This window comes from Choloepus didactylus, chromosome 8 (genome assembly GCF_015220235.1).
Source record: "Choloepus didactylus isolate mChoDid1 chromosome 8, mChoDid1.pri, whole genome shotgun sequence".
In the NCBI taxonomy this organism is placed as follows: domain Eukaryota; kingdom Metazoa; phylum Chordata; class Mammalia; order Pilosa; family Megalonychidae; genus Choloepus; species Choloepus didactylus.
Window position 1 is genome coordinate 40,005,518 of NC_051314.1, and position 144,179 is coordinate 40,149,696.

At 37.3% G+C, this 144,179-nt stretch overlaps 1 long non-coding RNA gene across 6 annotated transcripts; it reads right to left on the minus strand.

Moving 5' to 3' along the window:
- Positions 1–6,520: 6,520 nt before the first annotated feature.
- On the minus strand, positions 6,521–113,911 carry LOC119541483. 6 transcript variants are annotated; one of them, XR_005218288.1, is made up of 7 exons: positions 113,787–113,859; positions 101,109–101,293; positions 99,122–99,196; positions 73,648–73,877; positions 27,690–28,103; positions 24,073–24,385; positions 6,521–9,240 (listed from the first exon to the last, which is right to left on the minus strand). It is a non-coding gene; the product is annotated as an uncharacterized LOC119541483 (long non-coding RNA). The 6 variants fall into 6 exon arrangements; XR_005218287.1 differs by having other exon boundaries at positions 24,073–24,388; XR_005218289.1 differs by lacking the exon at positions 27,690–28,103 and adding an exon at positions 70,995–71,156 and having other exon boundaries at positions 24,288–24,385.
- Positions 113,912–144,179: the final 30,268 nt, after the last annotated feature.

The following is a 144,179-nucleotide window of genomic DNA, read 5'->3' on the forward strand; positions in this document are numbered from 1 at the left end:
CGAACATGGGATTTTTGTCTCTGGTAGAATTTCTTAGAAAAATAAGTGTTTTTTATTTTTATCTACTGTCCCTCTATGATTTTCCTCATTCCTAAACCAAAATTTCAATGATATAGCTACCCAAAATTCTGTGCCTAGCTATTTTCCAAAATGTAAAATATACAGTTTTATAAAGAGACATTCTATTTATTCAAAGTGCTTATTTTAAATGTTCTTTAGTTTTGAGTTGGTATTTTTCTCAGGCATCCCACAGAGAAATTAAGTAAAATGTAATAATGTTCCTATGGCAGAGGAGGAATTTTTCCACTGTCGCTAGAGTTGAAATTGTGAGTGTAAAATAATGACTGGATTTTGACTGGTCGTTACCATTGCTCTCCCAGTAAGGTGTGGAACAACTCCTCTTGAGTTGCTTGGTTTATTGGCTAGCAGTCACAAAGTCCCTTGGCAAGAACTGATTTTCTTCTTTTAAAATTTAAGAATCTATCGTTGAAAAGGAAGAAAAAAAGTCACTTCCTGGAGGTCTGCCTGGTTAAACTGGTTAGACAGTATATTTTTTTTTATGAGAGTAATCAGAGTGAGAAGGTAACAAAACATCATGTCTCAGATAACCTTGCAGGCAGAGAGACTCTCTTCTTGCTCAGACTTGTTCCCCAGTCCTGGGCATTATCTGCAGAAGACATTGGGTAACCAGACTCAGTCAGAAGTTCAGATCCCAAAGGTCAGTCAGAGGTATATACATGGTGGGAGGTAGAGAAGGAATTTGTCCAAAAAGCCAACTATATTAACATTGAACACAGTGCCTTAAATTTTTATTTTAAACAACCTTCCTCTTTCTAAGAAGTATGCCAACTTCCCAAATTATAAAATAAAAAATTTACCATAAAAGACTCAAAGACATCATACCACAAATGAAAAAAACAGAAGACCAGAAAATTTAAGTCAATTACCAACTTCACAAAGTGAGTCAGTGGCTGCTGGAGAATGGTTGAGCTAAAATTTTTACTTTTCCTTTCCATTATCAGATTCCAACATCCCATATACTCCTAACACGACAGTATGTGTCAAGGCTTATCTATCCCATTCTTGTAAATTTTTAGCTTAACAGGGGTGGCCAAACACCCCTTTGTACACAGCTATCTCAAAATGCAAGAATGTGCCCTAACTTTTCCCAGATTACAGGTAAGGAGCACCTATATAGCCCTTTGGGCGTCTAGTGGTCACTAAACACGCCCTCTGGGGTGTTTCTAGAGTTTATCTTCATAGGGTGACAGAAGGGTTCATGGGGGCTTCTAGGGCAGGGACCAGACAAGGATTCTGCTTACCTGTTGGGACAGACAGGGCTGCTAGTTGTCTCTGTGATGGGCTACTAATCAGGTTGCTCTAAAGTGTTCTTAAAGGAACCCTAACTGCAGCCCTTTTCCTGGGTGAGTGATCCTGACACTTGTGGAACTGGTGACAAATTCAGAATTAACCTAGTGATGGGATTCAAGTATTTGAATTATCCCAGTTCCTGCTTTGCCCTCTCCTTTCCCTTCTCCTCCCAACTCCCCAGCCACCTCCAAAACAAACATCCATTTCCCCTCTGCATCCAGCTCCTTCTATTTTTATTGCAGCACAAAAGTGCTCATGTTATTTCTTTTCTCCAATATAAGCACATCAGGGCCTTTCAGGAAACACCCAGACCTTAGAAAATCAAAGACCTGTACATTCTCTAGAATAGAAGAGGTGCATACATTGTATTTATTCCAGCTATATAACTCCCATTCGTCTACCTCCTATGCTGCAACTCATTCAGGGAGCCTTCTTGCCACCAGCAATGAAAACAAAATCCTAGTGAAGTTCTCAGCAAGTCACTCTGTGAGTTAAGTCTTTGATAAGATGCATATGACAGTGAATTAATGTTTCATGTGAATATAATCAAAATACCCCTGTTTCTTCGAAGAGCTTGGGTGGGGAGAAGAGAGAAAGAAGAGAGGAAGGAAGAAGAATGGAGGGAGGAAGAAAGGGAAAGAAAAAGAAGGAAGAAGAGTGGCAAGGAGAAAAGAAGATGTGAAGAGAGAAAAGAGAAAGGAGGAAAGAGGAAAAGAAGGAATAATAGAAAGGCTCCAGGATGAAAGGACAAAGGGAAAAGGAAAATAGAATTTTAATTATGTGACAGAATACTTTAAAAGTTAACTCTCCAAGTTTCTAGACACCTTTACAATGGTAATATGGTACACAAGCCTTGTGATAAAACAGTAAAGTGAGACCGTAAGTTTCAAAAAAATAAAAGGGCACCTTTGGGTGAAGCATATGACAAGCCCTGCTCCCCATGAGCTATAACTGGTCACGTTAAACCTAGAAATCCCACTGATGTAGTAAGTGGTTGCTCACTTGGGCTGTTCTAGTGGTGATGCTATTGTTGAAATACTTCCAGCTGACTTTTGAACTCAGAGCTAGAGCTTTCCTAACCGAGTTTCTTATTCATTTTACAGTCTGCTTCCTCACAAGCAGTCTCTGTGTGCCTCTTATCTTGAGTGGTTCCACAGAGGCTCTGTCTTCATAGCTGTAGTTTGTGTATACCTTGAGAACAACCTGGATTCCTACCAGATAAGAAAGCAAAGCAAACTTGTGCAACTTCAAATTTGAAAAAGACATCATATCAAGCAAGTTTACTTAACCAAAATTTTGCCCCTAGAAAATCAAACCATCATTTTTAGGGTGAAGCTCAGGAATGTCAATTGCCCTATACTGGGAAATTCACCGTTATTTACTAGTCCCCTAATGGGATATTGGTAATGCGTCAAACCACCCGAAAACCTAGGGTGACCAACCATTTCATTTGGTTCCCAGGACTGAAGGGTTTCTGGAAAGTGGGACTTTCAGGTCTAAATCTGGGAAATTCCTGGGCAAACCCAGAGGAGGTAGTCACCCTAAGAGAATCTCCCACCTCTCCTCAACCACCTCCTTGCATTCCTCTGACTCGCAGCTCCCAGACCATTCTCGACGTTTTTCTGGAATTGAACTCCCACTTTGTTTTATAAATATCAGTTCCTGGAATTTGCTCCCCCACTGGACCCACAGGAAGATATTGTGCCTCATTCGTTTTTAGAGCCCTGAAGTCTGGCACACTACATGGCTCTTAAGGAGCTTGCTGAACTGAGCCGGCTGAGCAAATGAGTGGATCCTCTGTGCAATATCAATAGAATGGGGACTGTAATCTCCTCAGGCAAGAACTATATTCTGCACAGTCTGCACACCTCAGGCTCCTTAAATGGATTTTAGCTCGGACAGGAATAGAATCCCTTTAAAGCCTTCACCTTCCAATATTAAACCATGTGCTTTTTAGAAGACACTTGCATACAGTGGTTAAGAACAGAGTTTAGGAGTCAGACTAACTTGGGTTTAAACCCAGGCTCCACAATTTACTAGCTCTATGACCTTAAGAAGTCACTTAACCTCTCTGTGTATCATTTTCCTCACCTTTAAAATGGGTAATAATGTTGCATATTTCACAATGTTGTTGGGAGGACCAAATGAAACACAGGTATATAAAATGCCTAGCTCTTGGCCTTATGGTAAGAACCTAACAAACTGGTAGTTGTCATTATTCTACTTACAGTTTTATTTCTCAACATCAAAGGGCACAAAGATGAGAAAAATTAGAAAAGGATATGTGTAATAAGATCACCCAAGTTTTAAGCCCTGAGGTTCTCCCACCATGGATTTATTTTTTACACCAAAAGTGCACTCAATTATGATTTCCTGCCCACATCTATAAGGAGCCCAACACTATGCTCTACGGCAACACCCACCAAAAACTCTACCATGTTCATAGGTGTCCTCATTTCCCATCTCTCCCATTTTATTAAACTTCCCATTATGTGAGCCATTTACTCAATTTTCACTAACTTTTTCACAAACCAGAAAGTAACTGGACTTGGTCCAACCCCTATAAAATTTTACTGCTCTCTTTGTTATCGCATAATGATTCCTAAGAGTTAACGTTTTACTTTTCGTCTAAAATAAGAAATTTGCTTAAAGGAAGAAATCTCATTATAAGTACTAATGATGCTAAATCCAGTGCTTTATTACTCTACTAAGAACTGATAAATTATCCAAACAAAGTTTGAAGTCATGAGTTAAGCACAGGTTATTGGTATACGATTACATTTTCTCCCCCTCCTCTTTCTCTTCCTCCTCCTCCTCCTTCTTCTTATTTATAATTACAGATTTAATGTGCATATACTCAAAGAACATGTCATTCTCTGGGAATGCAAGTTGGAAACAACACAGAAATAAACCATGTGCTTTTTAGAAGACACTTGCAATTGTAATTACTGTTACTATTACAGAAATAGTAATTTATTTAAAAATAAATGCTCAAAGTGCTTTACAATGTGATTACATCCAAAATGTTCTGTTTTAATCTAGGTATAAAAGGCTGCCATGAAGATATTTCTGATGTACATCATACAAAAGCATGCATAAAAAATAATAGAACTTATGGAAAATAAAGATTGAATGAAAACCCACTCAACTCTTAAGCAATTTTCAGCATTCTGTGAAGGTAGTGGCAATGGCATAGTTTTTGAGGCCCCCTAAATCTTCCTTAAAAAATAAACATAGCAACTAAGATACCAAAACATCTATACTGAAACTAAATGACAAGGTAACCCCTGAATCCTCAAAATCCTGGTAGAAGAGAACAAACAACCAACAGGTACAAGTATTAAATGTATAGATATGTGTATAGACCTGTGACAAAATGAAGGAAGCAAGGGAGATACTACAATATGTAACTGATGTTTGCTCTGACAAGATAGATATAATAACTATCAAAAAATGGAAGGAGAATTTGGAGACCATTTGAGAAGTAGAATAAGCTGACTGATTATCATATAGTGAGTAACTGGGAGCAAAAGACAGTAAATCAAATCAAATGCTCTTGGGGAATGTACAATACCAGCTGATATCAGTGTATCTCATAGTTAAGACCATTAGACAATCAAGGGTGTGTGGGAGTGTGGAGTTGTGTGGGGTGTGGGTGTGTGGTGGGGGGAAGGAACTAGGTATTTTTTAAATACATGAGTATAAAGGTAACTTTCAGAACAAAAATGAAAACCTTCCTAAGTACTGAGAAATACACCTAAAAAGTAGAAAGAAGGAACAAACAAAATGGACCAAATAGTGAAAGATGTATTCTCAAATGAAAAAGGCAAGGTGGTGAAAATTGTGTAGTGTGTGCAACATTTATTTAAGAAAGAAGAAACAACAGTGGGGAATATGAATATATACATATCAGCTTATATCCAAAAGCAACCAAAGAATAAGCCATACAATTAAAAATTACTAGTATCTAAATGGGGGAGGTTTAGGTACAGAAACTAAACTTCTTTAAATACTCCTTGTTTAGTGTGTTTGGCTTGGAATCAAGTAAATATTTTTCAATATTTACAAAACAATTTTAAAAAGCAATTCCCAAAAATCCAGAAAAATAAATGTAATTCTGTATCCAGTTAGCGGCAAGACAACAGAAAGAAGACAATTTCAAATTATTTGAAAACACAGCTTTTGAATGTGACTAGTATCATGTAATGAAGGACAAAAAAATATTTTAAAAAATGTTTTAATAGTTTCAGGAGATCATATTGTGGTGGTAGTGTTGGTGTTGCTAATCTTAGACTTTAATAGCATGAAATAAAACAAATGAGAAGTGATATGATACTTGTTTCAGTTTCCCAGGCTACTCAAGCAAATGTCATGCAATGGGTCAGCTTAAACATTGGGAATTTATTAGCTCACAGTTTTGAGGCTACAGGAGAGTCCAACTCAAGGATCATCAAGGTGATGCTTTCCTCCCAAAGACTGGCATTCTGGAGCTGGCTGCTGGTGATCGTTGGTCCTTAGCTTGTCACAAGGCAGAGCCCATTGCAGTATCTCCTGGTCTCTACCTTCTCTTCCTGGTTCCACTGATATTCACCCTCTTGCTTCCTGTGGCTTTCTCACTCTCTCTGTTTGAATTTCATTTCACTTATAAAGGACTCGAGCAATAGGATTAAGACCCATCTTGATTGAAGTGGGCGATACTTTAACTGAAGTTACCTCATGAAGAGGTCTTACAAGGGGTTCATACCCACAGGAATGGATTAAGTCTAAGAACATGTTTTTCTGGGGTACATACAGCTCCAAACCACCATTTCATTCTTGTCCAATCTTTCCTGATGTTCTTGTGAACCAGGATTCTTAGCATGGAAGAAATGAGAAACAGATGTAAAATAGAGGAAATTAAATTTAAAAAGTGTTCCTAAATTTGAACTGGAAGTATCAGTATGAAATAATAATATATTTTATCTTAAAAATATATAAATGTATATATTTACATATATATACATACATAGTGTGCATATATGTGTACGTGTGTATGTACACATTAGCATCCCTAAAAACAGATAATGGCCTCCAAATACCACTTCCACTCAAAGACTTGGGGCAAGAAAATTACAAAATGAGCCTAGAGAACCTTGTCATATCAGGCCATGTCAGCAAGACTCAAGAGGTTCCTATTTCTCTTCACCATGGATAAGACAGTTTGAGCATTAATAATTATAAAAACTGTAAGAAGTTTAATATCAAATATATAAAAATCCATGGATACATCATGATACTTCCAAATTAAGAAAAAAAAAAAACTACTTGGTCACCATTGGTGCATAAAGGTAAAAACTCAACTCAAGCCTTTATCCTGGCTTTCCTATACGAACTGAACTATCTCTATAGTAATAAAGGGAAGTTTCATTTTATAAAAGTCTTCCAGCTAATAAGTGAAGAAGGAACCATAGAAATTAGAATACCAATCTTTTGCAACCCTTAATGAATTAATGGTTCATTAATTGAGTATCAATTATTGCTGACACCATAAAAAGAGAAATGAGAACAACTTTATGTGCCTCCTGAAGGCAAAATGCAATACCAGTTCTGAAGCAGTCAGGGAAAAACAAATCTAACCTGAACCAAGTCCATGTATCCAGCTACCAACTTGCAAGAAATACACAAAACAGAGAACCCAGTTCATCTACACTGCACAGAAGCAAAGAGTACAGCCCAGGACTTGGGAAACATGACTAAACAAACAATCCAGATTTTTCAACAAGTAAATTGAAAAAAAATTAATTAGATAGAGATAGAACCTATAATTTAGAAGAGATTCATGAAAAATTATTTTATACAGTATTATCTGAGCCAGAGGAACCCGCCTCATCTTTTTGGGGAGCAATATGCTCTTAGAATGATAATTTAGCAAAGAACTGCAGGATGTAATTGCCTGGACTTTCCCACCTGAATCCTCTGTGAGGATTCTGCTCCTGCTTCCTTTAACCTGGAGTATCCATGTTCTTAAACTTCCTTGCAAAAGCTCTAGCAACTCAGCCTTTGTGACTGCAGAGGATTCCTTCAAAAAGGGAGCTGGCATCAGCAAGGTCCCCATGCCATCTGAGCGGTGGGAACTTAAGGGCAGTGGGTGGTGTTCATGTCAGGACAGATGGGGATTCTTTGTAAGCCTCACGGTGTCTCCATGTGCCAAGAACTGGGCGACAGGGACTTGCCAAATGTCCTGAGGTGGAGAAGCAGGCACAAGGTCCAGCAGGGTTGCCCAGCCTGCCTCTCTCAGAAAAATGTACCAGAGCCCAGAATCCTTTCCCAAGGTCTCCCAAACATGAGTCCATATTTATAAAGTATTTATATGAGAGGAATTTCTTTTTAAAGATCACATTTTTAAAATATTGGTTCTATTTCCAGAGTTTCCAATGACAGCCTTGAGAGGACATAAAACCTGTGCTCACTGTAATTAGAGTTTACAGAAAACATGAAGAACATTGGATTGTCCTGAGGCTGACTTTAGAGAATCACAGTAAGATGCTGCCAGGATTGCCTTGTCAATAGCATTGTTTCAAGGCATTTTCATCATCATCATCACCATCATCATCATCATTTCTATTCTCTTAGCATCAACTATATGCTACATCCACATATGGTATTCCTTGGACTATATATTCTTAGCACAGTGTTTCTACCTCCACAACTTTGGGGGAAAGGTATTGTGGACTTCAAGTGAATGAGAGTAAAATTATAAGTGTTACTTTCAATCCATCCCAATTTAAAAATTAACATATATTGTTCTTAAGCTGCAGCACCACAGTGCTTACAAATTACTTGGAACCTATTAATACACTGTATTTCAATTACTGTTCACCTGTCTGTCACTTGCCTCCATGATTCTGCAGCTCTGCGAGACCAGGGACTATGTCTATCTAACACACTTGTACACTCAGCACCTAGCACATAGCAGGGGCTCAACTCCTATTTGTCACCCAAATGAGTAAATAAATGAGCAAATACAACTCACAACAGATCACCATTTGCCAGGACCTGATGGCCGGTCACTCTACTAGAAATAGCCCATGTATTGTCTCATTTAATCCTCAAAGAACCCCTACAAGGAAGATATCATTGTTCCTTTTCTACAGATAAAGAAATTGGGGCTCAGAGACCCTATGGGACTGACCCAAGGTCACAAGGTGAGGAAATGGTGAGTTAGGAATCCAACCCCGGTCTGAGGGATTCCAGAATTCTTGGTCTTTCTGGGGTCCCAGCCTACCGCCTCTGGGCATTACGACCTCTCCCTAATGGTGAAGACAGGCTAGTGGACAGATCCAACCTTTGCAGAATGGAGAAGGTAAGATCAGTTGGTACCTCAGAGCCACATACCAGAGTAAGGGCATTGTCCCCTCAAGCAGAGCTGCCAACTCTTGGCCATCACTAGTCTGATTTTAAGAAAAAGTTAAAACGTGCTCACATTCACACACATTTGCCTTTGTGTGGCTTTGGGCTGTGTTCTTTATTTTGTTCTAAATAGACCTTTTTCTCTCTCTTTCAGTCACATTTCTGAAAAACAGAACGTTGTGTTCTGTATCAAATCTCAACACAGCTGCACATAAAACAGAAGTGTATCTCAAAGATTCTTATTTAAAAAGATATATAAATGCAAGATTCTAGCAAGTCTAAATATTTCTTCATTGTTTCCTCAGGTCAGGAGAAACAGTTTATTCATCTCTTTCTCTTTCTTCTAGGGCTGTTGAATATAGTAACTCGTTCCATCTTTCCCTCATAACTTTTCTGGAATCCCAAATTGCCCATGGATCCTTCTTCAACTGTCTGTTCTTCATGGGAGACATCAAAGTTAGATTTGGTTCTGTCCTTTTCCTAGGGCAGGGAAAAAAAAAAAAAAAAAAAGCTTGGGCATTTATCATTTGCATTTGGCAGAACTGGACTATTACTCTTAGGAGAAAATAAATTTAAGGAAAGGAACAGTCATCTAGTTCTTTATTAGTAAATTGGTGAGTTTTTTTTTTTTTGAAGCAACTTGCTTTTTTTACTAATTATTAATGTTTCTCAGATATTTTTGGTTCAAGATGGTGTCTTTTGGTCTATAAAGACAGACATGATATCATAATCAAATCCAGAGTTCATGACTCCCAAAAGTGAGTAAATTATTTGGCATGTACACAGAAACTAACCAAACAGGTACCCTGAAAGATGAAAAAATAATCCTTTTTTCTAAAACCATATTTTTTCTAAAGCCTATAAATTATATATCATATATGTTCTGATATCTATTCCAAAGTAGACAAAAAGGGGAAAGGACCAATATGTTACCAAATACGGGCCTCTTATCTTCTCAACAAACTATCATCACTAACTGGTAATCATATTATTTACTAATCATTACACTTGTACAGTTGACAAAGGATCCCCTATGCTGTTTGTATATTCTGTCATTGTTCTTCTTTCTTTCATAACCTTCCTCAAGAATAAGGAATAACAAAATCACCCTCATACACACACACACACACACACACAAATATATTTTTTAAATATAGCAAAAAGTTAATGATCCTCATTTGCTCTGTCAGCTCCTTTAGACTAGAACTATATATTATCTCTATTTTGCAAAATACTTTGCCAGACACACTGGGGAATTGAAAAGATAGTAGTTGATGGTGATTAGGATGCATCTTGAGTTCGTTCACGAGGGACATTTGCTGAAGATTAAAAATAAATTCACAACTAATTGACTGCCAGCCATAAGCTATACTACTGGGACTTTGAAACTAACAACTGGAAAGAAAATGCCTGAGCAGTTCTTGCCAAGGACCAAGCCAAAGATTAAAAACAACCTCCCTATTTAATTTGCCTACTACACAACTAATCAAATGAATGGTAACTTCGGTATTTCTGTAACTCCCTAAAGGGCCCACTTCAGGAAATGAACCCTTAGTTGCAAATGCTATAGCTCATCTCCCTAAGCTGTCCCTTTCAAGCAGTCAGTTAACAAATATTTATTGAGTGCTAACTATTTGCCTGGCACCTGTAGACTCTTTATCTGGGGAGGCAGCCATAATTGAAGCCCATATGACTCCTTTCTTTGTGGCATTGGCCCTAGCAGGGGAGAAATATAGTAAGAGACTTAAATGACAGAGAAAGAGAGTACATTCATTGCCAGAGATACCTCTGTTTCTTATTTTCACTTCTTTCTCACACTTACCTAAGTTGAAGGCAGATGTTTTTATACTACTATATCTCATGATTGACAGACCATCCAAGAAACCTTAGTGATTGTCTTCCCCAGTGCAACATGACCCACAACAGGACAAGGACAGTCAATTACTGACTCATGTGGATGATCAATGCACGAACTACCGAGAGGACACAATTTTTTTCTCTCTGAGGGTTTTAATTCCACCTCAGAACAGGAGGAAACCTTTCCAGAATAGTCTACTATGACAGCTTTTTCTCTCTTCTCTTCACCATCCATCTTTCTACCTCCCTATCCTACTCCCCAGACCTTCTCTTAACCTTTCTTTCCTTTGACCTCTTATCTGTTGTCTTGATAACTGATAATGGTTGTGCGATAGTTATTAATATTCACCAATATCTCCTTTACTTTTGGTTAGACAGGGGATTACATCTCCATACTCCCCTAAAGTTGGATGTGACTGTGTGACCAGTTCTGGCCAATGGAATGTGGCTTTTCATGGCTTATGCTCAACCCCCCAGCACTTTCTCATCCCCTGCTGTGGAAAACCCTGAAGCTTGGTGATGAGAGGGCAGCATCATAAGATAAAGCAGTTTCCCTAAGATAAAGCCTAGTCCCTGTGTGAAAATAATGAGCAAAATTCCCCCTCACACCATGAGTAGAAATAAACCTGAAATTTGGGAGTTTTTTCCATAGCATAACCTGAACTTTGCTGAAACATTTTTTTTTCAATATGCTAAATATGGTACGGAAAAGTTTGGGGGAATCTTTGTCAAAAGAATATGCAACTGGAAAGTGGGGGTCCAATCCTGTTACTTTCTTGTAGATCATTACTGTTATTATTATTAGTATCAACCTATTTATTATTATAGAACATGTGTGACTTTAGGCAAGATACTGAACTTTTGTTTGCATCTTTAAAATAAAGGGAAAATAGCATTCTTTCCTTTTAGATTAATATCCAGTAGTAGAAACATCCAAGTACTCTGTGTTCTCAGGACGGAAAGAGCATTCCAGGCAAAGTGTTTAGTGGAAAAGACACTAGCTATGGCTCTCATAAATTGTGTACACTTGAGCAAAAGCCACTTTCCTGAGCTTTTTTCTCCTCATATGTCAGTTGTTCCTGTGAACAAGGCATGGTCCCTGTCCCTACAGTACAACCAGCAGGGGACAAGAATTGTAAACTGTAAATATTATGATTGTTAATTGAATAATACAAATGTATTAACAACCATAAAGGGATCCCATTGGACCATATGGCTAAAGGACTAATGGGGAGAAAGTGATCAGGGTAGCTGATAATTAAGCTGAGTTTGGAAGAATCTCTAAAACCAGGATAATAATATTTACCTTGAGGCCGTAGAATTTTTTTTTAAAGTAAAATTCCTGCCGCATAGTTGGTTCTCAATAGATGCTAGTTATTAAACAGTGTCATAGAAATCTGTGCTTCCATAATCAAAAGCACAAAGTACCAAAAGGGCAAAAAACCTGCAGTTTCTACCACCTATTAATAAATGTTTTACTACTATTGTTGTCTCTATCAATATTAAAACTTTGCACTGAGCTGTTTCATAACTGTATTTTTATGTTTCCCCTGAAATGTCTCAATTCAACCACTGGGGAAGCCCCTGTCTTCCTGCCTGCCTTGTTTTGGTTTTGTTTCATGTACCTTTCCTGGCAACAGGATAGTTTGGTGACCGGTTACCATAGGAGCCTGCCTGCTCTGAAAGGCAGTTAAGTGTTACAGGGAAATCAGCAAGCTACAGGAAAGGAAAGACTGAAAGTCTCTTGCCCAGAGTATGAGTCAACAGGTAAACCCGAGTCACTCTATTCCAAATTACTTCTAAGTGGGTTCAGAACTGGGATGCAAATGGCAGCTTAAATGTTTTATTGCTTCGGTATATATCGGTGTTCTAACAAACCAGTTTTACCTTTATTTTCAAGATTATAAACAGTTTAAATAAGTCTTTTTTAATTTTACCATCATATTTTATTTGATGACTAACTTTCTTTTACTGCTTCACAAATGAACTTCATGGAATTTTCAGCTTAGTTCCCATTACATGTGAGTCAAAAAGAATTGTGAAACTGTGCTTGATGATGATAACTGAAAAATGACCTCTAGAACAGGACTGAAAACATAGACCTGCTTGGTAGTGGAAAGAAATAGGGAGGAATATATTGAAGATCAGTATCTGTGAACAAGAATGAGACTAAGAGGGTGGGTCTGTAGAAAGAAAAAAAAAAGTTATCCATAAAAGTGCAATCCAGGGCTGAATTTAAGCCAACATGTATCTCAATTGCTCTGCTGTTTGCTAAAAAAGAAGCACTATTACATGGGCAAAAACAGTCCTGCACTTTAATTCAATGGAAAGAATCAGAAAGTTCTCCAGAACAGGTTTGGAATTAGTGGAAAATCATGTCCTGGTGCAAAAGAAATAGCTGCTGTAGATAAATAACCATTTATAGCTTTTTATCTTGGTTAAGCTGGTATCCTCCAGTCTGTAAAAGATAACAGGATTGTTGTGGAGACTTTTTAAGAAAACACTCCTAGGAAATCCATCTCCCAAGCATTCCACAGGAGTTTGAAGGCATTCTGTCAATATCTTGGAAATAGCATCTCTGATAAGCAGACAGTTAGCCCTGAGTAACATCTTCCACTGCTGAATTACATTATCCCCTGCTATAGCAAGCAGGGCTTGAAAACAAGATGTCCTTGCAGAGAATTTCTGATTTTCCAGCACTGAAATCTCAATATTTGCTTTAGAGAAATGCAGAAGTGGGGCATCAAAAGCAATTTAACACTTAATGGGGAAAGTGCAGAACCACTGGAACAACAGAGCTGATAAAGTATTAGATTATAAACCTTTACATTGTGAAATAGTCTCAAGACAGGTAGCCTGGAAGTCAAATACTAAAATCATTCACTGAGATTCCCAAAATTTGAGTTTATGCCATTACTAACCACTGTATCCCCCAAAAGAAGAGTTTCAAGGGTTCTACCCACTCTCAGCTTTGGTTATTGCAAAACTGAAATTTAAAAAAAAAAAGAAATTTGGGAAAACTGCCTAAGGTAATATTTCATAATGCAAAAGGCTTTCCGTTCTTCTGTTATCACTATTCTATTAAGAATGAGTAAAATGACTCTTGCATGGAATCTGTTCACCTTGGAGATTCCCCAGCAAAGAATTTATGAGCTCTTCTCCACATTCAGTAGGATCCTACACGTGCTAATAAATGAAGACATTGTGAACCCTGAGGCACACAACCGAAGACAAGCCTGGTGTGGATGGGGAGATTTTAAGATCAAGTATAATGACTTAAACAGGCAGAATCTAAAGGTCCCATGCCTGCACTCACTTGATAAATAGCCACATGCAAACTGTCAGCCCCGGGACTCAGTTGTTTCCCAGTATCGGCCCACTCTGTGCAGTTTGCTCTGAATCACTGTTTCAAAAAAACTCCAATGATTCACTCTCTTCTAATCTTAGTAGAAAGCATTTCCACACTAGAGTGGACTTTATTCTCCTTCCACTCTCAGTCAGCATGTAGTGAGGGAAAGGATCAGGAGACGGCTCAGTGGTCCCTTCTCTGCTACTGATCACCTCTAAGACCTTGCACAGGTCACTTCTCCAGGTGGGCCTGCCTGCCTTCATCTTCAGAGCGCGGGGGCTGAGCGGCAAGATTTCTAAAGCCCGTTCCAACTTGAAGATTCTGTGATAATATAGAGCTGTTCCCAGGTGCCTGGCAAAACTCCTAGTTTCTGTCTCTGTTGTTTCCCAATGTACATTTAAATTATGGGTCCCGCCAAAAAATTTCAAAAAACAAGGCTCCTTACCCAGGGTTAATTGCAAGTTGTAAATGGGGGAAGGGGAGAGCCCACACAAAGAGGAGTTGCAAACCCAGAGATTGCTACCAGGATTAGAATCAGCTTTTTTGTTTTGCCAAAATTCCTCTCTGAGGTCACACAGGCCAATCCTCTTAATAAAAGGGTCAGGTTCTGAAATCGTCACACCCAGGCTAACAATGGTGGGAATTTCAAGACATTGTTAAGTTGTTCTCACATGGAATTGAAGTTTTATATCTAATCCAATGCTACTAGCCTCTCTTGCTAAAGAGCAAACCAAAAACAAACTTCTGGCCAGGAAAAAAAAAAAAAGAAAAGTGTTTATTTAAACCTAAGAAGCATCTGTTGCTTGCCCTCATTATAACCAGTCATGGGGCCAAAGAGTTTCATAAGCCCCAAGTCCCTTTACCCTAGACATCCTATCCCAAGTACTTTGATACGCATCCCATTTCTCACCCTAACTATAACATTTTCTTTAAATCGTAAAAGGATTTTTATTTTATAACTTTGTTTTTGAAATTATTTTTGATTTTATTTTGCTCTTCTTTTCTATTATTTGTAACCTATATACATTTTTTTTTCAGAACTCAAAACTTTTCATTGCCTTTTGAATATTTTTAGGGGCTCTGAGCACTATTTGTAAAGTGCCCCATGAGTTGAAATCTCCACGATTAGCTGTGTTCAATATTTATTTGAAAAGAGACCAAAAGCTTCATATTACGGATCAATACAGGCAATCTAAAGGCTGTACCCCAGAAAATGGGCCACTTGGTAAGAGACACAATCAGTGAAACCTCCCGCCCCCCGTCTTCCCAGGTACCACACACAGCAGCCACATTCAATGAACACAAACTTCTGGAGCCTCCATAGTCAATACAAGTTGGGTTCTAATTTGAGTTGGAGACCCTAACCTCCTGGATAACCAAATTTAGGAGAGGAAACAGCAGTAAATGATCCTTTCCCTTCAGGATATCATTTGAAGACCATCGCATGTGGCCTAGGAGGACTTTATACCTTCCTTGATGTTAGCTCTTCCTGTCTCATAATAGCCTGACCTTTGAAATGAGCTTTGCTCCACATGATGTGCCTCTATCAAAATGGTGCTTCTGGTTCCAGGAATGGGAGTTTTCAGGCAAAGTAACCTGGTAACAGGGAAAGCAGGGAGTCTAAACCAGAAACTTTGTCCTGTACCTGATACTGGGAAAATAATCAGTCTGCTAGAACAGAAATCTTCTGTATTCCGACACCTGGTATGTAATCTAGAAAACACTCTAATTGTTCTCATTTTTTCCATGACAAAATACAAGCTGTTGCCTCAAGAGGAAAAAATCTCCCCCAGCCTTTACCCAGATAATCTTAATTACAGGGTCAAGGATCCTTTTAGCATAGTTGCTCTTTTACCCCACATAATTGTCAACATCAAGAATGCATTTCAACACGGCTGTCCTTGAAAGTTTCAAAGCAAAAGCCCCTTGTGCCTTCATCAAATGGACTAAGCCTATAAACTCCCCTTGAAAATTGAAATGATAAACCTGTTCAAGAGTATGCAGTTTAGAATAATATGTATGAGAAATTGCTTAAAATGCCTTTGCCCTCTAGTGAATGCTGCAGAGTCCCAAATCTCCCATGGCCAAGGCTTGGTTAGCAATTAAACATGCCTTACAGTGCTCAGAGGACCTTCACTGGGGAAACGGATCTTCCTTTCCTAATCCTAAAGCAGCACACATGCCTGACAGTGGAACAGAATATGTAAAATCCATAGTTTACTGGAATATCTAAAACATGTTCTCCATACCAGACAGGACATCTCTATGAAATGACATTTGCATGATAGAGAATAAAATGCCCTCCATAGCCACATTCATTCAATTCCTACTAATATCTGCCTTCTTCCTTTACCCAAGAAGAAGGGAAATGCTGGAAATGGTATTGGGAAATGGCATTGCTGGCTCATACAGCTCTTCTCCTTTTATAAATAAAGCATGCTGGCTACAATGAAGGGAGAGATATCTGAGAAGAAACTAAACACATTTTGGTTATTTCCATTTCTTCTGCCTACCCTTGAGATGAAAAATCACTGTAAATATATCTGTATTTCAAAAGTATGCTGCCTGGCCTTATTCTAAGTTATGTATTATTCCATTGGAGAAAATCATAGAAATTTCTATAGTTTAGAGGTGACCCATCCAATCTTCCTTCTTTACAGTGATGGGTCTTTATTTCATTGGAAACTAGAACCAGGTAAAGCAGTACCTCTCACCCTGATTTAATAGCAAATGGATAGCAGTCTTCATATCTGTTTTATAAGTTGTTTTTCAAAGCCTTCTACTCTTTCATTCTTGTGTGGGTGTTGCTGACTGTGTGATATATTAACTGCACCACCTCTTTTCTACTAACTGTGTGTTGAATTAGACAAAATTCCTGGCAAAAGCAAAACATTTTGGTCAGAGTATTACAATTTTCAAGTAGGATATGACACAAAATAGTTAAGAATATTCCCCAAGGAGAGGCCTGTGTTGGAAAAAAATTGAGTTTGGTGGCTTATTAGGATTTTTATTGAATTTTAAGAACTTTCTGATTTGTTTTTCTCTTAGATATGGTCTACCCATTGATCTTTGAAAGCATGTTATGTAGTCTGTAACCAAATCCCTCATAATTAACATTTTTGACAGAGTTTAATTTTTAAATGGACTTAGTAGATTACCACTGGGACTTTTTAAACCTGTTAGGTATTTCATATCCTTACTATTATGAAAATTTTAGTTATTTGCTCGGACTTCTGGTTAGAACTATGTATAGAAATTCCTAGTTTTAATTAATATATTTTCCTCACTATTTAAGAAATTGAGGTTCAAGGATATGAAATATCTTGTAGTGCTGCTATTCAGTGGCAGGATCCCTATCTTTAAGCCAAGAATTCTTTCCACCAGGTGGTGATACTTAGATATATTTTAGTAACTTGTGCAAATTTGGTAAGAACTTTAGAAAAAATCTAAAAGTCTTTGAGTACGGTTATTCCTTCTAATGTGGTGTTTGACAACCCTGAAATTAATCATCAGTTCATTTATTCAACAGATATTACTGAACAATTCTATATACAAGAGATTCTAAAAGTCTAAGGGAGAAAAAGAGCACAAAGAACATGAATTATGCTCCTGCCCTCAAAAAGATTACAGTCTGGTCATATACTCCTCCTAGTTCGTCTTTTAAGTAAAAAGGGCAAAAATGGGTTTTGCTCTCAGCTTCCTCAGTCTCTTCTCCACATTCTCACCCTATCTTATGATTTAAATTCTCAGCTCTTCAAGGGTCATTCCTAGATGTATATCCTTGATTCTAATCCCTCTCCTCTTGCCAGAATCACCTTGAAATTTATTAAATATGCAGAACCTTAGCCCCTCCTGAGACCTAATTAATCAAAAATTTCAAGGATAGGGCCTTAGTGTATTCCAAATTTGCATTGGAATTTAGGAATTTAGATGCACACTCCTGTTGTTTTTTTAAATTTCTTTTCAGAGGCTTAATCATACAGCACAATCTTTATTTTTTCTAGATTTGTCTTCTGCATCAGATTGTTAAAGGCAAGAAATTCGGCTTCTTTATTTTTTTATCCTTTTTATAACTAGTCTACTAATTCTAATGTTCATTTACATGCAAGATGGGTCTCATTTTAACCAGAAAGACAAATACATATGCAGTAAATAAATATACAGGAAACTTTTAAAAGATATATGAAGGTGGAAACAATCCAACTGGCCAACAACAGATGAATGGTATATACATACAAAGGAATACTATCCAGTCATGAAAAGAAATGAAGTTCTTGCTTGTGCTGCAACATTAAAGCATTATGTTCAGTGAAATAAGCCAAATGCAAAAGGACAAATATTTTTGGTTCCACTTACATAAAATACCTAAAATACGCAAATCAATAGAGTCAGAAAGTAGATTAGAGGTTACCAGGGACCAGGCAAAGGGGGAAATGAGGAATGATTGCTTAATAGGTACAGAGTTTCTATCTGGAGTCATGAAAAAGTCTCAGTAATGGATGGTGTTGATGGCAGCACAACATTGTGATTGTAATTGGTTCCACTGAAATTTACACTTTAGAATGGTTAAGATGGGAAATTTGTTGTTCTATATAAGCAAAATAAAAGAAGAAAAACAACAACAAAAAAGTAACTACAAGAGCTGCTAATTAATTCAAATATAGTTCCTTTGATGTGAAATGCATCCTGTTTATGTGTTGGCCTTAAGGATTAGTTTAAATAACTGTTTTGTTTTGATTTGATTATATAAGTAATGAATATATACTCAACATAGAAATTTTGGAAGATAAAGAAGTGTAAGGAAGAAACAACAAAAATATGTACCTGCAATTGCCTATTCTCTTTTCTTGCACTACATTTGGGTTTCTTTCTCCTGTCATGCCACTAACTCTGCTCTAGTTAAGGTCACCAGCAGGCACTTTTAGTTCCTAAAATCAAGAGACAAATAGTACTCACTTTCTCTATTCTCTTTCCAGCTTCTGAATACTGATGGCCTCTCCTTTGTTCTTGAAACACTGCTACTTGATGTCCACTTAAATGTTCCACAAATATTACTGGCTCATGCTCAAAAGTGAGTCCATCATTATAGCCACAAATGTGCATCTCCTGCTTTGACTGCTCTCTCTCTGGGTGGCACTACCATCTGCCCAGTTCCCAAAACAAAAACACAATTGTCAACCTTAACTCAGCCTTTGGCTTCTTCTGCCTACCTTATCCAATTAATTACCAACTGCATAATTGTTATTAATTATTATCCAATTAATTACCCACAATTTCAAAACAAATTACTCTAAAAATGAAATATTTTTTCATAACTCATTTGGCAGCAAACCCTCCTCTGAAATGATCTTCATGAATCTCATTTACTGTGAATATTCCTGTTTTACTGTGGAATTTTGTATTGATTACTATCCAGACCTTATAGAGGGTACTGTATAATATATTTTATATGCATCATATTACCTTCTTAGAAATATCCAAAAGATTCTGAAATCCAAAATTATCTGCTCCTAACAAGTCCTAGGTATAGTACACTTGTATCTCCTAAACAGCTTTCAAGCTTTCTAATCCTCTCCATCCTCCTTAGATAAGGCAATCATATTCTCTCTCTCTCTCAAAATTGTTATTGTGACAACATATATATGTCCCATGCAACTATCATCTCTTGCTTCCTGGATTGCAGCAACAGCTCCCCAAATGTCCCCTCCTGTCCTCATTCTTGCCTCTTTCAATCTATTTTCCACCCTGAAACTAAAGTTATCATCATTTAAAAAAAAAAAAAGGCAAATCTGAGTATACTTCTCTATGACCCAAAAAGTCCATTGATGTCATATTTTTCATCAAGGATAAGGTCCAAATTCAGAACATGGCCAAGACAGCCTGTGTGACCTGACCCCTGTCTGACTCTCCAAGCTAATTTCTCACCACTTCCTACACCTAACAGTCATCCCAAATGCTTTCTAGTTCTTCCAAGCCCCTACTCCCTTTTTATGTTGATTAAATATTTGTTGAATGAATAAACAAAGTATGGCATTTACTTTCTGAGCTATTAAGCAAGAATTGAGAGGTACTGTCTCAGAGCAGACACCTGGTTTTTCCTAATTCTTCTCCTTCTGATGTAAGGTATGGGAGGTGGAGGCAGCCATGGCTATACACAACAGAGCTAGCTAATAAAAATAATGGTTTGAACAGGAGCAACCTCAATGTTATTTCTAGAAACACATCCTCATGGCATTTCAAAAGTATTTCCTGGCATTTAAGCCACTTTCTAGAGGTTGACATTTAACATTACCAGTAGTTGCACCTCTAGTTAATAGTATTAAACATCTACTATGCGTATAACATGTTATGTATGCTGTATCCATTATTTCTAATCCTTGTAATAAATATATAAGGTAGGTTTTATATTGCTTTAAGGATGAGGATATTAAGCTCATAGAGGTTAACCGACTTTCTCTAAGGTCTCAGAGTCAACAAATGGCAGAATGGGACCTTAAATCCAGAATTCATCATCCACAAAACCTTTCTACTCCTACACTTTGTCTTTTGGCTCATTGAAAATTGGTCACACTACTAGGCAACCCTGAAGCCATATATCATGAGTGAAAGAGAAAAGAAACTAGTGAGGGAAGAAACGAGATGACAGAGAGACAGGAAGAAGAAAAAGCATAGAACTTATAAGCTGTTTGATTATGAATGTATCTGACTAGATTGTAAATTCCAACAAGGAAGGGTCTAATTCTTTTACTTCTTTCTCTCTTAGGACAGGGCTGGGAACAGAGTGAGTGCTTAATAATTACGAATTGGCCCCATATTAATAAGATGTTGACTGAATGTCTCCAAAATTATTTACTGCCTACTTTTCCCACCCTTAAGATAGGGTGTAGTAGAGGTCAGGACAAGTTGTGGTGGTATAGTGAGGCTTATCAACAGGAAGAATGTTAATGCCTATAAAATCTTATCATTAAACACTCTGACCTAAGATAATATTTGAAAAAGTGCTGATTGCCTGTTAACTAAAGTCCTGTGTTTGACTTCTAATGAAACTGATGAAAAACAACATGGATTCATATCAATGAGCTGTTTAGATGCAAGTTCTCATAGTCACAAACATTTATAAAGGCAATGGGGAGACGCTATGTGTGGGCACATCCAAACATCTAGATGTATCCATTTGACGTACATGCACCATAAAATGATGATTATTGTTTGTTTGCTTTAAAAGTCCAAACAATGATCTTCTGTGGAAAAAAAGAAAAAAAAAAAAAAAGCCGTCTTGATTACTGCAACAATTGTGTCATCCTTGACTAAACACTCTCAAAGAAGCATTGTAAGCTTCTGTGCAGATAAACATGTGTCTGAGTTCTGGTTCTTGTTTGGAAAGCTACCAACATCCACCTCTGTGAGAATAAACCTCTTGCTCTTTCAGAAAGTCTGTGAGGGCAGAAGGCCCCTGTTCTGAGTGTGTATTCATATGTTTGTCTATGTTGCTTTTTAGCGGTAGAATAAGATGAGTCCCAAGAAAATTCAAAACTAAAGAAGAAGTCATGTGAATAAAGAAGAAAATTATGAAATTTGGAGAAGTTGTAGGGGAGTCAAGTCTCTGTGTTAAGCTGTTGCCTGTGATGTGCTTATACTAGAATTTTTGTAGAACAGTGGAAATAGAAGGAACTCCCCAATTTTCCCATGGTCAGTGGAAATTAGAATACTTTTTACCTTAGCCAAGAGACAGTGGCAGGATCCAAAAAAAGACATCATAAATTCTCACAGCTGGAAGATATGTTACAGGCAATTTGTCCAGTAGTTTTTAAATCTGGTTGCCATCAGAAACACCTGGGAAGCTTTAAAAAATTGGAAATTTGGGCTCCACTCCACATACTTAGATTTTTCCATGAGTAGGAATTGGGAATGTGCACTATCAAGTTACCCAGATGATTCTGAAGCAGTCAGCCTACTGTTTTGTCAAGTTAACACTTAGGAACTCTGATCTAGTCTAACCTTTTCATTTTATAGATGAGGAAACTGGGGCCTATAGATGTTAAATGCCAGTTTTGAACATAATCATGCATCACATTTCCTTTTGGAAACACCACTACAATGACAATAAAATGTTTTTTTCAAAAGGTATAAATAAATAAGGATATAGATGGGGCACTGTCATTAAAATTTTGGAATCTGGAAATCAGATGGAAAAGTGCTAATTGAGCAGAGTAGAGAAAGTTGAAGCCAGAAGGGAGAATTTTCTTGATTAGAATAGGAGAAAGCAAGTGCATTCATCATATATGCTTTTCTGCCACAAAAACCCTGCTCAAGAATTGAGGTACCAGGTACCTGAAGGCAGTGGGTAAGGGATAAGACTAAAAGCAGGTAGATTGCTTGAAAGTATCTATAAGGAGCAGCAAGATCTCCAGAACATTTCTCCTGCCCTAATAAGCCATTTGTTTCCTACTCCCTAATTCAGGTAGAAGGCTCAAGGTTAAGTCTCTGGAAAATTGAACCCAAGGCTCTGAACACAGGAATACCAACCACAGCTGAAAGCAGGCACTAGGAACCATGCGCTAGGAACCATACTGAAAACAGGAGGATTATGTGAAAGTCTAGATCCTCAATAGTAGACTCTCCGCCCCCTCAACTAATAAGTTACCAAGCAGGGAAGTGGACTCATCTCTGGAGAAACAGACCAGGCCAATAGAAAAGAACAGATACTGGCATTTAGGGTTTACCCAATAATACTGATGAATTCCAACTCAATCACCTTATGGTCAAGTCTATGACCAGTTGGCAAATTCTGCCTATAAAAACAGAGCTTCCAATAAGCTAAAACATACCTCATTTTAAAATATGAAATAGGATTACCAGATACTTAATGAAAATTTCTAACATAAAAAACACCAAAAACAAAAAGGGAATGCAGAGAAAATACTGAAAATAAAAAGAGCACAGAAAACTTCAAAAAGTATAATTATAATTAGCATCCTCAAAGAAATATTTAATCCATAATTTGGACTAGAAAACTATAAAAGAGGCAGAATCAAAATACAAGACAGCTCTTGAAAATTAAAAATGATAGAAATAAAAAATAACAGAAATATTAGAATATAATTTTAGCAAAATTCCTAAAAAGCTTAACAGAAAGTTTAAAAAGATGAAAAATGGAGGAAATAGGAAAAAAAAGAAATCATATTGCTTAAGGAGAGCCAACATTTAACTAGTAGGAGTTTCAGGAAGTGAGCACAGAGAAAATGTAGAGAGAAAATTATTAGTGCAATCATAGAGGAGAATTTTAAAGAGCTAAAGACATGAATTTTCTGATAAAATCAAGTGCCCAGCACAGTGAATGAAAAAGACACATACAGATGTATACTATAATAAAATTTTAGACTTCTATGAAAAAGAAAAAATACTGTTTTTCACAGAAAAAAAGGAAAAGTCATCTAAGGATCAAACTTAAAATGGCATCAGATTTTTCAACAACACTGGAAGTTAGAAGATAATGGTGCAATGCCATCAAAATTAAGGGGAATGTTACTTCTAATCCAGAATTTTATGCCCAGCCATACTATCAATCGAGGGAAGTTTAAAGACATTATCAGACTGTAGAGTCACAAAATGTTAACTTCTGATATGCTCTTTCTGAAAAAGAATCAGGAGAATATGCTTGACCAAAATAAGGGAGTAAATGCAAAAAAATGGAAAGCAAAGAATCACAGGAAAGAAGCAAAATGAATTCCAGGGATGATGGTGAAGGGATGTCCCATGAGGATGAATTCATGGCAGGCCTAGAGAGCACCAAACCCCCCACCCCACCCCCCATTGAAATAAAGTAGTGAGGGCTCCAAGGATGGGGGCATGGGGGAGGAAGCTTCTAGAGAAAACTTAAGACTTGAAGTTTACCGATGTGTTAGAAAGTACTGAGAGGTGATTTAGAGTCCAAGAGTTTGGGGATTACTGTGTGATAGGTATGCAAAAAACTAAGCAAATGAAAGCAAGAAAATGTAATAAAAACAAGCTTTTTTTCTCCTTCTCTCTTACAAAGATCCTGTGGAGAAGAAAGTAGAGGATCACTATTCAAAGGGAGTTTGGGTTATATTTTCTCACCACTCAACTCAGATTATTGCACAAGAAAGTGGGAGAAGGGTGAGCGATGTCCTCTAGATCTGCAACGACATGAGGTTCCTTCTTGTTCTGTGAGAGAAGAAAGAGCACTTCATCCATGTGCCTCAACAGGCGCAGCAGCCGTGCTACGGCTCAGGTGCATGTCATTTTTATGCCTCAGAGAAACACCCGTGAACCTCTCCCGGAGGGCAGTCCTGGCTCATACCTGGAACGACCCGTTTACAGGCTTCACATTCACCAATCACAAAAAGGATGGCCAGAAATTCGGAAGATGGGCTGGCAGGGACAAAGTACCTCTCCAATCTACTAATAACAAAACAAAAAAGAGAATTAAAAGCTGTAACATCTTTTTGTTTCAGACATGGTTTAGAATCTGTATTAATTTCCTAGAGCAGTCAGAAAAAAAATCACAAACTCAGTGGCTTGAAACAACAGAAATGTATTCTTGCACAGTTCTGGAAGCCAGAAGTCTGACATCAAGGAGGCAGGGCTCTTGGGGAGAGTCCAGTCTTTGTCTCTTCCATTTTCTGGTGGTACCAGGTGTCCCCTGCCTTGTGACTGCATAACTCCACTCTCTGCCTTTGACTTCACAGGGCCTTCCCCTCTTCTCTCTGTGCCTTTTTCTCTTCGATCTCTTATAAGTCACCTGTTATAGGCTTTAGAGCCCACCCAGATAATCCAGGATGATCTCATCTTGATAGCTTTAATTTAATTACAACTGCAAAGACCCTTTTCCCAAATAAGGTCACATTCATGGGTCCTGGGGTTAGGATGTGGCTGTATCTTTTGGGGGCTACTATTCAAACCACTAGAAGTCAAACTGATGAATCACACTGAAGTTGCATCTGTCAGCTCTAAATTGAATGCCTGTAAACGTCACATCCCTTATGAGACAGTTTGGTGACTAAAAGTTCATTATAAAGTGGCATTTGCATGAGGAGACCAAGACTTCATAGAGGAAATTGTTCCAGGAACACCTATCTGAGATATTAGGTATATGAGCAAAATGCATTACCCCAATGTGAGTATGGATGCTAGTTTCTTATCAACATAGCTTTGCAAAATAAAAAGCTTTATTATCCCCATTAGGTCCCTGGTGGAGATTAAATAACAGGACCAATAAAAAAGCAATGAACGTTCTCACTGTCAGACATGCACATGGAGAGGGTGAAGAACTAGCCCCATTAGTTTGTTGTGTACCCAGAGAACCTGCCTTTCCTCTGACATCCTCACAGGTTAACTGGGCTGGCTGCTCATTTAAACAGGGTAGCAATAACTCTGAGGACCCAACTAGTCAAATATATCCCATTTGATTATGAGTGAAAATATAGAGCTTCCATTAAAAAAAAGAAAGGGAGAAAAATAAAAAGCCTGTTTTGAAGGTAGAAGAAGGAAATCTGAATTCTGCCCAATAGTTGATGCTGACATTTAATACTGTCAAGAATATTAAATTGTCTCACCCAGACAGACTGCTTTTTAAGCCATATATTACAAATAGGTAAACTAGGCACTCCCTGATATGCTGTTTTTGCGCCAGTTGGGGAATTCAGTGATTCTAAAATATTCTAGGCATGTTGTCTATTTCACTGTCCCCGCAGAATCTTCTGATTGAGGAAGCCCAGGAATACAAGCATGAAAGGAAGATTTTATTTTTAGTTCTTGCCTTTGGCAAAAGTTCTCTGCTTAAAGGGAGAGAATTTATTCTGAAACACCGGCGATTTCTCTCCTGCCACAAAAAGAAATAAAAATAGCAAGAGCCCTGTAAATTATCATTCCTGTGTGTCAGGATGTCTAGTTGTGGAGCCAATCGTTAACTGAGAGCTGTTGCAAAGTCCTCTGCAGGCAAGAGTCACTTGCCTATTTCCTAACACTAAAATGACAACTGAGGAAGAAGTGAACAAGCCTTTGGGCAAAATTATATATATATATAATTTTTTTTTTTTTTTTTGCATGAACAGGTACACATTTCAGAAAAGGCCAGAGAAGACACAGATTTCAACATTATCACACAGCTCTCTTCCACTAGCAAAATTCTTAATGTCAAAAAGTAGTCACAAGCCTCTCATACATTTCCTAAAGGATATCAGAATCATGTGGGTAAGTGTTTGGGCATCTTTCTCCTCACTCTCCTAAACCGCCTTGCCTGTGAGCCTGCTGAAACAGGCTGAGCATGGGTAAGGACCGGTGATTTAGCTGCAGCCACCCTAACTCCATAGTTTGATGTAACTGACCTACAGCAGGATGTCTTAGTTTCCAAGCTGCTAAGATAAATACCATACAATGGGTCAGCTTACTAACAGGAATTTATTGGCTCCTGGTTTCAGAGACTAGAAGGCTTGTTTCCTTCCGGAGTTAGTAGTGTTCTGGCAGCCTGGAAATCCTTGGGATTCCTTGACTTTCCCATCCTACATTCTCTCCTTTCTCTTCCTGGTTCCCACTGACTGCCAGCTTCCTGCTCTCTGCTCCTCCCTGTAGCTTTCTCTACACAGTAGAAAGCCTCCAGTAATAGGATTAAGACCCATCGGGATTTAATTGGCCACACCTTAACTAAAAATAACATCTTCAAGAAATTCCATTTACAGTGGGTTCACACACCCACACGAATGCATTAGATGAAGAACTTGTTTTTTTCTGGAGTATATAATGCAATCTGCCACACGGGAGAAATTTAAGGAGCTCAACACAGTGGAACTCAGCATCCCCAATTTTTTCTTTAGTCTGGTCCTAACTGTTCTCTTATATAGTAGGCTTAATTCCAAGATGGACCCCAAGATTTCCTACCCTTATGCCTAGGACTGTGGATTCCCATGATTATGTTACTTTACATGCCAAAGGGATTTTGCAGATGCATTTAAGGTTTTTAATCAGTTATCTTAAAATAGTTTATTCAAGTGGGCTTATTCTAATCACATGAGCTCTTTAAAAGCAGAGAGTTTTGTCCAGCTAGTAGCAGAAGAGGAAGACAGAGAGATTTGAAAAGTGATGGGCATTTGATGCAGGGGGAATTCCGCATTGCCGAGTTGAGGCTAAAAGCAGCCTTCTAGGAGCTGAGAGCAGTTCCCAGATAACAGCCAGCAAGGAAATGGAGATCTCAGTCCTACAACCCATAGATCTGAGTTCTGCCAACAACCAGTATAAGCCTGGAAGCATCTTCTTCCCCAGGCTGGCCAGCACTTTGATTTAAGCCCAGGTTTGCATCTGACCTATAGAACTGTGAGCTAGTAAATGAGTATTATTCTAAATCACTACATTTGTGGTAATTTGTTATGCAACAGAAAACTAATACACCCTGTGCCTGAATGACTATCCCTGTAGCCTGTCTAGTAACTCAGATCCTAGGTCTTCCTCTTACCAGATCTTCCTGCCTCTTAACCAAAATTTCCAGCCCAGTGACTGGGTTCCTGTAACCCCCTCAAAAGGTTCCCCTGATATTAAAGGTCTATTGGCCTAGATTCCTGATTTCCTCATCTTCTAACCTATACATTCTGGAGTATTCCTGATAACTGGGCTCCCTTGCCTCCTCATGCTGAATATGTGACTACATCCAATACCTATTATTTACATAAATGTATTAAAAGAGCACAGACTTTGAAACTTTACCACTTACCAGTTATGTGACATTGGGAAAATCATTAAACCTTGTGAGGCTCATTTTTCACATCATAAAACGGAGACAATAACATTCACTTTGTGAGATCTTCCGTGCTTCAATCACAATGTATGTAAACTATGTAGTAGCTTATTATCACCATTGCCACTTTTGGTTTAAAGCCACAGAACAAAATAGTATTTTCTTCCTATTGAAATGGACCTCCTCCTGGAGCTTTCAGCTGTATCTGTTTCCCCAGTTTCTGCTTTGATGAGTGGCTCTAGGCCCAGGTCCCCAAACTTCCAGTTGGCGGAGCAGTTGCTGTTAACCTCACCCGTGCCCTTATCCCAGTGCAGGACACCTCCTTTCATTCGCTTATGCATTCATCCATCAAATCAACAGTTTGGAGGGATCTTCAACATGCCAGGGACTCTGCAAGGCACAAGGACTTAACAGTGAACCAAACAGGCAAAATCTCAAAGCTTACACTCTAGTGCGAGCCTAGCATGCTGGAATCATTCCACAAAAGTGTGAATTCATTGCAATTTTGAAGTTAACACAGGACCTCAAGAGTCAATGATAACAAATACCATTGCCCTTAAAATGTAAGGAAATGTAATCAACATTATTCTTGCATCAAAGAGCAGTAACCAAGAACAAATGAATGTCATCATTGCAAGGTGTTGACAATTGGATGGTTCAAGGGGAAAAAATACAATCAATGCAAACTAGAGTCTATAGTTAATGGTAACATTGTAAGATGCTCCCATTAATTGTAAAAAAGGCAATATAACAAAGCTAAATGTCTACAAGAGGGGGATATAAGGGAGTGATATGGGATTCTTGGTGGTGGTGGTGTTGCCTGACCTTTTCATTGTATTTTATTTTATTTTTATTTTTCTTCTATCTTTTACATGTTTTGGGTGTTCTTTCATACTTTTATTTTTATTCTTATTTTCATTTTTATTTCTTGGAGTAATGAAATGTTCAAAAAATTGTTTGTGGTGATGAATACACAACTATATGATGATACTGTGAACAACTGTACACTTTAGATGATTGTACGGTATGTGAATATGTCTCAATAAAATTGCACTAAAAAATTAAAAAAAAATAAAAGAGCAGCAACCATTGCCTCTCACATTGGATAACTGAGATTTAATACTTTTTTGCAAGAGAAAAGAACAAAGGCAGTAACCTTTATGTGGTAATGAAATACTCATACTTCAGTAAGTTAAATGGAAAATAATCCCTTAGTTTCAGAGATTTGGGTAATTACTCTGTAAAGAGAAAAAGCAGGAATACTGTAGAAATACATGAACAATCTGCTAGTTGGATCTCAGATTAGCTGCTGCCTCCTGATTAAAAAGAAGGAAAATAAATATTCCCTTAATCTCCCATTGGAAGAAAGCCCTGTCTCTCCCCAGAAGCTCTTTTATAGCCGAAAAGAGCTCATTCCAGAGAACTGCTGAACTTATCTCAATGGCAGTTCATCACTGTGGGTGTCAAGGCTGAGCAGCTTAACTGCATGAAAAGCCTGTCTGTATTGGGCCCATCCAACGCCACGGGTTTTGTAAAGGAGAGTCCTTCACTGAGGAGTTGGCCCAACTTCATCAATATTACTGTTTATAGCTTGTGCTGCAAAGAAGTAAATAAAAAGTCAAGCTGAAAGGAAAACAGAGTCTTCATTGAGTTGCCTCTTATTTACCAGTAACCCCACCGAGTGTTTTCCTGGATCGGCAAAACTGAGTTCTACATATTTATTTTGGTAACATTTTCCAGTAGGTTCTACCAAAAGGTATTTGAACACCTTGTGTTGTAAAATTCAGAGAAATGGAAAACATTAAAACAAATAAGCCTTGTCTCTCAATACAGGCTGCAGGAAAAGAAATTCTACCTTTCCAAGAAAATCAGTCTAAATGAGGCCTCGTTTCTTAAATTCTTTAATCAGTTACCTTAGAAACCCTGAGAACTGGTGTGGCCCTCCAATCAGCAAGATACTACTGTGATGCATTTAATCACCTGTTACCGGCTAAACACACACTGCAGTGAAGGTGATATTGGTGCTCATTGTGACTGGCGGTCTACATTCTGCAGATCCTTTTTGCGTTTAAATTTAAAAAGTCTGTCTCATCTCCAGCTTCAGGAGGAATAAAGTTAGGTATATTAGGATAAGGAATTCTTGTTTATCAGAGACTTATCTCAGCTGGAAAGCACTCTATAAAAAGTAGAATTCAATCCTCTTTAACAAACTGTTTACTGAGTTCCAACTTTGTGCAAGGCAAAGAGTGGAAAAAAAGTAACAAATTATATTCACTCTCACTCCTGGAGAGCACCAAGAAATTTATGAAATAAAATACGATATGCCATGGTATGGTGAGAGAAAAATGTTCTATCATTTACTTAATTTTACCAAAGGAAAAACAAATTTTGAATTCATAGGTAAACTAAGGACTCATTACATTTTAAAATGAATTCTTTGTGATCTCCATAGCATTTATCATCCATTCAAATGGATGTAACTAAAAATAAATATCATAGGGTGGGATCTGAAATCAATCCCCAATTCTATCTGCCAAAGGATTTAGATTTAACTCTTAACCAGTATTACTAAATGGATTATTCTGAAAGTATTCTAAAAATTTTTTTCTGTGTTTCTCACTTCAGGCTTGTTCCACCTTGTTTGTGCAGAATAACATCATTTCTATCAGGGCATTTAATTCTTATATCCTAAAGTTGTCTGTTTGTTTGCCTGTTGTTTTGTTTATTTTTCTCTCAGTTTATTTTCTATGCCCTTGCTCAAAGTTGGGTCTTTGTATATGGCATGTTATTTTTTCCTTTTACTTCCCTCCTCCCCTCTTCCTCACCTTCTCCTCGATCCTACCTCCCAATTAGATAACAAATGTTAAACATTTATTCATATTCTCTGCATCATAGCCTAGTCACATACAGGACAGGGAGTATCCATGTTTATCAGTTTGTTTTACCAAAATGGTGTCATTTTGTATATAAGAATTACATCTTGCTTTTCTTCCCTAACAATAAATAATATAAATCCTCCCCAGTTAGGTGGTATACAGGGTTGAACAGTGTTCCCTAAAATGTTCACATCCACCAGGAACCTCAAAATTGACTTTATTTGGAAATATGGTCTTTGCAGATGAAATTAGTTAAGTTAAAATGAGGTCATATTGGATTAGCATAAGCCCTAAATCCAATATGATTGCTCTCCTTATAAGAAGAGAGAAAATTGGACACAGAGACTCAGAGGAAAGACACCCATGTAAAGACAGGCAAATTTTGGAGTTATGCTGCCACAAGCCAAGGAAAACCTGCAGCAGCCAGAAGCTAGAAGGAGCAAGGAAGGATCTTCCTCTGGAAGTTTTCGCACAGCTCTGCCAGCACCTCAATTTCAGACTGCTAGCGTTCAGAACTGCAAGAGAATAAATTTGTTTTAAGTCCTTTAGTTTGTGACAATTTGTCACAGTGGTTCTAGGGAACTATTATAGGTTTTATAGGGCTAACTCACACTTTTAATGAATATATAATATTCTGTGTTACACATATACCACAATTTATTCATCCATTCCTCTATTGGTTACTCATTTATTTTTCAGTATTGTGCCACTACAAACAGCTGCAAAAAACATCCTTAGGTACTTTTATTTCTATGGCACAGAATCACAGGAATGGAACTGAGTAATCAAACAATATGTACTTTTTTTTATTTAAAAATATATAGCCACCCCTGAAGAGCTGGGGGAGAATGCAGAGGTGTTGGACTTCCTCAGCTGGATTGTTGCTGATGTTCTCAGAAATGTTGGGGACTGACAGCTTGATGTGCTGAGACCTCTGTCTTGGGGCTGCCTCTTATGAAGCTTGTTGCTTCAAGGAGAGGTGAAACCTGCTAATAATTGTGCCTAAGAGTCTCCCCGAGTGCCTCTTTGTTGCTCAGATGTGGCCCTCTCTCTCTCACTAAGCCACCTTGGTGGGTGATCTCACTGCCCTCCCCCCATATGGGACCTGACTCACAGGGGTGTAAATCTCCCTGGCAACACAGGATATGACTCCCAGGGATAAATCTGGACCTGGCATCGTGGGATTGAGAACATCTTCTTGACCAAAAGGGGGATGTGAAATGAAACGAAATAAAGCTTTAGTGGCTGAGAGATTTCAAATGGAGTCAAGAGGTCACTCTGGTGGACATTCTTATGTACTATATAGATAACACTTTTTAGGTTTTAATATAGTATCTGAAACTGCCAAACTCCAACCCAGTAGCCTTGACTCTTGAAGATGATTGTATAACAATGTAGCTTACAAGGGGTGATTGTGAAAACCCTGTGGATCATACTCCCTTTATCCATTGTATGGGTGGATGAGTAGAAAAATGGGGACAAAAACTAAATGAAAAATAGAGCGGGATGGGGAGAGTGATTTGGTTGTTCTTTTTTTATTTTTATTTTTTACTGTGATTCTGATTCTTACCGGTATAAGGAAAATGTTCAAAAATAGATTGGGGTTGTGCCGGTTTGAATGTATTATGTCCCCCAGAAAAAGCCATATTCTTTGATGCAATCTTGTGGGGCAGACATAATAGTGGGGATTAAGTTGGAACGTTTGAATTAGGTTGTTTGCATGGAGATGCGCCCCACCCAACTGTGGAGGATAACTGATGGGATATTTCTGTGGAGGCATGGCCCCACCCATTCGGGGTGGGCCTTGATCAGTGGAGCCATATAAATGAGCCGGCTCAAGGAGAGGAAAGGGAGTGCAGCTATGAGTGACATTTTTAAGAGGAGCAAGCTTGCTAGAGAGGAACATCCCGGGAGAAAGCCATTTTGAAACCAGAACTTTGGAGCAGACGCCAGCCATGTGCCTTCCCAGCTAAGAGAGGTTTTCCAGATGCCATTGGCCATCTCCAGTGAAGGTACCTGATTACTGATGTGTTACCTTGGACATTTTGTGGCCTTAAGACTGTAACTGTGTAGTGAAATAAACCCCCATTTTATAAAAGCCTATCCATCTCTGGTGTTTTGCATTCTGCAGCATTAGCAAACTAGGACAGGGGTGATGAATGCACAACTATAAGACGGTACTGTGAACAGTTGATTGTACACCATGGATGATTGTATGGTATGTGAATATATCTCAGTAAAACTGAATTAAAATATATATATATATATATATATGGCCGGATGGCTTCCCCCAAAGTAGGAAAAAGTACATTATTTCATTTTTACTTTTACTGGTATTTCCCTAACTACTATAAAATTTGAACTTCCTTTTATTTGCCTTATTGCTCATCTAGACTTGTTCTTCTGTGAACTGTCTATTCAAATCCTCTTGCAATTTTCTTTTGGGGTATTTGTCTTATTGTTATCAATTTGCCAAAGCTCATTGTATATTATAGATAATAGCACTTTAACCGTCATTAATATTGCAAAGATTTTGCATTTATTGATTTTTGCATGACACCGCCTACATTTTCTTGTTCTATTTTTCACATGTTATTATTTAATCTGTCTGGAATTTGTATGGTAAAAGATAAGAGTCTGACTACATTTTCCTTCAGGCAGAAAGTCAGTGTTACCAACACCATTTATGAACTAAACCATCTTTTCCCCATTGAACTGAAAAACTATATGTCCTTTTTGCTGCCCCTCATCAGTTTGTTGATTTCTGTGCCAGTGCCTCCACATTTGGATTTTGGCAGCTTTATAGAACATTTTTTTATCCATTTGGCTTAAGTCTCCCTCACTATTCTTTTTTTTTAATTCATTTTATTGAGATATATTCACATACCATGCAGTCATACAAAACAAATTGTACATTTGTTCACAGAACCTTTACATAGTTGTGCATTCATCACCAAAATCAATCCCTGACACCTTCATTACCACACACACAAAAATAGCAAGAATAATAATTAAAGTGAAAAAGAGCAATTAAAGTAAAAAAGAACACTGCATGCCTTTGTTGGTTTGTTTGTTTGTTTGTTTGTTTCCTTCCCCCATTTTTCTACTCATCCATCCATAAACTAGACAAAGGAGAGTGTGGTCCATATGGCTTTCCCCATCACATTGTCACCTCTCATAAGCTACATTTTTATACAATCGTCTTCAAGATTCATGGGTTCTGGGCTGTAGTTTGATAGTTTCAGGTATTCACCACCAGCTACCCCAATTCATTAGAACCTAAACAGGGTTGTCTATATTGTACATAAGAGTGCCCACCAGAGTGACCTCTCGGCTCCTTTTGGAATCTCCCTGCCACTGAAGCTTATTTCATTTCCTTTCTCTTCCCTCACTATTCTTATTTTCTTAATTTTATTGGCTATTATTTTTTTCTTCAAAATGAAATTTTAAATCCTCTTGTCAACTCTACACTACCCCCACCACCAAAAAAAAAAAAACAAATCCCTTCTGGAATTTTAATTGGCATTATACTAAATTCATACTTAAATTTGGGGGGAATGGATGTTTTTGCAATTTTAACTCTTCTGATCTAAAGATGTGGCATATCTTTACATTTGTTCAGATATTGTTTATGCCTTTAAATAAGAAAATATGGGTGGGGTTTTTTCATATATGTCCTATCTCTTTCTTTATGAAATTATTCCTAGGTGTTTCATAGCTTCTTTCGCTATAGAGAAGTAAATATATTTTCTAATTTTCATTTCTAGGTGGTTATTGCTGGTATACAGAAAATCTATTAAATTTTTTAATACTTATCATTATAGTTCATCAGTTTTGAAGCACATATTTTAATATCTCTGAAATTGTGTTGTATTTTATAATAATGGCATTTTATTTATGATTAGTAACATCTTTTCTTTCTTGGTATACATAAAATAATGGGATATCTAAAATCTGTGACATCTTAGATTCTTTGAAATATGAACTACCCAGCCAATTTACCACATTTTCTTCTTAATTCTATTAGTTTTTACTGTAATTTCTTAGGTCTTCTTGGTACATAATCATGTTAACTGCAAGAGGAGATAATTTTATCTTTATATTTCTAAGATTTTTATTAATTATTTCATTTACTTGTTGAGGGTTGAATATTGCTGTTTTGCTTTTGTGTTATGGAATGTTTAGCATAAACAGAGGTAATTGTTTACCGTTGGCTTTTGGTAGGTTTTACTCATAAGTAATTTCTTTCTTTTCCTATTTTACAAGCAGTTTTTATTAGGAATAGCTGCTTAATTTTAGGAAACAGCTTCTAAGACTTTATTGAGAGGATCATATGATTTTTCCCCTTCAACATATAAAATCATTTTAATATTTTCCAGATTTTGAACCATTCGTGCAATCCTGAAAATAAACCCTACTTAAGTGAAAGTATGTTACAGTTTATATTTTTTGATACATTGTTGGGTTCAGTTTGATATTCTAATTTGAATTTTTGCCACTACATTTGTAAGACGTTGGATTGTACTATTTTTCTGCACTATCTTTATTAAGTGTTAAGATAATGGGGAGATTTCCAACTTTATGTATTACCCCTGACATATCACTGATTCCTGTATTCATTCATTCCACAAATAACTATTGAGCAGCTCTTATATGCCATGTCTATCACTGGGAATACAATGATGAATATGATTTGGTCCCGCCCTTAAGGTGGTGTTTTAGTTAGGCAGCTTAAGCAAATACCATTAATGGGTTAGCTTAAACAATGGAAATTTATTAGTTTATGGTTTGGAGGGTAAAAGAAAGTCCAAATCAAGGCATTATCAAGGTGATGCTTTCCCCCTGAGGACTGTGGTGTTCTGGGGCTGGCTGCAGCAATCCTTGGCTCCTCTGTCACGTGTCAAGTCACATGGCAGCATCTCCTGGTCTCTCCCTTCTCTTCCAGGTTCCATTGATGTAGCTTCTTGCATCCTGTGGATTTCTCTCTGTGTGTCTGAATTTCATTCTGTTATAAAGGATTTCATAATAGGATCATGACCCATCCCAGCTGAGGTGGGCTACACCATAACTGAAGTAACCTCATCAGAAGGTCCTACTACAATGGGTCCACACCCACAGGAATGGATTAACTTTAAGAACATGTTGTTCTGGAGTAACATGCAGTTCTAAACCACCACACCTATGATCTATAATAGTTTAAATACTGGGTTTTCTTAATCTCTAAAGAGTTGATCAAACTCAGCCATAAAGTCATCTGAACCTATTAACTTATTTATGGCAAATATTTAATCACCATTCCAATATTTTTATATCATTTAGTATCTAAAGCTTTCCTCTGTTTAGATCAATTTTAGTGCTTTACATTTGCTTTAATCAACCATTTCCTCTAAGCTATCAAATACACATAGATGAAAATGTTCTTAAAATGATTGAAAATGTTCTAAAATTGATTGTGGTGGTGAATGCACAACTATATGATGATAACTGTGAGCCATTGATTGCACACTTCGGATGGATTATATGGTGTGTGAATATATTTCAATGAAATTGCATTAAAAAAAGAAAAAGAAAGAAAAATTGTGCATAGAGTTTCATGAAATTTTTTCTTGTATATTCTCTTCCGTATCGGTGGTTATTACTCCTTTCTTATTTCTGATATTTTATTTTTTGCCCCTCTTTTCATTAATTAGGCTTGTGAGAGGTTTATCTATTTTTATTAAGCTTTTCAAATCTCTTTCACAGATTTTAGATTTTGTATTTATTAATACATTCTGATTTATTCTGTGGGTTCTTGTATTTCTTAAGAGGAGTCCCTAGGTAACTTCATTTTTAGTTAACCTTTAATAATGATACCACTTAAATTTCATCTGAGTGTACCTTTTGCAGCGTTTTGAAGGGTTCTCATATTTTGCTACTTTGGGGATAGTTGTTATTCTCACTTTTATTTTTTCTTAGATCCAAGAGTAATTTAGCAGTATTTCTTAGTGTCCAGGAAACTACATTTTTATGTTTTTAAAATAGTTTTTAAATAAATAAATTAATTAATTGGATAGCTGTCAGAACACAGATTGTAAAATCTCCACTTGGCCAAGTACATTATCAATTTTTGTAAATATTCTAGAGACATTAAAAATATGTGTGTGCTCTATCTGAAGTTTGTAAGATTCTGCAGCTAGCCATTAAGATATTTTGTTTATTATATTTTTCATTTCTTCTATGTCTTACTTTGTTTTGTTACGTCCGATATTAAATAAGAATACTGAAATCTCCCATTTTACTACAAGGAAAAGTCGGCAAAAATCTTCCTTATATTTCTAGTAGTTTTTTCTTTACTTATTTAGCAGATATGCTGGATAGTGCATTTGTGTCAAAAGAAAAATGTAACTAAATACAAGTGTATTTCCTGGTTTGCAAGATGCCAAAAGGACTCCTGTTTGCCATTTGACCACCATCCTCAAAGTTTATATTCACCACAGAAAATACACTACTGATCACTGCAGAACAAGTTCAGTAAGCATGCCCTTCTCTGATCTATATAAGTAACGTAACAAGAGTTTTCTCATTACTCCAATCGTTTCACAAATACGTATGCTGCCGTAGAGGAGTTGTGTTTGATGGTTAAATCTATTAACTCAGACTGCCTGGGTTCTGAAATCTGATTCCTGCACATAAATAACTTAACCTTCCTCAATTCTGTTTTCACATCTGACAAAGGGAGATGACAACAGAGCCTACATCATAGCATTTTGGTGACACTCCAATGATGGAGTGTGAAACTCAGTGTCAGGAGTATAGTATACACTCAATAAAAAGTACCTCTTGAAAGTACCTAGGGATTTTGAAACTCTCTTAAGATAATGTATGTAAACATGCTTTGAAAAGAACATACAATTATATGTAAATGTAAATCAGCAACAGAATTATTAAAGCAGACAAGAGCAATGAAAATGTTTCAGAAATACAATTGTTACATATAATTATAGAGAATAAAATTATATGAAATTATATACAAAACAATACCAAAAATTAAATGCAAGTAGAATATAATGAGTTCTTCAAGGACAAGGAACTGTGCTCTACTCTGCTGCAATAGATTTATAATTCCAAACACAGAACCAGAAACACTTTTGACTAAAGCAAAATATTTTTGACTATTTATGGCTAGGTACTATTCTTGATAAATTCTTGCTGAATTCAATAGAATAGATTTTAATTTATTGTCTCATGCCTCTTTAGTTGGCTACAAAAGGGGGGCTCTAAAATGATTCATAAAAATACTTTTCAAAAATATCCCTGGGGTCATTTTGGTCAGGGTTTATCATTCAGAAGCTCAGAAAAGCAATGAATCAGAAACCATGAGACCTGACAAACTTTGAAAGATGTTTAAAAAACTCTCAGCCTCCATTTCCTAATATGAAAAATTGGTTTATTTTTTTAAATATTAGGATGTCTTGATTTCCTTGGCACTTTCAATCTCTACCAGTCAATATCTTTCACAGCATTATGCAAAGTGGTCTAAGGAAATTTTTTTAAATAGGTATTACACCTCCTACCGTGAATGAGTTTAAATCTAGCTGGAGATTCACAGCACACAGTTAAGAACTTTTATAAACCAACATATAAAGAGCACAATCTAATATAATGCAAATTGGATATCTAAGCACCGAGGGGAGGAAAATTCAAGAAGCTATTAGAGAGAAATAAAATTCACCCTTGATTACCAGAACTCCCTAGCTCGGAAACTCTCAATGCTTAAAAATCATAAGGGGAAACCTGATAAAACGCAGATTTCAGGTTGTGGCTCCAGAAATTCTGAATCAATAAGCTCACGATGGGACCAAGGAATCAGAATTTGTATTAAACTGATGATTGGAAGATTGACAAAATGTCTCCTTTTCTTTCACAGTAAAGCGGAACATAAAATAATGCTTTGTATGCAAAGATATGACAGGCTCTTACTTCACCTTGATTGCCTCACCAGACAAATGGGGAAGGAGAAGATAAGTTTATCCATAAAGACTCTTCTAGCTCCCTGAGACATATGCTTGTAAAAAGCCAAGATATATGCATCATACAAACATACATTTAAAATAAACAAAAGCTCTGCACTACCTAGATTTTCCACCTCTTTTCACCATGGATAAGTCTTCATTTATAGTAACATAGCACTACTAATGCCATTAAAAATTGTGTCATCATCAGAAACAAGTTAAAAGTCCTACAACCAACCAGAAAATACTTGCCAACAATATATTAAAGGACAATATAATTACTGTAGAGACATTCTTACAGATCAATAAGAAAAAAAGCATTAACATTCCAATAGAAAAAGATGAAAAAGGAATTTGCAGTAGTAGAAATATAAAAATTTAAAAAATATATGGAAAATATTCAACTGCACTAATATTTAAAGGAAAGCAAGTAAAAAAACAACAAGGATTTCAACTAGCAAATATTTTTCTAAATAATAAGACCTTTATGAAGGAAGAATATTATGAGAAATGGATACTCTAATACAGTCCTGGTGGTTATTTTTAAAATTTTCTGAAAACTAGTTTTCAATACATATCAAGAACCTTTAAAAATTCAGACCATTGTATTTATTAATTCTTGTCTAGGAGACTATGCTAAGACAATAGTGAGAAATCCAAATAATGTTTTTTTCTAAGGATGTTAATTACAGCATACTTATAAGAGCAATAAGTTAGAAACAAACTATACATAAAAAATAAGAAGACAACTGTATAAACTGTGGTCTATTCATATTGTGGAAATAGTATAGGTCCATTAAAATTATGTTTGTCTTTGAATAACATTAAATTACACATGGAAATATTCAATTGAAAATGTTAAGTGGGAGAAGAAGGGTTAAAATTATGTTTGACAAATACCCCAAAAATTATTTGTAAGTACGTTTGTATGCATAACTGGAAAAAAATAACATCAAAATATTGAGTATTGCTTCTGAATAGGATTATGGGTAATTTAAATTTTCTATACTCTCTAAATATTCTACAATGAGTATGTGTTCCTTTCTCATGGACAGCTTAAAAAGTTAATGTCATAACATGTCAATAGTATTAAGATAGAATCTATTCCCCAAATCAATTAAACACAGTCATTTACAACCAAAGGCAAATGAAAATAAATTCTTCACATGTAGCTGTAATTGGGACAAGAGTAAATCAAGTAAAACACCTATATCATTAGTAAGATTTACTAATGAAGGCCTCCATATACTGTCAATTTTTACTATATTTATACTCTTGGGAAAACTTCAAGCAACAATTCTTTAAAGCTAATTTGTCTCTTTTAAGAACTGAAGAAGAATTGATATCAGAGCCAGTTGGATGCCACCCGAAGGGAGAATTCAATGCCAACAACGAAATCAAATTACTTGATCCACAAATTGTTTTTTACTAACCTTCTTCATCATCCAAGATTGTCCTGAAATGACCGTTAAAAGTCTACCAGGTCTTTTGCCCTCCCTCAGAAGCTGAGAGAAGAACCACCTCCCTAATCTTCAAAAGCTTCCTTGGGGATGCAGAGGTGTTGGACTTCCTCAGCTGGATAGTTGCTGATGTTCTCACAAACATTGGGGACTGACGGCTTGATGTGCTGAGCCCTCTATCTTGGGGCTGGCCCCTATGAAGCTTGTTAGCAAAGGAGAGGCTAATTGTGCCTAAGAGTCTCCTCCTTAGTGCCTCTTTGTCACTCAGATGTGGCCCTCTCTCTCTCTAGCTAAGCCACCTTGGCAGGTGATCTCACTGCCCTCCTCGCTACATGGGACCTGACTCCCAGGGGTGTAAATCTCCCTGGCAACACAGGATATGACTCCCAGGGATAAATCTGGACCTGGCATCGTGGGATTGAGAACATCTTCTTGACCAAAAGGGGGATGTGAAATGAAACAAAATAAAACTTCAATGGCTGAGAGATTTCAAATGGAGTCGAGAGGTCACTCTGGTGGACACTCTTATGCACTTTATAGATAACACTTTTTGGGTTTTATTGTATTGGAATAGCTAGAATTAAATACCTGGAACTGCCAAACTCCAACCCAGTAGCCTTGCCTCTTGAAGATGACTGTATAACAACGTAGATTACAAGGGGTGACAGTGTGATTGTGAAAACCTTGTGGATCGCACTCCCTTTATCCAGTGTATGGATGGAAGAGTAGAAAAATGGGGACAAAAACTAAATAAAAAATAGGGTGGAATGGGGGAGTGATTTGGGTCTTCTTTTTTACTTTTATTTTTTGTTCTTATTCTGATTCTTTCTGGTGTAAAGAAAATGTTCAAAAATAGTTTAGGGCAATGAATGCACAACTATATGATGGTACTTTGAACAACTGATTGTACACCATGGATGACTGTATGGTATGTGAATATATCTCAATAAAACTGAATTTAAAAAAAAAAAAAGCTTCCTTGGAAAATCGTCAGTCTGATGGAAACTTAGAAAGAATCTGATAGCAGGAAAGGCAATGAAAGACTCTTGTTTCCAAAACCTGGTTATATATCAGTCAGCTAAATTAAATATAGATTTCTAGCCCCACCCCCAGGAATCCAGAAGATAGGGGTAAGGCTCATGAATGTGTAAGTTAAACATATATCCCAGCTGATTTTAAGATCACCCTAGCCCAGGAACCAGCATTTGAGAACCACTAATCTAGTATCAACAGGGCAATTTAGACCCCCAAAGGTAAAGATCAATTATACAAGTTAATTAGTAGCAAGGCAAGAAAGGCTTTAAATGTCTTGACTAGATACCAATACTTTTTATTATTATATTTTATATTCCAAAATCACTCCTGCAAACATATAACAACAATAATGTAGGTTTAGGTACAGGTATAACACAGACAGCCTCAGAACCTGAAAGTTTCCATCTTTATTAGAAAATGAGAAGGACCTACCTAAATCGCGTATGGTGGAGACTTGCTCCCCTGGTTCACTGTTTGATTTGCTACAGAAGGTAAAAAGATGAATGCAATATACTTCCCACGTAGTGGGAGAATGTAACAAACCACATATGTGACCGCAATGCAAGGTACAGCATAGCATTTTCCATTCACTCTTTACCTTTCTCAATGTTGTTCTTCATAAACCAACATCCATTTAGGCCATGTGTGACCCAAATAATAACAAAAGATGTTCTGCAAAGAAAGATATTTTTTCTTGAACACGAAATGTACTTAGTTTAGGGAGATGGGAAGGTGGGGGGACGACGGCAAGATGTAGGAAGAGGAGAACTTTTGTTGAGTGGTACTGTGCTAAATGCTTTATCTAGGTGTCTACCTGTGAATCTACTAGGATCTGTGTAGATCTCACAAAAATCTTGAAGGCTAAAATACTTCCTATGATGGCTTGGATAACTCAACACCTAGCTTGAAAACTAAGTAGTCATACAGTGGGGCTTTTTACCAGCTTATTCTAATATTTTGAAGATCACCTCACCAAAAGTCAGTGTGTTTTTGCTATGTAATGTTACAGCTATTCAGAAAAAAAAGGAAACTTTGACTCTTTACCTAGCTCTTTTATTCTTGGATGGTTTCACCAGTTGATGTTTTAGAATGGTGAGTTATCAAGAATAGAAATCACACGGCACTGTCACACAGAATTTTCCGCCTCCGATCAAAGGGATTCTCCCTTTTTACAAGGTAGCTACTATGTGCCAAGCACATTTATTCTGTAGAAACCTTGTTAAGTAGTCATTGTTATTCATCATTTTACAGATCAAGAAATAAAAAAGAAGAGAAGTCAGATTAAATATTTTATTCGAGGCTGCAAAGCCAATAAGTGTCCAAGTAGAGATCTGAATCCAGGATTGACTTGTAAACTAAGCTCTTTCTACTTTCCCATAGTGCTTCCTTCATAACTAAGAATGTCTTTATCAAGTAGAGGATATTTGAATGAAAGGGTCAAAACATGGCTGTTTCTCAATTTGCTAAGCTTTTTTCGTACCTTGTCAACAACCATAATTCTTGATTCACTATGGTCTTCCCAAAGGGAAGTAAAAAATACATTTTGCATCAGATTTTCTAACATTATAGAGAGAATTTGCAGATCTAAAATTACCACCTTAGTATTTTAGCCTTTGAATGACAATCTAAATTGTGCACTTGTTCTTTCTAAATGGGCGCTGATTACAGGATTGAAAAGGCTTTGTTATACCAGAGTGGTCTAATTTTTTGAAATTTCCCTGTGGGTCACTTTTTTCTCAAGTATGGTACAACCTTTCCCATGGAGCTGTGCTAAAATTACAACGGAAGTTACAACAGGAGTCTTATCAGTCACCCATTTCTTTTTGGTTCCAAGTGCTACCTAAGAAATTTTCTTCTTGAAAATCAGTCTGATGTGGAACAAGAGAAGAAAGCCAATGAAACTGGTTATAGCCAAGAGAATATGAAAGGCAGACAGCTCCAATATGTGTTGCTTTATCAGAACATTGTCTTGTCCAATTTAAAGAAGCGCCACGTTCTAATTAAAATTTAGGAGAAGAGTATGGGAACAATTCTATCACCAGGGAGACAAGTTTCCAACATGTAGAATTATTATTTATACTTATTAGCTTCATTATCATCACCATATTCATAAAACATCTGAGTTCTAAGGAGGCATTCAAAACATATTCCTTTTAACACCAAGAGTCACATTGTATTAACACCAGATTCCACAGACTTTGAGCTTATCCCTAATGGGCTATTTTTACTGGAGCCAAAGACAATAAGCTGCCTGAGTGTACTGTGAAATAACCATAAATATGCATCCCCTGGGCCCTACCAAGTAAAAATTCATTATTCCTTTAGGTCCCTATGAAGCAGAAGCAGGGGTGCTACTTCAGTCATAGGATTAAAAAAAAAAAAAAAAAAAAAAAGATGGTGAGTTTAAATGTCCACTGAAGTTAGATACTACCCTCATGTAGAAGGACCTCAGGTTTTGATATATGAAATATGAATACATTGAGTATTCCCTCTAGGTCCAATTTTGTGAAGAACAGAGAATGGGGAAGGAATAGAGGAGGAGGAAGAAATATAGAAGATATCCTGTTCCAATTTGCTAATGCTACTGGGATGCAAAATACCAGAAACGGATTGGCTTTTACAAAAGGGGTTTATTTGGTTACACAGTTACAGTATTAAGGCCATAAAGTGTCCAAGGTAACACATCAACAATCGGGTACCTTCACTGGAGGATGGCCAATGGTGTCCGGAAAACCTCTGTTAGCTGGGAAGGCACGTGGCTGGCGTCTGCTCCAAAGTTCTGGTTTCAAAATGACTTTCTCCCAGGACATTCCTCTCTAAGCCACAGCTTCTCTTCAGAATGTCACTCTCAGTTGCTCTTGGGGTGTTTGTCCTCTCTTAGCTTCTCGGGAGCAAGAGTCTGCTTTCAACAGCCATCTTCAAATTGTCTCTCATCTGTAGCTCCTCTCTCAGCTCCTGTGCATTTTTCAAAGTGTTCCTCTTGGCTGTAGCAAGCTCACTCCTTCCGTCTGAGCTTTTATAGGGCTCCAGTGAACTAATCAAGCCCCATGCTGAATGGGCAGGGCCACACGTCCATGGAAATTATCTAGTCAGACTTATCACCCACAGTTGGGTAGATCGCATCTCCATGGAAACACTCAAAGAATTACAATCTAATTAACACTGATAGGTCTGCCCACACAAGATTACATCAAAGATAATGGCATTTGGGGGGACATAATACATTCAAACTGGCACATGTCCCCTTCCCTTCTTCCCTCTTCCTTTCCTACTTCACATTCCCCAAAGGAGGAAGGAGGGAATTTTAAAGAGCCAAAGCAGAAAGGAAGAATCATGAAGAAGGAGGTTATATTTCCTAGCTTGGTGTAGTGTTTAATCTAACAAAACAGGCTATGTGTTCTGGATAAATGCGCCCATCATCTCCAAGATTCATTTTTATGTAGGGAAATCTCTACGCAAATCTCAAATAGTCTGTTAATAGGCAAGGCTCAGTTTTCCATCTTCTGCTATTTTGTCACTATATTTCCATTCTTAGGAAAATATCCACCTGTATTGCTTAAATTCTTATTCCTACCTTTATCACTCCAAATTTCGCATTTCCAACACTAATTTTTCAAACAGGTTTTAGTTCCATATTCCCAGAAAATTGAATACCAACAGGATATTGACACCAGAATATTCTGCTTTAATTCCAAGTGTCTAAGTATCAAAATTAGGTGCATTTCCACCTGAACAAGCCTTCCTTGCCTGCACCTGCATTCTCACATTTTCCAAATCCCTCAAGCTTAAGTCTTAGCCTCATCTTCTAGTTCTCCCCTCTATCCCATCCCTGATAATCAATTTCCAAGCCGTGCCATCATTTTCTTCCCATAGTCTATAGTGTTCACTCTTACCTTGTCATTCCTTCAAATCTAGGCCTTTACCTTCATACAGACTTACAGTGGTTTTCCAACAGATTTTCAGCCTCTATCTAGCACTATGATAATCTATCCAACATACCAAAGCTAAATCTGTTTTCATAAAACCTCTTAATATTGTGATGGTTAAGTTCATGTTTCAACTTAGCTAGTTTATTACGTCCAGTTTTTGGTCAAGCAAGCACTGGTCTAACTGTTACTGTGTGGATACTTTGTAGATTTAAATCATCAGTAATTTGACTGCATCTATGGCTGATTACAATTACAGTCAATTGAGGAGATTGCCTTCTATTATGAAAGAAGTCTCATCCAATCAGCTGAAGGTCTTAAAGGGACAACTGATGATTTCAGCAGTCAGAAGGAAGAATTTCCATCTCCACTTCAGCCAGCCAGCTTCTGGGGAATTCATTGAAAACCTCCAGTGAGCTCCCAGCTTGTGGCCTGCCCTACAAACTTTGGACTTGCCCATCCCCGTAGTCACATGAGCCAATTCTTATAATAAATCTGTAATCTTTCATTGTTGCCTTCCTGATCAAGTCTAAACTCTCCAGCCCTGCATTCAAGATTTTCCTTATCTGACCTCACCTTGCCCATCCAACCACATCAATTCCCAATACAGTGTGATTTCTGAACCCATATCTTTTGCTTTACTTAAATTGTCCCCCTTAATGCCTTCTTCCCTTCCCAAAACACATCATGCATGCCCATTCCAGGCAGAGTACTTCCCCTAGACTCCTACTTGGAATGTCTGCCTTTCCATTATTTAGGTGCTACAACTTCCTTTATTTAGGTGCTAGACACAATTCCAATGTCAACCTTTCAGTGAAGCTTTTCCTGATAACTTTAGTACAGAATATTTACCTACTCTGAATGCCTAAATATGGACCACCTGAATCTGGTTCTAGAATATCATGTGTTGTTTTTTTAGCTGATTTATTTTGTAAGCCTACCTCCCCCTAGATCACAAACCATTGGAGGACCCTGACAGCAGAAGTGGGTTGGTTTATTTGCTTGTTTGATTCAGTAAAAGTCAGAGAACAAAGCAGTTGTTTGAGTTGATTCTTTTAAAATTATCATAATTTTAAATCTCTCTTTTAAGTTTTCATGGTCTTAAGAAGTCTTTAACCTAATTTCTGATAGTGAAATTTCATTGGCCCTACATAAGGCCTGAGGCTACTTGGTTAGAGAAGCCAAGACAGTCATGAATTATGTCCCCCCCTCCCCCCCCAACATATGTCTGTTCCATTCTTTATATACTTTACTCCTGTTTCTGGCTGGATATTAAGTTAACATGTGAGAGAGAACGCTGATGAATATTTGCAATTTTATCACCACTTTTCGAAAACTAAAGAAAGCATTAAAAAAATTAGTAGTATTTTTCTCATGTTAGAAAGTGAATACATAAGGTACACAAATATATTTAGCTGAGAACCTAGGAATAAGTGATTAATAGGTGCTTAATAAGAATAATTGCTTAATACCCACGATTGATTAAAGAGAAAGGTTGGTTTTGCATACCTGATTGTCTTAAGCTGGGCTCTCCAGCAGCAGACCCTGACACAAGAATTTACATGCAAGTGACTTATTTAGGAAGTACTCCAAAAGAAGCCAGCTAGTTAGTGGGGCAAGAATGACAAGGAAGGGGAAGTCAAGCAAGAGTGTGATTTTAGTCAAAGTCTCAGCCTCATCCTGATCCCAGGAGGAGCTCCAAAGGTGAATTATTATAGAGGCACCATCAGTCATTGGCTACGTCCTGATCTGGGAGAAGTCAATCAGTCAATTCCCAGGCACTCGGACCCCTCTGTACACCTGCAAAGTCACAGCAGTAGCCCCCCAGCAAAGCATACAGAGGCTAAGGGTGGGCCCAGAACAGGTACACACAGGCTCTAAAGGGATCTGGAAGGAGTGCCAACACTATTTTTACAAGGATGTTCCTAGTTCTGTAATAGAAATAATAGAAATGCTCATTTATTTTCACATGCTTGTATATGCATGGAAAAAAATCTTTAAGAGTACAAATCCAATAATTAATAGTGGGCTGTGAGATTAGAGAGGGGACACTTTCACATTTTACTTTCACACTTCTGTATTATTAGAATTTTTACAATAAACGTTACTTCTGTAAAGAAAAAAACGCGAACAAAAAAGACCTCCACCAAGAGCTCAATGATGGCGCGGTCAACTCCCCTGCAAATACAATGAACCGCCGGGCCTAAGAGAGCCATCATGACCTCTTCATGACTTCTCACCCTGTTTGTAAGCCCTGAATAAAAGTCCATGTATCAGAAAAATAAATGAATAAATAAATAAGTAAGCTCAATGGTATATTTTGTTTGCTTTAATCTGACATATTTTGCTGTTATTGCAAATAATTCTAGAAAAGTAACACAATCTGACTAACAATTGATTATCTAGGCTGCTAAAATGTGAGTCCATCCATTCTTAAGAATCAAATTGCATTCTTACCAAATATGAATGATACCCATAGTATACCCACAGTGTGCCCATAGAAAGAAATAAGCCTAATTAGGATTTAATTCCACTAAAGGAGTTACTTCACTGGTTTTCCAATCTCTGAGGGCTAGAATTTTTGCTCTAATCATACAATATGGTCCACCATCATATATACCATCATCTATATCAAAAAATATTGCAACAAAAATTAAAACTATCTTTCAGAGATATAATTTATAAGAACTTAGGAAAGTCTGATGAAAAGGAAGGTCACATTTGGTTATATTGAATGCCTTGACTGCTTTTGGATGTAATTGAGTAACAGCAATTGATGAGACCTGTTCATTAAGAAGTGTAATCTGATAGCAATATATAGTATAAATTAGAGGAGTAGAAGAATGGTACCAGGAAGTTCAGTTAGGATTTCACTAGAATGACCCGAGTAAAAGACAGGGAAAGTGAAACATAGTTTCCATAACTATTCCATTATTAACCAAATAGTAGATGAAAACAATGGTGGTTTTAAAAAATTAGAAGATGTGAGACTGATTGTGGAGCTAAAATCAGCAGAGACTACTTCTCCTATAAAAAGATTGAAGGAGAGAGCACAGCCAAAGATGACTGAGGAGGATGATGACTGTTTCAGGGAAACAGTGCTGAATCTGTAAGGATTTACTGAATTTTAAATACAGGTAGATACGGACGTAAAGATCTTCAGTAGGTAGTCTGAAACTAGGTTCCTGGAACTTTTGAAAGCATTAGACATATAAATATGAGCTATCACCAGAGGGATGACATTGAAGCTAAAGGAGTGGATTAGATGAGAAAAGAATAAACAGACTGGAGAGAAAGAATGGAATCATGGGTAATGACCATATTTGAACAGCAGTGAATCCTGAAAGATATAGGGAAGGGAGGGCAGAGAGAGAACGGGGAAATTAAGAAAATGATTATCACTAAAACCAAGAAAGGAGGCCAACCCTGGGAAGTGTCAGGGAAAATGAAGACAATGTTTTGTTGACTGTCAACTGTTACAAAACTGAGCATTGTAAAACAACCCTATTTTCCATCAATTTTCACAGCTCAAGGATCAGAGTCCTACAAGAAGTCAAAATTATTTTTCATTCCATATTACTGAGAATTAAATTACTCAAGAAATCACTGCATTTATCTGGCTAAATCCCCCAGAGAATACAGTTCTGCCCTTATTCTGTATCTATTCAAATTACCTTTTCTTGCCTTACCTTTAACCTTGTCTTGGTTTCCTGGGGCTGCCTTAACAAAGGGCCACAAACTAGATGACTTAAAACAACAAAATTTACTGTCTCACTGATCTGGAGGCTGGAAGTCTGAAATCAAAGTCCTCAGGGAAGAATCTATTCCTTGCCTGTTCTAGTTTCTGGTGGTTTGCCGGCAATCATGTTATTCTCCAATCTGTCTCTGTCTCCCTGTAGCCAAATTTCCTCTTCTCATAAGGATACCAGTCAAACTGGATTATGGCCCACTCTATTTCAGTTTGGCTTCCTCTTAACTAATAACATCTTCAAAGATCCTATATTCAAATAAGTTTGCTTTCCCAAGGCCAGGGTTAGGACATGAACATGTCTTTGGGGTAGCAGCACAGTGCAATCCATAATACCAAAGTAAACTCACAAAATAAAGCAAGAATCATTATTTGGGTCATGTAACCAAGCTGGAGTTGAAAACACAACTGAGGTAAGCAAAGACAAGAGGTTAGATGAGGCTCCAAGCGGTCTATAAGGAACAGGACGGCATATGGCCTTGAGAAAGAAGGAAAAGATTCACAGGTTAGAGCCCAAGCAGAGACTAGACCTAGGTGGTATTTACACTCTTGGGATCATGGCACCCTGGTACTCTCACTTGATCTACTCCTTGCCCATGAAGCTTACTTACTTCATCCCCTACAGAGTCTGTACCTGGATTTTCCTACATCTTTAGATACTGAAAACTTCCATGAGTCTTTGAATGTGAGTATTCAATTTAAGAACCATCCTCAGAGTACTAATATTGTTCCTGTTTCATGCTTTTCAGAGCAGCTCAGACCCTGATCCAAAATTCATATTATGTAAGTTTTTTCCTTCATAGCACTTAAAAGATTATGCTATTGACTATTTTTGGAAATTCAGTTAAACCTTAGACCCCAGATTTAAAGTTTAATTCTTTAAACTGTCACCATTAAATAACTCCTTGGTATAAAAGCAACCCAAATTTTCAGTGTGAAGTGTATTTGTTATCCCAGTTATTTGCAGTTTGAGAAACCATTTTCCCTGCTCAGTGACTTGTTTTGTATAGGTGGCATTTGTATTATTTTAAGCAGTTATACACATCCTTTTAGAAGTTATGATCTCAATGATCAAAATAAATACATTTTCTAAATATTTAAAGGAATTTAAAAACAGTGTTCCAGAAACATCTGTCCAAGCCACTAGCTCTGTGTTTATGCCACACGGAGTGTGTTGCACTAATACTTGAGAGTTGAATCATGCCACCAATTTGGCAAAGTTTTCATATGCATGGATTGATCATTTCAGAACTCTAGAGTCACTTTATTCTCTTTTTCATTTAGCATTTTCAAAGAATCAGCAGCACTAGATTTACTCAATACATTCCCTTCTTTTGAGAAAGAAGTGTGAAGAAAAATAAGATTTGTCCCTTGGTATTACCCTAATATAAATACACAATTAGTTCTGAACAGATCTGAGAATATGTGTCAAAATAATAATCCTAAATTATTATTGACTGCTTTTGTGGAGACTATCTATTAATTCTTTTATAGGATATATTGGCATCTTACTGACTTACATGGCAAACCCTTGTAACTTGGGCCTGTAGAAAGGCTTTTTGTGGAAGACTGGGTAAGAAATGAAGTAGAGTCTTATAAAAGAGTCTGCTCAATAAGTTAAAACTTTAGTTGATCAATTTCCACAGTGAAGTGACTCAGAGCAAATAGCAGATCCCTGCTAATTTTCTTCCCTTGCTTGCCAATAGCCTCACCCCTCATCAGCACATATTGTACTCTTGCATAGGTGGCAAATTCAGGACAAATCAATTTAATTCTACAAACATGGATTGAGCTCACTTTATCTGTTCATTGGGTTTGGCACTATTGGATGCAGAGACGCCTGGTACAAACTCTGCCCTCAAGTAGCTTATAATCTTACAAAAGCAGATGGGTAGCTAACTGCAACACCAATCAGAAAAAAAATAAATATTAATCCAGATATATAAAAACTGCTGTCAAAAAAAAAAAAATGAAACAGAAAGGGAGACTTTCATTCCTAATGGAAAGGAATCGCAGATGGCTGTTTAATCTTTGAGAAGTACTTGCTTTCCTAATAAGAATTGATAATGTTGGTGTTTTTGCAAGTTGTTAATATAGAAATGGCCAGAATAACTGAGCCAATTTTATGTATTACCCCTGACATGTCACTGATTCCTGTATTCATTCATTCAACAAATAACTATTGAGCAGCTATTATATGCCAGGTATGTCACTGGGAATGCAAGGATGAATATGACCCAGTCTTGCCCTTAAGTTGGTGCTGTAGTTTCCTAGGCTGCTCAAGACCAATACCATGAAATGGGTCGGCTTAAAACAATGGGAATTTATTAGCTCATAGTTCTAAGACTAAAAGAAAGTCCAACTCAAGGCATCATCAAGGCGATGCTTTCTCCCTGAGGACTGTGGTGTTCCGGGGCTGGCTGCTGGTGATCCTTGGCTGCTCTGTCATATGGCAAGGCACAGGGCAGCATCTCCTGTCTCTCCTTTTTCCTTCAGGTCTGTTGATGTAGCCTCTTGCTTTCTGTGACTCTCTCTCTCTCTCTGAATTTCATCCTGTTTATAAAGGACTCCAGTAATAGGATTAAGACCCATCCTGATTGAGGTGGACCACACCTTAACTAAAATAACCACATATAAGGTCCTACTTACAATGGGCTCACACCCACAGGAATGGATTACATTTAAGAATATGTTTTTCTGGGATACATACAGCCTCAAACCACCACAAGTGGACAGAGACAAGATATTAAAACTAATAAATCTGATAAATATTAGTTCAGAGCCAAACATACAAAGATAGAGAAGGAACAAAAAACATAGCCATTCTTCTTCCTGAGGATGGGAGACTAAGTTAGGTCAGAGTCAAAAAAAAAAAAAAAAAGTTGAAGGATAATGAAGACACAGTTTAAAATGGCTTTCCCTTTGGTTGACTACCAAAACTTCAAACTAGTAGGGTGAATGATATACACAAAACCAAGGGTACAAGTGAGCGGATATGCTCCCTGTGCATTGATCCCTGTGCATTGCTAGCTCCTCAAGAAGTGCCCCCTAAATTTTGGTGCTCTTGGTAGGAAGAATCTGCTGGATCACAGAGCCAGAACTCCAAGTTGTCACGTTTAAACTTTATGCTGCAGAAGGGACTATTTTATTACCCAGTCAGCCCACTCACCATGCAAAAACTTCTTGCTGAACCACAATCACTAACTGCATTATCAGGCCTGCACCACACTTGGCCATGGCCTACCACGGTGGTCAAGAAAAGGTTCATGGAAACATGGCAAATTGAACATACATATGTATCACTACCTCCACCCAAACCCAACCAGAATGACTATCAAGAAATTTTTAAAGATTATAAAAACAAAAAACAAGGACAAAGAGAAAGGAAGTGAAGACAATAGCTGATAAAGGCTTATCAATAAAATTTGGAAAATGGAAAAGGGGATGAATACCTGGTAGCTGACTTGGCAGATCAGAGAAAGTGGAAATAGAAGTGCTTATGGAGGAGAATAGCAATGAGTAGTCCAAAACTCCAAAAAAGCTCAGGAAAGGAGGAATCAGCAAGCTGAGAGTAACCATGTAACAACATGAAAACAGAGGGATTCAGGAAAATTCCACACTGGGAATGATGAGGCTCCCTAACCCCCTTCTCTGCTCACATCCCAGTTAGCTGACAGCTAGGATTATACCCCCAGGCAGGAAAACAGAGCATTCCTCTCCAGGGAAAATAACAAGCAGGGGAGATGAGACCAAAAGACACTGATATTTGGCCAGGTCCAACTACCTACAGTGAAGCTACCCATTCAACAAACACCCTCCCTCCCTATACACACACACACTCACAAACACACAACCACAGCACTACAAATCAGCTTTTGATAGTGTCTTACTGTAAGATAGAAACAGAGACTCCAGTCTCAACAGACATTTGTGGAGAACCTCTAACATAAAACAGAGAAACCAAAACAGACAAACAGAAGAAATGGAACTTGGAGGAAACAGAAAATGCAGTGAACATGAGGTGAAACTAAAATAAACAGAAACAAAACTTTCCTTAGTATTCTCAGAGAGATTCCATCCATAAATTAAGAGCAGATGGATTTTAAAAATTAAGCATTAAGAGAATGAAAAACAGATCTTGGAAATTAAAAATATAACTTAAAAAGTGTTTTAAATTCAATTAATGTTTCAAAGGTACATTGAGGAAATCTCTTAGAGTAAGTAAAATAAAAAGATGAAGCACAGTGACACAAGAAAGAAAAGAAGATGAAGATAGCAAACTAGGGGTCCAAAATCCAAAGAATAGGAGTTCCAGAAAGAATGACTAGAGAAAATGAAAGATAGAAATTATCAGAGAAGTCATAAAAGAAAATCCCCCCCGATCTAAAAGAAATGAATTTCTTGATTGAAAAAGCCCACCGTATCTCCAGCAAAATTAATTTTTAAAACCCACACCAAAATATACTGCCATGGATTCTGGATCACCAGAGATAAAAGAAAAAACCTTAGAAGCTTCCAGAGACAAAGGGAAAATAATAAGGTCATATACAAATAATCAGAAATCAAAATGGCACCAGACTGTTTAACTATATTTCTAAAAGTTAGAAGACACTGGAGCAGTACCTTGAAAGTTTTGAGGGAAAGATTTGTTGTTTTAGTTTGCCAGCCTGCTATGACAAATACCACATAAGGGGTATTAAACAACAAGCATTTATTGTCTCATGATTTTGGAGGCGAGAAATAAAAAAACCAAGCCATCACCAAGATTATGCTTTCTCCTAGGACTCCGTAGCATTCTGGTGCGAGCTTGCTACAATCTTTGGAGCTCCTTAACTCATATCTCTGCCTCCCATCACATTACAATCTCTCCTTGTGCTCCTTTTCTGGTTTCTGGTGACTTCCAGATTCCGGCTCCTATGCAGCCTTTTCTGACTGATCTGTCCAAATGAATCTCTTCTGCTTATAAAGAACTCCAGTGATGTGTATTAAAGCCCACCCTGATACTATCGAGTCACCTTTTAACTAAAAATAACACCTTCAAAAGGTCCTATTTACTAATGGTTTCCTACACATAGGAATGCAAATTAAGATTAAGAACATGTCCTTGTGGGGGTACCTAATCTATCTACCTACAAATGTCCAACCTGTAATTCTATGTTCAGATAAACTATTAGTCAATGTGAAGGGAGAACAAAGACATCTAAGAGGTTGGTGACTCCATTCCAGGAAGAGGGAGCAAAGAGAGGAAAACCTGAAGCATCGAGCAGCACAGCTTGGTATAGAGTTGACACCTGGAGAGAGAAGCCAGGGACAGATCCCTTGAGGTCTTTAGTCATTTTAGAGTTGTCAGTTTTGCTGTATAGCCATGGGGAGACACTGAACAACTTCATACAGGAAAGTGGCATGATAAGATTTCTCTTTAGACACTACAGTCTGGTAATCTTGGGGACACTGGGTAAAAGGAAAAGAGTGTTGGTGGCAGGGAAAAGTTATATCTAGTGGAGAGCTGGTGTGGGTCTGACGTATGGCAATTTCTGCAAGGAAGGAAATAAGAGGACTGACTTCTAAGCCATTAAGGAGTTAGAATCACCATTAAGTGTCTGACTGGATGTGGATGTTCAATGGAAGCACCTAAGGTGACTCCCAGGTTTGTACCCTTGGTGACTAGAGGGATGGTGATGCCTTTCCTTGGCAAGAGGAAAAAATTGGGGGAAAGAATAGTTCAGTTTGTGGCAGGCTAAGTTTGCATTAACCTATATGCAACTTTCTTTGTCAACCCTGAACTTGTATTCCTGCTCTATACTCTGCTTAAAATCCTACCTACCCCACCCCTGCCATATTACAATAAAAAAAGCATAGATCAGAATAATAATAAAAAAAAAATCACTTACAATCCCAGCCAAATTCACTTTTTACATTTATTTTTTTTTTCCTTTCCAATCTCTGTCTACCTACACAATTTTACATGGTTATGGCCATAATAGAGATGCCCATTTTTTATGCCACTTCTTGAAATATTTTAAGTATGCTTCTCTGTTGTTCCACAGTCTTTATAATTTTCACTTTTATGGCTGCATAATGTAAAATCAAGTGGTAGTTTCTTATTTCATTTATCATTTTCACTATTGTTGAATAGTTAGGCAGTTTCCAATTCTTTTGCTATTTTGCCGAATCATGGTACAATGAAAATTTGTGAACATATCTTTTTACTTTTTTTCCTGTATTTTTGTCTTTGGGGATATTAGGAAGTGGTCATTTTTCTTTAGCCCCATAGTAGTGCTTTGACTCAAAACTAGAAAAAAGTGTTATGGCTGCCTTTGTCTTACCCAGAATCTGGAACATTTTGTTATACGAAACCTATGTCTCTCCCGGGTTCTTCTCTGCTCACCGCAGAGGCCACCGCACAACAAATGATGGCACTAAGTTCCACTGGTCCAGGGCGTTGCTCCAGGCTCCTCTGCCCACCTCTGCCACTATGCTGTGCAGCAGCCTTGCATTCTTCCATGCCTTGGCCCTTCAGGTCATTATTGTAGCTGATCTATCAACCAGGCAATTGTAGACTGGGGCAGAAGAGACTGGTCCACAGATCATCTGATTAACTAGACTCTGGCTGGTTTCCAGGCAACTTGTGAGCAGCCCTAACCTGCACCCATGGCCAAGGTCCTCCACCCAGCTCAAGTCCATCTACCTAGCATTCAATATGTCTGAAAGAAGGAATCAGACACAATGAGAACAGTGAGAACAATTCAAAATTTTAGCCCTTCTTATTTAAAAGAGCCCTTCCTGCATTATCCTCACTGCAGTGGTTAAGAGCATGAACTCCCCATTGAGGTCTGAAGTGGTGTCCCTTGGGCAAGTGTCCTTAACCTCTGTGTGCCTCACTTTCCTCATCTCTAAAATGGGGATAAATATATGTAAGTGCTTAGAACAGGCTGACACATGGTAAACCTTCGTAAGGGTTTACAATTATTATTTCCCTTACAACCCTGGGGAAATTAATATAATTGGCAAGGCCCCTAAAAAGGTATAACTCTCATTAGAATAAAAAGAGATAAACATGTAGAGCATGTGTACAAGAGGTGTCCTTCTAAAGACTTGACATACATTAAATCTCCACACCGCATGAAGCAGGTGCTATGATTCGTCTTTTAAAGATGAATAAACTGAGGCATAAAAGGACTAAGCACTTGCCTAAGAGCTCGCAGTAAGGTCAAGAAATGGCATTTAAACCTAGAAATCTGGTTCCAGGGAAGAGTTCTTAAACACTAGACCTACAGCCTCCTCTAAATGAAGCAGCAGAAATTTAGTGGCTCATGAAGGAGGGAAGAGTGGCTAACAAATTACCCAATCTTTAGCAATGAGATTCCTCTGTTGCTGCTCCAAGGGAAAAAGTTGAGTTCCAAGGCACTGAAGACTATTTACAGCTTTCCACCTCCCACTTTAGTTAGTGCTTTGAACCACCTCCAAATTGAATTCAACACTTATGATCTTTCTTCTAATGCCATTGTGAGTTAATGGTTCTTTTAATCTACATCTTATCTCCCAGCTGTAATCTTTGTGGCTTTTCCTAACTCTTAAAGTGGCAGATCAAGGGATATGAGACTTCAGCAAATCCTTCAGAATTTAAGATGAATGAGAAGGGAAAAAATGTTCAGTATCCATTCAATTATAATATTCTGAAGTTTATCCCTACTAACAAGAAAATATTTTGTCAAGCTTTATTTCTACAGTTTGTATTACAAAGTGATAGATTTCAAATGCAAAATTACACTTTAATATAAAATATTCAATCTAGAGTAGAGTAATCTAGAGGGAATAGCTCCCCCTTTCCCACAAAGAGGCAATGTGCTAGGACGAGTCCAGGGTTTCCAGCTTGGGTAAAAAGTCCACTGTGGTCCTTCAATGAAATAGCAAATACAGGACATCCAGAGGGGTTAGAGAGTGGGGTTAGAGCTAAGGAGAGAGGGCTGAAGGGAGACAATGCTTTGGGGTGACAATGCCATAGGTAACAGGGTTTGTTTTTGTTTTTGTTTTCTTGTGGCTTTTTGCTCATGGAGTATCTTGAAAACTAATGAAAACTATCAGTTTCCCCCTATATACATGCACAAAATGTGTACACAATTTCTGGGAGGTATATTAACCCCTGAAGTTTTACTTGGATCCTTAAGACTTAGTGAAACCCAGATCAAGAATCTCTGTCCCAGTGATAGTTGAATCTATGAGTTAGGTCTACCCACGTGGGTGAGGGTAGGAAGAGAACAAGGCTAAGAACAGAGCCCTGGGGAGCACTGGCATGTAAGAGCAAGGCAGCAGGAGACATTCTCCACAGCAGATATAGAGGGAGCAGGAAATGGGAGTGAGTGGTGCAATTAAATCAAGGAAAGAGATTCTTTCAAAGAAGAAGCAATGGTTAACAGGGTCACAAAATGTAGAGAGACAAAGTAAGATGATTGAAAAACATCATTTGAATTTGGGCATTAGTGAATACTTGCTGTTCGATGCCCAGTTTTAATTCCTCTGCTTTCTGGAAAGAGAATTACAAATTTCCTCTGAGAACTCAAACTCCTTCTTCACCCATTCTCAGCCATATGATTTGTAAGGGATTGGCCCGACCTCCAGCTCCAGAGGACCCCAACTCCCAGAGATGGGTGTTAGGTCTGGGCCCTGGGCCCCTCCCCAATCTCCCTGTTTTGCAAAACCAGGCTGCAGATCAGACCATGCCTCCCACTGCTGCCCCCTCCCTTTCCCCGTTTTCACACAACTTTCTTTGTTCTGGCCCATCACTGCCCCCCCCTCCCTTTCCCTCATAAATTTATTCCCTCCCTCACCTCTCCTGTTCAAATGCACAGACCAGGCATTGCCAATGTTACAAGATTAACTATGTGTAACCCCCTACTGGCCAAAGTTCACATACCTTACTCTGTAACCTCCTGATTGGAAAAAAAGCCCTATAAAAAGAAATCCCACCACCCAACTGCACACTTTCCCCTCCAAGCAGCCTTTCTGCCAGCGGGGGCTGCCCTGAAGCTTCTCTCAAACAAAACTTTTCTTTGTTACCTCCCCATTTGGCTTCATTGCCCACCTTTCGAACCAAACTACCTTACAATGGGCAACATAAACTTAAGATGATCTGAGTAAGCCTTAGGATTTCAATGGAAATTCTAGAACACAGAGGCTCTGGATGTGAATAAGGTAAAAAAAAAAAAGGAAAAGAAAAAAAAACTATATGGCCTTGGGAGCTGCTGGCAATCATCTTGAGACAGAGAGCCAAAAAGAAACCAGATTATTACTCACCTTGATAAGTCACTGGATCAAGACTTTCCTAAAGCCAGACCTACCTCTGAATTTTTTAATTTCATCAGCCCATTTAAATCAGATTTATTGATACTTTCAATAGGAAACATTCTACCTGAGACAGCTCTTTGCAGCAGCTGTCTCAATAAAATGATGATGGCAGAAACAAGTTGGCTCTTGGTTGAGGAATGACTAGGAAAAATAATAACTTCAGCAACCCAAAATATACTCATCATTCCTGTGCAGATTCATTGTGGTCATCTAAACTACAAACTAAGTGTTTTTATTTTGTTTTCAATTCCTTTTCTCATATGGGCTTTGCGGAAAGGAACAGTGAATTATTTTTGGACTCCTTTTCTAGAACATAAGTGATAGATAAAAATCATGGAAGAGTTTAATGATTCTTTCCCTAATTTGTTAACATGCATTGACCAACACTGAGTTTTATCTGCCTTTTGTCCTCCCCCTTGGTGCCAGTTTGAATGTATTATGTACCCCCAAATGCCATTTTCTTTGATGTAATCTTGTGTGGGTGGACCTATCAGTGTTAATTAGATTGTAATTCTTTGAGTGTTTCCGTGGAGACGCACCCCTCCCAACTGTGGGTGATGACTCTGATTGGATAATTTCCATGGAGGTGTTGGCCTGCCCATTGGGTGGGTCTGAATTAAATTACTGGAGCACTATATAAGATCAGACAGAAGGAGCAAGCTTGCTACAGCCAAGAAAGCACAGGAGCTTTCTTTGAAGAAAGCACAGGAGCTGCAGATGAGAGAGTTTGAAGATGGCCATTGAAAACAGACTCTTGCTCCAGAGAAGGTGAGAGAGGACAAATATTCCAAGTGCAACTAAGAGTGACATTTTTGAGGAACTGCAGCCTAGAGAGGAATGTCCTGGGAGAAAGCCACTTTGAAACCAGAACTTTGGAGCAGACAACAGCCACATGCCTTCCCAGCTAACAGAAGTTTTCCAGACACCATTGGCCATCCTCCAGTGAAGGTACTCAATTGCTGATTTTACCTTGGACACTTTATGGACTTAAGACTGTAACTGTGTAACCAAATAAACTCTGTTTTATAAAAGCCAGTCCATCTCTGGTGTTTAGCATTCTGGTAGCATTAGCAAACCAGAATTTCCCTTATATAACTGTATACCTCTAGATATTAGATTTCCTTACTCAGAAAAGCAAATCTATACATTCTTATGGGAGCTCCCTGTCCAAAACCCCATCATTTCTCACCTCGACCAATGAAACTGCACATTAACTTGCCTCCCTATTTCCATTCTTGCCAAGTTTCAGTCTAGTCTCTACACAGCATTCAGACTGTTCTTTCTTTAAAATATGAAGGCAATTATATTGAAAATCACCTATTTGCTTCCCATTGCACTTAGAATTAAATGTTTAATAGTGTTTGTTTCAAGAATAAAATTAGGTTATATTTGTAAAGGGCCTAGAACAGTGACTGACACATGGAAAGCACTATATAAGTGTTAGCTATAATCATCACTTGTTGTTCTCCCTGCCTAAAACAATTTTCTCTCACCCTGTCTGCTTAATTAAATGTGTCTTCAAGATTCAATACAAATATCTAACCCCCTTTTCTAAGCAAAATAAGGGCTTTTGTTCTGTGCTTCCATAGAACCTCATTTGTATCTCCATAACGAAACTTACTGAATTGATGTACAATTATTCATTTACTGGTCAATGTCAGTAAGCTCTGGAAGGCTTTGTTTACCCAAAACAGTATCTGTCATTGTGTGACCAATGTATTCTATGAAAAAGTGAAATTATGTTCACTGTTAACTCTCTGTCTGCAGACCTAAATATCCCGAATACTAGAGGATTATTTCAGGTATTACTTCCCATTCTTACAGAGCCTACACTCCACCTTTTCTAACTAGTACTGTTTGTTAAAATGGATTACTGAGCATTAGACCTACCCTTTATTACAGTTTTCAACAACTGGTCAGCTTTAAGGAGACATTCACCTATTAGTAAAATCAAAGTCTCCTCTTCTCTAGAGCCTCTATTGTGCCAAAGAGACCTAAGGTGATGTGGCAGTCCTCCTGGACCTGAGTAACTGGAAGACAATATGATTGGAGGAAAGGGTCTCCACCAGGATTTGGGTAATTCACTTAATGTCTCTAAACCTTTGTTTCCTCATCTGTTAAACAACTCTCAGAATTGCAGTGGAATTCAATATCAACAGAGATAATGACTTTTTACAAATGTTAAAATACTACATCTATCTTCCATCCACCACACTGAACCGTGACTAATCTTACTGCTGCACTGTCCAATATGATAGCCAGTCACCACATGTGCTATCAAGCACCTGAAATGTGCCTAGTCCAAAATGAGATGTGCTGTAAGTGTAAAAGGAACTCCAGATTTCAAAAACTTAGCATGAAAAAGAAATGCCAAAAATCCCATTAATAATTTTTATTTTGAGTATATGTTTAACTGATAATATTTTAGATATCATGGGTTAAACTATATCATTAAAATTAATTTCACCTGTTTTCTTTACTTATTTTAATGTGGCTCTTAGAAAATTTTAAGTTATATACGTACCTTGTACTGCATCTCTATCTCTACTGATCTAGAGGACTCCCAACTTCTTATGCTTTTAAAAGCAAGTTCCCATTGACATTGGTGCCAAAAATATCATGGAAAGGGGCACTTCAAATGGCTGTTTCAACTCTTCTACAAAAGGAGATGAAGGATTTGTACTGTTCCATACTTGGGAGTATGGATGTTACATTTTCCAGAAGACTGGTCAGAAATAGAGGCAGAAGTGATACACTGAAAGTCAACCAAGCTAGCCAGCTCACCCCAGGGCTACTTCTTGCCTCATTTGCACCCTAATCAAATGTCTTTGCTCCCTTTCTTGCCTTCTGGCAATCCCTATAATGTTAGTCCATGTCCTTGAAGACTTAAAATTATTACTATTTCAGAGTAGAAAAGCAACTTTGTGTTGCACTAAATTTGCACAATTAACACCCCAAATGCTGATATGATAGTAGCAAAAGTAAAAGTTTCTTCCTTATTTTACTGGAGCTTTGTTAAATGTCACCTGACACAAATGTGTCTTCTGGTAGCAACTTTGGAAATTTCTCCATGAGCTATTTGCCTTTCCCAGAAATGGAAATCGTGTCAATTCTCCATTTTTCTGTTGGACACAAACATGAAAATGAGCTTTGCAAAGTAGCAAAGATCTAAAGGAAAAAAAGTCAGTGACTCAGTTGTTTGAATGGTAGAGGGTAAAATGTAGACCACCTTGATTAAAGGCACGGACTTATCAACTGTCACTGCAATTCCAATTTAAAGGAATAACTTTTTAAATTAAAATGTAAGCAGAGTTAATCAAAGAAGTAATCACAAACAGCAATATCATGGCTCAGGATATAAAAGACATCAAGAAACCCTAGAAGATCATAAAGAAGAACCTGAAAGAGTAAATTTTTTAAAAAAGAGGATCTTATGGAAAGAAAAGAAACTGCTGATCAAATTTAAAAGATTCTGGAAAATGAAGCATTAGATTAATTGAAGAAGAGGAAAGAATAAGCACACTTGAAGAAAGTGTTTTGTAGAGTGAAATCACAAAAGAACAAATGGGGAAAAAATTAAAAAATTTGAAATGGATCTCAGGCATATGATAGACAACATGAAGCTCACAAATATAAGAATCATAGGTGTTCCAGAAGGGGAAGAAGAGGGTAAAGGTCTATGAAGAGAATGCAAAGTCATTGCTGGGGAAAACTTCCCAACCCTTCTAAACGACATAAATATGCAAATCATAGATGCCCAATTTAATCATTAAATTGGCAGAATGGATTAAAAAATATGAACCCTCAATATGTTGCTTACAAAAGATTCATCTTAGATCCAGACACATAAAGAACTTGAAAGTGAATGGATGGAAAAAAATTCCATGCAACCTACAGCCAAAAGAAAGCAAAATTAATCTCAGATAAAATAGACTTTAAATGCAAAGATGTCATAAGAGACAAAGAAGGTCACTATATTCTAATAAGAGTGACAATTCAACAAGAAGAAATAACAGTCATAAATGTCTATGCACCTAATCAAGATGGCTCAAAGTACATGAGACAAACATTGGCAAAACTGAAGGAAGCAAAAGATGTTTCCACAATAATTTGGGAAGACTTCAATACACCACTCTCTCCTATAGAGAGATCAACCAGACAGAGGACTAATAAGGAAATTGAAAACCTAAACAGTGTGATAAATGAATTTGACTTAACAGACATATATAGAGCATTATATCCAAATCAGCAAGATACACATTCTTCTCTAGTGCTCACAGAACTTGCTCCAGAAGAGATCACATGCTGGGGCATAAAACAAACCTCAGAAAAGTTAAAAAAGATGGAAATTATTCAAAGCACATTCTCTGACCACAGTGGAATATAACTAGATGTCAATAACCAACAATGATTTAGAACATTCACAAATATCTGGAGGTTAAACAACATACTCATAAACAATCAGTGGGTTAAAGAGGAAATAACAAGAGAATTTGTTAAATATCTAGAGATGGATGTAACAAAAGTACAATGTATCAAAACATATGGGATGCAGTGAAGGCGGTATTGAGGGGGAAATTTATAGCTCTAAATGCATACATTAAAAAGGAAGAAAGAGCTAAAACCAGAGAACTAATGCAACAACTAAACAAACTAGAAAATGAACAGCAAACCCATCCTAAACCAAGTAGAAGAAAAGAAATAACAAGTATTAAAGCATGAAACATGGCAACATGGATTGACTTTGAAGATACAATGCTGAGTGAAATAAGCCAGGGACAAAAAAGAGAGATATTGAATGTTACCACTAATGAGAATTCTGTGAAAAATGTAAAATAAATGTTTTATATTGTAGAATGTAGGGGACCTAGCAATAGACAGCAACTATTGAAGGGGGAATGATAATCTAATAAGAACAGATAAGTTATGGAGTGTAATCTTAATGTTATGGGAATGCTCAGGAACAACTATGGTTTGTTAATTTGGGGGGGTGGATATGGTAGGAACATGTTGCAAGCAATGTAGTTATTTTATGTTATTTGTTTTTCTTATTCCTTTGCTTTGTTTTGTTTGAAATGTTTTTTATTTTTTTTAATTTTTTGATAAAAAAAAGTTTAAAAAAAAAATGTAAGCAGAGAAGCATGACTGCGGAGGAACTGAAGACATCTCAGTGACCCAGTGACCAAAGAGTGCATGCTCTTAATCATCACTGTCGTCTTATCGATTATTCCCTGAGTACCCTGAGTAACTGAAGGGGAGAGGAGAAGAAATGCAGTGGGAGAAGAGTGTGTACTCTAGGTGGGGTTTGGGTTTGTTTAGGTATGTATATCTGTGTGTCCTTCAGCTGACATATTTGTTTCATTCATTCATTCACTCAACAATATTTACCAAGCATCCGCTATGTACCAGGGCACTATTCTAAACACAGAGGACACAGCAGGGAACCAAGTCCCCTCTCCTAAAGAGCTAACAGTCTAAAGGAAATTCCACGGAGAGACCTTTATAATCTATGTGTGTGATCAAAACTTCTCTTACTATCATCGTTCTAGTGGACTGAATTTTCTACCTTTCTATCAGTTCCATGCCCACACTGGAGCCATGTGAATTCATATGATTGGAAGTAGGAGCATCCAATTCCAGAATCTACTTCCTAGCTGGAAAAGCTTTCAGAGATCCATAAATAATTTTTCCTACTTAAAGGAATCCTCTGTCCTTTTCCTTAAGGCTGAAAGAAATTCAGCCCTTGTTCCATATGGGTAAACTAAATAGCAATTGCCTTGGTTCTTATCTTTCTTCCTCCTTCACATTTGCTGCACAGGCTGTGATGCCTGCCTGCCTGGGAGGAGAAGAGTGAACACAATGCCTGAGGATGCAGAACTGAACTGTAGCGATGGCTCAGTGCAGAGTGGATATTACATGTGAGACAAAGGTCCAAATTAGGGCAGCAAGTCCGGATCTTGCCACAAACTGTGTGACATTGAACAAGTCACTGAGGGTCCCTGGACCTTGGTTTTCTCATCTATAATGTGAAGGATTACAGTAGTAATCCCTAGAGCTCCTCTCAGTCTTGAGGTGTTACGTCTCTAAATAATTTAGGAAGCACAAGAATAAGTGAACACAGAGAAATTAGAGGGCAGAGCGGTAGGTCAAGAAGGAATCTGTGGGCCATATTAGAGATTTGGAGAGCAATGGAATATCAGTTGCAAGAGAGACAATCAGCATGCCCCGTAAAAAAGGACTTGCAGGGGTCACTCAGTAAATAGATGAATAAAGTGTTTCCATACTGTGTCTCATTGCCTACTTCTTGAACAAGTCTCTAACTATTAGACTTAGCAGTTTCTCAACTGGATTCGTCATAGCTATACAAATTAGCCTACAGCTGTAGCCAGCTGTTTTGTCAGAAGTAACAGACTCTCTAAGCATATTTCCTGTCAACCAATATACAAGCTGAATCTGGTGTTTTCTAAAAACAGTTTCTTGCCCCGAAACCTGAAAGCACAGATATAAACTAACATTGCCATCATTAAACATGAAATGCGCACATACTGGAAATCTGTGGTGGTGGGGGCGGGGGGGGGGGGCTGTTACTGCTACATGATCCACGTTACAAGTAGTGACCCAAAGATTGGGGAAAATACAGCAGGAAAAAAAAAAATTTTTTTTTTTTACATTTTTCCTTTTCCTCCACCCCAAACTTGGAAAATATTCACATGGGGAATGTTTAGAAACCAAAAGGCAGTAACAATTGTAAAAAGTCTCATTTTCCAGCCCTTCACATTTCTAATAATGGTGGACCAGGTGGGTTCAAATAATGTATTCCAAACACTGCACAGACCACATAACGGATATAAATAGAACTAGATCTAAGTAACTTATGAAAATAGCACTCAGGCCTCTGCAGAGACCATCTGTGAGACGATCTTTCCTAATGATCCCATTATTTCAAGGAGTCACAAATTCACCCATTTTGATTCAAACTCCTTTGTAGAGATTGAATGACACTTTTTTTTCAAGGTGGAAGGGCAGGCAGAATGAGAAGTGTGAGGGTGGGGGGTGAGGAGTAGAGACAGGGCAAAGAGGAAGCATATGTCTAAGTTTCAAAGACTGAAGCATGGTCAGGAAGAAGGATAATTTTGTGGTTGAGCCCCAACACCACTAAAAACATTAAATTCAGTGGCCCTGTCTCCCAGTATTCTCAGTAAATACTTGACATTAAACATGCAACATTTATGAAAACATCTTATATTTAATTAATCATCTACTCTGTTTATTAGACACATTCCTGATGGAATTTGCACAACATCTTTCTCTCCACCACAGTTTATCATTTCTAGCCAGTAGCTGATCAGAGGATAAACCTAGAAGTCAAAGGAGGACAGGGGAAATGGGGGTGGTGGCAGCCTCGGGGGCAGAGAGTAAGGCAGAGGAGAAGCTAGGGAAGGGCTGGCTAAACTGACCAGACTCTCTTAGAGTAGAGTTAAATGGCCAAATCAATGGAGTCAATCAAAGCTAAAAGAGAATATCTGAAACATCTAAACAACTAAATCACTGATTTAACCAATTTGTATTTTTCCTCCCCTTGTGCTACTCTGGGGAATTCATCATGAGCAATTCCATTTCAGATAAATGCAACTTTAATAATTCCTCAGAGAATGCACAATACTCAAAGTATCTTTAAACAAATGTGTTTAGCATCAATCTTGTTCAATTTTTCTGCAAATTATATATTACAATTGACTCTAAATGTACTAAGATGGGAAATGACTATGGGCATTTCCATAGTGTTTTGTTGGCACATGCTCCCCAGGAATTCCACACACTCAGAGACAACATTGAACTTGGATTATTAGACCTAATTTATAGTAATGTAGTTTTAAATATAAGTATATAAACATATTTAGAACTATAGCTCTAAAAATTCTAAAACAATAATATAATATAGCAATTGCAAAAGAATCTATTTGGCACGCATGTGCCCAAATAAATTTTAGTGCCCAGGATACTACTTTGAAAGACAGTAAAGAGATGGTGTTCTACCTTAGACCCACATCCATAAATAGTAAGTATTTAAAATCTAGAGCAAATTATGGATCCTCAGGAAAAAGGCACTACACACAACAATTGATGTTTTTTCCTTTCAAAATTTAAAATTATATACTTTTAAAAAATGTTTAATAAGATCATAAATTAGACATTACCCTAGCAGAATTCAAAACTGCTTCCATTAAGATCACTGAGGCTCTTTTCCATCAAAATAGAAAAATCTACCTAGGACTTTCTCTTAATTCCTGTTTTGTCTTCTTTTTATGGCTCTTAATACCCTTCAACCACTGAAACTGCTCCATCCCCCTGGCCCCCATGCTCACCAGCTCCCCTTCTCTGTCGATGCTGTGGTTGTGCTTTCTTACCAAATTTCCTTAACTCAGGTCTCACAACTCCACAGACTTCTGTTCCACTTCACACCATGTTAGTGAATCATCCGATAAACTTATCCATTATATGTAATTCCTTTTACCCCAAACTTGCCTAATGATGAGAATATGCTTACTGGCTTATTCCTGGACATAAAACCAGACCTTCTAAATCAGAGTCTGTAGGAGCTGGGCCTAGGAATCTATATTTTTATCAAGCATCCCCAAGGGAACATTGTCATCCAATAAGTTTGGGATCCCTGGATCAGGGTGCCCAGTCCTGACTAAATATTACATTCACCTGATGATGCTTAGGCATTACCTGGGACCAATTATATCAAAATCTCTCTGGATGATGTCAGAGTTTCAGTAGATTGTAAAAGCTCCTTGGGTGTATCTAATATGCAACAAGAGATGAGAACCACAGACCCATCTTGCTCAAAATTTGGTCCTCAAAACTTCTGCATCAGAATCACCTGGAGTGCTATATCAACATGCAGATTCTTGGATCTTCACCTCAGACCTATTTAATCAGAATCTTTGGGGGTGGGACCTGGGCATCTGAATGTTTAACAAGATTCCCGGGTAATTCTTACTAATACGAAGTTCCAAAAAAAACTCTGCTTAAAGCTGATGTTCATAATTCGGGTACATATCAGAATTGTGAAGAGACTTACCTGCCCCAACCTCTTCATTCTGCTTGAATGATGTGGAGAGGATCCAGACAAGCCCTGCCCAGACCTTCCATGTGATTTTTTTGTTGTTGTTTTAAATCTTCATTTTATTGAGATATATTCACATACCATGCAGTCATAAAAACAAATCGTACATTTGATTGTTCACAGTACCATTACATAGTTGTACATTCATCACCTAAACCAATCCCTGACACCTTCCCTTCCACGTGATTTTGATATGCAATCTCAGTTGAACACAATTACACTGAATTTTAATAGATGAAAAGGTTCCCAGAGCAAATAAGTTTGAGAAAAGCTTTATCCTATATTCTCTTTGATTTTCACACTACATATTACTAGCACGGGACCCCACAGTCTAAGGAATCCTACTTTAATATAATTCTTTACCTTTGATGTTTTTTCACTATGATTTTATAAAGTTGATATATGTTTTCTCAATAAGCCCTCAAATCACAGTTAAGGACACTGAGGTTTAGAAAAGTTAAGTGATTGCCTAAAATCTCTGGTAGGAAATGGCAGAGGTATCCAGAACACAGTTCTTCTGACTCCCTCTTGTCAGAAGACTCTGAGGTCTCACTACCTGTGATCCAGGTAGTATGTGAGGAGCAACACGAAAATGCAGTGATGAATTCCATCGTTCTGCGTTTCTTTTGTTGTTGCTGTTTGTTATTTTTTTCTTTTGGAATATTTTCTTTTAAACTGATTTCTCTACTACTATGAAGAGAAGAAGGGGTGGGGAGAACATAACACCCCAGAACAGGTGTTTGTTGTAATGGCCGCTTTCCTAATACATGGAATAGCTGACCCATGTTAACCACCCATCTGCCACAGACCTAATTCACAGAGAATGAGAAAAACACATTTTGGAAAAAAAATTCACTATATGCCATATTATATTCTGTTGTATTATTTCATGGATACTTGAATCTGCATTTTAATATCTTCAGATCTAGGTAATGTCTTACAGTGATATTAATTTCAAATAGTTCTAGTGGATCCAAATGGATAAGACCACAGTTGTACACTCAATACTCCAATTAAATGATAAAGCACAGTGAAATGATGCCAAATATACTCAACCTTCTAGCCATCCTCTGTCATGGTCACTTAGACTGGGTATAACTGTTAAATCTGTTTGAAGGAGATAGGAAAGTAATTTAAACAATGGGTTAATTTGAAAGTAGCCACTTAGTATAAGGTCTAGTTACCAGCTGATCTAGTAAATTTAATCAATTGATTTCAAAACATGCATAATAAATAGAGTCATTTCCAGTTGAAAAAACTTCCACATATTTATTATCTCCCAACAAGTCTGTGAAACTTAAATAAGACTCAAAGAAATAAGCCTAGAAATAAGTATCTAGAAACAAGTGGCACACCAATATTTAATCCATACCCATTGAATTTCTTTATTTCTACCTTTTTTTATCCCTATAGAGACATAAATGCTTATTTCAATGGAGATTATTTTACCAATTTAATAGAGCAGAAAACATTTTCCATTTAAAGGCATTGCCTAGCTTTTATTACTACATCACTCCTAATATTTTGTTCCCTGAGAAAATATTTTGGGGGCTGTATCTTAACATTAATGCGCTTTCAAAACATTAAGTCTATTTCGTCCAATATCTTACTTTGGGGTTTAAATGACTTGTGTCAAAAAATTTCTGTATTACCATGTCCTGTTTTCATCAGGTATAATGTTGTAAGCATGTTCATGCAGATGTATGTTCCTGAAAAGTTGCTGGAAACTTTGAATATTGGATCATGTTATGAAGTGCACTAAAAATGTATGATGTGGAAAAGAGACTAGAGATGACTCATTTTATAAAATGTCTATTTCTCTTTAAGGTTCTGTAAGAGTGGCCCAGAAGGACTGACAGCAGAGTAGGGATGACTTGAGGGTGCTGTCAGGAACGGGAACGGGTGAAATACAGAGTGACATTAAGTTCACGGGAAGAAGGAGGGTGGAAGCCAGACAGGCCAATGTTCATTCATTGTGAAGCCCAGAGAGTGAGACTCATACAGAAAAACAGATTAGAAATAAAAACAGTCCATCAATAAGATGAAAGATTGAGTCTCCACTTATTCACCAAGTACTTTTTGAGCACATACTATGTACTGGGCAATAGACAGACCTCCAGGTATGAAGATACGCCTGTGAACGAGAGAAACACAAGTCCCGCCTTCTTGTAAATTTCTATCTCATCCAGGGTTTTCCAAACTTAGAGTGTAATAATGTCCTTTTTAGGGGCATGTCAACTTGGCTAGGTTATGGTGTCCAGTTATTTGGTCGAACACTGGCCTATTTGTTGCTGTGAATGCATTTTGTAGATGGTATTAAAGAAAAGGCGATTACCATGGCTAATGAGTTAAAGGTCTTAAGAGCAAGAACTGAGGATTCCAGATATCAGATTTTCTGCCTCACGACATCAACATCTAACTGGAATCTAAATCCACTAACTGGAATTTCCAGCCTGCCAACTTCCCCCAACAAATTCCAATTCAAGACTTAAATATCACCTTTACCTTTCAAAATATTGAAATCACAAATGCAAGCTCTGCCACTGAAATAAAATTCTGGGTTACAAAATATTCTTCTAGAATTATTTCCAGTCATCTAGATTGCCTACAGAATTCATACTTGCCAGCTCACCAGTCCCCACAATTACACAATTGAGTCAATTCTTTAAAATAAATCTCTTTAATCTCTTAATAGTAATATATATCAATATATAATGTATATTTTACATGTGTATGTGTGTATATATATGTGCATATGTATATAAATGTTGGTTCTGTTTCTCTGGAGAACCCTAATACAAAGGGCAAAAAACAAATTCTCCCAGAACCTTCATGCTTTAATGTAGGTTTAAATTAGTTTTAGTACAATGTTACATAAAAATATATAAACATAAAACTAGATATGAATATATTTTGCATCTAGCTCTCCTACAATTATAAAAATTATGCCAAAATTGTAAAATAAATACAAGCAGAACTTTAACACCAGCAAAATTTAAATTAGCATTATTAATTGTGTAGAATAGAAGACATTTCTCTAAAACCATTAGTCACTTACAGTGTGCTCCAGTTTCATAACAGAATGTGCCATCTACTGCTATGTTTTTTTCTATATGAGTACCTGCAAAATATTTGTTTATGTAGCACACTGTGACATCATTTTATCTTTATTTGGCACAAACACATTATTTAAAAGTTAGGTTCACCCCTTGAACCTATTCTTATTAACCCATGACAATTAAAGGGGCACTACTTGGTGCCAACATAACTGAAAACACAAATGCAAGCTCTGCCACTGAAATAAAGTTCTGGGTTACAAAATGTTCCTCTAGATGAGTCAGATCTGTGTGTATATATATAATCATAATGAAAACACAAAATTTAACTAATGTTGAAGATAACTGATGGACCCCCAAGAATACATCTGCTCACCCATTTTGCAAGAGGAAGTGGGATGAGGAACTTGATTAGAAGAACATGACTCTGATGAGGGTGACAGATTGTGAGTATGTTATAGGTGGGATGGATTTTGTTCTAGGGGATAGCGTTACACAGACATAGCAGCGGGCACACTAGCCCAGGCCCTTAGGGGATGGACATCTCTTTGGAGAAATAATATTTAAATTGACAGTTGAAGAAAGAATTGATTTTAACCAGGAAAGGAGTAGAAGAGAAGATGAGGGATTTTTATAATAGCATTAGGCAAGACTAATTTTCAACCTGTTCACACTAGGATATCTGTGCACTAATTCAGATTGATCACTGACCTTGAGAGACTGGTTTTTGAATATTTTGCATTTATTTGCTGGCCTGAAACATCTTCACTGATGAAACAGGGGCCATAATGCCAATCTCATAGCATTCTTGGGAGCATTCAGTGAGTCACGGTTTGTTGGCACTTGGCCCAGTGCCTGGCATGAAGTAAGAACCTTTAATTAAAGTTGCAATAACAGTGGTGATGAGTAAGAGCAATCTTAATAAGTTTATCAAAATTTTATATTGATAAGGCTAATGGCATATTTGTTAAGTGTGAAAGCAAAGTTTAATCCATATTTAGGGCTTGCTTTTCTATCCTCTCCATGTATATGCACCCTAGGACACTCTTTTGCAGCAAGTGGGAGAGAAAAGCAAAATATTTTTGGCCTCTCAGAGGCCAAATAACAATGAAGAAAACTGCTATGACTTACAGAGGACAATATATTTTCTTAATCTATATAAAACTGCTGCCCTCTGTGCTCTCTGTCTGTCTAAGGGAGTTACTAAAGAACTTGAACACACTATGGTTCCACCCAGAAGGAATTTGGGCTTTTTAGCAAGAAATCAGCAGCCCTTCACCCTCGAACAAGTCCCTTCACTCTGAGTGTCAAAAGACAGAGGTGAGGTCCACACACTCTGATCTCCTAGTCATGGTAAACCCTCACCTCCTACTCATGCTCACAGAAGCCCTCCCTGATCTTGTTTTATAAACAAGGGCTCCAACCTAAGTTCTTCCCCACCTTCCCTCTATTTCCAGAGTGAAGACAAGAGTCGTTCCCACATTTCTAATGTTGATAACCACAGATATCTGGTTTTCTAACAGTGTCCTTAAAGACTGAAAGTTGACAGTGAGCCCAACCATAGAAGTAACTCTAACTCATAAATTCAGGACTAAAATAAAAGAATATGGAGTTAGCGTTAGATAGAACCTTAGATATAGGACAACGCCAATGACAACAAAGAAGGGATTCTTTAGAATTGGAGCACATATGCTATAAGCCAGTCATCTCAGAAACTCACTCAAAGTTGATTGTTAGTGGAAAACAAGCCCTGGATGTTTAATCTAATCCTTTCATTTTACCATTGATTTCTTGGGGTGAAATAACTTACACAATGTCACTTGGCTAGTTAGCTTCAGAGCTGGGCCTCCATAACCGGCCTTCTGATTGTTAATTCAGTGCTCTTTCTGGAGCTTGCCATTGCTCCCCCCTTTCACACAAGTGTGACTGCAGATAACATTTTTAATCTCCCACCATTTGTACCAATTTGCATCCAGGAATCTTTCCAAGCTTGGCTGCCCAAACCTGAATTCTCTATATGTTGCCATCCCTTCGCAACTGGTTGCTGTCTTTATCTCTGCCTGCTTCCTTGACTTTGGCACTTCACATTTCCCTTTATTATCCAAAGGCCACCACCATTTAGAAGCATAAGGCCTGATCTGGCCTTTTACTCTTGTTTCTAAGTGGGCACAGCAATAAGATCACAAGCTACCTAGCCAGGTCCTCCTCTTGGAATCTTACAACTGCTTTGCCATAGGACAGATGGAGAACTGAGGACCCATTAAATTCAACCAGCCTAACTTCTTCTGGTCTAACTCTTGACCTTGTTCCTAAAGCCTGCATCCCAAGATGTGCTCTGTTAATTTCCATTAGGTTGATGCCATGTCTATTGTCTCCTGACCTTGACTCTATCCTGGCTCCTGCTACTTCCTCGGCAACCTGGCCTCTCCAGAAGGGGGATAGCAGTCAAAGGAACCCAAAGGGCAGCTGGGGCATGATCCAGGCTATTGGCAAATGTGCTTTCTACTGGCCAAAGGGGCAGACAACAGCATCATCTCAGGAGGAGAGTGAGATGGCATTCACAAATGTAGATGTGAGTAATGTGAGATTGTCAGGCCTTATGCTTCTAAAAAAAAAACAGATTTTTGAGACAGAATTAGATAAAGTTTTATTTCAAACTTGCATAACTCAGCATTATGCTACGCAAGTCTTCATGCTTTTAATTTCCTGCTAAATTTCATGGTCCAAAAAAATCAACAGATGCTGAAGAAAATTATATTAATGTAAAAGAGCTTCTAATTCAATATGAAAATAATAAAAGAATAAAGGCTGACTCATGCAACTTGGAAAATCTGAGTAGAATTTTGAAGTCCAAGAGCTTCCCTTAGGAGGTACTGGCATGTTACAGTGACCAGATGATATTGATGCAAAGCTGTCAACACACACAAGCAAACATAAACTTCTTCCCCAATACCAGTCATTGTCTTCACAAAATTTGGTTTCATCCCTTTTCCAGCAATTTAAACGTGGGTGGTACTTTTGCTACCATGACCCCAGCTTTGATTTTTTTATCCACACAAAACAATGACATTTACAAGAAAAAATATTCCAAGAACGTGGATATTCCCCAGTCAGACATCCTACAAATGAGTGCCATGGGGCTTAAAGAGAACTTGGTAAGAGTGCTGACATCCCTATGGATTTGAGGGCTTAAAAAAACAACCTCCAAATTTAGTAGCTTAAACAACCACAATCACTATTTTATCTCTCAAGATACTATGGGTTAACTGGGTTCGGCTAGGCAATTTTATTTTGTGTGGTGCCAGCTAGGGTTGCACTACCCCAGAGTCCCAAAGGGGATAGAACATTCAAGAGGCTCACTCACATGTTGCTGGGTGCTCAGCCAGAGCTGGTGGCTGGTGGACTCGAGTTCCCCTGGACATGGCATCTCCACGTGGCTTGGGCGTCTCACAGGGTTCCATGAGAGATTGTTACACAGCATCACTTCTGCCACACTCTATTGCCAAAACAAATCACAGGACCAATCCAGTTCAAGGAAAAGAGAAAAAGACTCCACCTCTTCATGATCTGTCACATTATCCAAATCCATCATACCTATGGAAGAAAAAAAAAAAAAAACCATGAAGTTTTGTTATTGGGGCTCTAATCCGATTGTTGTTTATAAAGTACTTTCCCTTGGTAGGCTCAAATCCCAACAACTTCCTGAGAAATAGATTTACTGCTTGTGAATCTTCTTCAAAGCAAGAGCACAGTGAGAATTTCTCAATTTACCCAGTTCGGAATCAAATCTACAAGGAGGCCTAGGGGGCTATTTAAAAGATCAGGGGCCACCTAGGCTTGAAAATTCATACGGTTTAATAGCCCTGTTTGGGATTTATCTTGAACCATATAAATTTTTAAATGGCCCAAATAATTTTCCAACAGGATCTGCCAAATGAACATATAATGGGCCACTTAGGTACAATTATTAGGAAAGGTGAAGACTACACTAATTTGGTCCTACCAAAGTTTCAGACTTCAAGACAATTTCTAAAATCATCATTTATTTGTATTGTCCTTCAGCTCTGATAGAATAAAGGACTAGAGAGAACAAGATTATGGATTCAGTTCCCATGAAAAGAGTCACACTCTGTTTTCATCATACCCCTGAGCCAGCCTGGGCATGTAGAAAACTTATGCCTTTATCCACCAATGGAGCTGGGAAGAGAGAAAAGACAGATCAGTGCCAGTCCATCCTAGACACTGAGAAAGTCCAAAACTACAGGGTTTTTTCTTGAATACATTATCTTCTCTTTCCTGCCCGATATCCCAACCCCCTCTCCTATTAAAAATCAGAAAATGAACTAATTTTTATTAAGCTCTTACTATGTGCACACACTTGGATTTTTTCTCTTCTTTTTGTAAAACCAATATTGTGTTATTTAATCATTACTACACAGGATTTCACACATTACAGGCATTTAATAAATCATTCATATTTGACTTGTGGAGATATGTTATAAGACTGGTAATCAATCATATCATTAGCAGTGTTTCACTCTGTGAAAAATCTCATACATTTTTGAGGACAGCTTCTCTTAATTCTCAAGTACAGAAGCTGGGTATCCTTGCCAGACATAAAAATATATTATTTTGGGGCTCATATCAGCTCAGTGTATGGTATTACATTTGCTAAACATGGTAATAAAATCTTGAAGAAATACAAGGCATTTTCATAATTATACTTTAACCTATGTAAGATACATTGTCACTGAAATATCCATTACAAAATGCCATTAGACCATGATTTGGAGATGTTGCTTATTGCAGGCATTTTACAAGCTAATTTTGGACGAATCTGCTACTTTAGCAAATTTGCAGTTTTCAAAAATAGGAATTCCATCCAGAATGGAATGGTAATTTTCCCTCAGGGCATGAATGATCATTTTCATTTTGCTGAAATATTTCAATACACTGAATTTAATCAAGGTGGTTTTAATTATTCCTTTCCTCTGGCCCCCATTTCCAGTTCTGCCCTCACACTAACTTCCAAAATGCCTTTAGCAGAAAAGACATTTTCCTTCCTACAATTAAAGTTAATTGAGTCTATCTCTGAGATTCTGAGAATTTGGGAAAGAGTTTCAAATTTGAATAAATCATCACTAGAAATCAAAAGGCATTTTAATGATGGGACAACTTGCCTGGCCTTTGGAAAATGAAATCACTCTAAAGAAATCTACTTACTAAGAAATCAGACTGAAAAGTGTAAAAAGGGCTTTTATTACCAATTTGAAGGATTTAACTCAAGATAGCATGTGAAGAGAGAGAAGAAAAGAATGAAACAAGTGTCAGACTATAGAAAGGCAAATTAGAGTTTACCATAAAAGCAAGAAATTTGAAGCTAATCCTATCTTTTATAACATGTCAACATTATTTGGTAATTTAAATCAAGGTTTTCTTCAAAAACAGCTTTCTATTATCTCATTCACTTTTATGTCTATCAGTATTCAGTCCTCTGAATTGAACTGTAAATTTCCAAATAATATAGATTTTATTTGGTTGGATTATTATATACTATTCCTAGAAGATTACCATGCATGTGTAGACATTTAATACATTTATTATATTTAAAGTATACAGAGTTTCTAAACAAAAATATTCTAAAGGTATTATGTATATTTGAATAGTTTGAAGAGTCAGAATTTTTTAAGGGGCTGTTAGCTTTTCCTTCAGTATTTTAACTATCCCAGCGAGAGTTATCCTCCAACTACCCCACTATCTCCTATCCTATGTCTCCACAAGGCATTGAATGTTATACCTGAAGCAAACTGGAAGCCATCAAATAGTGAGACTGATTTCCTGTTCCAAGTTTTCCTGCTTCCCAGAATCTGACTTATCACACTTTGACACTGATACACATGCAAAAACCTGACCATTTGTGTTCAAAGCAAGTATATTTTCTTAGTACCTTTTAATAATGGTGCATTTTGAACCCAGTCTGTGCAAACAATCTATCTGAGCATGGTAAATTTTCAGTGGTGTGTTATATTACAGTATCATGGTGTGTTGATACAAGGTTCGGTGTAGTGCTTTCAGAATAAATGTTTTCAGTTCTCTAAATTATTCTTGTTTCTGAGAGCCCACATTCATGAGGGAGATCCATGATCCAAGAATTAACAAGAGCCTCATAGGTGTCCCTACAATAACTGCAATTCACAGTCCTTGGCATCTCCTAAAAATAGGCATTCAGGAGCCAGAAGTTGATCATGTAGAGATTCTGCCAAAGAATGTTTAAATTTGTGCTGAATCTACTTTTAGAACCCAATTGCCAAAACCAGCCACAAGGTATGGATCTATGGGGCGAACTCCATAAACAGAAAGTACTTTATTTTTCTGTCTAGAGAAAAACATCAAGCTCTGTTTGCTAGCTGCCAAAGAGAAGATTACAAATTAGTATTGATGGAGAAAGAGGAGGACAAATAACAAGTTAGCTCACCCTTAGCTTTTGTGTTCAAGATGAATCAACTTTTCAGGGTGTCCCATTTACATTCTTCATACCACAATGTCTATATCTCTTTGTGGCAAAATATTTGTCAAGATTTAAAAAATGCCCTTGAGAAGATTAATGAGCTCAGTCTATGGAAATGAGCCCACAACATGTTTATTACCAATTTTATCCCAATAGTTACCTCTGTAATGTACAATGGAACCCAGCAGGCAGATACCTTTACCTTCTCACCTCTGCCTTTGTAAATCTGCTATGTAATAAAGTTTCATTTGTATAACATACTGCTTGGGAATGGATGTGGTGTTACAAATGGCTGCCACATTTCAATTCAGCTAAGTTCCGTTCTATGTCAGCAGGCAAAGCAGCCCCCTTCACTGATGGTGTCAAAATAAACACATCCTCAAAGACTTAAGATATGGCTGGTACAGGCTATTACAGTTAAACTCAGGTTCCATCAGCAGCTCCATTCCAAGGGTAAGAAGGTCTCCAAAATGAGTTCACCACTCTGGTAGGGTATCCACCTGTTTCACACAAGGATTCCAAATAAGGATCAGAAGAGGCTTTAAAATAGAGCCCCAGATTGGGAAAACAGTGTGAGGCCATCTGTAGAAGGCAATGGGTTATGACAACATAGCAGAAGACAACAGGAAAAAAAAAAAAAAACCCTTTTCCAATGATTTCTAGCACCCAATAGGAAATTATAAATTGAGGAAATATTTAAATGACCCCTATTTTGACAGTTAATAGGCTTGGGTTTCCATATCCTAGCAGAAGAGACAAATTTCTTGGCTATGTTTTTGCACTGGAAGAGTTAATCCAAAAGACTTTTCCTGAAATCCTGTATATAATCAGTAGGGCTAAGATCAAATATCCTCTCCTTCCGTCTCTTCAAATGTGTTCAGGATTGCAAAAAAAAAAAAGTGTAGGGTTCAGATGAAAGGGAATAGATAAGTATTTCGTGGCATAAAAATAAACTATCTATTAAATATGATCTCTTAAGTAGTATAAAATTTCTATAGCTGGTATATATGTTACATGTGGCTTAAAGACCATCCGTTTTCCACCAGTCTGGTATTTAACCTGCTGTTCTGAGGCCATAAACTCTCAGAGGGAAGCCCTCTGTGATTTTATCTGGAATTTGATGATTTGGAGGCCCATAGCAGGAATGACGGAAAGGGAGTTTTCTCAACTCCACAGTTCCTATAGGGAGACTGAAGCTCATTATCTGGAGCCTGGTCTAGTTCATTTTACAAAGTCAAAAAGTAGCATAAGCTTTGTTAACTCCTTGAGTGTCATTCTTTGGGTGAAGCATCCTATATACCTTCCAGAAATGTGTGTTCTATGCCACTAGAAAGAGGGAAGGGAAGACGGAGTCTGTCCAGAATGTTGGAGCACAAATAGTAGGAAATCAGAAGTTAGAAGATTAGCCTAGTTTTTCACAGAGACAATACTTCAAGCTTTCCCAGGAAATAAAAGGCTTCTTGTGAAGGGAAACAATAGACCTGAACAGCAGGAGTATTTGGGATGAGAGCCAGAGAGCAAGAGTCACTAACAGAGAGTGGTAATTTGGAATGAATTGCTGTTTTGTGTTGTGAAGCACCAGGACACAGCTGGTGTACTGGCTAACCTGAGGATTTGTAGTAACTACATTGAAATGGTAATGAAGGTTTTATTTTATGATTGCAGATGTCTGTGGATTATTGTTATTAAGCTTATTAGTGTAACAGTACAAATATGAGATTTTTATTTACTTGGTCTCTTATTGATGGGAGCTTTGTTAAAGTCTTTGTAACCAAAGTCAGGAACACAAGGCACACAATATCCAAAATGTGCCCAGCCATCAGGAAATCCTCGTCTTGTGTGGGTTTTTTTGTTTTTTGTTGTGGTGGTAGTGGTGATGGTGATTTTTTTTTTTTTTTTCATGTAGGGCTTCCTTACATTTGCGGTAAATCTGAAAAGTTCCGAATACTACCTTAGGTAATACTGTCAGGTGATCTGCTCGCAGGTAAGATGATCAGTCATTAGATTGAATAATTAGATTGCCTTGTTAACTCTGTAATTTATGAACTGAGTAACATTGGGGAAATCACACAACCCCTTTGTGCTTCAGTTTCCTCATCTGTAAAATTGGGATTAAAAACCAAATAGCACTTCTTTCACGAAATCATTGCGAGGATTAAATGAGATTATCTGAATAGAGCACTTGGCACATTGACTGGCACGTGGTAAATACTTTGGATGTGGAAGAAAGCTTAAGTGGTTTATTCAAAAGGTTAGTAAAAAAAAATCCATTGCAAACTCTATTATCTTGCAAAGTGTTATATTTAAACAAATAAATTTGAAGACATATAAATATTTGATGTAGATAAATAGTTTTCAAACAATAAAGTAACTAATATTCCATTTTAATTTTATTGTTAGGCATAGTATGATCTTTTTCTGATGATCTGGGAACTGCTCAGCGTCTTGAAGCTTCTTAGGATACTGTTATTAGTGAACATCAAGTACCATCATAGAGAGGATTGACAAAAGTATTTGAGATTCCAGTTGTAAAAATTCCGAATGCCTTTGCTTTCATTATGTTGTCTTCCTAGCTGGCCTTAAGAACACAATACATTTATAAGAGAAATGAGCATCCACCAGGGAATTTGAGTTCTAACTTGCTAACATAATTTCCTTTGGTTAGAAAAATCAAAATCTCCCAAAATACCCCATATGTAAAATAATTTCCTTAGGTTAGAAAAATAACCCCCCCCCCAAATATCCCATATGTGAAAAAAAATCCATTATGCATTTCAAAATGAAAATGATTATAGTTGACCAACTAAAGAGAAGCCTCTTTCATATTGACTACAAGCAATTCTTGCCAATTCCATAATGTTGATGACTTAGAGCCAATTTGGGACACTAAGGAAGGACCCTGTGATTCACAGTCAGATATATCTGGAATCTAGTTACAAATTTATAAAAAAAGTTGATAACCAATTAAAGTTTTCAACTATATCTTCTGTAGTTTTCTAACAAAGTTCAGTTAAAATATCTTCATGGTCAGCGGTTATAGAGAGTAATTGCTTCAGATTTTTTAAAAGGTTACATTTTAAATAGTTTGATATATAGAGTTTATAAAATTGTATGTTCACTTCCATGTGTTTATAACCTATTTCTTTAATCCATGGTGGCCTCTGACGACTTTGGAAGAATATGAAAACTCTATGCAAATTATAAAGTACTAATGTGGGAGTTGGGGTATGTCAGGGAATCAAGAAGCAAAATGAGTTCTCAAATATACTAGTACACCTGAAGGTGTTTTCATGGTATCTTAGGCAGTTTTCATGGTATCTTAATCCAACATGCACCCATACTATAAATTTTTATTAAGAAGATTTGGATACAAAAACAAGAACTTTGGGAATTATATTTCATAATCTTATCATAGTAACTAAATTGCCTAAGATTTAAATACTCCTACAGTTGAAAATTATTCACTTAGGTTCTGTTCTCCAGTGGGGATTTTTTCCAAAGCAGGATTTGTAACTACAAACACGATGTAAGCCTGAAGCTCCAGAGGCCACCACATAGAGAGAGACTGTGTGAGAACTAAGCTATCCTGGAGGAAAGCTGAACCAAGAGATGGAGAGAAACAGACGCTGAAGACATCATTGAAGCCCCTGGATTCAACAATACCTGGGCTTCTCAGTTCTTTGAATCAGTAAGTTCCCTTCATAGCTTATGCCTGTCAAAGCTGGATTTCTGTCACTTAAAAACAGAGAATCTAGACTAGCAGATATAAAAACATTTTGGAAAAGTCTTCAAACTATATCCTTCTCTTATGAATTCATAATGTGCACTAATCAGAGGAAAACTTGCTATAAAGAAATTTGCTTATCTTTGTCAACCCAGTGTTTCCCAAACTTGGTTGATGGCAGAACCTCTCTTCACACAATACCTATGAATATTTGTTCCAAGGACACATTTCGGGATGTGATGCTCTTCTAAGGGACTGGAGGAAAGACAGTTGTCAGTAACGTATGCAGACTGCGTATTTGACCTCAGCAGTCAGTACTCCAGAGACTCACCAAAAAGGAAGTAGATTAGATTCTGTTAGATAGAAACTCTATGTGGGTATGGAGCTGAGGGAATGATCCTCCACACCCCACCCCTAGGTTCCCTGGTGCACCAGGGCAAGGCCAGTGGAGACTTCCACCATCTCTTTAGATAGTTGATTATGATGTGCTCACTATAAATGATTGGTCCTTCCCTCTGCTGTGTTCCAATATTGCTATGGTTGTTCTTGACTTCCACAAGTATCTCCACTGTCTTTTAAGATGAAGATATGCCAGGCCATCTGATGCTTCATTGTCCAAGGTGGCAGGGACCCTCATCTTCCAGGCTCCTATCACATTTCCCAACCCCGTGCTTGCAATCTTTAGCTTCTGAAATGGTCCTCAGCAATCTTTAATTATGCCAGGTAATGGCCATCTTCTCCACAATCATAACAAATCACATATGCTTCTGTTTCACTGAGTTCCAAGAGTTTATCCCAAAAGTATTAGCTCTTTGGGATTTGGACAGTCCCCTCTTGTCTTCATGACCATTAATGTCACCTCTTAGTTCACTGTTTCCAGTCTAGCTTCACATCAAAATCTCCTGGAGTATTATGAAAACATGGATTTCTACACCTCTATTACAACCTGCTGAATCAGTATCTTACCTTGAGGCCCATGTCAGATCAGAATATGAGCTTGAAGCCCAGACTCATTTCTGAGGGATTTTAACAATCAGCCTCATTACAGAACAACTTCTTTGAATTATGTTATAAAATGCAGTCACTGGATACAGTGATCCCAAAAGCCAGAGCAGGGATGTCAATAGTTTCCAATGATTTAAGTCTCTCTTTTCCTCCCCCTGACTCCTCCTTCCACTTCTTTCTCTCCTTCCCTAACTTAAGGGGGTACTGCCATGAGAAGGGAACAGGAGGATGGAGACATTGCTGAGTCGCTAACATATGGCAGGAATTGTGCTATGTACTTTTCATATACCATTTCACTTTAATCCTCCAATTGACTCTGTGAGAAACAAAAGGGTTTATTTTATAAATGAGAAAACTAAGGATCAGAAGAGTTAAGCAATTTTCCCAGGAGATTACTAAGAGAAAGAGCTGGAATTTAAACTGGGATATATTTGATTCCCAACACCATGCTTTTTCTACCACATCACATTCCGTGTTCAGCTTAGAAATGTCAGATGCTCCTGACTGGAATGTGGATTCGAGGTTCAGAAAAACTGTTTCCTGAAGCACCTTGTACTTGGTAAGCAATCAATAATAGGCTCAACTAATTGACTAGACATGCAAAAAAGCAAGAGATAGGGCATTTGTCCATTCTATTAGGAAAACCCATAGTACCTTTTGGACAGAAATGTTGACAAACATGATCTTACTTACATGGGCACCAGACACTTCTTCAAAATTTGCAATGCTCCTGCCACATAGCTCCATTCAAAATAGTAGGCAATTGATAGATGACTCTTGAATCAACAAATGATATATAATTGGGTAGTACTTGGAATTTTAGAGGGACTTTTAATAGTTTTTTATTTGTTTGTTATCACCCTGAGAGTGAGAATACGAGACATTTGCATAATCTGCACTTGAGAAGAGCTCTTCATTAATTGTCCATTCAGTTTATTTTGTCTTCAGATAAAAGATGAATTAGTGTTTAGTATTTCAATCAGCTGTTTGGAAAGCATCATAAAAAACAAAAGGCCCTCCCTTTCTAAGTGACATCAGAAATAAATATTTGTTTGGCACACTATGGCCCTGAAGATTATTCTTATTCAAGAACATTATACAGTTCACCCTTTAAGAATTCAATAAATGTCTGCTACCTGATTGACTTTGAGGATCACAAGGATTCTCTAACAAGTGTGAGACATTAGAAGTGCTTGTCACAGACCTTGTGTTCTGCTTATATTCTCTTTCCTTTTTTTTTCCTGAGAAACTTCCTTATATTTGCTAGTACATGTAAGAGAAGAAACACAGAAATTCAGGTTTGGGAAGGTAAGAGTACTTAAGAAACAAATGAACAAAGCATAAACAAAATATTACTAAACTGCATGCCATATGGGTATATGATAATGAGTTAAAATCAATGTAATAGAATTTCAAACTGGTCAAAAATTCACTACATCCTCTAGATCCTGGAGAATCTTTAGTATGTCACTACCAGTTAATAAATGTACTCTTATGGCAACAGTCTTCTGAATAGATTTAACTAATCCTGTGTTTTTTTGGGTTGTAGGGAAATATCAGACAATGGTTAGCACTTCCCTAGCCTCAACAAATCCTATTTAAAGATCAGTAAGAATATAAGCCTTCTCAAAAGTGGGAATTACTAATGGACTATCTGCATTGGACCCTGGTCAGGTATTTGATATGTAAACCTCTTGGTAGATGTTGCAGTAAATATCCGTTTCTAATCAAGGATTTGGTATTTTTGATCCCTGACTTTATCTTTTCAATAAAAGAACTAACCTTTTTTCTTTCCTTCTTTTTTTCCTTTCTTTCTTTCTCAATCTCTCTCCCCCTCTCTCTCTCTCTCTCTCTCTCCTTTATTATCTCCTTCCTTTCTTCCGTCTTCCCTTCCTTCTTTTCTTTCCACAAAAATTTCTTGAGTCTTTACAATAGGCCAGGTCCATGCTAAGCCCTAAAGTACAATGATGTATACCACAGGGTCCTGAATTTAAGATGCTTACAGACAAATGAGGATGGTGCACAAAGAAAGAGATGGAATTCAGAGTAGTAAGTCATTGATTACCCAGGGAGATTAAAGGAAGTTACAAAATGCTACCAGAGTAGAACAAAGTCAGCAAATTTCAGTGACAGGAAAAAGTAAAGAAATTTGTTCTGAATGTGAAGTTACACATATTCAAATAAGTTGAAACTGAAGAAAGTATATCAAACTAGCTCAACTTTTAAGTCTGGACTACCTTCATCATGGGAGAAAAATCATAAAACAGGCATTCATAATATCATTATATTTTATTTTCAGAAATAATTTATTATTTATTCTGAGCAAAACAAAGAATTTTACTAATATTTGGAATATGTGTCCATATTTGAGCAATCTTAGAATCTTAGAATTACAATTTAGTTTTCTTACAAACTTTCTTTAGAATTACATGTTTAGTTTTCTTAGAAACTTTCTTTAAAGTGTACTCTTTTTTCTGAATTCTTATCTATGCTTCTATTTTGGCTAAAAGATTTTTTCCACAGTTAATTAATTCAATAAACATTTATTGAACACCTCCTATCTGCTGGGTACTGTCTGCGATGAAAAAAAAGACATGGTCCCAGCCCTTATAAAACTTACATACTGGTAAACAGTCTCAGATTGTATAACATAAATCATTGGCAAAGTAGAGTTTCCTTTGGAGAAATACCCTTTATAACAAATATGATTAAAACAAAAATAATCCAATAAAATAGGTCATAATTGCTTTTGCTACTTCAGAGCCACAGTTCTGAAACCACAAAGCACAGACTGAGGGTAAAATGGAGTTCAGTTCAAATTCAGCTCTGTTCCTTCTTGGATCTACGACTCCATCTGTAAAATCAGCTTAATAACTCCAACTTCACAGGCATATTGTGGAAATTACATGGTATGTGTGCAGCGAGAGCCTGGCATGTAGTAAGCACCCAAAAATGGCAGCTCTTGATACTAGTACTACTACTTCTGTTTGTGTCATATTTTGCAACTAAATCAGAAGAATGAATTAAAGTCAAATAAAACTGTTGAGGTTTGCAAAATGGTGTGCCCTGGTATATTTGTGTATTTCTGATTGACTGAGGGATATCTGGAATGTTTTATTTAAATGCCTTTGTTTTTGGAGTCATGCTTTAATACACTTACATAGTACAGTATTTTCATGCTTAAGGACTTCTAAACCGTAAACTAAAGAATTGAATGATGCTGTGGTAGTAAATACTTGAATATATTATTTTTCATGCGTGTGCATATTTATGTGTGTGTATGTGTATGTGTGTGTGTGTGTTTGAGGATATTTCTATGCCCTCTTGGAGCTGTATGTGCCCCAGAAAAACATGTTCTTAAATTTAATCCATTAATGTGGGTGTGAACCCATTGTAAGTAGGATCTTTTGATGAGGTTACTTCAGTTAAATTGTGGCCCAACTCAATCAGCATGGGTCTTAATCCTGTGATTGGAGTCCTTTATAAGAGAAATGAAATTCAGGCAGAATTTCATTCCAGGCTGGAATTCAAGAGAGCTCAGAAGAGAATGGAGAGGCAGACCCAAAGAAGCCACCATGTGCATTGCCAGGTGACAGAGGAGCCAAGGACCAAGGATCACCGGCAGTCAGTGTCAAAATGCCGGTCTTTGGAAGAAAGTATTATCTTGATAACACCTTGATTTGGACTTTCTTTTAGCCTCAAAACTTTGAGCTAATAAGTACCCATTATTTAATCCAACCAATTGAAAGGTATTTGCTAGAGTTTCCAAGAAAACTAAAACACCTCCTTACCAGGGTTATTAACATGAATTAACTGTTCAGTAACAAAGATGTTAACATAGCAAGTAAGAGTCAAGTTAAAAATGGACTGACTCGGATTGAGCCCTCTACTACAGAATTTGCCCTTGGGAAGACTGTTGCTGCAAAGGAGAGGCTAGGCCTCCCTATAATTGTGCCTAAGAGCCTCCTCCTGAATGCCTCTTTTGTTGCCCACATGTGGCCCTCTCTCTCTCTAGCTAAGCCAACTCGAAAGGTGAAATCACTGCCCTCCCCCCTACGTGGGATCAGACACCCAGGGTAGTGAATCTCCCTGGCAACGTGGAATATGACTCCCGGGGAGGAATGTAGACCCGGCATCGTGGGATGGAGAACATCTTCTTGACCAAAAGAGGGATGTGAAAGGAAATGAAATAAGCTTCAGTGGTAGAGAGATTCCAAAAGGAGCCAAGAGGTCACTCTGGTGGGCACTCTTACGCACAGTTTAGACAACCCTTTTTAGGTTCTAATGAATTGGGGTAGCTGGTGGTGGATACCTGAAACTATCAAACTACAACCCAGAACCCATGAATCTTGAAGACAATTGTATAAAAATGTGGTTTATGAGGGGGGACAGTGGGATTGGGGGGGCCATAGGGATCACACTCCCGTTTGTCTAGTTTGTGGATGGATGAGTGGAAAGGTGGGGGAAGGAAACAAACACACACAAACAGACAAGGGTGCCCAGTGTTCTTTTTTACTTTAGTTGCTCTTTTTCACTTTATTTATTATTATGGTTATTTTTGTGTGTATGGTAATAAGGGTGTCGGGGATTGATTTTGGTAATGTAATGGTACTGTGAACAATCAAATGTACGATTTGTTTTGTATGACTGCGTGGTATGTGAATATATCTCAATAAAATGAATAAAAAAAATGGACTAACTCTCAGGAACATTTTCTGATAGCAGTAATTGCTTTTAGTACTCATAGGATGTGTCCCATGTGTCTATGGATTATGGCGAATTTCATAATTTGACTTTTTCACATACATTAAAAAATCACGCCCAATTTTTGAAATATGGTTAATTGTATTCCAGCTGAGATTTTTCACCACTTCTAAATGACACATCTAACAATTTGCTTCCCAAATGATGACTTACTTGACCAAATGTTTGAGGACATTTAGAAGATACTTTTTATTCCTGGTAGTGGTAGAAGGATCACGTAAACTCTATCATTTAGAGTTGGAGAGTGTCTGACTTACTTTAAATGAATTGCAGTCTTAAAACATTTAAAATTATGATTATTTGGTAATCATCTAGGATCGATTAATTTATGGTAATAGTTGCATTATTGTTTGCATGACATAATTGATTGCTTTTGGTGTATTTGCTCACATGTTCCTTTCTGTTTCTCCAACAAAATATTTGTGTTAAACTAAAATTGCGATTATAAAATTGACCAAAATAAAATTTCTAAAATGAATCCCTACATTTTCTGTCTATAAATAAGGAGTTAGTAATAACTCTTTAAAATCATATATAAGAATATAATTCAAAACAGTAGTTCTTTTTTTCATTACATATGATGAGATCCCTAGCAGAGCAGCCGCATGCCATTCTGAATTCATTTAGGCAAGATTCATTTTCACAAATATCCAGATAACCTATTGTCTTTCAGTAAAGTTCTTTATTAAAAGATATATTGCTTGTAAATATATACAATAAATAAAATATTTTTCTTTTTTACCTGGTCTCCTCCCACCCTCACTTCCTCAGTGTTCTGGTTTGCTGAGCTGCCAGAATGCAAACTACCAGAAATGAATTGGCTTTGATACAGGGGGTTTATTAGGTTATAAATCTACAGTTCTAAGGCCATAAAAGTGTCCAAACTGAGGCATCAATGAGAGTATACCTTCACTAAATAAAGGCCGATGACATCTGGAGTTCTTCTGTCACATGAGAAGGCACATGGTGATGTCTGCTGGTCCTCTCCCAGGCTCCAGTTTCAACAATGGCTTCCTCCAAAATGTCTCTGGGTGATTTTTTCTCTAAGTGTCTCTCTATTCTCACTTAACTTCTCCGGGGCAAACTCTGGGCTTCATCTCTTGGCTTAGCATCTCCAAACATCTTTCTGTCTGCATCTCCAGCATCTGGGTCTGTGTCAGCTCTCTTAAGGACTCCAGTGAACTAATTGAGAACCGCCTTGAATGGACAGGGTCACACCTCCATGGAAATAATCTAATCAAAAGGTCTCACCCACTGTTGGGTGGGTCACATCTCCATGGAAACAACTCAAAGATCCAACCAAAATAAGTCTGTACCCATCAGAGTGGATCAGAAGAACATAGTCTATCCTGGGGTACACAACAGTCTCAAATTGGCACACTTAGTAAAGAATTTTTAAGAAAAGGGTCAAGGGAAATAGTCAATGGGAAGAAAATCTTAAAAGAATAGAAAAGCAATTCACTGGCAGCTGATGGTTGCTTGTTTGGCATGTAAGTGACCATATCCTTTCTAGATGTTCTCCTCCTCTACCACCATCTAACACTTACATTAACTGCAAGTAATCACTTTATTTGTGAAAGGTGTGATTTCTGCCTCTGAGCAGCTCAGAATGCTTTGCAGCATCTTTATTTTTAAAATAAATAATCTTTAAAATATTCCTGCAAAGAAAGCATAAATCAGCTGTCTCTATTTTAAAGGCTATAAGAAAAAAAGAAAATAACATGAAGAGACCAAATTGAGGGACATGCTTGTAGACTCAGCTCCAGCCTAGAATGCTAATGTACATGTTTGTGTGCATGTGTGTGTATTGCGCACATGTGAATGTCTCTTCATTTCTATCTTTACATCTTTCAGTTTTAGGACTTAGCCATTTCTGAGGCTAAATGAATTCCCATTCTCACTCCACCAATCAATTCTTGCAAAGCTAATTCTCTTTCTCTTGCTCTATACTTTGGTATCAATTTACCTTCACAGAAATATGGCAAATTTGGGTAAATATATTGGTATGATGACTCAAAATGCCCCCAAATGCATGACAGCTGGACAGTATCTTAGTCTAGGGCAGTTGGTGGAGGGATACCTGTTGAACAAGAGAGAGAGCTTGTAGATAAGTGGTAAAGGTCTTTTTACGAAGATTCTGATCATAACTATCCAACTTCCACCATCAGTAAGGCAAAGGATGGTACTGGCCCCTCAACTCCTACACAGTCAGCGAACTTTTATTGCACACCATTAAATCTCCTGACGCTGTGTTGAACCATGAGTGGGATGTAAAAATAAATGAGGCCATGTTATATCATACTGAATTTTGAAATGCTCTCTAATAGAAGAGATAGACATTTAGACATGTCTAATTATAAAATGAAATATGTTATAACTTGTAGACTACAAGTTTAAAAATGCTATGGGGGATAGGCGGGGCAAGATGGCAGACTGGTGAGCTGTAAGTTTTAGTTACTCCTCCAGGAAAGTAGGTAAAAAGCCAGGAACTGCGTGGACTGGACACCACAGAGCAATCTGACTTTGGGCATACTTCATACAACACTCATGAAAACGTGGAACTGCTGAGATCAGCGAAATCTGTAAGTTTTTGCGGCCAGGGGACCCGCGCCCCTCCCTGCCAGGCTCAGTCCCGTGGGAGGAGGGGCTGTCAGCTCCGGGAAGGAGAAGGGAGAAGTGCAGTGGCTGCTCTTATCGGAAACTCATTCTACTGATTCAAACTCCAACCATAGATAGACTGAGACCAGACACCAGAGACTCTGAGAGCAGCCAGCCCAGCAGAGAGGAGACAGGCATAGAAAAAAAACAACACGAAAAACTCCAAAATAAAAGCGGAAGATTTTTGGAGTTCTGGTGAACATAGAAGGGGGAAGGGCAGAGCTCAAGCCCGAGCTCAGGCCCTGAGGCGCATATGCAAATCCCGAAGAAAAGCTGATCTCTCTGCCCTGTGGACCTTTCCTTAATGACCCTGGTTGCTTCGTCTATTAGCATTTCAATAACCCATTAGATCTCTGAGGAGGGCCATTTTTTTTTTTTTTTTTAAATCCTTTTTTCTTTTTCTAAAACAATTACTCTAAGAAGCCCAATACAGAAAGCTTCAAAGAATTGCAATTTGGGCACGTCAAGTCAAGAGCAGAACTAAGAGAGCTCTGAGACAAAAGGCAATAATCCAGTGGCTGAGAAAATTCAATAAACAACACAACTTCCCAAGAAAAGGGGGGTGTCCGCTCACAGCCACCATCCTGGTGGACAGGAAACACTCCTGCCCATCGCCAGCCCCATAGCCCAGAGCTGCCCCAGACAACCCAGTGTGACGGAAGTGCTTCAAATAACAGGCACACACCACAAAACTGGGCGTGGACATTAGCCTTCCCTGCAACCTCAGCTGAATGTCCCAGAACTGGGAAGGTGGAGCAGTGTGAATTAACAAAGCCCCATTCAGCCATCATTTGAGCAGACTGGGAGCCTCCCTACACAGCCCAGCAGCCCAGAACTGCCCTGGGGGGACGGCACTCACCTGTGACATAGCACAGTCATCCCTCAACAGAGGACCCGGGGTGCACAGCCTGGAAGAGGGGCCCACTTGCAAGTCTCAGGAGCCATACGCCAATACCAAAGACTTGTGGGTCAGTGGCAGAGACAAACTGTGGCAGGACTGAACTGAAGGATTAGACTATTGCAGCACCTTTAAAACTCTAGGATCATCAGGGAGATTTGATTGTTAGGGCCACCCCCCCTCCACGACTGCCCAGAAACACGCCCCACATACAGGGCAGGCAACACCAACTACACACGCAAGCTTGGTACACCAGTTGGGCCCCACAAGACTCACTCCCCCACTCACCAAAAAGGCTAAGCAGGGGAGAACTGGCTTGTGGAGAACAGGTGGCTCGTGGACGCCACCTGCTGGTTAGTTAGAGAAAGTGTACTCCACGAAGCTGTAGATCTGATAAATTAGAGATAAGGACTTCAGTAGGTCTACAAACCCTAAAAGAACCCTATCAAGTTCAGCAAATGCCACGAGGCCAAAAACAACAGAAAATTATAAAGCATATGAAAAAAACAGACGATATGGATAACCCAAGCCCAAGCACCCAAATCAAAAGACCAGAAGACACACAGCACCTAGAGCAGCTACTCAAAGAACTAAAGATGAACAATGAGACCATAGTACGGGATATGAAGGAAATCAAGAAGACCCTAGAAGAGCATAAAGAAGACATTGCAAGACTAAATAAAAAAATGGATGATCTTATGGAAATTAAAGAAACTGTTGACCAAATTAAAAAGATTCTGGACACTCATAGTACAAGACTAGAGGAAGTTGAACAACGAATCAGTGACCTGGAAGATGACAGAATGGAAAATGAAAGCATAAAAGAAAGAATGGGGAAAAAAATTGAAAAAATCGAAATGGACCTCAGGGATATGATAGATAATATGAAACGTCCAAATATAAGACTCATTGGTGTCCCAGAAGGGGAAGAAAAGGGTAAAGGTCTAGGAAGAGTATTCAAAGAAATTGTTGGGGAAAACTTCCCAAATCTTCTAAACAACATAAATACACAAATCATAAATGCTCAGCGAACTCCAAATAGAATAAATCCAAAAAAACCCACTCCGAGACATATACTGATCACACTGTCAAACATAGAAGAGAAGGAGCAAGTTCTGAAAGCAGCAAGAGAAAAGCAATTCACCACATACAAAGGAAACAGCATAAGACTAAGTAGTGACTACTCAGCAGCCACCATGGAGGCGAGAAGGCAGTGGCACGATATATTTAAAATTCTGAGTGAGAGGAATTTCCAGCCAAGAATACTCTATCCAGCAAAGCTCTCCTTCAAATTTGAGGGAGGGCTTAAATTTTTCACAGACAAAGAAATGCTGAGAGAATTTGCTAACAAGAGACCTGCCCTACTGGAGATACTAAAGGGAGCCCTACAGACAGAGAAACAAAGACAGGACAGAGAGACCTGGAGAAAGGTTCAGTACTAAAGAGATTCGGTATGGGTACAATAAAGGATATTAATAGAGAGAGGGAAAAATATGGCAAACATAAACCAAAGGATAAGATGGCCGATTCAAGAAATGCCTTCACGGTTTTAACGTTGAATGTAAATGGATTAAACTCCCCAATTAAAAGATATAGATTCGCAGAATGGATCAAAAAAATGAACCATCAATATGTTGCATACAAGAGACTCATCTTAGACACAGGGACACAAAGAAACTGAAAGTGAAAGGATGGAAAAAAATATTTCATGCAAGCTACAGCCAAAAGAAAGCAGGTGTAGCAATATTAATCTCAGATAAAATAGACTTCAAATGCAGGGATGTTTTGAGAGACAAAGAAGGCCACTACATACTAATAAAAGGGGCAATTCAGCAAGAAGAAATAACAATCGTAAATGTCTATGCACCCAATCAAGGTGCCACAAAATACATGAGAGAAACACTGGCAAAACTAAAGGAAGCAATTGATGTTTCCACAATAATTGTGGGAGACTTCAACACATCACTCTCTCCTATAGATAGATCAACCAGACAGAAGACCAATAAGGAAATTGAAAACCTAAACAATCTGATAAATGAATTAGATTTAACAGACATCTACAGGACATTACATCCCAAATCACCAGGATACACATACTTTTCTAGTGCTCACGGAACTTTCTCCAGAATAGATCATATGCTGGGACATAAAACAAGCCTCAATAAATTTAAAAAGATTGAAATTATTCAAAGCACATTCTCTGACCACAATGGAATACAATTAGAAGTCAATAACCATCAGAGACTTAGAAAATTCACAAATACCTGGAGGTTAAACAACACACTCCTAAACAATCAGTGGGTTAAAGAAGAAATAGCAAGAGAAATTGCTAAATATATAGAGACGAATGAAAATGAGAACACAACATACCAAAACCTATGGGATGCAGCAAAAGCAGTGCACTAAACGCATATATTAAAAAGGAAGAAAGAGCCAAAATCAAAGAACTAATGGATCAACTGAAGAAGCTAGAAAATGAACAGCAAACCAATCCCAAACCAAGTAGAAGAAAAGAAATAACAAGGATTAAAGCAGAAATAAATGACATAGAGAACAAAAAAACAATAGAGAGGATAAATATCACCAAAAGTTGGTTCTTTGAGAAGATCAACAAGATTGACAAGCCCCTAGCTAGACTGACAAAAACAAAAAGAGAGAAGACCCATATAAACAAAATAATGAATGAAAAAGGTGACATAACTGCAGATCCTGAAGAAATTAAAAAAATTATAAGAGGATATTATGAACAACTGTATGGCAACAAACTGGATAACATAGAAGAAATGGACAATTTCCTGGAAACATGTGAACAACCTAGACTGACCAGAGAAGAAATAGAAGACCTCAAACAACCCATCACAATCAAAGAGATCCAATCAGTCATCAAAAATCTTCCCACAAATAAATGCCCAGGGCCAGATGGCTTCACAGGGGAATTCTACCAAACTTTCCAGAAAGAACTGACACCAATCTTACTCAAACTCTTTCAAAACACTGAAAAAAATGGAACACTACCTAACTCATTTTATGAAGCTAACATCAATCTAATACCAAAACCAGGCAAAGATGCTACAAAAAAGGAAAACTACCGGCCAATCTCCCTAATGAATATAGATGCAAAAATCCTCAACAAAATACTTGCAAATCGAATCCAAAGACACATTAAAAAAATCATACACCATGACCAAGTGGGGTTCATTCCAGGCATGCAAGGATGGTTCAACATAAGAAAAACAATCAATGTATTACAACACATTAACAAGTCAAAAGGGAAAAATCAATTTATCATCGCAATAGATGCTGAAAAAGCATTTGACAAAATCCAACATCCCTTTTTGATAAAAACACTTCAAAAGGTAGGAATTGAAGGAAACTTCCTCAACATGATAAAGAGCATATATGAAAAACCCACAGCCAGCATAGTACTCAATGGTGAGAGACTGAAAGCCTTCCCTCTAAGATCAGGAACAAGACAAGGATGCCCGCTGTCACCACTGTTATTCAACATTGTGCTGGAAGTGCTAGCCAGGGCAATCCGGCAAGACAAAGAAATAAAAGGCATCCAAATTGGAAAAGAAGAAGTAAAACTGTCATTGTTTGCAGATGATATGATCTTATATCTAGAAAATCCTGAGAAATCAACGATACACCTACTAGAGCTAATAAACAAATTTAGCAAAGTAGCGGGATACAAGATTAATGCACATAAGTCAGTAATGTTTCTATATGCTAGAAATGAACAAACGGAAGTGACACTCAAGAAAAAGATACCATTTTCAATAGCAACTAAAAAAATCAAGTACCTAGGAATAAACTTAACCAAAGATGTAAAAGACCTATACAAAGAAAACTACATAACTCTACTAAAAGAAATAGAAGGGGACCTTAAAAGATGGAAAAATATTCCATGTTCATGGATAGGAAGGCTAAATGTCATTAAGATGTCAATTCTACCCAAACTCATCTACAGATTCAATGCAATCCCAATCAAAATCCCAACAACCTACTTTGCAGACTTGGAAAAGCTAGTTATCAAATTTATTTGGAAAGGGAAGATGCCTCGAATTGCTAAAGACACTCTAAAAAAGAAAAACGAAGTGGGAGGACTTACACTCCCTGACTTTGAAGCTTATTATAAAGCCACAGTTGCCAAAACAGCATGGTACTGGCACAAAGATAGACATATAGATCAATGGAATCGAATTGAGAATTCAGAGATAGACCCTCAGATCTATGGCCGACTGATCTTTGATAAGGCCCCCAAAGCCACCGAACTGAGCCATAATGGTCTTTTCAACAAATGGGGCTGGGAGAGTTGGATATCCATATCCAAAAGAATGAAAGAGGACCCCTACCTCACCCCCTACACAAAAATTAACTCAAAATGGACCAAAGATCTCAATATAAAAGAAAGTACCATAAAACTCCTAGAAGATAATGTAGGAAAACATCTTCAAGACCTTGTATTAGGAGGCCACTTCCTAGACTTTACACCCAAAGCACAAGCAACAAAAGAGAAAATAGATAAATGGGAACTCCTCAAGCTTAGAAGTTTCTGCACCTCAAAGGAATTTCTCAAAAAGGTAAAGAGGCAGCCAACTCAATGGGAAAAAATTTTTGGAAACCATGTATCTGACAAAAGACTGATATCTTGCATATACAAAGAAATCCTACAACTCAATGACAATAGTACAGACGGCCCAATTATAAAATGGGCAAAAGATATGAAAAGACAGTTCTCTGAAGAGGAAATACAAATGGCCAAGAAACACATGAAAAAATGTTCAGCTTCACTAGCTATTAGAGAGATGCAAATTAAGACCACAATGAGATACCATCTAACACCGGTTAGAATGGCTGCCATTAAACAAACAGGAAACTACAAATGCTGGAGGGGATGTGGAGAAATTGGAACACTTATTCATTGTTGGTGGGACTGTATAATGGTTCAGCCACTCTGGAAGTCAGTCTGGCAGTTCCTTAGAAAACTAGATATAGCGCTACCATTCGATCCAGCGATCGCACTTCTCGGTATATACCCGGAAGATCGGAAAGCAGTGACACGAACAGATATCTGCACGCCAATGTTCATAGCAGCATTATTCACAATTGCCAAGAGATGGAAACAACCCAAATGTCCTTCAACAGATGAGTGGATAAATAAAATGTGGTATATACACACGATGGAATACTACGCGGCAGTAAGAAGGAATGATCTGGTGAAACATATGACAACATGGATGAACCTTGAAGACATAATGCTGAGCGAAATAAGCCAGGCACAAAAAGAGAAATATTATATGCTACCACTAATGTGAACTTTGAAAAATGTAAAACAAATGGTTTATAATGTAGAATGTAGGGGAACTAGCAGTAGAGAGCAATTAAGGAAGGGGGAACAATAATCCAAGAAGAACAGATAAGCTATTTAACGTTCTGGGGATGCCCAGAAATGACTATGGTCTGTTAATTTCTGATGGATGTAGTAGGAACAAGTTCACTGAAATGTTGCTATATTATGTAACTTTCTTGGGGTAAAGTAGGAACATGTTGGAAGTTAAGCAGTTATCTTAGGTTAGTTGTCTTTTTCTTACTCCCTAGTTATGGTCTCTTTGAAATGTTCTTTTATTGTATGTTTGTTTTCTTTTTAACTTTTTTTTTCATACAGTTGATTTAAAAAAGAAGGGAAAGTTAAAAAAAAAAAAAAAGAAAAGAAAAAAGACAAACAAGGAAAAAAAAAAAAAAGATGTAGTGCCCCCTTGAGGAGCCTGTGGAGAATGCAGGGGTATTCGCCTACCCCACCTCCATGGTTGCTAACAAGACCACAGACATAGGGGACTGGTGGTTTGATGGGTTGAGCCCTCTACCATAAGTTTTACCCTTGGGAAGACGGTTGCTGCAAAGGAGAGGCTAGGCCTCCCTATATTTGTGCCTAAGAGTCTCCTCCTGAATGCCTCTTTGTTGCTCAGATGTGGCCCTCTCTCTCTGGCTAAGACAACTTGAAAGGTGAAATCACTGCCCTCCCCCCTACGTGGGACCAGACACCCAGGGGAGTGAATCTCCCTGGCAACGTGGAATATGACTTCCGGAGAGGAATGTAGACCCGGCATCGTGGGATGGAGAACATCTTCTTGACCAAAAGGGGGATGTGAAAGGAAATGAAATAAGCTTCAGTGGCAGAGAGATTCCAAAACGAGCCGAGAGATCACTCTGGTGGGCACTCTTACGCACACTTTAGACAACCCTTTTTAGGTTCTAAAGAATTGGGGTAGCTGGTGGTGGATACCTGAAACTATTAAACTACAACCCAGGACCCATGAATCTCGAAGACAGTTGTATAAAAATGTAGCTTATGAGGGGTGACAATGGGATTGGGAATGCCATAAGGACCAAACTCCACTTTGTCTAGTTTATGGATGGATGTGTAGAAAAGTAGGGGAAGGAAACAAACAGAGAAAGGTACCCAGTGTTCTTTTTTACTTCAATTGCTCTTTTTCACTCTAATTATTATTCTTGTTATTTTTGTGTGTGGGCTAATGAAGGTGTCAGGGATTGATTTAGGTGATGAATGTACAACTATGTAATGGTACTGTAAACAATCGAAAGTACAATTTGTTTTGTATGACTGCGTGGTATGTGAATATATCTCAATAAAATGATGATTAAAAAAAAAAAAAAAAAAGAAGTCAGGAGAGTGGTACTCTAGGTGGGAGAGCAACTGAGAAGGGACATGAAAGGGCTTCTGGGGGGCTGGAAATGTTTTGCCTTTTATTTGTGAGTTGGTTACAGGGGTATGTTTACTTTGTAAAATTTCATTGAGCTATACACTTATGATTTGTGCACCTTCCTATATGCTTAGAAATAAAAAGTTTAAAAATTGCCGCTGATATAGTTGAGGCCCTTTTGCTATCTCTCCATTCCCCCCCCCCAACCTTCCTTTCCTAGAGGTAACTATTTTTCTGAAGTCAGTGGGTAAAAGTAAGTTTTATATTCTAAATCGTATAGTATTGCTTGAGTATTTTAAAAGTTTAAATAAAAGATATTCTTCAGCAAAAAAAAAAAAAAATGGCATGATAAAGCTTTATCAACTTTTTGAATAAACTTTTCTGCATCTCAAAAAAAAAAAAAAATGCTATGGGAGACAACAGAGAATGGAATAATCCTATCTCATGCACATATGTAATTTACTTTCCCACTTCAGGCTGCCATTAATCTTTAGGCTAAACTGCTGTCATTTGTATAAAATTTCAGGCAATGGAGAGCAGCAATGAATGTCATAAAATATAATTTTCTCTGGATCATTCTTTTTTTTTTTTTTTTTATCTTCATTTTATTGAGATATATTCACTTACCACGCAGTCATACAAAACAAATCGTACATTTGATTGTTCACAGTACCATTACATAGTTGTACATTCATCACCTAAATCAATCCCTGACACCTTCATTAGCACACACACAAAAATAATAAGAATAATAATTAAAGTGAAAAAGAGCAATTGAAGTAAAAAAGAACACTGGGTACCTTTGTCTGTTTGTTTGTTTGTTTCCTTCCCCTATTTTTCTACTCATCCATCCATAAACTAGACAAAGGAGAGTGTGGTCCTTATGATTTTCCCAATCCCATTGTCACCCCTCATAAGCTACATTTTTATACAATTGTCTTCGAGATTCATGGGTTCTGGGTTGCAGTTTGATAGTTTCAGGTATCCACCACCAGCTACCCCAATTCTTTAGAACCTAAAAAGGGTTGTCTAAATTGTGCATAAGAGTGCCCACCAGAGTGACCTCTCGGCTCCTTTTGGAATCTCTCTGCTACTGAAGCTTATTTCATTTCCTTTCACATCCCCCTTTTGGTCAAGAAGATGTTCTCCGTCCCACGATGCCGGGTCTACATTCCTCCCCGGGAGTCATAGTCCACGTTGCCAGGGAGATTCACTCCCCTGGGTGTCTGATCCCACGTAGTGGGGAGGGCAGTGATTTCACCTTTCGAGTTGGCTTAGCTAGAGAGAGAGGGCCACATCTGAGCAACAAAGAGGCATTCGGGAGGAGGCTCTTAGGCAATATTATAGGGAGGCCTAGCCTCTCCTTTGCAGCAACCATCTTCCCAAGGGTAAAACCTACGGTAGAGGGCTCAACCCATCAAACCACCAGTTCCCTATGTCTGTGGTCATGTTAGCAACCATTGAGGTGGGGTAGGCCAATGGATCATTCTTGATACTCTCAATACTGCCCTTCCATCTGAAGGCACCTTAGCTCATTGTCTGATGATATCTTTTTTTCCCAAGTCATAAAACTCTCACTAGTACTTGTTGAGGACAGACTTGGTCAGCAATATCATAGGTATATCCTTCTCAACCAACAAGTTTCTTGTTTTGTTTGGTTTTGTTAACTTCTGAATAACAGTGATGGAGACAAAGCACTAGTTCCCTGGGTCTGTAATAATGTAATTGAAAAGATATTTTTCAGTTATTAGAGATAAAAGGGACTGACAAAATTTATCAGGAATATATTGGCACAAAACCTCAATTTTCAATGTGTAAGTTATAGTGTGACCAATAGCAGATGATTAATTCCTGAGTTGGCTAGTAACACTTGAGTAATCCAAAGTGGAAGACATTCTGAAATATCCATGGTGGATGCTGGACAATTTAAATATCTCCCAGTGTTCCTGGAAAACTTTCACGCAGACTTGTGCATATGTCAAGCTCACTGGCAACATGCCAAAGTCAGAATGGCTTTATACCAGTAAAGTACCGGTAACTGAGATAGGGTTTCTTAGAGAACAAAGATACCAATCTGGTATTGTAGATCTAGCAAGAGAAGAATTTCAGCCATAGGAAAGAGAATTTTATCAGATCTCACAAATTGTGGTACCAAAGTCAACACTGGATAACTTTAATTTTGTTCCTTTTCCAAAAAAACTGCTTCCTCAAATGCAAGTTTTTTGAGTGTTTTGGCTGAGTTTCTAATTCTGAAATGTTCTCAAAGGAATCAGAAAAGTAAATTATTTACAGAAGAACCAAAAAAAACCAGGGGATTTTTTTTCTAGTAAAAAGGTCAATCAGAGATCAATTTGATATCAAAAGATGCAATAAACTACCATCGCCTTAAGTTTATGAGTAATAAGTAGATTTTCCCCTAATCAATATAGACATTAATTATGATTCCATAAATTCCTCTTGATCTTCAACAGTGCTCATTATGGCAATAGCAAAAAGGCATTCCTTGTGGTCAACACTGAAATCATCCTAAAAATTACAATCAGGTAATAACCTTACCTTATTCTACCATGTCTCAGAATCACATATTTACATGCAGCATATCTCTGCTTTAGAGTCATCAGTCTAAATCAGCTGCAAGAAAAAGAAATTCACAGTATGAATAAAGCAAAATACACCCACCCAAATGCACACACATACAAATCTGGTTCATTGAACTTAAGTTGGCCCTGGCAAGAGATGTCATTCATACCTTTGAATATTTTAGTAAATAATTCAGCTGGAATCCATTTGTTGCAGTATAAATGAATCTATGAGAGACGTTACATATATTCATTGACCCAATTTATTTTTTTCAAAATTGGTGTAATGACCAAAATCTCATATTCCCAATCATTGAATAGTCTGAGTTCTCTCAAAGCATATCAATGAATGCAAGTAGAGAAAGACTCAGCCTAGCCATGGTGGTGGTGCTAATGACTTCATTACCAGCATTGCCAGACATCGACATTTACTTACTGCCTTTTATGGGCCTGGCACAATGCTAAGTGTTTTATATGCATGATCTCAGTCCTCTCAACAACCCAATGAGTTAAGTATTGTTAATAACTTTCTCCATTCCCCAAATGAATAAACTGAGGCTTAGAGAAGTTCTGTAACTTGTCCAAGATCTCAAGGGAAGAGGCAGAGCAGGCACAAAATACACAGGTCTGTCCTCTAATTGCCCATTTCCAGCTTGAAAACAGGTGCTTCACTTAGAGCACGCTATATAAAACACATGTGAAAGTCAAGAGCTATTAAAGTATTTAGTTGAGTAAACAATGTGATTTGTAGACTTTCTTTGATCGAGAACTTTCATTTATTTATCATTTATAACCTATTTTTTCCTAGAGATAAAGTAGAGATTTTATACAAACTATATTCATAAAAAGCAGTTGGTCAGAAAACCAACCCGACAATAATGGAAAATGTTTGAACCAGACTTACACTAGCTGTATGAGTGCATGTCACTCTCCACCTTCTTACCTCCCAGGACCTTATGGGAAAGCATTAAATAGACCTAAACTCCAAGTTTCCTGGGGTTTAGCAGGCTGTCTCAGTGAGGGCTGGTGTGACCACACAAGCAATGCAAACAGTTGCTCTGGGCCAGGCAACTTAGGGTGTAGCCAATGAGACTGATGTGGGTGACAGGCATCAGGGAGCAGACCACAAGACCACATTCCTGCAATGGCTCACTCAGTGTGCAGGTGGTCAGGGAACATCTCAGTGTTCTCCCCCAGCCCTTTCACACATCCAGCTTAACACAGAAGGGTTAGTTGAAGAGAGAGAGACTTGCACTCCAACTAGAAGAATAAGTCAAGGAGCCAAAATTCCACACCATCTGGGGGAGTGCCAGCCTTGCAAGCAGCCATGTGCTGGTTTGAAGGAGCACTTGGGTATTAAACAGGCCTGTCAATATACTGTGTCAGCACTCATCCCACTTAAGTGACTAAGCTGGGAACTTACCCCGCTGTGGGGGTGGGCATGTCCTTTTTAGTCCTCTAAGGATTTCCTGCAAGTTGAATGATCATGAGGATTTGCCAAAATGAGCACGGGCAAATGGAAGGTAAAGCATCACGACAGCAAAAAACTAACACTTTCGTGTTTTTTTTCAGGCAAGACAAATCAAAATCCAGCTATTAGCACAGGATGCACACCGTGGAAGTCAAAAAGAAAAGCACATTGGCATTCACATCAGGCAGGAAAGTATCCACAGAGCAGTTAGAAAACCCAGAGGGAAATAAAATCTAAAGAAGTTTCCCTGCTTACACACTAATGATGTTTATCTGCACAGGAGCCTGCTTCTGAGCTGGCACTTTATATACAATTTAGGGGACATTAAAATTTAATTTAACATAATTCTTTATATATAGATTTTTATATTGGATGTTTCAGAATAACAACTCAAACAGTTCAAAATCTCTGTTTTTACTTACACTGTGTTTTCCCTCTACCATAGAGTGAACAGCTCAGGTACAGTAACCCACCCAAAATAATTGACTCCTACCTCCAACCTTGCTTCTGAATATTCAAACACAGAGTTGTGGGAGTGAAGTGAGAGGCAGAAAACCTGACAGTGAAGCAAATCTCCCTGTTTTACATAAACTCGGGCACTCTGGGGGTTGGGAGATGGGTTTCCACAGTGTTAGACACACTTCTTCAGTCCTAATTCAGAATGTTGTTGTCAGCATCCTGTAATTGCAAATGCAAAATTTAAATATCAATTTAAATTAAACAGAAGGAACAAAGAAAAATTTCAAAGACACTCTTATTGAAAAAAAACTTCAATTTCTAGATCATTGATATCAATTTATACAGAAAACCGTCAAGGTCTTATCTAGATTTTGCATTTTTAACAAGAAGTAATGGACTAAATATGAACTTTAGAATCATATTAGATTCTAAATCATAAAGAATATGTAAAGAATCTAGGCCATACTCCTTCATACGACATTGGACAAAACACACTCCAAGTCTTGGGTTGTCATTTGAAAACTGAGAAAAAATAATGCAAGGTAACAGAGAATGCAAGCTCCCACCAATCTGTAAGCTTCACGGGAGCAGCAATTTGGGCTTCTTTTCTGTTCCTCCCTCCATCCCCCCACCTGAGGTATCTTCAGAACCTAAGGCTTTGTCCAACTCAAGTACTTGTTAAATGAACGAATAAATGGTCAGACATGATAAAAGAGATGCCATAAGTGAAATGTCTATCCTATAGTTAATTAATAAGTGTTTGTTCTCACATTACCTCCTACCTGGCTCCACCTTCATTCCCTCCATATTAATCCAAAAAGGCTTAGGCTGAATTCTTTGGTCTTGATCTTATATAACAGGTTCATGTTGAGATATTCTGACATATTTATACTGGGAATTAACTTTGAGTCCTACTTTCTCTGTCATCCTTATCAAATCCATTAACAAGTACTATTAATTCTTCCACCAAAATATATCTCAGATCCACTAATGTCTACCTCCACTGCCACCATCTAGTCCAAGCTACCTCCCCTTAATGATCTCTTGCAATAGCCTCCTAACTGGTCTCTCCTATTCCACTGTGCTCCTGAAGTCCGTAGCTGGATTTCCAGTCTCATCTTGAAATATATCCCCCTTTGTCCACCATGCTACAACTATTCCAAACTTTCTGTTCTTCACATATCAAACTCTTTCTGTTCTCAAACCTTCACACTTGTTATTCTCTCTGCCTACTGTGTGGATGGTTGGACGTGTATGGACACTCTCTACACATTCACCTGGTCTCAATTCACACCAGCACCTCCTCAGAAAGACTTTCCCTGTTTACCACATTTTCTCCACCATATTTCTTCTTATTTCTTATCTATTCACTCACCTATTTAAGCAAGCCTGAATCTGGTGCTACCTCTTACAAGCTGTGAGAACTTAGGGGAAGGTAATTAGCCATGCTTAGCCTTGGTATCTTCACCTGAATATTATAATATTTCTTCTGGGTGTAACAACAACAATACCCATCGCACGGAGTTGTGAGGAATAAGATATCACATGGAAAGTACTCTGAACAGTACATGGAACACATAAGTGCTCATTTAATGTCAACTCTCTTCATTACTTTTACTATTTTTCCACCTGGTAAAATACAGATTCCTTGAGGGCAGGGGCTTCAGTGGAAGAAAAGCTCCCATATATAACAATTATGGAAAAGATAGAATACATAAGCACAATGTTGTCAAGAAGACTGTGAAGCCTGTTTAAAATTAAAAAAAAAAAAAATGTAAAATACTACTAAAGGCCAAAAGAGCCCTTCTACACATGGAAAGATCCTGTTACTGAGTAGGAAGTCTCAGCATCATGAATGTGTCAGTTCTCCTTAAACTAATTGTAAATTTTACATGACCTCAATGACTAGCCCTAAAAGACATTGAAACATTTTTTAAAGTTATCATACTGGTCTGTAAGTAGGACAGAAAGCCCAGAAGTATACCCAAATGCATATAAGGATCGGGTTTTTAAAACAGATGCCATCTCAACTCATTGGGAAAAAGAAGGACTATTCAATAAATGGCATAATGACAAGTAAAGTAAGATCCATACTTCACATCATATGCTAGAATAAATTTCAAACGTTCCAAAGGTTTAAATTTTTAAAATGCACCCAAAAAAATAGAAGAAGAAAAACTTGGAAAATTTCTTTATAAATTTTGAGTTAGGAAGTTCTGTCTGATCTTTTATGATGCAAAATCCCCAAGTCATAAATTATTTTATTAGTAAATCTGATCACATAAAAATTATTATTTTTTCATGGAAAGAAACATCATGAACAAAGTTTAGAAAGAAAAACTGGGGAAATTACTTGCAACTCTTATCACAGACAAAGATCTAGTCTCTTTAATATATAAATAAATCCTGGAAATTGATAAGACAGTAATCCAAGAAAAATACAGAAAAAAGAAATTAAATTTGCTCTTAAACACAAAATAATCAACCTAATCCATTAAAAAAAAAGATATGTAAATTAAAACGACACAGAATACAATTGTCACTCAGGTGGCAAAATTCTAAGTTAAGTAACACACTCTGTTAGGGCTCTGAGGAAAAATACATTCTCTCATACATTGCTGATAGGAATATAAACTGAGCAACTTGCTAAGGTCTATACAAATTTCAAACACATATACCTTCAGCCCAGGAATTCCACTGCTAGGAAATCCCAGATATACACTGGCACACATGTGAAATGTTATATGTACAAGATGATTCATTGCAACAAAAAGTTGGAAATATCCCAATGTCGACCAATATGTATTTGTTAAATAAATAATGGTATATCCATATAATGGAATTATAGGTAGCTATTAAAAAGTGAATACTGCAGCTCTCTATGTATTGATGTCAAATGATATCCAAGGTATAAGAGAAAATAAAAAGGTGTGGAACCGTGTGTATAGTGTATCTTCTTTTGGATTAAGAGGAAGGAAATATGTATCTATATTTGCTCATGAATTTATAAAGGAACTCTAGAAAAATATTCAGAGAATTAATAATAGCTGTAAATTAAACATTAAAAACTTTGTGAATGAGTCTCACTGAATTAGAGACCTGAAAATAAAAGACTTTTTGCTATATAACTTTTTATATTTTTTGAACCCCAAGAATGCTTTATCTATTCAAAATGAAATTTTAAATATGTAAACAAAAAAGAAAGAACAATTTCTTATGAAGCTAATACCGATTTGTGGCTTTTAAAATTTTTCTTAATTTAAGTATTATTTAACATATCCAATAAAATTTTGGTGACATTATTGAATTGTTTCTTTTTAACAAAAATTTACAATTTACATAATCTTCAATATACCACCAGAAACCTACATAGAAAGGTCAAACCATAAAACTGATGACTTTGTGATTGTAAATGGTTTCATTCAAAATACTCTGCCAAAACTGTATAGATTCCTGGTCATTTTTTTCTGATTACTAGACCATTATATATTCATTAAATAAATACTGGTGTATCTATATATGGAATTATAGGTAGCTATTAAAAAGTGAATACTGGAGTTCTTTATGTATTGATATCAAATGATATCCAAGGTATAAGAGAAAATAGAAGGGTGCAGAACAGTTTGCAAAAAGCTTTTGTTTTATTTTATTGTTAGAGAAGTTGAGGATTTACAGAAAAATCATGCATAAAATACAGAGTTCCCATATGCCACCTTGCATTGCTGTGGTACATTTGTTACAACTGATGAAAGCACATTTTAATAATTGTACTATTATCTATAGTTGATGGTTTAACTTAGGGTTCATTGTTGATGTTGTGCAGTTAGATGGAACTTTTTTTAATTTTATTCTAATAACATACATATGACTTAAAACTTCCCTTTTTAAACACATCCAAACATGTAATTCAGTGTTGTTAATCATGTTCACAACATTGTGCTACTATCACCTTCATTCATTACCAAAACTTTTCCATCATCTCAAAAAGAAACTCTATACATTATAAGCCTTAACTCCTAATAATAAACAAAAGGGCACTTAGGTCACAGCTCCTGACAATGCACTTCGGGGGCAGTGAAACCCATGGTTAAACAATTCCAGTATTGGGAAATTCTACCCAACTTTTAAAAGATCAATTTATAAGTCCAGTGTGTTCAATGTAATAAATTAGTTACTTGTCCCAAATTCTTTCAGGGAATTTGACTGGAATCAGTGACAGGTGGTCAGTTCTTACTGCCCGTACCCCACCATGCACAGCCATCCTGATTCCAGACAAGCCACTACCTCCACCTTCTCCTTCTCTTGTTAATTCTCTGAGCCAAGCAGAAGCTTCAATTCCCATGTCATGCAGATCAACCAAAGACCAAAGCCGGCCTTATATCCTTTTGGTAAAAACAAGAAAACAACTCAATGAAGACATCTTAGATTTTCATCATTATATCTCTATTTTAAATTAATTTTGGAATAAATAGTCAGATGCGGAAAATATTTCTGTGGCAAAATAAAGGGGACTGTGAAATTTAGCCATAAAGCATTCAAGCTTTTAAAAGGATTTTTTATATGTATATATATATACCAAATAATGCCTCTAAATGCTTCAAAAACTACCTACAAAAGCTACTCCTGGGACTAGATAGTATCCAGGAAATAAGTGATCCGTTTCCATGATGAACACCATATGCAGAGGGAGTAGTAACTTTCATTTTAGCTTAAATTTCAGTCTGAACTTGGGCAGCATCGTTGCCGACACAACGTATTCATAACAAGAGGGGACCTTCCTTTTCTTTTTATGAAACTTGGTTTCCGGAGCGCCTTGTTTTGGAAAAAAAATGAAAGTCACTTCCTGATGATTTCTCTGCTACAGAAAAATCTGATTTAAAAGTAATTAGGAAATGAACACACTTTACATAACGATATGCAAATGGTTTTTGCTTTAAATTCAACTTTCTTGTTTTAAATTCAACTTAGAGCAGTCTGACCTTATTGTTTAGGTCTATGAGTAGGCACACACTCAAAAAAGAAAAAAAGCAGAGTGAAACTCTACTGCTGGCTGGGTGTTTCTACTAGGTGTTCAAAGATCAAACAAACCACATGATTGTGACAATCACTATGGCAACTAACAAAATTTTCAAATTGGAATACTCACTCTCAAGGCTGCCCACACAGAGCTCTTAGATCTGGGATCCACTGCAATGTACAGTGTGCAAATTTGGAAGGCTCTGCCATTTTCTAACAGGGAAGAGAGCTGCCTACGTTAACTCTGCTACTTCATTTTCATTTGACCGTTCCGTCTATCAGATAACAACATCTCCTGCAGCTCCCCATTTGAAGATAAGAGACCAACGATTTGGTTGCCCAGTCTGTAGAAAACTGCCAATACAGCCTGAAGCAAATATGGTACTAAATTAGCAACACCACCCATGTGTTTACTCCCCTGTGCACTCAGAGTCCAGAAAATAAATTCACTAAAAATAACACTTCTATCACATAATGTATCTTCATGCTTCTCCTGAATCAGAGAGTCACTTTAGTCTGATTTAATTTTCTGAAACCACATCCCTCATATCCACCAATAAGTGCCACACAGGAAAGCTGATATGAAATAAAATTGTTTATTTAAATAAAAATGTTTAAATTTGGTTGGAATGTTCTGTTTGCTTTCAGAGGCAACAGAACTTCAAGAAACTTCCAGCTCTCAAGTGCTAATGAGAAATGACTCAAGGTAGAGGTCATAGTCATTTTGAGAAAGCTAAAAAAATTGGGAAAGCGAAAAGTATCCTGCTCCCCACCCCAGCAATACACCCTGCTAATGGGCAAAAAAGAAGTCATCGGACAGGATCCTGCTCTGTTCAGCAAACATCACTGTGTGACTTTCTCTTCCTGCTTCTGGCTCAGAAGAAACAGGAACTTTTAGAGCAAGAAAGCCAGAGGAAGTGAACTGGAGCTTCTTAGCATGTCAGCAAGCCCATAAGTAAGGCAAACCCGGGTCTCTTCTGCTGGACATAAGTAAGTTGAATCCACTATGGAGACAGAAATAGCCCTATCTGGCAGCAAAGACATCATTGTCTTAATAACAATTAACAACTGAACAGTCACTGAGTGCTTATAATGTACCAAGCATTGTTGAAAAGTGCTTTATGTAGATAGATTCATTTAATCTTTCAGTATACACTTTCAGTGTATACGCTAGTCCTGGTTTTACAGATGAGAAAACTGAGATGCAGAGATTAAGCAACCAGTAAGGTATGGAGTGGAGCCAGCCTTTAAACCCAGGCAGTCTGTTTTCAGGCTTTAAAACGTGAAAAGATAAACAGGTTTCTGGAAAGTATACCATGCTATGCGTTGCAGTCTGTTGGTTTTCAAACTCTACACACACACATACACACACATACACATTGTCTACAATAGTGCAGTTTAATGAGACCAGATTTAATGAGAGGATTTTTCTATACTTGGTGGAAAATGTCACCTGTGTGTGGCTCAGACTGGGTGGTCAGAAAAGCTAAGGCCCCACAGCCAGCCTGCATACCTTAATAGCTAGAGCAACATTTTTGAAGGTGAGTAAGCTCAGTTAGTAAATGGGAGTAAGTGGCAAATGGAGGCAAAATACGATCAACTCTTGATCATTTGTGATTTATGGCTGAGAAACAGTGGTCATTCAAAGAGTTACTTTAGCCAATATTTTCAAGTTTCTTTCATTGAAAATCGGTATTAGTTTTCTATCGCTGCTGTAACAAATTACCACAAACATAGCAACTTAAAACAACACAAATTTAGTATCTTATAGTTCTGTAGGTCAGCAGTCCAGTACAGGTCTCACCAGACTAAAATCAAGATGCCAGCACGTTGCATTCTATTCTCTAAAGGGGAATCCATTTCCTGTTCATTTGGGTTATTGGTGAAATTCAATTACTTGAGAGTGTGGGACCAAGGGCCCCATTTTCTTGTTTGCTGTAAACTAGAAGTCATTCCCAGCTTCTAGGAGCTGTTGCATTCCTTGGCTCATGCCTCTTTCTTCCATCTTCAAAGCAAGCAATGGCAGGTTGAATCCTTCAAACCTCTCTTCGCTCTTCTTCCACCTCATCTCTCTGATTAGATTGAGTCCCTGGATAATCCTGGATAATCACTTCGTCTCAAGGTCCTTACTCTTAATCACATCTGCAAAGTCCCTTTGGTTGTGTGCCATAGCATATTCACAATTCTACACAGTTCCACAAATTCACATTTCTAGTTCTGAGGACTAGGGCATGGACATCTTTAGGATAGGCAGGGGTGGGAGGGCATTATTCTGCCTACGGCACTTATGAATAACAAGCCCCAATGGAAGATTTTATTTGATCCTTTTTTCTCTTTAATAGCTTTATTAAGGCATAACTGATATACATTACACTGCACATCTTTAAAATGTACAATTTGATGAGTATGTGTGTGTGTGTGTGTGTATATATATATATATATATATATATATATAGACCAACAAATCCATCACCACAAGCAAGACAATGAATATATCCATCATCCCAAAAAGTTTCCTCAAGTCCCTTTATATCTCATCCCTCCCTCCTTCGCTCCATCCCCAGGCAACCACTGATCTGCTTTTAGTCATTAAAGATGAATGTTCATTCTCTAGAATTCTATACAAATGAAATCATGTAGTATATATCCTTTTTCACCTGGCTTCTTTAACTCAGAATAATTATTTTAAGATTCATCCATATTGTGACATTAATCAATAATACCATACAACCCAGCCATTCCACTCCTAGGTACAGCTCTTTTATAATTTATGCCTGGAACAGTGTGTTGGGAAGAGAAAAGACGGATGATAAGACATGCAGAGACTTAGAACAGCTATAGCTCTTCTGACTCCAATGCAGCCCAAAGTCTCAGAGACAAGTACAAACCACAGAACTTAAAAATTCAAACAATGTCCTAATGTATCAGTTAGTTTATGCTGAGTAAGAAAACAGCCCCAAACTGAGTGGCTTAAAATAATAATCACCTTTCTGTGGATCCGTTATTTGGGCTGGTCTTCATTAGGTGGTTCTACTGCCAGTCTTGGCTAGGCTCACTCGCGCATTTGCAGTCAGTGGGTGGACTGACTGAGGGCTGATTGGTCTGGAAGGGCTTCACTCAACGTCTGGTGGTTGATGCCAGCTGTCAGTTGATGCTGGCTGCCAGCAAGGTGATGGGGATGACTGGGCCACAGATCTCCACCAAATTAGACCAGGCTGAAGATATATTTACTTGGTGGAAGTCACAAAGTTCCCAAGAGCAATAGGAACGGGCAAGCCCCAGTGCACAAGCACTTCTCAAGTTTCTGTTTACTATCACATTTGCTACTATCCCATTGATCACAGCAAATCACAGGACCAAGCCCTGATTCAAAAGGTGAAGAAATAGACTTCACTCCTTGATGGGAGTAGCTGTGAAACATTACAAAGAAGCATGCATACAAGGAGGGGAAGAATTTGCAACCATGTCTGCACTCTACCCCCTCTCTTTCCTTGTCTCGTTATCTCCACTTTCTTACTGTCCATGAATGCCTCGAGTGATGTCTCAAATCCAATTTGCTTATCTATCACCCAGCAGAATCTATTCTCTCCAAAATTACCAATGACTTTACTTCTTGCTAAGTCCAGGGAACTCATTTCATTCATCACCTTATTTGGCATTTCCGCATGATTTGGCACAGTCTTCTCCCTTTGCTTCAGTGTCACTACTCTTCCCTCATTTTCCTCCCAGCTATTTCTTCACAGTCTCCATCATGGAAAAAAATGCGTGGCACAAAATACGTATTTACAATTTGATTTGTTGAGTGAATAATTGAGCAAATGAATAAATAAATAAATAAATAAATAAATAAATAAATAAATAAATAAAAAGGATTATGTTCCCATACCCACCAATTAAATGCTGGGGTTGGCCAAGCATCAGTTACCACCTATATGCTGATAGCTTCCAATTTTTATGTTGCCAGCTCAAATATCTATCCTACACTTCACATATGTATATGAATCTCTAACTGAACTTTCTTCCCCCAGACCTTCAAACTCAACACATCTGAATCTGATGTCAACAACCTTACTTCCAGACCTGCTCTTCTTCCAAATTCTACCACAATCTGGCCAGTCATCCAAGTCAAAATTCTGAGTGTCATCCTTGATTCCATCCTATTAATCACAAAGCCCATTTTTTTTTTTTATATGTCCCTTTTTTCTCCAACCATGTTATGTTTCTACTACTTTTGTTCAGGTTCTCATTATTCCTCACCTAAATACCTACAACTGCCATCTAACTCGGGATTTCCAGAAGCTCTCTGAACACAAGAATCATTCAGGAGCCTGCTAAGATTACCACATAGGTTACCAGGCCGGCCCCAATCCTTCTGAATCACAGTCTCCCAGGAAGGGGTCTGGGAATCTGTATGCTTAAAAAGCACCCCAGATGATTCTTGTTATCAAGCAGTTTGGGGAAACACTATCCTATTTGCCTCCCTGCCTCCAGAGTTGCTTCCCACCCTGCAATCTACTTTGCACAGTGCTGCCAGAGTGAACTGTTCAAAACGCAAGTCTAATCTTATCACTTTTCATTAAAATATTTCCATGGTTCTTCATCACATAGACAACATACACATTCTTTAACAGAGCCTTCATATCTCTCCAGCCTTATCTTAAAATACCCCTCAATCATGGCCCCTACACTTTTTTTTTTTTTTCCTTTTTTAAAAAAATCAATTTTATTGGGATATATTCACATACCATACAATCATCCAGAGTATACAATCAGTTGTTCATAGTATCATTATATAGCTGTGCATTCATCACCACAATTAATTTTTGAACATTTTCATTACTGCAGAAAAAAGAATAAGAATAAAAATTAAAGTAAAAAAGAAAACCCAAAACATCTCATCACCCCATCCCTCCCTATTATTCATTTACTTTTTGTCTCCATTTTTCTACTCATCTGTCCATACACTGGATAAAGGGAGTGTGAGCCACAAGCTCACAAGCTTACACAGTTACACAGTGTAAGCTATATAGTTATACAATCATCTTCTTTTTTTTTTTATTGAGTATGTATTACTTTATTTTTTTTTTAATCTTCATTTTATTGAGATATATTCACTTACCACGCAGTCATACAAAACAAATCGTACTTTCGATTGTTTACAGTACCATTACATAGTGGTACATTCATCACCCAAATCAATCCCTGACACCTTCATTAGCACACACACAAAAATAACAAGAATAATAATTAGAGTGAAAAAGAGCAATTGAAGTAAAAAAGAACACTGGGTACCTTTGTCTGTCTGTTTCCTTCCCCTATTTTTCTACTCATCCATCCATAAACTAGACAAAGTGGAGTGTGGTCCTTATGGCTTTCCCAATCCCATTGTCACCCCTCATAAGCTACATTTTTATACAACTGTCTTTGAGATTCATGGGTTCTGGGTTGTAGTTTGATAGTTTCAGGTATCCACCACCAGCTACCCCAATTCTTTAGAACCTAAAAAGGGTTGTCTAAAGTGTGCATAAGAGTGCCCACCAGAGTGACCTCTCGGCTCCTTTTGGAATCTCTCTGCCACTGAAGCTTATTTCATTTCCTTTCACATCCCCCTTTTGGTCAAGAAGATGTTCTCCGTCCCAGGCCCCTACACTTTATTCTTGACTCTTTCCTAAATGCAACTACCACTACACCATCCATACCCACTACCGAGGACACTCACTACCACCCCCTTTATTTATTCATCACATGCTTATGTAGCACTTAAGTGTGACAAGCCTGGTTCTGAATACTTTAGAAATATTAACTCTATTTATTCATCCTTTTACAACTCTTGGGTGGATGAGTGTTAGGCACTTTTATTATCCCCATTCATGGTGAAGAGTGAGGCACAGAGAGGTTAGATAACTTGCCTAGATTCATGCACGGTTCCTGGCAAAACTGTACAATCTATACCTGTAGCAATCATGCTCTAGTGTCTCTCCATATTCTGATTAAACCACCCTTATTCAAGCTCAGTTCATGAATTAATACTTCTTGGAAGCTTTCTTAGATCCCTGAGCCTGAATTAGCACCCTAGACTTATTTTTATCACAGCATTTAGGGAACTGTACATTTAAAGTCTATTTTCTTGTCTCACAAACTAGATCATAAGTTTCTCAACCGAATGAGAGACATTTTTTATATTCCCAAAGCCTAGTGCAGTGTTCAACATAAAGTATTAAATATATGATGAATAAAATAGTGAAAGAATAAATGAGTAAATGAATGAATGAACACATGAATTTATAAAGAAGCAGTAGGGACCATTATGAACATTCTGCCCTTGAATCATCAAGTCATCTTTATAAGATTTTATTGTGATTTTCCATTTGGGTCATATGTGATAGCTTAACTTGCGTCAAAAATAGACTTTGGAGTCTTCTTACAAATTCTACATTTTCATGGGAATTCAAATTAAATGCATGATTGCAAATTTATTTGTTTAATCTGCTCAGTAGATTTCTTTTATTTCCCTGTGTCCAGTATGAAAGTTAAAGCTATTTCTAAAACTTTCATCTTAGCTCTGCTTTCCTCCTAATTTCTTCACTCCAAAATGTTCAACAAAACAGGTCCCTTTTTGTGGTTGGAAACTTTGGCTTCACACAGAACCTTTCAACACAAAACTGTCAGCACCTGATTATGGGTCATTTTTTTAGCCTATGACTTTCACTTCCTTCCTTAAATAGGTCTTGCAGATGAATCATCTTCAGCCACTCTGTGATTATGCAGGGACCACTTATGCAGTATATAAATGAACAGGACGCACTTGGGTTCTCCCTACCTTGTTTCCATCAGTGCTTTGATTTAGGGGGTTTCACTGTTCATACAAGAAAGATTTGAGTGACTAGTGTGTGCTACACATTCTGCAAGCCATCAGTTCATTAGCACTTCCAACAAGAGAGGGAGGAAGTGGAGAACTAGGAAAATCTCACATCACCTAGTTTTCAGCCTTTTAGCATTTCTGGTTTGGAGAAGAATTTGGTGGAAAAGGATTTAGATGAGATTTTTATGATATCTGTGCAGTTCTTTATTCTCTACCACATGCCATTATTAAAATAATATATACTGTGTAAATATACATATATATGTAATCATTCAACCCAGTAGCAGAGCCCCTTTCCTACTCAAAAATTCATCTCTTAGCCCATAATCCATAAATACTTCATTAAATCCATTCTTGTTATACAAATGCCAAGGGTCACAGCTATTTACTTATTGGATCAATTTTGGAAAATAATACATTTTGGCAAATAATCTCCATAATGGTGGTTTATTGATTATGTCACAACATGTAAACATGGCCATGAATATTAATATGAAAGAACCCGTTTTTTCCATACAAAACAAGAAAAATCAAAATGTAAAGATCTCCAATCCTGGAAAATCCTAGAACGGATAAAGGAAAGAGGAAATTTACAATAGGAATTCTTGTCTTTCATCTTCCATATGAACTATATCCTAAATATGTATGATCCTGACCTACATTTCAACAGTTAAAGGCTGTTTCCTGAGTGAATCACAGCTGCAATGAAATGTGCAATAACATACATAAAAATATATAGGCAACTGCACTAGGACTGAAACTTAAATCAGCAAGAGGTTCAAGGAATAACATTCAAGACCTCAGATTTGATAGGTTTTAAGAAAGATTTGGTACCTCTAAAAGATGGCAAACCTATTCATTGAAGAATCTCTCCAGTCTGCTAAAGATGATTCTGACTTTGTGCAGTTTCTTCCCCTCCTCTGTCAAGGAGAGAGAAGGGAGGAGAGGGGAGGGGAGGAGTCAAACAAACGCAGTGCTTTGGGCATTTGTAAAGGCAAATCATCAGAGAACCAATAGAGAGTAGCAACACCAGTGCGTTGGTAGGAAGAGGGGAAGGATGTAACAAGCCATCTTAAGCCAATTATGAGCGGGGAACAGAGGAAGCAGAAAGTAGTCGAAACTAGGGGCAGAGGAAATGACTGAGGCAAGGAGCTATATGAGATAAGTGTCAGAATAGCTGTGGGATGTGAAGGCAGCTTGTGGGAAAGAGAAAGGGGAATTTTGAGGAAATTTTCTGAGAACTATGAGAAATACAAGCAAAGTATTTGAGATATTTTGAAATTACTGTTGGTAGCTGAGTTTCTTTGCCCACAACACTGCCCTGGGACAGAACTACATGACTCATGGCTTTATAAACATGACATGTCATTCAAAAAGGGGAAACAGGGAAATGTTAGAAAAAACCATAGTCACCATCATTTGGTCAGGATGATTTGCTCCCTTGGAGTCTTCAAACTGATTAATTCTATATTCAGAGATCATTGCCCCTTCACCTTGCCCACTTTCATTTACTATTATCTGTATCCTTTTGGTATACAAATAACTTAAGTAGACTCTAAGCTCCTTGATGCCAGGAACTGTGTCTTTTTCATCTTTGTATTCCATGTTATATCCAGCAGAATACCAGGGACATACTTAGATACTCAATCAAATCAATCAATCAATTCATTCTAGGATACTCATAAAGATTTTCTAAATAAAACAAGTTAAAATGCATGAAGAGAAAGTCCAGTAGCTTTAGTTTTGATGGTGGCATTTCAATTATTATCATTTTCTCACTGATCTTATGAAAATGTTCCAATTCAGCAATCTAATTGGAATCTCATGGCTATCATTTACACTAGTCACTGGTGTTTTAATTACTACTACTTTCTTAGTGACCTTATCAAAGTGTCTCCATTTCAGCAATATATTTGGAACTTAAACTATTACTACATTTTGACACCTTAGAAAAATATCATCACTAACTTAAGATACTCTTCTGTTAATAAGAAGTTACATAAATAGCACTAATAATGCATGCATTTTCCAACATTCTTGTCTAAAATTTAACCAGAAAATAGGCCAATTTTAATTCTCTCAATTTTATGAAGGTACGCATGAGATCATAGCTACAGCTCACACACTAATTGTTTTGATCCTCTGGAAATCTTTGTATCTTTGTTTCATTAGCTTATATCCATTCTACATAAAACCCTAACATAATGAAATGCACCAAGCCATCCCTGGATCTAAAATAGTAGGAGTTCTGTGAGTAGTGCTATATAATACTAAGATCTACTATTTAGATAGGAGCATCTACGGAGAATTGAGATGGAAGGCAATTTGCACTGGTAACTTTAGGGAGTTGAAAAGGAATTAAAACATTGTTCTCTGACAACAAGGAACTTAATCTATGACATATGCAAAATAAATCACCATGATATGAAATGACAAACACAAAAAGAATGCATGTACACACATATTTCTTTCATGCATTTCCAAAACTTAACTTTTCAATTGTGTGGGTGCTCTCTAAGTGGGCACATGCTGCCATATCGATTTGTTTATGACCAGGTAAGTAGAAGAGTCAGGTGAGAAAACAAGCCTGGAAGGGTCGGCATTCACTAGCCATGTGACTCTGGCAAGTCCCATGGTCTCAATGGACCTCTGTTTCTTCATCCATGAAAAGGATAAAATATCTGCATCTACAGTGGATTGTAAAGAATAAACGAGGTAACATTTAAAAGAGCCCAGCACAGAGCACTCCATAACCTCTCACTGTCTTTCCACACTGCATTTCACTTTGATTTCTGGCTGCCAACTCATGGTAAGGCTGTCATGTTGGCAGTTCTTCTTAGAAACAAAAATTTTTTAAATAATAATTAAAAAGTATTTCTGATTACTATATACCAAGAAGCTCTATATATTTTTACTACAAAAACATGAAACCATACATGCAGATCACAAAGAAACAGCATTGAATATATAACCAATAAGAGTTTTTCAGGTGTAAATATAGATACTTTAAAAAGCATAAAGGACAATGAATATAAAGGAGAGGGGAGTTTCTAGGCAGATGATAGAACTGGCAGATATAATTTTTTAAAGGTATTGTAATCAAGGTCTGATTAAGCAAAAATTTTTAAATGGTTAATTTTTTCTGATTATGATATAATACACACTTATAAAAGAAAAATTGGAAAGCATAGGAATACAAAAAGAAAAAAACTTAAAACCAGATATTGACTCTTATCAGATATAAGTACTATTAACATTTGGTATTTTCTATCCATTATTTGCCTTCATATACATTATTTTTTAACCAGCTTGGAATCATACTCTCTATATGGCTTAGCTTCTTGCTCTTTTCTCTTATGTTGTGTAGTAAACATTTTTCCATGATATTAAACCTTTTTTGAAATCGTGATTTTTAATAGCAGTCTGTTATCTATAAGATACAAGCACTACAACTCTAAATTCAACCACTTATCTATTATTAGTCTTTTATGTTGAACCTGAATTTTCACTTTAAGCAGAATTTATGTGATAAAAGCAATGGATCTTAATTATAAAATAACATTTTGACCACCATGACATAAACTTTGTGTATTGGACATTGGGAGAAAGAGATGAAGCTCAGAATAGAAAGCCAACCTGGAATTATTATCCTTAATATGCTGTCAGATAACACAGCATTGCAAGGATACTTCTAAGGAAGTCCAAAATATCTTAAGGAAGTCAAAGGATGTTTACTTACCCTGAGGATGGGTAGAAATTAAACAGTGAAAAAGGCTATGTTCTTTCTGAACCACTGATGAATATGAGACTTGAACTGGCTTTCACTGTCACCTTTAGTCTCTGGAAAGTGTCCTTTGTGATAGCAAGATGCCATATTTAATAAACCTTAAATGGTAGAACGATATCTGGGTAATAAGACATATAAAGAACTCATCTTGAACATAGGTTGAACTCAAGGTAACTCTGCTGTTACCACCAGAGTGCAAGGCAGAGGGGAGAAAGGATGGAAACCTATAGATTCATTCAAAACCTATAGATTCCATCCACTCAAGCCTTTCCAGATGGTCTCTTTCTCCATTGCCTCCCCTTCTCACAATACCCACTTGAGGCTGGCATTCGCTGTCAGTTCATGCATTTTACTAAGTTGAACACTTAGAAGAAAAAACACTTTTGGAAGAAAAAATTCAATAATATTGATTCTCAGTCTTCCACCCCATTTTTGTATAACACTGACACCCCACAGTCCCTACTCCTTTGTTACACTGAACCTTGTGTAACAACAGATTATAAAATGAAGAATTGTAAACCCAGGACTAGGAGAACAATAGCAGAAATGAACCAAGGCAGAAATGAACTAAGGCAGAAGAGGGAACCAGATTATCAGAACACATTGAGCATATAGCCTGGAGACAGAGGTAAACAAAAGCCAAACGATAGAAGGAAATGGGCAAAGAATCAGAAACCAGAGAAGTCAGGTCCAGATAAGGCACCAGTACTGAAAGGAGTCAATGCTCAGGAGGACCAGAGGTCATCACAAAGCTTCAGAGACAAAGAGTGCCTTAAAATTGAAGTCTGTCCTGCTTCAGACAGGAGAACATTATTTTCTCCTCCTGGTAAATCAAGATCCACCAGTTGGTGTTCCCAGGCGCAGATCCAAGAAGTTAATATGACTTCCTTGGGTTTGGGAAATTCATGCCCCATCAGCCCATCATAACAGAGACTCCTAGAGCCCGCAATTTGCTTGACCTCGGGATTGGGATGCTTCTCTCTCAGCTACCCTACTTTCTATTCTCCAGTCTCACAGCAGGTCAGACCTCCTTTTGAATTGTAGCTTTGGCTTAAGCTATGTTCCTTAGTAAAATCTTGTGATTTCTAGTTGAAACTACTATCTATGTAGTCACCTTCACCCGTCCAGGAGACATCTACCTCATTTCTGTTGGGAAGGGAGGTGAATGGAGCTGTGGACAGAGAACAACCCTGGAATAAAACCTATACATCCTCAGTACCCCCAGGGACATCCAAAAGCATGGAAAGCTCCTTCCCAGTAATGCCTCTTCCCCTTGACAAGGCTGCACGGTCTCCTCATAGTCTGGGGGCCTATAGGCAATATATCAGCTTTGCCCCAGTCTTGTCTCTCTCCAAAACCCTTCCCAGGAGCTCTCAACTTGACCTGCCATTCTTTCTCTAGCCTTCAGTTCATCACAAAAAGTATTTTTGAGCTCTTTCTATTCCCCAGTATGTTGTTTGAATGTATTCTGTCCCCCAGAAAAAGCCATATTCTTTGATGCAATCTTGTGTGGCAGACATATTAGTGGGGATTAAGTTGGAATGTTTGGATTAGGCTGTTTGCATGGAAATGTGCCCCACCCAACTGTAGGTGATAACTCTGATGAGATATTTCCATGGAGGTGTGGCCCCACCCATTCAGGGTGGGCCTTGATCAGTGGAGCCATATAAATGAGCTGACAAACACAAGGAACTCAGTGCAGCTGTGAGTGACATTTTGAAGAGGAGCTATAGCCAAGAGGGACACTTTGAAGAAAGCACAGGAGCTGCAGATGAGAGACAGTTTGAAGACAGCCGTTGAAAGCAGACTTTTGCTCTGGAGAAGCTGAGAGAGGACAAATATCCCAAGTGCAACCAAGAGTGACATTTTTGAGGAACTGCAGCCTAGAGAGGAACGTCCTGGGAGGAAGCCATTTTGAAACCAGAACTTTGGAGCAGACACCAGCCAAGTGCCTTCCCAGCTAACAGAGGTTTTCTGGACACCATTGGCCATCCTCCAGTGAAGGTACCTGATTGCTGATGTGTTGCCTTGGACACTTTATGACTTTATGGCCTTAAGACTCTAACTGCGCAACCAAATAAACCCCCTTTTATAAAAGCCAATCCATCTCTGGTGTTTTGCATTCTGGCAGCATTAGCAAACTAGAACACCCAGGTATAGCTGATGCTTTCCTCCTCATATTGTTGATTCCTTCTAATATACCTTATTCTCATTTTAAAGATGGGAAAACTAAGGACCACACAAATAGTACATGATGGAGCCAGGACACAAAACCCAAACCATGTGACTCCAACACCCATGCTCTGGCCAGTAGTCTATACAGTTTCTTGCCCTGGATAATTCTGGTATTGTCGTCTTTGGCACTCATGTGGCAGGAAAGACAGCATTTTTCAACATCCTGCGATGACAACCTAGCCATTCCAAGAACATGAGAATTTAGTCTCTGAATACTTTAGCTGCTCTGAAATCGTTGTGTATAAGGCAGCCTGAACCCCAAATTTTCATACTGGTGAGAGTAGAAAGAAAAAAATGTAAAATCATCCCCTGACTGCCATGCTGAGAGGTAAAATGGCATTTTGAGTAGCCATGCAATTTCCTTCAAAGCCCTTGTCATAAGAATGGAAAGCATTGTCTCTATCAAAAACTTCCTCTCACTTCCCTGACCCTCTTACTTCCCTGCCCTTCGCTCACTTATAAAATGAAACCTAAGCCCCTTTACTGGAACTCAGGACCCTGCAAGTGCCTCCCACAGTCTTCATCGCTTTTCTCCCCAGTTTTGAGTTCTCACTGCCCAGGGAGATTGACTCCACTACACCTGCTATCCCTCCCCCACAACTGGCCTCCGTCTCTGCCCTGGTGGTCCCTCCCCACTGTAAGGACCACGTCACTCCTCCTCACCACCTATATCTTCCCCATCCACACTTAACTAGTCCTGCTCTCGGCACTCTCTTCAATCACACTCACTTCATCAGTGTGCTACTTTGTAAATGTCTGAAACCCACTTTGAATTCATGGGTTGTATGTTTTCTGAACCAGAAAATAAGGTCCTTTGGGATAATATTACATTTTTCCTATAATATGGAAGTTCGATGAATTGATGCTGAATTTAGGAAACAGATTGCTCAATGCCTGGCACAAGTAAGCATCCATGTATCATAATTCCCATAATAATATTAATAATTCTTATTTTAAGTCCTTTCGTTCTTGGCACTATATTCAAAACACTATGGGCTTTTGTGACATGTCTAAAAGGTGTTGGACTATCATGACAGCTCTAGTACTCAGGCACAGTTTAAGACAGGAAGTCAGAGAAGGTTAGCTGAGTTTAGACCCATGGTTCACAACTGGGAACAGATGTCTGGAGACATTTTGGTCACAACCGGGAGAGAAGTGAATATGACTGGTATCTAGTGAGTAGAGCTCAGGGAGATTGTTAAACATTCTGCAATGGACACAACAGCCTGTCTCCCACTCCCAACTGAAAAACATCCAGCCCCAAATGTCAAAAGTGCCAAGGTAGAGAATTCTGGTTTACAGAGAACACAGTCCTTCTGAGGCCAGGTTGCCTGCACTACCTGATTCTGCAGGGACAGTTCATTGTCCAATGCTGAGAGTATAGATTTTATTATTAAGATTGAGAATGTCATCATTTCCATATTGGTAATTTTAACTAACTACAGTGTGATACAACCTGTTCCATCTTTATGTTCAAAATGACTTTCTCAACTTTCAAAATTATTTTTTAAAAATAACACTTTTCCATTTTGTATGCAATATAAATTAGTTTCCAAAGTCCTAAATAAAGCCTTTGAATATGAAGAGATTTTAGGGATTATCTAACCCAACACTTTCATCTTACAGATGAGGAAACTGAGGCCCAAAGATGTCAGGAAGAGGCAGGACTTGATACTAGGTCTCCTGACTCCAAGTCCAGTGCTTTTTCCAGGATGCAACCATTATTTAAATGATAAGGAATAAGTTCTTCTTTGGAACATTATTTCTTCTTAAAGACAGATTTTAACCTTTCTGTATATATTGACTGTGCTGTATTACTAGATTCACCAATTATAAGTTAGAAAATAATTGCTACTGTAAAATATAATGAAATCTTCATTTCCTAGAGAGATGAGATCCAGTACTAAAATCCTTTTTGGAAATGGAAATTCTAAATTGTGTGGCATTTTTGGTTTTATGCTGATTTCAGAATATTATCATTAATTGCACCAAATAATTATGTTTTAATCCTTTATCATTGCTAGGCATTAGTCAATATTTCCTTAATAATTAGATTATTATTAGAAACACTTAAATGAGGAGCTCATAATAAAAATCTTCTAAGAACAGCCTTAATAAGTATTTTGTCCCTTGCAATAACTTTGGTTTTCACTTCACAGCCAATGGAATTACTAGAATAGAGAGGTTAATTTATTTATATATAATTATGCAGTATATTAATGTTAAAGAAAGGATTAGAGCACTTAGTTTTATTGGTTTGTATTGGTTTGGGTTTTTTCTTGCTTTGTTTGTTTCATTTTGCAAAATGAACTGCTCCTTAAATTGAGCATTAGATGGAATTCCAAGTTTGTTGTTCAGGCTACACTGTGTCTGAGATAAGTGAGCTTCTGAACTCTGAGATAATATGAAAGAAATAAGGAATAAAAATTGGTTTCACTGTTTCTTAATACTTCTTACTTGAGCTCAGTTTATTGACATATTTAGGATATAAAGTTTACAGCTCAATTTGCACATTTACCCCCAGCCATTCAAATTTGAATTTGTGCCATTTGACCCAAAGAAGGCTCAGTGGAAATGTATGGAGAGATCAACTTGAAATGAATACTTCTATTCAAGAAACAATTCAAAACAAGACTCCCCTAATCAAGGAAAATGTCACTAGTTCCTATTTTGATTAAAAATGAGGAACAGAAAGGAGGGTGAACAGACTGGAACTTCTTGCAATGACTGGGTTGGGATTTATAACAGAAGGAGGAATTTACTTTCCAGAAGTTGGTTTGAATTATAAAGAAACATGTTGCTGGCAGAGGAATTCCAGACAGGCCGGTAGCACTATATTAGAGGTAGGAATGATGTGCAGAATAAATAGCCACTAAATGTAGTGGCAACTTTGAGTGACAGATGAACAATTTTCCTGATAACATGTCAGGAAACAAATGCCTCTTTCATTCAGAAGAAAAAGCTATATATGGTTGCAAATTCAAGCAGCCTCCCATCCGGTGAACTTTTTATGCCCTTGCAGAACTGTAATTTTGGTCCAAAATGGAGTGATCCCTATGTAGAAATCGTTACCGCTTTCATTTCACTGAAGGTTTATGATAGTTTAGTCTGCTTCTGTTTAGTTTTCCCAATGTATTTTATACTAACATTGTCATGTCTACTGCATAATAAGAAATCCAAGAATAGGCATTTTGTTTTCTGAAGGTTAAAGGCCATCACAAGTTCAGATTTACTACTCAGAGAAAATTGGCATGCTTTTTGTACCAAAAATATATAATGTTTCAGAAGTTATCTCTTTTAAAATAAGATAAACTTTTGTATAAATTTAATGGTCAAAAATAACTCAAGGAGATGATATGAAAATATCTTTAAACTTATACACAGGTCTGTATCAGATGATCAATAATTGCCTTCCTTTGCCAACAAAATGAACCAGAATGAATATTATTTAAACTTTTCCCAAGAAATGTCTGATGTGGAACAGGGCGAAAAAGAAAATAATGGACCTCTACCTCAAGCTAATAGATATGCAGATTAATTTCGTATTGGAAATCCCTTGGCAACAGCCTTTCATCATGGCAGTGATGTTTCCAGAGCTACATTTCCAGAAAAGCCTATGTGAACTCAGGCAAGAAAATATAAATTAGATAGTATGACCTACCTTAGTCACTTTTAATTATCCTATGCCATCTGAGAAAACTTATATCTACTATTAGACCAATCATGTAGTTTCAGCTAAGGAGAACTGAAGCTATTCATATATCACTAAGATCGGTGAGTCCCCCAAAATGAAAGAAAGCTAAAGTAGATAATGGAATTGTCAGTACAGTTCTGAGAATGTGCTAGCTCACATGACACAATTTTGATAAATGGCTCTTAAGGAACCTTTTCTATTTTTAAAAATAGTTGATTATGGAAATGCTAACATGTGCTCTTATTGAGGGAATTCTCACTTCTACCCAGAAATTCCAAGAAATAAGTTGAAACATCACTTTCACATGTTACTAAATTCCACTGTTTCTGCATTGAGGTTTTACATTATGTGTCATGGAAACTGTTGTTTCCACTTGGTGATACTATCAGAAATTCACTTTGCCCAAATGTCAGTTTTGAATTTTGCATATCAACACTTCCACTTGAAAAAATGCCAAGTATTCTTAACTCAAGTTAAGAGTATGCAATTTATAAGACTGAGGCCTTGCCAAAAGCCCACCTCCCCACCATGAGAATTTCTCCTTACCTCCTCTTCTCCTCAGTCACAGTGATTTTTCTTTCCCAGCTTCCACTCATGCCTATATGTTTAGCATTTGGTTGGACCAATTAGCTGATATGACAATTCATCACTTGACTAACCTTCAGGACTTACTCATAGCACCTATGCCATGATGTCTTCAATTCTAATAAGAGCCACAGTATTATTTATTGACCATATACCTTGTGCTCGGCCCCATGATAAGCACTCTATATCCATCATTTCATTTCATTCCCATCACAACCCAATGAGGTATTGCTATTCCCCTTGACAGATGAAGAAAATGAAGTTTGGAAAAGTAAAGAAACATACAGCTAGAAGTGGCAGAGCTTAACTTCAAACTCAGATCTGCTAGTTTTTGTAAGAGGAGGAATAAACCACCCTCTCCCACCCACAAGGTAGACTCTGAGAAGAACAAAGGACATTGGCTAAGAATTTAGTTGAGGCTTCGCTAAAGCAGGGGTCCCTAAGATTCTCTTTGCACTACTAATGAAGTGAGGCCTTAAGGAAATATGAGTTAGCAAAAGTCCCATTTTATTCCCAGTAAGCACAAAGGGAAAGGAAAATGGGAAACGAAGCAAGGGGACTAGCTCTGCATAATGCTGGGAATTACTAATGCTGTAGAGGGAGAAATCATTTAAAAATTATTTTTTATTTACTTAAAAACACTAATAGAGCACAGACTACTACGTCAGGCACTCCTGTAAGCACTTCATAAATATTAACTCATTTAACACTTATTATAACCGATGAAATGGGTCCTATTATTTTCCTCATTTCATGGATAAAGAGACTGAAGTATAAAAAGGTTAATGACTTGCTTGCCCAGAACCATTTCTCTTATAAAGGAAAAAGCCAGGGTTAAAACCCAGGCATTTTGGCTCTAGGCTGAACACTTAACCACTATAATGTACTAGCCATGGCAGTTAGGAAAAGATTTTGCTCCTTTTCAGGAGCTTAAACGAGTGTTTTTCAACCTAGGGTCCAAGATCCCTGGGACCCTAAAACATTTTTAAAGAGGCTTTCAAGTTCCTATCAAGGACTTTTTAATTTTATATTTATTTCTCAGCTTAAACCAGGCTTAGACAACTGATATAAAGAGTTTTCCACTCTTTGGAAAGCTAGCCTATACCCATGTTAAAAGGTGCCTCAAATTCAGGGTCTGCTAGAAATAAAAGAGCAGATTGTGTTGGGGTAGGCAACAGTGTCTGATACATCTCCCACTCCTCCAGACCTTCTTCAAATGGTGTTAGCCTCGTAAACACATCCCCAGTACTCTCCACCACAGCTGCTCTCTGATCTCTCATTGTTCTTTGTGCTTACTTTTCTTGTGGTGTTTCACACATTGTGACTGGTGTTAAAATTCTTTTAATTACCAACCAGCTTTTATTTTGGAAATGCCCTGAGAGTGCTGTAGAGAATACTTGGTGCCCTCAATATCCATTTTCCTCTTCTTTTATAATAAAATACTGAACTTTAGTGGTACTTGCCAAGCAGCTAAAAGATTATATTTTCTTGCACATACCAGTGACTAAGTGACTAAGTACTGGCCAAATGAGAGGTAAGCAAAATTGTGGAATGGGGTTTTCAGAAATTCTCCTTAAAAAGGAGGGATACAGACTTCTGGTTGACAAAGATTGTGGCTTATGACACTCTGGGGTGTAATTCTCCCAAAGAATCTTTAAACAACTAGCAAAAAATGGCAGACCCATCTTTTTCAGAACTCTGTAAAACAGTTAAATGGTTGCAATAACTGGGTAAGTGCCAAATCAAGAAAACACAGTTTTAAAAATCAGTAGATGAAAACTGTGGTGCCCTTGTGGGCCCTACCTACAGTGTGGGGTAGAGCTAGCCTTTTCTCCCAGTGTGATTCCCTGGCCCTGTTCCATGGGACAAGAGTAACCCCTATAAACCTACTAGGGTGCCTGTATGTCAGTTCCATTCTATCTGGAGGCAGCCTGAAAAGCTGAACCAGTAAACTCACTTCTGACTCACCCTCCCAGGACTTGTCCTACAGGCAAAAACAGCTTGTAGAAAGTTAAAGCAGTGACAGAAACAATTGAGTCACAGTGGCATATGGCAAAGGACTAGCTGGTTGACGTCATACAATAGAGTACCGGGCAGGAGGAGAAAGTCTATTTCATAGGAATTAGAGAGGCCGTGTCAACTTTTATAGACAGGGGAATTGTTAAGGCCAGGAGAAAACACAATCTCATAACAAGACAGAGGCTAGAAAAGATGGAAAGGACCTTTTACTTACTTCATTCACCTCAGGCTGATTTTTTTGATAGGAAGACTAAACTCTGAAGGAGAATATCAGCCAATGCAGGACCAATTTGCGAAGACTGTGAAAGGTGTTTTCTGCTTGGTCTCTTTGTTTCTATTAAGTCCTGTCACTCCAGGAAATCTCTGTCATCTCTACCTGGATACAAACTTAAGGAAAAAGAAAGTTCTGGTACTAAATCTCAGAGTTAACACTTTAAAATTTTGAAATGGTCAGTGTGCAACAAAAGATTACAAGACAAACTAAGAAACAGGAAATGAGAGCCCATCCAAGGGAACAAAATAAAAATACAAAAACCACCAACAAAAAATATGAAACTTTGGACATATCAGACAAAGACTTTTTTTAAATTATCTTCATAAATTCAAGGAGATAAAAGAAAATATGGAGAAATAAATGATATCAAGAAGACAATGAATAAAAAATATTGAGAATATCAATAAAGAGATAGAAATTTTTTAAAAGAACCAAACAGAAATACTGGAGTTCACAATAACTAAAATGAAAAATTCCTAAAGGGTTTCAACAGTAGATTGGAGCCAGCAAAAGAAAGAATCAGTGAACAAGAAGGCAAGACAATTTAAATGATTCAGGCAGATGAGTAGAAAGCAAAAAGAATGGGAAAAAAAAAAGTGAGCAGAATCTGAGCAACCTATGGGACACCATTAACCATAGCAATCTATGTATTATGGGAGTCCCATAAGGAGAAGAAAGAGAGAAAGGGGGAAAAGAATAATGGCAGAAAACTTCCCAAATTTAACAAATGATATGAATAAACACATTCATATCTTGACAAACCCCAAACAGGATAAACTCAAAGAGAACCATGACCAGATGCATAGTAGTCAAACGATCAAATGCCAAGGACAAGCAGAGGATCCTGAAAGCTGCAAGAAAAAATCAATGTACTATGTACAAGGGATTTCCATAAGATTAAGTGATCATTTCTCATCAGAAATCAGGGAAGCAAGAAGGCAGTGGGATGAAATATTTAAAGTGCTGAAAGAAAACAATAAACAACCAAGAATTTTATAATGGTGAGACTGTTTTTCAAAAATGAGACAGAAAGTCAGTTGTCCATGTTTGCATGGTTCTACTTCTGAATGTTTTGTTCTGCTCCAATGATCTATATATCAATCTCCGACAATACTACACTGTCTTAGTTAACCTACCTCTACTGTAAGTCTTAAAGTTGGGTAGAGTGCAATACTAGTGATCAATAAGAGGGAGGAGTAAGAAGTGTGGGATGTTTGGGGTCTTTGTTTTCTTTTTATTTCTTTTTCTGGAGTAATGCAAATGTTTTAAAAATGACCATGGTGATGAATACACAAAATGTGATGATACTGTGAGCCTCTGATTGTATACTTTGGATGGATTGTATGGTGTGTGAATATATATCAATAAAATTACATTTTAAAAAAAGAAAAAAATGAGGAACAGATTAAACAAAAGCTGAGGCGTCACCACTAGACCTTCCCTACAAACAATGCGAAAGGGAGCTCTTCACAATGAAAGGAAATGACACCAGAGAGTGGAACAAAGTAGCATAAAGAAATAAAGACCTCAGGTAAAGGTAGCTGTAAGGGTAATTACAAATGCCATTATTGTACTGTATTTTTTGGTATGTTACTGTGCTTTTTACATTTTACAGGTTCTAAAGTGCAAATTCATAAAAATTAATAATAAATCTATAGTTTTGGACATGCAATATATAAAATAATAATTTTTAACAATTACAACAAAACAGTGGGGGCAGAAGACTATAGCAACTCTTAGAAGAATATAGTGATCTGGATGCTATTGAAGTTAAGTTGATATCAAATTAAATAAGTTTGTATACATTTAAGATGTTAAATTTTAGTTCCATGGTAACCACAAAGAAAATATATGAAAAATATATGCAGAAAGAAATGAGAAGAGATTCATAATGGTACAATACAAAAATCAGATGAATGTGAAAATAGAAATTAATGGAAGAATTGAGGAAAAAAAGACCAAATAGCAAAATGGTAGAAGAAAGTCCTACATTATCAGCAGTTCTTTTAGATGGATTAAGTACTCCAGTCAAAAGTGAGAGATTGGCAGAATAGATTTGAAAAAAAAAGAAATGCATGACCCAAATATATGTTGTTTATAAAAGACTTGCCTTACATTCAAAGACACAAGTAGACTGAAATTGAGAGGATGGAAAAAAATTTATCATGCAAATAGTAACCAACAGTGAGCTGGAGTAGCTATGCTTATATCAGATGAAATAGACTTTAAGTCAAAAATAGTCACCAAGGACAAAGAAGAGCACTATATACTATATACAAGAAAACATTATAAATATTATAAATATCATATGCACTTAATGGCAGAATCACAAAATATACGAAGCAAATATTGACAGGTTTGAAGGGAGAAATAGATGGTTTTATATTGATAGTAGGAAACTTCAATATACCACTTTCTATATAGAATACTACATCCAAAAGCAGCAAAATATCCATTTTTTCTCTAGTGCACATAGATCATTCTCCAGGATAGACCATATGTTAAGTTACGAAACAAGTCTCAATAAATTAAAAAATATTGAAATCATAGAATATATCTTCTCCAACCATTTATGGAATTCAGATAGAAACCAATAAGAGACGAAGAACTGGAAAATTCACAAATATGTGGAAATTAAGCAATACACTCTTAAACAACCAATGGGCCAATGAAAAACATCACAAGGGAATTTAGGAAATACCTTGAGGCAAATGAAAATGGAAATACAACATACCAAAATTTATAGGGTGTGTCAAAGGCAGTGCTGAAAGGGAAATTTATAGCTCTAAATTTTTATGTTAAAAATGAAGCAAGATCTCAAAGCAGGTACCTAACTCACAACTGGAGGATCTAGGGAAAAAGGAACAAATCAAACACAAATTGAGCAGAAGGAAGGAAATGAAAAAGATTAAAGCAAAGATGAATAAAACAGAGAATTAAAAAAAAATAGAGAATCAAAAAAGCCAAAAACTGGTTCTTTGAAAAGATCAATGAAATTGATAAACCTTTAGCTAAAGAAAGAGAGAGGATGCAAATAACTAAAATCAGAAATGAAAAGGGCATCATTATTTCTGACTCTACAGAAATAAAAATGATTATAAGAGGTGAACAATTGTGCATCAACAAATTACAGAACCTGGATGAAGTGGAAAAATTCCTTAAAACACAGAAACTACCCACACTGACTCAAGAAGAAATAGAAGACCTCAGCAGAATAATAACAAGTAAGAGTTTGAATCAGTAATCAAAAACTTCCCAACAAAGAAAACCCAAGATGTTTTCATTGGCAAATTTTATCAAACATTCCAAGAATTAACACCAATACTACTTAAACTCTTCCTAAAAATTGAAGGGTAGATAACATTTTCCAACCTATTCTATGAGGTCAGCATCATCCTAAAACCCAAGCCAAATAAACATATCACAAGAAAACAAAACTACACATAAATATCCCTTATGAACATAGCAGCAAAAATCCTCAACAAAATAATAGTAAATCAAATCCAACAGCGCATTAGAAGAATTATTCACTATAATCAAGGGGGATTCATCCCAGATATGCCAGGGCAGCTGAACATAAGCTAATCAACTAATGTTATACACCACATGAACAAAATGAAGCAAAAAAATAAAACACATGATCATTTCAATTGATGCAGAAAAGGCATTTGATAAAACCCAGCACCACTTCTTGATAAAAACATTCAGAAAACCAGGAATAGAAGAAAACTTTCTCAACATAATAAAGGGCATATATGAAAATCCCACAGCTAACATCATACTCAATGGTGAAAGGTCAAAAGCTTTCCTACTAAGATCAAGAAGACAAGAATGCCTGCTGTCACCACTATTACTCAACATTGTACTGGAAGTTCTCACCAGATCAATTTAGGGAAGAAACAGAAAGAAACGGCATCCAAATTGGAAAGGAAGATGTTAAACTTTCCCTATTTGCAGATGACATGATCCTAAATAGAAAAAGTCCTGAAAAATCCATAACAAAGCTACTAGAGCTAATAAATGAATTCAGCAAACTGGCAGGGTACAAGATTCTGATGGTTAGGTTCATGTGTCAACTTGGCCAGGTGATGGTACCCAGGTGTCTGTTCAAGCAAGCACTGGCCTAACCATTACTGCAAGGACATTCGTGGCTGCTTAATAAACCAGGGGGCTGGTTTATTAAATCATCAGTCAATTGGCTGCAGCTGTGACCGATTACTTCAATGAAGAATGCAATCAGCTGGATTTAATCCAATCAGTAGAAGACTTTTAAGCAAGGCAGATAGAGGACTTTCACTACTTCTTTAGCTAACCAGCCAAGCATTTCCTGAGGTGTTCATCAAAGTTGCCAGTTTGTTTCCTGAGGAGTTTACTGAACGTGTTCATCGAAGTTGCCAGTTCACTGCCTGAGTTCATTGAACATCTTCATTGGAGTTGCCAGTTTGCTGCCTGCCCCTATGGAATTTGGACTTGTTCATATCCACAGTTGCGTGAGACACTTTTATAAATCTTACATTTATAGATATCTCTTGTTGATTTTGTTTTCCTAGAGAACCCTAACAAAGATCAACAAGCAAAAATCAGTAGTATTTCTATACACCAGTAATGAACAATCTGAAGAGGAAATAAAGAAAAATTCCATTTACAGTAACAACTAATTGAATCAGATATATAAGAATATATTTAACCAAGGATGTAAAGGATTTATACATGTAACACTACAAAACATTGCTAAAACAAATCAAAGACCTAAATAAATGTAAGGACATTTTATGTTCATGGATTGGGAGACTAAGTTTTATTAAAATATTTATTCTCCCCAAAGCAATTTACATATTTAACACATTCCCAATCAAAATCCCAAAAAACCTTCTTTGCAGAAATGGAAAAGTCAAACATCAAATTTATATCAAAGAGTAAGGGGCCCAGAATAGCCAAAGCTATCTTGAAAAAGAATGCATTTGGAGGATTTACACTAGTTGATTTTAAAACTTGTTTCAAAGCTACAGTAAGCAAACCTGCAAGCTACCAGTACAAGGACAGACATATAGACCAATGTAATAGAACTAAGAATTCAGAAATGAACCCTCACATAAATGACCAATTGATTTTTGACAAGGGTGTCAAGTCCACTCAATGGAAAAAGAATAACCTCTTCAAGAAATGGTGCTGGGAAAACTGGATATCTATATGCAAAAAAAATGAAGGTAGATCCCCATCTCACATGTACACAAAAACAACTGAAAAGAGATGAGACCTAAATATAAGAACCAAAACAATTAAAACTCTTAGGAGAAAATGTAGGGGAGCCTCTTCAGGACCTTCTGTTAGACAATATTTTCTTAGACTTCACACCAAAATCACAAGCAACAAAGGAAAAAATAGGTAAATGGGACTTAATCAGAATTAAAAACTTTTGTGCATAAAAGGACTTCATTAAAATAAAAAAAAAAAACCTATAGAATGGGAGAAAATATTTGGAAACCAAATATCCAATAATGGTTTAAATCCAGAATATATAAAAAATTCTACAGCTCAACAACAAAAAGACAAACAATTCAATTTTAAAATGGGCAAATACTTTAGGACATTTAGTACAGAACATTTCTCCAAAGAAGATATGCAAATGGTCAATAAGCACATGAAAAGATGTTCAATATCATTAGCCATTACAGAATTGTAAATCAAAACCACAAGATACCATTCACACCCACTAGAACGACAACTATTAAAAAATGTAAGTATCAAGTGTTGGAAAGGATGTGGAGAAATGGGAACACTCATTCATTTTTGGTGGAGATGTAAAAGGTTTCAGGCACTGTAGAAAACATTTTGGTGGTTCCTCAGAGAGTTAAGTATAGAATTACTATATGAACTGGCAATCTCACTTTGGAGTATATACCAAAAATACTGAAAGCGGGGACTCAATCAGATATTTGCTCACTGAGATTCACAATTGCCAAAAGGTGGAAGTAACCCCAGTGTCCATCAACAGATGAATGGATAAATGAAATATGGTATATACATACAACAGAATATTATTCAGCCAAATAAAGGAACAAAGTTGAGTGAAATAAGCCAGACACAAAAGGAAAAATATTGTATGATCTCACTGATTTGAAATAATTGGAATAAGCAAATTCATAGAGTCAGAAACTAGAATAAAGATTACCAGGGCCTATACATATGGGGGCAGAGGACTTATTTTTTTCATTTTGTCAAAATAAGTATTTACTGACAAGGCTTCAAGAAATGTAGTGTTAGAAGATTTTTTAATGTATAATAAAATCTATGATTTTTGTACAGTCTTTTTTGTATGAGGTATTCAATATATACTCTGAATTGTATTTCCCTATGTAATTTCAAATGATGTTTGTAAACAATTGGACTTTTTCCTAATATGTTGGGATACTGTAATTACACATCTAGTGCAAAACAGCTAAAATTTTAAAGAAGTCACTTATTGGTAAAAGTTTGTTATAGAAGCAAACTAATTAATCACTAGCAATATTTTGTTTTCTTTTAGCAAATGGAAGAGATTTTTCAGTAATCACCCTAAAATTTGTTACAGACAGTGTGTACTTGCTGTTTGCGCCTACTCAAAAGAATTCACGTAACTTAAAGGGGAAGTCATTGTGTATATCAGCTTATATGGCTTGGACATATAGTTTTAATATAATGCATATTCATCCCGTGTGCTCTTTATACTTTCTTACAGCAGTTACCAAGTCCTTTGCTTCTACTGGGAGTTTGTGTTATAATTTGTTCTGAATTTTATAAAGTTTATATACTTTTAGAAGGTCTAGGGAATGGGTGAAATGAACTTTAGAATTATCAAATTTATCTGACAGAGGTGCATGTATAGCCTATATATTTGTATATTGACTTACATATAATCTACCACTCACTTAAAAACAAATGCCACAATTTGATTAAAAAAAATAAAAAATAAAAAAAAAAAAAAAAAAAAAAGATTACCAGGGCCTGAGGTAGAGAATGTGGAGTTAATGCTTAACTGGCACAGAGTTTCTGTTTGGTACGATGGAAAAGTTTTGGTAATAGATGGTGGTGATGGTAGCACAACATTATGAATGTAATTAACAACACTGAATTATATATTTGAATGTTGTTAAAAGGGGAATGTTGGGGTTGTATGTATGTTACTAGAATTAGAATCTTAAAAAAGCATTGGATGATACAAAATGTAATGTACTATGGTCAATAGTATAGTTATAATAATATTGTTTCATCAATTGCAACAAAGGTACTATGCTAATGGAAAGTGTTAATAATAGGGAAAACAGTAGGTGTGAGGGGGACTATAAGGAAAATCTGTATTGTCTGCATGATTTTCTTGTAAACCTATAGCTTCTCTAAGATTTTTTTTAATTAGGTATGTGCCCACCTCTTCCCTCTTCCTTCCTGGTTCTTCAGGCACAGATGGGATGGCTGAACTTACAGAACCCATCGTGAACCATGAGGAGTCCTTGGGAACAGAAGCCATATATAGCAGAAGAGCAATGAAAATAAGCTGAACTCCTTCATTAGCTCTGGAGAATTTCACTCTAGACTTCTTAAGTCGGAGGGAAATATGTTTCTCTCTTGTTTAAGCTGAGGTTATTTTGCACTTTCCTGTGATAATGCAGCTGAAACTGATCCTCTCTGGTATATAAGTTCAGAGATAGTGTTTTATTCAGCTTTGTATTCACTGAAATACCCAGCCCAAAGTCGCAATGGACAGGGATAGTTGAAAAACATATTTACAGAATTGAACCTCAAAGCCACTGAGAGGGCCCAGAATTCTCCAATGAGATAGACACAGAAGTTCCCTCCAGCCTTCTTGCCCACATCTAATTAAACTCATTGAAAATAGATCTTATAATTTTTTTAATCTTCCTTGATTAGAGGTTGCATGCTGAGAAAATATTTAATTAAAAGCCTTATGAATATTCTTTATACTTAATACACTTTACTAGCCATAAAAGAAAAAGGTGTCGCCATACTATTTTTTTCCTTTATTGAAAACACATACAACTTCAACTTTTTTATTGTGAATTAAATAGGCTTTGAAAAGATAGGCTAAATGGGAAAACAAGTCAGTGTTTATAATGTATTTTCTGTAAAAAAAATTCATTCTGAGTTTCAAAACAAGAATTTACAAGCAAACATTTGGAAGACAACATATTTGTAAACTGATGGGTGGGACTACCTATAGATGTGTAAACTATCAATACTGTACTTTCTGGATTTTTGGAACTATGAAACCTTAAGACATTCCTTAATCATAATTAATTAATTGTTTGACTTTCATCAATTTTAACTATTAAGATTTCATCTTGTTAATGTACTGACCACAGTTTTGGCATACTTATATTATACATATAATATAAATTGAGTGATATCCTACACATATTTTAGACTTCCACATTATACAGGCAAAAGAAAAAACTATTAAGTCCTTTTATATAATTCTTAAATATATATAGTGTAATGTTTGTAAAAGTTCTACATTCCAATAGAACATGTCCATTAGTTCGTTAATATTTCTTTTCATCTCTTACAAAATCATTGAAAAATTTCTATTTTCAAGTTTTAACCTGTATTATCTAGTCTAAGTTTTAGCCAATAAGTATCATCATTAAGATTAACAGTAGTCAGTATTTATTGAATACCTCTTATATGCCAGGCACCATATTAAGAGCTAAATAGAATACTGACGCTCAACAAAGTTAGCATTATGCCCCAAATCACACAGATTTAAAAAATAAAAAATAATAGCAGAGCTATGATTCAAATCCAACTCAGCTGACACAGAATCCAGAGTTCTTTCCACCAAAGTACACTGTCTGCCTCCTATTAACAAACAGGAAACTATAATTCTTTTATTTTTATCATTACATTTTTCTGTAAGTAGGGGTTAATCATACTGGTGCCAAAAGATTTGGCCAGTCAATTTTCCAGAGTCAAGAGAAACTTTAAAATTTGCTAGTGTATGGGTAGAACAGTAAATATTTCCATGTGGGTAAGCATAATAGTTTTCATGGCCCAAATATTAAGTCCTACCTGATTTGACTGTTTTTATATAAATGGAAAACAAGTTACTTTGGAATCTATATCATCACTCTTATTTATCTTTGAGCTTCCCGAGATCCAAGGCAACAAAGCAAATATATATGGTGGGCTGTATAATTCTTGTACCAAGACTTTGAGAAAAACGTTTTTCTGGTACCAAATTCTAAAATAAATATATCACATCAGATATGATATTGGCTCTATAAAGAAACATCATCAACAAGGTCTTTGATGTTGATCTTGTAGCGAAAACAGACATGATGTCATCTGCCTGGCTTGTGTCATGCCTCTGTGGAAGCAATAAGGCAACATTGAAGTATAATTCAGCAACAGCAACTTCTGTTGGGATATCTCAGTTAGTTCCCATGAACATTCAATAGGAGTCAAATTTTCATTTAGCCAGCAGTTACACTATATGTATGAGATGTATAAATACCAGGTCCACTCTATGCAATAAATTATAGAGTCATCCAGATGTTTTACATGATGCCTACTGTCCAGATTGACTCAGTGTTTCTTCCAATTGCTGAAACTGAGCAGAAATTTAGGAAGTGAACTCTTTTCACAAAGTCTGGATATTCAATCCTACCTTTGAGCTCACAAACCTTACCAGCAACAAAGAATTCCTTTGCTATCCTGCAACATCTTCCCCTATATGACTGGCAGCCCTGTGCACTCAGGCATAAAACTGTGATGTCTACACGTCCATTGGTTGCTGCCAGCTCCTCCCTAGGCAATGACCCCAGAGAGAGGCAGGCTATTGTGTTGAAAGTGCTTGCTCTCCCCCACTTTCAGCAGCAGGTCATCAAAGGACACTGAAGCCATCCTTATGTATGTTTATGCTAAGAGCTGCCTCTGCCTGAGTATTTGTGCTTTGTGAACAAGATCACTAACAGACACAATAGAAGTGATATGATGAAGTGATGTGGTCCTTTTCTTCATTAAGACGTTATGTAGAACACAGAATTAGATATGGTCCCTCCTGAGGAAATTTAGATATTTTAAATTCATAATTATTACATATTCAAAAATAATCTGCAGCAGCAGACTTACCTTGGCAATATTGAGGCACAAAGGAAAAGCAGAGCATAGAAAATTGCTTACCTAGTTCACAAAGGTATTGAGAAGCTTAATGCTTGTGAAGCACTTGGACTGAAGGCACAGAAAGCATTATCTTCTTTCCACGTCACCGGAACAGACATTCGTATGCTCTCAGCTTCCATTAACTGGACTTAGATGCTGTATGCATTTGATGATTATGATAATGGGTGACGTGATTATAAAATCCCCTCCTTAGGGTATTTTGTCCATGAATAAAATTGTCTCTATCTTATAGGAGAAAATGTTCCTCAGCTTGAAATAATTATTTCTGTCATCAGTGGGTTGTAAACTGTGCCTTAGGCTTCTGGTGTGCAAAACTATCTTTTGAGTCCAATGCCTGTCTTAAGAGGTTTCTTTAAAAAAGAGAGCCTCCATTTGTACCACATGACACTGTCTTATCTGTTATCTAGACTGTTACCAGTTCCGATCCTTTACTGTTGGGTGAATTGGGTTTAAAGGTAGATAAAATAAAGCTATAGTTACACTATGTAAACTGATCTGGAAAAAAAAAATTAACAGGCTGTTTACCTATGAGTATATGATACTTGTGTTCATTTTGCTTAGTTCTAGAAATAATATGCAATTCATACTGAGCATGAATGTGTGAATTTTTTAATTGCCTATGTAATTAAATTGGGGTTCCTTTGAAAGGACCAAAGAACAAAAAGTTCATGAAGCTTATTATCTAAGTCTCAGATTGCAGTTATACTGCTGCATTTTTTTTTTTTTTTTAACATTATCAAAGAAATACTTTGCAACACTTTGGGACTTTACAATTTTTTTATTAAAATCTGAAAATTTAAGTTAAAAGTCTTCATTGCTTACATGCTGTTAAAGTTTTTCTTTTCTACCTAATATTACTGCTAAAGTATTTCTACCTGAACATTGAGTTTTTAGCAGCAATTGTCTTCCCCAGTGCTACAGACACTCTGATGAGAGTATAGCAGATGAATTTAGTTCTCCCTTTCAACAAAGCAGGTATTGATGCAGTCACATAGATCTCAATGACTGACTGATGTAAAACCTACTTGACTCCTTATTCTCAAATACTTTTGAAAAATGGAAGTCAGATCCTTCAGAAAAGGTGATCCATTATCTTTGTACTGTAAGCAAAAGATAGATATAGAAGCTCTCTCTTCACCCATCAAGAAAGAGACAACAGAACAAGAAGATTGATGTTATCTAAAGCCTGTTCCATTTTCCTCAAAGTGAAAAATACACTGTAGCTCAAAATGAATAAAGGTAAATTTTTATGACATTCCAACAAAATAGCAAACTATAAAGGGACTATGAAAGATCATTCTAGAAAATTTATATTCATTAGCCCAATGAGATTAATCTATGGGAATAGGCAAATTTGGAAAACCCAAGCTATCACAATAATTAAAAGATATTAGAATTTGATGTAATATATAACTATGTGAAGACAGATACTTGGATTTTCCTATAACAGGGTGGTATCTTTGTCTAAAATTGTGTGATATCAGTAAGCAAGAATTTGGAAAGTTTGACTGTTCTGTGGAAGGCTGGGTTGGGGAATGTTGTTTTAATATTAAAAAATGAGCTAAGTAAGGGAAGATCAAAAATGTGAAGTGTAAAAGGCTCATTTCATTTAAAAGCACTTGAATTGTCTATGATTCCACATGGGATCTGGGGACTGATGCTAGCTATCATTGATCCCTCACTGCTTTTCAGAACACAAACTGTAATCTCATCCTTATAAAATGACTTTCATGGCTATAAAGTCTCCTTCCTGTTTTGCCACTTAGCTAACTCAGCTTTATTGTTTACTATAGGTGGCCCTGTAACTCCTGAAACATTGCATCCTTTTTATCTTCTACTATTTTTGTCTTTATCTCCTGTACTCAATTTTAGTAAATATTCATTCATCCTATATTGATATTACATAGATATCCACAGGCCTAGCTAACCAACTGATGCTATTGCATTGCTACAGAATGGCAGTTTTAGAATTCACTTAAATTTTCAAATCATGAAAATGAGGATTATTTCATTTCTGAAAGGATCAATCAGTGCAGTCCTTATATGTCATGTTTAATGAAAATGAAAGTTTAATCATTTAGAAATGAATAAACTGGGCTTGGAATTTTAAACCACTTTCTTAGACATAAAAACAAGACTACCGTGATCCAGAAATGTAAGAAAACAATGGGAAAAATTACTATTTGGTATTAATTTTAATTTTCTATAGTAATCCACTATTTGTAATTTATTTTCTGGTTTTTAGTCTTATACAATATATCCCATAGGAATGTTGGACCAGTTGATTAGAAAGCAAATGAAGCTATTGTTTTATCAAATTACTCAATTAATATTAGTATCACAGATAAAGAACCAATGGTGGAAAAGGAGATTAACTTCTATATCTACTGGTATACTTCTGTTACATTCATCATCAATTATTTCAGTCCTCATTAATTAGTCATATGAGGCAGAAACATGTGTTCTTCAAGCAGTTGTCCTCATTATAATTAGATAGGCATGGCTTCATAGGGATCTACTCAGCATATTATATGACTCTCATACAGGATGACTGATAATAACTCCATTCTATGTATTAAAACTTCACTGTCTTGTTAAATAGGATCTTACTATCAGGGAAATGATAATGAAAGAAACTTTTCTCTGTATAAGGTAGATGATTTTTTAAACAAAGAGAAACAAGAATCATGGAAGAAAGTTTGGAATAAAATAACATTTAATATGTTTTTATCATTTTTTTCAAATGATTTAATGGCTTGGTTATAAATTTAGGTGGGCACTAACACAGGCTTAAACTTGATGGCAGACAATTTTTATTCAGCTCTTAGAGATAAACTGGAGTTATTACTCCTTTTCACTCAATATTTAATATAATCGAGACTTAGGTAAATGAGTTTCAGATTGTGTAAGCAGCCTTTTAGCTTTCAAACAACTTCAATCACCATTTAATATTAAAATCATTACACTGTTAGTGCCAACTCAGTTAACAGAGAAGTCAACCAACATTTTAAGAGGGGGTGTGGTATTTAAGGGAATAAGACCTGCAGATATTTCTCTAGTCACTCTTTAGAATCTACAACTTATTCTTAGAACCCTGCCAGGGTCAAAATCACAATGCTCCAGGTTGCCTCATGAGAACTTACATCTCCCTGCACCAAAAAGGGAATGAAACTTTATCTAAGAGGCTGGACTGTAAGTGATATCAGCCTCCTTGATCCAGGATACAGCTTGACTGAATTGCTGCTTTGTTAAGTATGACATACACTGAAGATAAAATAACTTGATGTCATAATCAAAAACTTCTCAGAAATTATCTTCTGGAAATCAAAATCCCCTCCTGGAGTCTCAGGAACCATTGGTTACCTGGAAGATTAAGATGTTGATAAGACTTTTCTAGAAGATCAGCAACCAATTAAAAACTGGTGCTTACTTTTCCTTTTCTGTCCAATGAGCTAAAATGATTCATTTAAAAATTTTAAGAATTCTTAGACTCTTCTTCACATAAAAATATATTAAACCATTCTTAACTATTTTTAAGATTTAGTATGCAAAGGAATGTAATTATAAAATTGATCAGATAATTCATGTAAAAAATACCTATGTAACCGTGTTGAAAATATACTGCATACTGCTCCCAAAGAGAAAATGAGGACAAAATCCAATTTTTTTAGAGAGTGTACAAGTCCCTGCATGTTCTGACTTTTGTCATTGCATTTTCATTTCATGCTTTATTCCTTCTCACCCCATAGAATGCACCATACTGGTGTCTCAGCTCTGCAACTGTATCTAACCCTCCCCTAGCTGTTTTCCCTCTTCCTGGAATGCTCATCTTTCCGCTCTTTGAATGGTTGGTTACTTCTCATCTCTCAGGACTCGGCTTAAATATCAACTCCTCAGTTAGGCTCTTCCAAGCAGTTTATCAAAAGTGGGAGCATTCTCTATTAGTCTCTATTTCGTCTTGTTCTTGTCTTTCTTAACATATACCAGTATTTGTAATTTTTCTATTTATTTGCTGGCCTATTGATCCTACATCAGAGTGCAAGCTCCAATAGAAATGTCCTGTTCCATATTAAATCATCAGTACATATCACTGTACCCAGCATTTGGTAAATTCTCTATAAACATTTGTTCAATGAATGAATTGATGCCCAAAAGAGGTCATAAAGGAAAATTACGTTATGTATCTTAGCACGCCATTTTTTCTAGCTCAAATGCTAGGCAGTGTCCACCTTTATACACCAAAAATTAAGTCCTTCCAAAGCAATTCATCATTCTTGCAAATTAGTTTACAATACTTCAGGGACTCCCTAGAACCAATGAGATGAAGTTCAAGTTCCTTAGATTGGCACATAAGGCCTTCAAAACTGGTCTTTACAGCCCTACCCAGTGTCATTTCCCTCTAGCCTTTGCTTCCCCCTTCTTGCTGTAGCAATGGCAAGCTATGTGTGGGACAAAGTAGGCACTCCACAAATATTTGATCAATCAAATGTTGGTAGTTCCCTGTACATACCTGCCTCTCTTGGTGGTGTCAGCCGATTAAGAAAGGCTTCTGTAGGGTGTGAACTAGAGAACAGATCTAGAAGGACTTCCGTAAAACATGTTAGGAATTAAGATCTTAAAGGTAGGGAGAAGTTGTGGAAGGTCTCTGAGAAGGGGAACAACATAAGATAAGGATGGCTCAGAGAAAAGTTCATCCTTCCTGAACTTACGTATTTAGGATGTCATTATGTGATCAGCTCTGATGGTGACTTAGCCCACCATGAAGGGTGGGTGCAGGCTCTGCAAAATATTTCTAGTTGGTAGTTTCTGCTTAAGTTGTGTCTTGTACTCTGTCAGTTCTGTCTTTTATGGAGCACGTAAGTTTTGAGTAACTTCCAAAGCAACCCAAGCAAAAATAAATCAAGAGGAATTCTGTTTTACACTCCACTTCCCTCCATATCTTTAGGCAAGAAGAAGGCTGGTTTGGGTCTGTATCTTTCTAAATCATTTGTTAGTAAAGCACCATTGAATTTTCAGCGATTTTCATTAAGATATGTTTTCTAAAGTAAAATAAACATAAAAGCAAACCAACAAAAACCTCCTTGTTTGGATACAAGTAGTTCTGAACTTATTGGTTGAAGTGTTGTATACTAACATAATATTTGCTAATGTTTTTGTTGGTAATAGTTATATGTATTTGAATAAGAAATGCTGGAGGAGAATCTAAGATGGCAGCTTGGTGAAACAGGGCAAAAAAACACTTCTGTGAAAAATACTGGATAAAAGCCAGAAAGTGACCCAGAACACCAGCTCCAGCGATGCACCAGCTAGACAAGGTCTGCTAAATCCACAGGGATTGTGCACCTGGTGAAACCAGGAGTCTGCATTCGGAAACGAGTGACTGAGCCTGCTTAATGTCCAGTGGCCGTGCTGTGGTGTGAGGAAACCGTGGGTTGGCACTTGGAGGCAGACTAGTTCTTTTGAAAAAAAAAACCCAAATGCGGCTGCAGATATGGCAGCAAGAACCACACAGTGAAGCACGGCAGGAACGGGCTGTGCAAACACCTTAATATCTGTCTTGGAAGATAGCCTTTTGTACACCTGCTGCTAATTGTCTCAGAACGAGGAAGATAAAGGTTAGCCAAAAGGGAAAAAAGCCACGACCCTTGCAGCCATCTTCCCAGTGGGCTGGGAACGCTCCTGCCTGGCACAGGCACCACAGCCCAGAGAAGCACCAAAGGACCCAGTGTGACAGAAGTGTTTCCAGGAACACAAGCACATGCCACAATATCAAGCATGGACAGTAGCTTTTAGTGCACCCATAGCTAATTGTCCCAGAGCTGGGAAAGTGGAGCTGTGTGAAAAGGGGGAAATTAACATGCCACATTCAGCCATCCTTACAGCAGGCTGGGAACGCTCCTGCATGGCCCAGTGGCCCAGAACTTCCCTTGAGGGACAGCGCACACTTGTGACATAGCACAGCCATCCCTCAGCAGAGGTCCTAAGAAGGGCACAGCTGGGAAGAGGGATCCACTTGGAAATCCCAGGGACCATACACCAATACCAAGGACTTGTGGGTCAGCACAGAGACAATCTGTGGCGAGACTGAACTGAAGGTTTAGACTCTTGGAACAGGCTTAAATCTCCAGGAACACCCAGGAGGTTTAATTATTAAAGCTGCCCTGCCTCCCTAACCACTCAGACACATGTCCCACGTTCTGGGCAGACAGCACCAACAACAAACACAAACTTGGTGCTCCAATTGAACCTCAATCAGACCCCTACACACCACAAAGACAAAGTTGGGGAGAACTGACTTGAGGGGAATAGGTGACTCACAGATGCCATCTGCTGGTTAGTTAGAGAAAGTGTACCCCACCAAGTTGTAGATCTGACAAATCAGAGACTGGTGTTTCAATAATACTTCGTATCCTAAAAGAACCCTATCGAGTAAAGCAAATGCCAAGAGGCCAGAAACAACAGAAAATTTTAAAGCATATGATAAAATCAAACAATATGGATAACCCAAACCCAAACACCCAAATCAAAAGATCAGAGGAGACACAGTACTTGGAGCAATTAATCAAAGAACTAAAGATAAACAATGAGAGCATGGCACAGGATATAAAGGATATGAAGAAGAGCATGGCACAGGATATAAAGGACTTGAAAAAGACCCTAGAAGAGCATTCAAAAGAAATTGCAAGAGTAAAAAAAAAAAATAGATGATCTTATGGAAATTAAAGAAACTGTTGACCAAATTAAAAAGATTCTAGATACTCATAGTAAAGACTAGAGGAAGCTGAACAATGACTCAGCAACCACAAGAAACACAGAACAGAAAATGAAAGAACAAAAGAAAGAATGGAGAAAAAAATTGAAAAAATCAAAATGGACCTCAGGGATATGATAGACAAAATAAAACGTCCAAATTGAAGACTCATTGGAGTCTCAGAAGGGGAAGAGAAGGGTAAAGGTCTAGAAAGAGTATTCAAAGAAATTGTTGGGGAAAACTCCCCAAACCTTCTACACAACATAAATACACAAAGCGTAAATGCCCAGCGAATTCCAAATAGAATAAATCCAAATAAACCCACTCCGAGACATATTCTGATCACACTGTCAACTACTGAGGAGAAGGAGCAAGTTCTGAAAGCAGCAAGAGAAAAGCAATTCACCACATTCAAAGGAAACTGTGTAAGATTAAGTAGTGACTACTCAGCGGCCACCATGGAGGCGAGAAGGCAGTGGCATGACATATTTAAAATTCTGAGAGAGAAAAATTTCCAACCAAGAATACTTTATCCAGCAAAACTCTCCTTCAAATTTGGGGGAGAGCTTAAATTTTTCACAGACAAACAAATGCTGAGAGATTTTGCCAATAAAAGACCTGCCCTACTTCAGGTACTAAAGGGAGCCCTACTGACAGAGAAACAAAGAAAGGAGAGAGCGATATAGAGAAATTTAACAGACATATATAGAACATTACATCCCAAATCACCAGGACACACATTCTTCCCTAGTGATCACGGATCTTTCTCCAGAATAGGCCATATGCTGGGACATAAAACAAGCCTCAATAAATTTAAAAAAATTGAATTTATACAAAGCACATTCTCTGAACACAATGGAATACAAATAGAAGTCAATAACCATCAGAGACTTAGAAAATTCACAAACACCTGGAGGTAAAAATGAAGGGGAGATGAAAATATTCCTGGATAATAAAGAGCTGAGGGACTTCATCACCAGTAGATCAGTGCAATAAGAAATGCTAAAGGGAATTGTGTAGGCTGAAAGGAAGGGACCCTAAGCAACTGACTGAAACCACATGAAGAAATAAGGATTTCCAGGAAAGATCACATGGTAAACATAAATACCAATACTACTGTATTTTTGTACTCCACTATTTACTTCCTGCAGGATATAAAAGACATAAAGTGTAATGATAAATCAGTGGTTTTGGATTCAATATAAAATAAGTGATTTTTGACAAGAACTACATAATGGTGGGAGAATGGAGAAGTATAGGAACATAGTTTATGTGTCCTATTGAAGTTAAGTTGGTGTCATAGAAAACAAGATTGTTATAGATTTAAGATGTTAAATTTAAGCCCCACAATAAACACAAAGAAAGTATCAGAGAATATGTTCATAGAGATGAAAAGTAGAATATGGGTTACTAGAAGTGGGGGAACAGGCATTGGGGAGTTAATAAGAAATGAGTTGCAGGGCTTCTGTTTGGGGTGAGGTGAAATTTCTAATAATGGATGGTGGTTAGGTGATGGCATTGCAACAATGTGAATGTGATTAATCCCACCAATGGAATGCTTGGAAGGGGTTGGAATGGGAAGATTTATGCTGTATATATGTTTCCACAATTGAAAAAAAAAAAAAAGTCTTAATAGATAATGACAATTAAATGCCGAGGATGATCCTGGATGGGATCTGTGGATGGAGAAGAGAAGGCTCAAAGGG